Source organism: Aotus nancymaae, unplaced genomic scaffold (genome assembly GCF_030222135.1).
Source record: "Aotus nancymaae isolate 86718 unplaced genomic scaffold, 86718_ANA_hifiasm-v0.15.2.pri h1tg000065l, whole genome shotgun sequence".
Classification (NCBI taxonomy): Eukaryota; Metazoa; Chordata; class Mammalia; order Primates; family Aotidae; genus Aotus; species Aotus nancymaae.
In genome coordinates this window covers 1400808-1544986 of record NW_026988480.1, presented here as the reverse complement: position 1 = coordinate 1544986, position 144179 = coordinate 1400808, and the positions used below count along the sequence as shown (strand labels likewise).

The following is a 144179-nucleotide window of genomic DNA, read 5'->3' as shown; positions in this document are numbered from 1 at the left end:
AATTTTCCTTAATTATGCTATATTTTGATCTACATGCAAAGTTGCATATAAATTTGATCATACTGAACAGAAACAAATTTTCGTCTGCTTTTCAAAACTAACCTTTTAGCATGTATATTAATACAACATTAAACATAATTTTAATACATATTTGGCAGGGATAACATTTTTATTTATAAAAGTGAAAAAGTACTTAAAAGTAGAAAGAAAAAATTAACTCAATTCATGCTACTTAAGCATATACCCAACTAAAATTATCTTGCAGATTTCACAGCCATTTTTCTCTGTATAATACATAACTGAATGTGACTAGTGTTCAGAGTACACTTTACAGTAGTGATATAGTATGAGAAAGTTGAAACCGCTCTTCCAGAGGCTGTTTTATAGTAGTGCATAATAATCTATTAACTGATTCCAAATGTGAGGCCTATAGGCAGCTTTAGATTGTAACATATAAAAATGCCAGGTTATTTTCTTAAGATAAATTCATAGTAATGGAGAAAAAAATATAAAGCAAAAATCACTGTTAGTTCCTAAGTTAGAAAACTATTATTATGATGTTATAAGTGTTTCTAGTAATCCCAGTTACTCAGTTGTCTGGACATAGCAATATTTACTAAGCTACTAGTATCTACAAGAGTACATTAAAACAAATTCCTAGAAGTAGCTTATAATTTTAATTTTGTGCAAACTGGCACATTACTTGTGGAAAAATTGAGCAATATTTGAGGCCATTAGCAGTGTCTGGGAGTCCATTGTCCTTCCTCTCTCAATGTTGGCTCTGTCCTTTCTCAAGTAAACCTCAACATCATTTCATTGCTGCTTTAACCTGCTTTCTTTAATTACTAAAGCATTTGAATATTTACTGTTATAAGTTTTCTCAGCCAAGTATGCTTTTTTTAGTGCAATGCTTGTTTATGATTTTGCCTGTGTTTTTATTGGGGGTTTTTATATTCTCTAAATGAATTGTAAGAGCATTTCCATTAAGCATGCCATTCTTGTTATATGTGCTGTATCCTCTATGAGTTGTCACCTAACTTTATGTTGCACAAATGGTGATTTTCTACCTAGTAGATATGGTTTCACTTTTGATATTCTTAGAAAAGCCTTTCTTGCTTTAAGATAATAAAATTATCAGTATTTCACTTTGCTGTTTATGATTTGCTACTATCTCCTTTTAATTCATTTTCTATATTTGAAAGATGGAGTGATTTAACTGTTTGCTTCTCCTTTTCAAGTAGCCTTTTAAAATAGAACTGCTGTTTGAATACTGAATACACTGTTTTGATTTTCTCCCTGTTCATAAACACCTTCTTTATGATATAAAAAAATCACATACACTTCGATCAGTTTTATGTATTTAAAGGTACTTTCAAACATAACAATGTATTCACTGTTTTCTTTAGCTCACTGGCAGTGTGATGAAAACAAGTAAATGGATAAATATGCAGTGTTGGCAACTTGACTTACCTTGTGAATGAGGCTCTATCTGCATGGATCTCGGAGCCATTATGACTAACTGACAATGAAAAGGTAATTTCTAACTGATTTGCCCAGGGTGGGAGCTAGAATGTTGATTTCGTTAATCAAAGAGATATATTTTATCCAATATTTGTCTGTACTTACTGAAATATACAGAGCTCTTCCACTTGAAATTCTACAAAAACAAGTAGAGATGGAACACCTACTCTGGAACGAAAACTACAGACAATTGGTGATAAAGACTTGTACAATGGACTGTAAAGGATTTAAGGTCTATTCAAATATGTGTCTTCTGTTCCTTCTCATTAAGGAACTAATGATATTTCTTCATCACAGTGGCTAGAATGTTACTCAAGCTGAATTTCTTTCTTTTTAGCTTCTCACAATGAAACTCAGATATACATTTCTTCTTTTAGGACCTTCATTTTCAATGTCAGGCAATTCTTAGTTTTCTTCATGGTGAAGGGAATGTTTAGGTAATTATGCACCACTCTGTCTTTAAGACTAGAGTGCAAGAGACTACCTTCTCTTGGCAACTGTTTTTTTAATCTGTAGGACCAGCAGTTCACAGCATGGCAATAAGTGGGGTGGGGGAGGGCTAGCCCCCTTTTATAGGATGATTTACTCCTGTCTGTGGTCTCAGGAGCCTCAGTTCCTGGTAGTTTGCATCGGCAGGCTTGGTATACATATGGCATCAGGATATCTACCACACAGCAACTTGCCTATCATTTTATATGACAACACTAGATTTTTTTTCTTCTTGAAAACATAACAGTTTTATTATTTAAATCTGAGAAGTTGGCTTATAAGAGTATATAGCGCTGGCAGAACCCAGCACTGCCCTAAACCATCTTGAATGAACCATGAATCCTCAGGGGTCAATATTGGTCTGTGTTCTCTGACAGTTCACATTATTAAAGAAAATGGTTTTTGTTCCTTTCTGTCAAATTAAAATGCTTCCTAATATGTCAAGCAATTGCTTGTTTCGGGTATCTGTCAGCTTTGCCATTGCTGCTGGATTAAGGTCAAAGTTGACAACTGAGCAAACATTGATAACATTTCCCAATAAGCAAGGGGATGATCCTGACAGCCTATTTTAGGTTGGAATCTTATTTCTTACCTTATTCAATTTCAGCCACTTAAATATTGTACAAAGTTAGGGCATAGCTGCTACATGTATAAAAAGGCAAGTTTGATATTTAACAAAGATTAGGTTATTTTAAAACATTCTATCTACCATGATTATAGTCCCGAGTACCATTACAAATTCAAGCCAAGTGTCTACAAATATTTAATCCATGTGCATCTAGCAGAGAAGAAGCGGTTTCCAAAGTATGTTTGTTATAAGCACACATCTGTTGGTTACACATGACTAGTTTATCCTATCTTGGGTCTGATTATGTAAAAATACTTGCACCATCTGTTATTATCCTAGAATGTTTGTATGGGCAAGTTCATTAAAATTTTAAGATACTGTCCTCGCCTTACAAAAATAAAATAATTTTGTAGAATTAAGAGCAATGCTATCTTTAAAAATAATTGCATGTACATTGTAACGAAGATAACATTTGTGGATCATTCACTGAAGTTCACATTCAGAGTTATTCAGTGGAGACTCGTTCAAAGTCACCTCCAAGATGCTACAATTGATTTTCATGCAAATGCCATGTTATAAGATTTAATAGCAAAAGGGAAATGTTTCACAAATTAAGGGGAGAAATTCATTTCCAAGTAGTTCAACACGTTTGTTGATTAAATTACTTTCAATAGGTTGACTTTATTTTCAAGGTCAAAGAATTTGTAGCAGAGTCAAAAGAGTCTCTCCCTCAAAAATGGTAACTGTTAAATGCATGCTTTTAATACTAGGAAAATTCTAAAGGAGCTGAGGCCACTACATACTTTATTTTTATTTTCATCATTTGGTATTGTCAAAAGACACAATTACAACATTTAGTTAAATGATCTATTTGGTTTTGAGTTTTTTATTCATTAATCAGGTAGCATCTCATCTAAAAATAGAGAGGCGCTATAGTGGGCATAACAGGCGACTTCTGTAAGGTAGCTTGAGCAAGAACCCGCATAAAACGAGAAGTGGGTTAATATCAGATTACTTCAGATAATTTTCTTTGTAAGAGCCAAAGCAGAGGGGCTTTCTCATCATGCCTGTTTAAAAGTGGCCTATTTGAGAATTTGGCTATTACCTCTTTTGATTTCTCAGAAGGTCAAATAAACAACTTGGTTTTAGTTTGGTGATGTAGGTCTTTAGCATTAGTGACTCCATTTTGGTTTGGCCCATTGGGGCCTCGTACGGTACCTCAGTCCAGATTAACAGCCTTCCCTACTTTTATTTAACAATCTCATTTATACTTATAAGCACGTTTCTAAAGATAGCCTTAGAAGTAACTATAAGTTTTCTTGACTTTATTTTTAAGAAATAAAGATACTTAATTTGAAACTGCACTTCTATATCGGTTGGATATATTTGTTGTATTTGTACTTGAAATAAAACATGTACATTCAACTCTAAATGCAGTCACAGTTTGAGTCTATAAAGTTGCTCATGCACAATAGTTCCTCTTTTAAAATGTCCTGAAGGCTGCCGAGTTCCAGTGACCCACGTAGATAGCAGTTTCCACATTGTATTCTTTCTCTTTTTTCAAATACCAGGAGAATCCCTGTATTAACAAAGACTGGATAAGCAGAGCTCCATGAAAAGGAATATTCTGCTTGTCAGTATATATGTGAAGTAACTCTAGTCAGAGCAAAGACAGTTCAATTTTTTTGTGTTCTTAAAAACAACAACAGAATGTTATTTTTTTTTCTTTTTTACCTTTTGATATCTTCCCAAATTGTATGGAGATTCAGAAGACTAATGCAATTGGATGATTTTCTAGCACTTGATATATCAGTTGTGTTAGTGGGCAATAATATCTTTAGAATTAATAAATGGGCACTTGCATACCATTTTTTTTTTAATTTCAAATTACTTTAAAACTTCAGTTTCTCTAGTTTTATTCTATATTGTGAACATTTGAGAGGAAAAGTTGCTGATAATTTTGCATTATTATGTCATCTCAAATATTAAAACTATTTACAAACATTCATATATCATAACACCTTGAACTATTTGTCCAGAGAAACACTCTTAATTTGATGAAGAAATTATATTATCAAAATTAATTTATTGCTTTAAAAAGTGATTGAAAAGTATTTTATGTTAATAACACAATTTCTGTATTATAATGGTAAACTCTATATTGAAAGAAATTTTCCTTTTTAAAGTTAATGATGCTCAGAATGTCACTGTATGTAGTAGGTACTACTCAGTAACATAAAGGAGACTGTAAGAAAACAAAGTTTCTTTTCAACTACTTTTTCTGATCTCTTCACTTTTTAAATTTAGATTGAATTCACATAACATACAATTAACCATCATAAAATGTACAGTTCAGTGGCAGTTACTGCATTCAAAATGCTATGCAGCCTCCATCTCTAATGTCAAATGTTTTCATCATGAGCCATACACATCTATCCCTCACCCCATCTCCTGGCAACCTCAAACATGCTGTCTTGTTTCTAAAGGATTTACCTATCCTGGATATTTATATTCATATAAAAAGAATCAATCGCTATGTGACCTTTTGTATCTGGTTTCTTTTACATAGCGTATGCTTCTGAGGTTCATCTAAGTTGTACCATTTATCACTACTTCATTACTTTTGAAAGATGAATAGTATTCCACTGTATTTATATACCACAGTATGTATATCCACTCCTCTGTTGATTGACATCTGGGACATCCACCTTTTGGCTGCTATAAATAATGATGCTATAAAATTTGTGTATAACTTTCATACAGAGATAAGTTTTCATCTCTCTTGAGTGGATGCCTAGAAGTAGAATAGCTGAGTTGTACAGCAATTCTGTATTTAACTCTTTAAGGAATTGCCCAAATGTCTTTCACAACGGATACTTCATTTTACATTCTCAACAGCAGTATGTGAGAGTTCCTGTTTCTACATGTCCTCCCAAACACTTATTATTTTACCTTATTTTGGTTTTAACCATTCTACTAGGTATGAAGTGGTATCTCATTGTGGTTTTAACTTGCATTTCCTTCATCAACAATGATGCCAAACATCTGTCCCCCTTTTTTTTTTTTGACATAGGGTCTCACTCTGTCACCCAGGCTAGCTCACTGCAACCTCCACCTCCCAGGCTCAAGTGATTCTCTCACCTCACCCTCCCAAGTAGCTGGAACCACAGGTGTTCACCACTGTGTCTGTCTAACCAAAGGCATTTTGTGCTTTTTGGCCATTTGGATATTTTCACTAGAGAGTTGTCTATTTGAGTCATTTGTTCATTTTTTAAAAATCAGATTGCTTGTCTTTCTGTTACTGAATTGTAAGAATTCTTTATATATTCTGGCTACTAAGCCCATATAAGGTATATGATTTACAAGTATTTTTCCTCCCTGTCTGTAGATTGTCTTTTCACTTGCTTGATAATATCCTTTGATGTTCAACAGCTTTTAATTTTATGAAGCCCAATTTACCTATTATTTTTCTTTTATTGCTCATGACTTGGTGTCAAATTTTGGAATCTATTGTTAAATAGAGACCATAAAGATTTAGTCCTGTGTTTTCTTCTTACCAAAGACTGGGTAACAGAGCTCCATCAAAAGGTTTTATAGTGTTAGCTTTTATATTTATGTTGTTGATCCATTTTGAAATAATTTTTATATATGAAGTGAGATTAGTGGTTCACTTTCACTATTTCACATTCTTGGCCCCATCAGATAGTTTTTGCACTCGGTTGGTCATAGATTTTTGGATTTATTTTTCTTTCTCATTAGTCTATATGTCTATTTGGTACCACTTGATATTGATTATTGTAGCTTTGTAGTATCTTTTAAAATCAGAAAATGTGAGTTCTTCAACATTGTTTATCTTTTTCAATATTGTTTTGGCTGAGACCCCTTGGAATTCTACATAAATGAACCACTTATAATTTTACAAAAGAGAAGACTGGCAGGCATCACCTGGCCTTCAAACTGAGCATGTGAGGACAGGCTGCATGTTGCTTCTCATCTGGAAATGATGGTAACTTCAAATTTTGAATTTGAAGGTTTTTTTGTTGTTATTTTGGCTATAGTATATTTAATAATGATTTTTGTCATACCCAGATTTGAGCACACATTCTTAATCATCTGCTTCTTTTTGTTTTCAAACATATTCTCTTGATTATAGCATGTTTGCTAAGGGAAAATTCATAATAATTATTTTTAAAGCTTGAAAACTCTAAAGTAAAAATTAGACTAAACCTATATCTGTTGAAGAATAGCTGCTATGACAATGTCTTAGTCAGAAATCAGCACTTTCCTGGATAATTCTGAATGCCACAGCAAATGTGTAGGAACACCACTTCCCTGAGCTCTTTGATTGTGGATGAAACTCCTCCCCCCAAGCACCAGCACTGCTGGACCTGTAGGACAGCAAAGAGCAGGGGTAAGCTGAAAATATCCATCACATATTCAGATCCCTTTATCTTGGATTCACACCAGTCAAGATCATCTACATTTCAAATATGGTTGCAGACAAATGACTCTGTGTCAAGGTCAGTTAAAAGACATTAAAAATTCATATACAAAGAAAGAGATTGCAGTTGTGGAGAGCTGTATCATTTTAAGAAATCAGACTAGGTTCTTCTAACAATTTCTTCAGCAAAATGAGAAATTTTTAGAAATTTTGCCATAATGGAGAACAGCTGACTATTATAAAAAAGGAAACAGTCTAAGAACAGGAAAATTACACAATAGTTTTATATAAAACTATGTAGGACCAATGGACATTAAGCTGGATGCTAAGAAACAGATCAGAGAATAAATTTTAAAAGTTAAGTATGTTAAAATAAAAAATATGATAAATTAATGAGAGCATAGTTAGAACAAGATCATCTAATCTGCATAAAGTAGAAATACAAATTTAAAAGAAGAATAAAACTAGTAACAACTTTACAGAGCAGGAGAAAACAGTAAATTTGCAGTTTGAAAGAAATGAGCAATCAATATTAAGTATACTAACATGAACACACAACTTGGTGAAAGTTTTTAATTTCAAGAATAAAATGAAAATTTTTTAAAGTATATAATCAGAAAACATAGTTTCTTATTTTGTTTGCCATCATATTTCCAGAAAAACACAGCACCTGGCAATAGTCGGTACCTAATAAATATTTTGAAAATTTCTTAATTGAATGAATGAATGAATGAATGAAGTTAAAGTCACAGAGGCATCATGCTTAACACAAATCGCACTGAGATCCAAATACAGAGATAGGTGAATTCTTGTGGCCTTATAATTACATAACCAGGTAGATATTACTTGAGGGGAAAGGGTGTCCAAAATCAAAGACATAAACTCAGGGCATTCTAGCTAATGAATCTTCCTGAGAAAAAAAAAAAAGTTCCCCCAGAAAAACTTCCTGAAAAATAAGTTACAAAAAGAGACACAACACCATATGAAGAGAAAATCAAGGTGAAGAGTGACCAGTGACAAAATAATAAAGCTTTAGAATGAAACATGTTACAATTAAACAAGCTAAAATTTGAATCAAGCTTTTTAGTTGAAGAAAAATAATTGCATAATGGAACCCTGTTATAAAAGACAAAAAAAAATAACAAATACCTGGGAACATATTTTCCATATCAATATTAATACTAAAGTAAACTTAACGTTATAAAAATAGCGGTAAGTAGTGAACATCGGTCTGAGAGTTTGACCCCATTGGTGCCTCTCTTGTGTCCTTTCATTCGGAACAGTTTCCTAGTCTTTCCTTGTCTTTAATAACTGGAGCATCTTTGAAGAATATGGGCTGATTCCCATGTAGAATGTGCCTCAATTCAGGTGTAGCTGGTGTTTCCTATGCTAAGTTTAGTTGAAGAAAAAAAATGGTTGTATATGGAACCCTGCTATAAAGCACAAAAAAATAATAACTGGGAACACATTTTTCATAGTTGAAAAAAATGGTTGTGTAATGGAACTCTGCTAGAAAGCACACAAAAAATAATAAATAACTGGGAACACATTTTCCAAAGTTGAAAAAAATGATTGTATAATGGAACCCTGCTATAAAGCACAAAAAATAATAAACAACTGGGGACACATTTTCCGTAGTTGAAAAAAATGGTTGTATAATGGAACCCTGCTATAAAGTACAAAGAATAATAAATAACTGGGAACACATTTTTCATATTAATATTACGGTAGTGTCAATCAGATTTCCTCACTGTAAAGTTATTAATATGTATGTCATAATCAGTATTAATTATCTGAGTCAGTACTTTGAAGCTATGTCAATATTGCGTTCCTCATTCCACGTTCACCCAGGTGCTGCGTGCAGGTCAAGAGACTTGGGAAGCTGACTCTGAGATGAGGACATGCGCGCACCATGATGAAGGAGGAGGACGCGTAGAGGGAGAGGTTGAGCCGTGAGGCGTTCCCAACCCGGGCCGCAGCCTGTCCCGCGGAGGTTGCAGCCCAGATGCTTGCCTCCTTCCAGTTGTCCTAAACTGGGTGAGGAAGCCAGGTCTTTCACCAGCCCCCACTGACCTGTCAGTGGAGGTGGGCTGCCTCTGGAGAGGGGGTGTCACCTTGGCAGTGGCGGTTCTTGTCACTGTAGAATAATCCCCCGGAGAGGAAATGCGGCCCCAAGCTCACAGCTGTCAACACTCCCAGTCCCTAGAGCCAAGAGGGCCGGGTCCTGGACGGGAGGTGAGATCTGGGTGGCACACCCCAGCGCTGTTACACAGAGTAGAACATTCCTAAAAGCCAGAAAGATACGCACAAAGGAAGGCCCGTCACAGTGGTCCTGTGAGCAGAGAGCACTCTGAACACAGATACGTCAGAGACAAGTACTATTGGTCAATATCAGCCCAGTCTGAGTTCTAGACTTCTCCATGGTAACTTCCAGCAAAAGCAAAACTTCGCTTTAAACATTTGCTTACAAAGTGCTGACCCCTGAATTTGTTATGTTCATTGTGAACTAATTTATCTGTGGTAAGGGGGCAAGATGAGGATAGGAAAATCACAAATGAGGATATTTTGTAATACTCAGAGGAACACGCGGGAAGAAAAACTGGTGCTCAGGGGGTCTAATAATTGCAATTTTCTTTCCGATTGCTTTCAGGGGTAAAAATGTCATCTTCCTGCATAATAAATTTTAAAAAATCAATATTTAAGACCTCATCAGAAAGATGTATCACTGAGTAACATTAGTATCTCTGCTGACTCTGGGGCAATTTGTTGCTATTTGGGGGCCTTTGACTGTAAACTGCTTAGCTAAATAAGGGCTTATGCAGTCTGCAATTTCCAATCAGAAAATTAGACACAGTTAGCGTGACATCTTTTTAAAAAGTCTTGTTATGGTTTCTGTACAGGAATATTTGGCTATCTGTGTTTAAATTAAATGGGGCTTCAGTATTTAAGCCTCTGATCATCCCATTTCATATTACATTTTGGAGAGGATAATATATTTTAATAGATTGATACAATTAAAATGAAATACAGATTGAATATGTTTATGAGCAATGACCAATGCCTAATTCAATAGTTCTCAAAGTTTATGCTTTTCTGACTCTTTTGAATTCTTAGATTGTATCTATTATTATTTTACTGTACCAGAAGTAAAAATAAACATTTTCTAAATATTTATTTACAAATTACTGAAAATTAATAATCATTATACATTACCATAAAAAGCATATTTAAAAAATAAACATACTTTCTAAAACAAAAGTATATATAACAGAACAGTGTTATTATTTTAAATTTTGCAAAGGTTTTTAAGCCTGGCTTACAAAAAATCAGCTGGATTCTTATATCAGCTTCTCCATCAAAAAGAAAATTCAGTCTCATGCAGGCATAGAATGCAAAGAGACAGATTTTCCAATTAAGCTGTTTACTTTAAGATAATTGTATATTTACATGCAGATGTTAGAAGTAATAGAGAGAGACCCTGTGTACCTTTTGCCCGGTTCCCCCCAATGGTAACATCTTGCAAAACCATATACAATATCAAAGCCAAAACACTGACAATGAGGTCAAGATGCAGAATATTTCACCACTGCAAACATTCTCCCTTTCTATAAAATGCCATTTTAAGAATATTATGTAAGTGGACTGTAACATTTTGGGATCAGCTATTTTCACTTGGCATAGTTCTCTGGAGACCCATCAGGTTGTGTATGAACTTTTATTGCTGTTAGTCAATGCTACGAATGTACCACAGTGTGCGTTGAAGAACATCTGGACTGATTCCAGTGTTTTGCTATGAAGAACAAGACTGCTAAACATTGTGTGCAAGCTTTGTGTGAACTGATGAATCATATGATAATCACGTTTAGATTTTTAGAAACTGCCAAACTGTTTTCCAGAATGACTGTTCCGTTTTCTGTCTCCAACAACAATTTATGAGTAATCTAGTTGTGTTCGTCCATTCTCACACTGCTATGGACAATTACCTGAGACTGGGTAATTTATGAAGAAAAGAAGTTTAATTGACTCACAGCTCCACAAGAAGCATGGCTGGGAGGCCTCAGGAAACACAGTCACGGTAGAAGGCAAAGAGGAAGCAAACATGTCTTACCATGGCAAAGCAGGAGAGAGAGAGAGATGAGGGGGATGTGCCACACACTTTTAAACCATCAGATCTCATGAGAACTCAGTCACTATTACGAGAACAGCAAGGGGGAAATCCATCCCCAGGATGTGTTCACCTCCTACCAGGCCCTTTCTCCAAATCAACAAGAGATTTTGGCAGGGACACAAATGCAATCCGTATCACTAGTTTACCTTAATCTCCATCAGTATTTGCTGTTGTCACAGTTTTTATTTTAACCAGGCTAAAAGTGATGTAACAATATCTCATTGTGCTTTTAATTGTCATTGTTCTAATAGCTAGTTATATTCAACATCATTTCATGTGCTTGTCATCTTCATATTCTTATCACTGAAATACTTCATGTGTTTTGTCCATCTTCTGATTGGATTGTTTTATTGTTTACTGTTGAGTTCAGATCATTTTTTATGTATATAGTCTAGATACTGGTTTGCTGTTGGACATGTGGTTCACAAATATTTCTCTGCCTGTAGCTCGTCCTTTCATCCTTTAAACACGATCTTTTATACAGTAAAACTTTTTAATTTTGATTAAATTCATTTTGTTAGTTTTTCTTTTATGAATCTTCTTTTTTTGATGTTAAATCTAAAAATTCTATGCCAAGTAATAGATCCTGAAGACTTTCTCTCATGATTTTTTCCCTAAATGTTTTATAGTTTTATATTTTACACTTATGGCTGTGATTCATCTTAAGGTAGTTTTGTATAATAATTTTGTAAAGCATTAATTTTTATATAAGTTCTGATGTGACATAGGTGGAGTTGCTGCTATTTCTTCATTTATTCATTTATTTGCCTTTGGATTGTCAATTACCCCAGCCCCATTTGTTGAAAAAGCTAACGTGCTTCCCTTGAATTGCTTTTGAATTTTTGCCACTCGCTTTGGGTATATTTTCTTGGGTCTACTTCTGGATTCTGGATTCTGTTCCCTTGATCTGTGTATATCTCCTTCCACAAATACACACAATCTTTATTACTGTACATTTTCATATTGGGTAGGCTGATTCCTCTCACTTTATTTTACTTTTTAATTTTTTTTAGCTATTCTAGTAGCTTTTTCTGAATGGTTTTAGCTATGCTAGTTTCTTTGCTTCTTCATATATATTTCATAATAACTTGTCTTATAAAAAATATTTCTGGTATTTGGACAGGAACTGTATTAAATCTGTGTATTTTTTTTAATGAGTTGATATCTTTACTATGTTAAATCTTCCATTATATAATCATGGAATAGTCTCCATTTATTTAAATCTTGAATTTCTTTCATCAGTGTTTTATAGTTTCAGCATATAATTGTGTGTAAGTGTTGTTAGATTTGCACCTTGTATTAGGCTGCTCTTGCATTATTATACAGAAAGACCTGAGACTGGGTAATTTATAACAAAAGAAGTGTAATGGCTCATAGTTTTGTAGGCTGCACAAGAAGCCCAGCAGCACCTCCTTCTGGGGAAGCCTCAGGAAGCTCACAATTATGGCGGAAGATGAACCAGAAACAGGCATGTTACATGGCAGAAACAGAAGCAAAAGAGAGAGAGTACATGGCTGAGTACATGAAAACCACCAGATCTCATGTGAACAGAATGAAAGTTCACTTCTTACCAAGCAGAAGGCTCAAGCCACTCACAGGGAATCCACCCCCATCATCCAAACACCTCCCACGAGGCCCATTTCCAACACTGAGGATTACATTTCAACATGAGATTTGGGCAGGGGCAAATAGCCAAACTGTATCACATCTCTTTCATGTTTTAATCTATGGCGAATGGTATTATTATAATTTCAGGGTCCACATGGTCAAGCTACTCTATAGAAATGTTGTTGAACTTATTTTTTTGGCTTTGCTGAACTCAGTAGTTCTAGGAGTTACTGTGCAGATTCCTTGATATTTTCTATGTAGACAACCATGTCATCTGCAGAGACAGCTTCTTTCTATTGATTCAGTGTGACTTTTTTCTCATCCTACTGCCTGGGTTAGAACTCTAGTCTTGACTCTCCATGAGGTCTCTCCCTTGGTACCACCCAGCAAGAGGCTGAAAGGTATGTTATTGCAGCCTCTTTAGGGTGAGAGACTATTCTCCCCATTCAGCCTTTGTGGCCCAGGTAGGAGTGGAGCCACTGTGTGTGCTGTGATATTTGGCAGGAGTAGCCATTATCATCTAAAAACATTCTGTCTTACTAGGCTGCTCCTTTCTTCATCCATTGGCTAAAGAGAACAGGTTTCAGTGAGAGGTCGGGGGTTTTCTCTCTGTGCCAGTTACCAGCTTATTCAGCACAGAGGCAACAAGAAAATCCAGAGAACTCAGGCTCATGTCATTCTGAGTCTTGAGGTCCCTAGCCAGTATCAACCTTTCAGCATCTTCTTGTAGAAGAAGATTCTGTTGATTTATATGCCATGGCTTGTTTTATATATACCCCAGGGCTTCTGTGGATACTTAGTGGGAAGGAATAACAAAACGTGTCTACTTCGTCTTGCAGGAAGGGAGGTCTCAGAGTTGAGGATATTTTGAAGATACTATCAGATACATATTTCCTCATTCCTTTTGTTCAAAGATGAGAGCAAGTAAAATACTCATTTGGCAAGTAACGTGGTGAGATCGTTTTGTGCAAATGAGAATTGACGAATGTTCTTTATCATCCATACCTATTATATTTTGAGAGCAAAGCATTTGAGAAAGTGTTTAAAGACTAAAAATCCATGAAATGTGTTTTTTACATAAATATTACTCTTTGTAACATTACATAAGAAAATGTTTGATAATTTGAATTTGTAAAATGTATAGATAAAAGGCAGTTGGATTTAAAAACAGAATAAAGCAGGATTTGGTCACTTTAGGGTTTATGCAAAACAGGAATAGGCTTCTGGGTTGGTCTTTCAGTCAACATAACAACATATATCCTGATTCTTACTCAGCGTTGCTATTGAATCCTTACAATATAAACCTGATGTTATCAGGGAACTATATTACCTTTTAAAAAGTATCATTGTAATTGTAGATAACGTTATAGTTTTTCAACACAGATACTTATCTTTTAATGAAATTATGATTTGAGTATGTATGAAAAGATAAGGAAGTGCCTCTTAATATAAAATGGCATGTTAATATCCATGAATAAATATCAACACTTAACTAAGTTCTCTAAAGCATTACTATAAACAGAGATGCAGTGGCTTATATGCAATTGCAATTTGAATTAATTTTGACATGTATCCTTCTGATAGCACTTTAAGTTTCATTTTTGAAGTGACTAAATATGTATATTAGAACCATTTGCCAAATCTTTAAATTCTGTGCCTTCTTTTTTACTTCTTATCTACATTAGAAATGGAAAAGCCAATTTTCTTCCAGGATTTCCTCCTTGTTCAGGTTTATCCAAGAGAGAAGAGAAATGATACAATGATCCATAGACGCCGCTGTTCCTATAGTGTAATTATAAAAGTCTCCGATATTTATGTTCACGTAAAGAGGGCAACCTTTGGAATGTGCCCAGAGGAAACATTGAAAATAGAGAGGGTGTGGCACAGGACAAGAAACCTGCAGAGAAAAAGAGAAAGGGAAAGAGAAAAAAGCAGCAGGGGAAAGACAAGAGCAGGAGAGGGGAAGAGGCAGGAAGAGGTGTTCGCACTCACAAGCCTGGGAATGGAACCAGAAACCCTGTCCCTGGAAGCTGAGGATTGAGAAGGAAAAGAGGAAGAGAGAGTGGTGTAGAGGATGAAAATATAAGAATGACAAGGACCACCAACACCGAATCCTTCTTTACACCCTAAAATAACAGGCATGCAGCAAAAATTTTTTTAATATATATTTTATTGTGTTTTAGGTTTTGGGGTACATGTGAAGAACATGCAAGATTGTTGCATAGGTACATACATGGCAAGGTAGTTTGCTGCCTCCATCCCCATCACCTATATCCCCAACTCCCCACCCCCTGTTGTCCTTCCCCTTGTTCCCTGCAACAGACCTCAGTGTGTGATACTCCCCTCCCTTGTCCATGTGTTCCCATTGTTCAACACCCGCCTATGAGTGAGAACATGCGGTGTTTGATTTTCTGTTCTTGTGTCAGTTTGCTGAGAATGATGGTTTCCAGGTTCATCCATGTCCCTACAAAGGACGCGAACTCATCATTTTTGATGGCTACATAATATTCCATGGTGTATATGTGCCACATTTTCCCTGTCCAGTCTATCATCGATGGGCATTTGGGTTGGTTCCAAGTCTTTGCTATTGTAAACTGTGCTGCAGTGAACATTCATGTGCATGTGTCCTTATAGTAGAACGATTTCTAATCCTTTGGATATATACCCAGTAATGGGATTGCTGGGTCAAATGGAATTTCTATTTCTAGGTCCTTGAGGAGTTGCCACATTAGGGTGGCTTTCTTCTTGGAATCCCATCCTGGGGTGTGTCTGCATAAGTTACAGTTCTTCCTGTTATTTCCCAAAACAAGAACTGGTATTTCAAATCTAAGACTCCCTGTAGGGCATTGCTAAAGGGATTGGTGTTCCTGGCTGGGCTCTTCCTGATTTGACCCCCCAATCTTCCTGCATCCCCACACCACGCAGTGAGAGAGGGTTTTTCAACCCAAGGGGCCATGTGAAGAGAACTCATCTGGTTCACAAATCTGGTGACAAAAACATTACGCCTTCATTTTCACTAATTTAACTTTACAGGGTAACATCAGTAAAGGCTGATTTGGGAAGCTAAACTTCTCCAAAATAACCCTGCAGCCCATCCTTGTTACCCCCAGGCCCCAATTCCATGTCAGTGAAGACCCTGTTGGGACTGGGCCTCCACCCCCTCCACACAGCAGTCTCAAGGAGCACACACCCAAAACTACTATGGAAAGTGAGAATAAGAGGCCAGGATTTTCCAGAGTTGGGGGGATTTCTTTTTTCCTAACTGCAATACAAACAAGATTTTAAAAACCAAAATAATAACCAGTGGCGTATATTTCTCATACTCTGAAATACAGTAGCAACATTGTGAGAATAAAGCATGAAAATGTAGGAATACGTCATGCTACCTCATATTTCATCACAGCTCAGAAACTTCAGTTCTCAGCCGCCCGAAGAACAGGCAGCCACCCGACAATTTAGGAGTACTGCCTCTTTCGCATCTTACTGGAAATGTCCTGTCCAGGCCACAGGACACCAGAAAGAGAGATTGGTGGTGATTTAGTCCACCCTGAGTTACATAGTCTAGAAGACTGGGAGGAGTGCATACACATTGTAGATTTTCATGCACTGAATTTTGTCAATTACAGAATCCCTCATAGTTTGAGTATATTAGCTTTATTTCTTATTGATGAAACAAGTGGTGAACAAGGGAAGATTTTTTTGTCATAAGGTTGGGCAGAGCTGTATTCTACACCTGAGGCAAAAGGGGAACTGGCCAGGCAAGGTGGCTCAGGCCTCTAATCCCAGCACTTTGGGAGGCCAAGGCGGGTGGATCATTTGAGGTCAGAGGTTCGAGACCAGCCTAGCCAACATGGTGAAACCCCATCTCTACTAAAAACACAAAAGTTAGCCAGGTGTGGTGGCTTACACCTGTAATCCAGCTATTCAGGAGGCTGAGGCACGAGACTCACTTGAACCTGGGTGATGGAGGTGGCAGTGAACCGTGATTGCACCACTGCACTCCAGCCTGGGGCAATAGAGCAAGACTCAGTCTCGAAAAACAAAAATGGAATTAACTTGTTACAGGCTGAAACAATGAGACAGAGAGCAGATGTCTGCAAGTGTGTAGTCCCTGTTCTCTTTGGTTCTGTGGAGAGATGTGCTTGGCCACAGCCCATCAGGACTCACTATGGATTTGTACGTCATCAGAAGGACACCTGGCCCTTGTGGCGTCTCTTTTGAAGAGGCACACCTGATAGTTACCTGTAGAGATATATTAGCCATTCTAGGCTCAGGTGTGAAGCCATATGATTTTAGGTGTCCCCTAGTGGCACAGGAAGTTATAGGAAGGGGGTCTGTCTCATCAAGTTCATTTCTATGCAACCCTAGATGAGTCTTTTGATGTAATTGACCAGATACCACTTTCTACCATCAATCCGTATTGTCATCAAATTTTATTCTTTCCATTAGAGCCACAAATTTGTTGACCTCTCTTTATCTAAAGTAAAAGAGGGAGAACTAGTTGCTCAATGCACCTTTGTTTTCTGCATAAACTAAGTCGGCTCTAACTGACTTTGTGTCCAGTAATGCAAACAGCACTTCCCCAGTTGTTAAACAGGCTAGACTTAGGCCAACTCCTGCCTGAGCAATAGTCAAAGGATGGGTTCCACCCAGAGGGGAGGAAGATCCTGATGATGGGTTGGCGTGGGGCTAAGGTAAGTTCAACCCTGCTGGGAAGCCACATCACCTCCTTTCCCTTGCCCTCAGGATGCTATGGTCCATGTAAAGAAATCTGAGCCCCAGGTACCCACATGATTCTCCACAATAACCAAAGTCAGTGACCTATCGTGTAGGGTCACAATAGGAGCAGAGTATGGCATTGGCTGGAGCATTCATTTCCACCCTACCTAAAAGGCACTTCACAACTTCGAAGGCCAGGACTCTGCTAATGGAACAGAATTTTCCCCCATAAAAAGCCCCAGGAATTCATGCAAATGCAAAGCAATCAAACCGTGAGGGACCCCATCAGTTAAGCCACAGAAGATTATGTTCTCCCATCTTACCCTTGGAACCAGGGGCACGAGAGCTCTGCCAGGTCAGAGAGTGGGCTGGGCCCAGAACTGAAATCAAGGAGGGCAAAATCTCAAGGAATGAAGAATAGTCTGACCTGATGGGTTCCTCATAGGCATTTTATGGCGTATCAGGAATGCATACATTTTAAGAATGTCGAGAAGATACCTGCTTGCCTGATACCTGGGGAAGAAAGGAAGGACTGGGTAATCTCTAGGTGAGACTCATCATTCTTTTGCTGATTCTCTTTTGCCCTTCTTTACATCTCTCTTGATTTTGTCTTTTCATCCACCCCTGAAGAACCTGACCTAATGAGTACGGCTAGTGATTCATACTTGTAACAGCCCAGAGTGACGGAGCTCGAGGCACTACTAGACAGATGTACTGCCATATCCCCAGGCTCTGCTAAGCCTGCTTCCCCGTCTGGGATTTCTGTGTTTCTTCCATTTCTTCCTTTCTGAACAAATCCTCCATTTAAGAACCAGAGGTACACTCTTCAATCTGGGAAATTGACCAGGCTCTTCCCTTGTCTTGCTTTACCTCCTACTGTTTTCCCTGTCTCGTTTTTTCCAGATGCTTGGAATTTTTAAACTTCCACACTCACACACAAAGCCGCCTCTTTGCAATCTCATCATAATTACCTTATCAGAGCAGCCATGTCTGCCCCATCATGATTTCCAGTTAGATTATTCATTTTCAGTAGGCTGCACTTTATTTACTCTGCACTAACCACTGACTGTTCACACTGTTTCCCAGGAGAAATTTTATAAACAAACAACTCAAGCCTTGATGTGACAACACAGGACTGTGAGGGAGGCCAGTTCCTCTCCAGGTCCCCCCAAAGCCCAGATGGTATCAAAAAAGGCTACTGCTTCAACACCTTGCCTGGCATCCTAGAACTTGGGAGTCTTGTACCTTCTTCCTTTTTCTTAGTAGGAAATTTTTTAAAAGCGGGGGAGGGGCTACAGACACATGAAAAGGCATTAATAGATAAGGACAGGAAGGCAATTCTGTGTCCCCCTTCCCAGTAAATGTATTGCTTTGGGATTTCTAAGGTCTATTTCCTCAGGGACATAAGGGCTCAACAGAGAGAGCTTGGAGCCAGATTGTCACCAATGATGCATCCATTCTCAGATTTAGTGACCTCTCATATGTCCCAGCGGTGCTGTCCCCCACTCCTGGGATGGCCCCTTCTCAGGACAATGTTATCCACCCTGCATGTATCCATGGCTCTCTCCAGCAGCTGGCTCAGGAAAATGCTATCAGCATCACTCGGTGCCGTGTAGTCTTCTGACTCTAAGGTGCGTGGAGGCAGGGATCTCTGTCGCGCCAGCTGCTTGTGAAGAGGTGAGTATGGTCTAGGACAAAGTGGAGGTGTCTTGGTGCTGTGCTATGGCAGATAAAGCCCATCTACATGGGATAAACCTGGGAGTGACTATCATGATGAAATAAGCATGCAGGTCTCCAGTTCTGAGCACTCTGGGACCAGCACCACCTGTTTAAGATGCCTCCTTCAGCCGGACTCCCTTAGAAGCTGAGCCGTGACACAGGCATTCAGACTCACTCAATAGCTTATTTGGGAGGCATGGAAGATTGCCAGCAACATGGATACCAATAATTATTTGAATCCCTGTGCGGACATGCCACTCTTAGCACCAAAAGATGGAGCCTGTTTCCGCTCTCCTTCAGTCTGGGCTGGCTCCGTGATCTGTTTTGACCAATAACAAATAGCTAAGGTGGTGTTCTGAAAGCTTCTGGCTCAAGCTTTAAGAGAAGGACCAGAAGGATTTCTCACAGCATTTATTTTTTTAACATTTTGGAGTTTTTTGTTTTTTAGTTGACAAATAAAAATTCTATATTATGTATAATGTACAACATAATGTTTTAAAATATATATACATGAAACCAATATAATTAACATATACATTACCTCACATAGTTATCCATTTTTTCCGGTGAGAACACTTAAAATCTCTCAGCATTTTTCAAAAATAAAATATATTAGTAACTATAGCCACCATGATGTATAAAGGATCTTTTGAATGAATTTCTCCTGTCTAAACGAAATTGTGTATCCATTGGTGAAGCCTCCCAACCTCCCCGCCCCCCACCTGCTAATCATCCTTCTCCTCTCGACCTAAATGAGTTTAAACTTTTTCAGATTTGACATATAAGTGAGACTTTGTGTGAATTACAGTAATTCACTTAATATAACGGCTGCAGGTTCATCCATGTTGTTGCAAATGACAGAATTTCTTTCTTCTTTGTACCTCTTGGGTCACTTACCTTCACTTTGCATTCATCTGAGCTCAAGCTCCCAAGTAAACACGCTTGGGTTAGACCACAATATACTAAGAGATCACAAGGAAAAGCCCCAGCCATTCCGGCTACCCAGTATTCCAGCCCTAGCTGAGCACTCCATTGGAGACAGTTGTGTGACTGAGACTATTTCACACCTCATGTCCAGAAACACTGCCCGACAAGAGCCCGGCAAACCCACCAATAGAAGAAATTGCTTAAGGCCATTAAGTCACGTGTTGCATAGTAAGAGTTAACTGATCCAGTAGGTGATATAAGGAAACAGTAACAGGGACCTGGGTGTGGGAAAGCAGAACTGGGGAGGGAAGGGGCCAAGGAAGTGGGCATTGATGAGAACTTTCCTGCTGCATGCAACTGAAGCTTGGTCTTCTGGAGAACTCCAGCAGATAGAGCTGAATATGCCTCAGTATTGTCTGACCTAGGAAAATAGCAAATAAAGCAATTCTTCCACCAACTGCCATTGGTCATTGGGTGGGGATGCCACCTGGAGGATTACCTTTCTAGGATGTTGGCTTGCCTCAGAAAGAAAAGAGTACTCATGGTCATAAGTGGTGTAGTGCAACTGGCATGAACAGGAAACACAACTGCTGGGGAGATGTGAGTGGGAAATGTCAGCTGCTTCTCACTTGTACATTTTAGGAATATTGTCCCATGGAAATAAGTGAAGAAGGATTGTTCTCATCTCAGCTTGGTCATCGCTAAAGAAGCCAGAAAGTATCTGGAGACTGTCTTGCTGGCTCCAAAGTGACTCTGCTCCAGGAACCCAAAACTGGACCGAGAATATACAGCCCCACAAGAACTGAGAGATTTTGATGTGAAAGCAGGACTTTTTCTACATCTAGATGGGCAGTGAGCAGCACCAGAAGAATTCCTCACATCACTTCTTTGTGCCTCTGAGTCACTTAGTTCTTATATCCACAGATAGATGAAAACTGAAAAATAATAGTAACATAACATGAGTAGCACAGAAGAAACCAAGCCCTGCCCAGGAGAATCACAGATACGTATGCAGCTGAAGAGGATATCCAAGATAACTAAACTGCAAAGGGGCTACTCAGTGGCATACGAATAATGAAGGGTCAATCAGAAACAAGTTGGGTATTGTATGGTGAGATGTTGATCACCACGTGCGGAGGTCTGTCCTGCAAACCCTGGCTCAGTGACAGATGAATAAAACACACTCTCATACATGGAGTTCAGTAAACAAGAGGGCTAGGGAGGTCGTCAGCTGCTCTCTGGGGGCGATTGCAGCTACCCAACCCCCACTCTCTGTTCCTCCTCACAATTATTCAGTGTGGACTTAATAACAGAGGTTCTAAGTCAACAAGCTTGTGGACAATTAACATGGTTAAAAAAATGGTTTTACGAATGATAAAAGCTTTGGTTCTGGAGCCCAGAGTCAACACCATTAATGGGTGACCTCCTTTGACCTCCCCCTGAAAGGACCATGTGGCACAGAGTTTACAAATAGTTAGATGAGACAAAAGAATGTCGGGTAAACAGACTTAACTGGGGAAGCTTCTATTATCCCCAGTCGTTACCCTACGGCCTAATGCTCTAAAGTAAAAACTGGCTGCCTTCAGCCTGTCCCATTGTTACAAGATAATGAAAACCTTTTGGTCTTCCAAAAGGTTTGAGTCTATAACCTTACAATGTTCCCTAATATTTCCCTCAGTATTTTGCCAACCACCCTAAGTGAATCCCAACAATATGGCAAGAAAACAAACTGAAGTGCAAGCCAGAAAGACAGAAAGACACATGGGGAGCTGAATTAAGGAGAAATAGTAGTAAACTAAAAATATAATTTTAGAAAATAAAATCCAAATTAGAAGTAGCTTACAACATGGAGTGTCACTAATCAGTCTGTGACAGAAGACATGTGAATCAAAGTTCACAATGATAATTTTTTAATGCACAGATAATAGAGGAAATAGAAAATATGAAACCTACACAGCAGTAGCACTTCACAAAAAGAAACATGAATAAACAAATTAGAAACAATAGCTAAATTTAAAATAAAACATTTTTCTGTCTGAAACAGATAGGTCTGAATCTCCCACGTGCTGTTCATCTGCTTGCTCCCTGCCTGCCAAGCTGCCCTGCCCCAACTTCTTCTCAAGTTAGATGCACAGAAGCTTGATTCTGAGAAAATGTAGAGAACAAGGAGCTAAGGTGTGGTGGGGTTAGTGAATGCCTTCAAAAAGGCAGCACAGAGGAGTGGTTGAAAACACAGGCTGTGGCTCCCAGGGTTTTAACTAAAGCTCCTTCAGTTATTATATGTAAAGACCTTGGGCAGGTTCCTTTTCCTCTTTGTCCCCATTTCCTCATTTGTACTTGATATGATGTCAATCTTCTTAAATGCACTAAGACTTTACTTGTGGTCTCACATGATATATCCTAGAGACTGTTCCATGTGAACTTCAGAAGCATGTGTATGTTGTTGCTATTGGATAGAAAGTGCTATGTATATCTGTTAGATCTATTGCTCTAAAGTATTGTTCAAGTCCAATGTTTCTTTGCTGATTTTCTACATATATGATCTGTCAACTACTGAAAGAGGAATATTGCAGTCCCCTAATATTATTGCATTGCAGTTTACCACCCTCTTCAGATCTTTTAATATTTTCTTTATATATTTAGGTGCTTTAATGTTGGGTGCATATATATTTACAATTGTGATATCATCTTGATAAACTGACTCTTTTATTATTACATAATGATGTTCTTGGTCTCTTGTGCCAGTTTTTTACTTAGTTTCTTTTATATGATATAAGTGTAAATACCTCTCTTCTCTTGGTTTCCATTTGCACTGAATGTCTTTTTTCATCCCTTCACTTTCAGCTATGAACAGCCTTAATGCTAAAGTTAGTCTCCTATAGGAAGTATACAGTCAGGTCTTGTTTTCTATCTAGTCAGTCACTCTATATTTTTAATTGGAAAATTTAATGCATTTATATTCAAGGTAATTATTGATAAACTGCTGTCATTTTGTAAATTGTTTTCTAATACTTTGTTTCTCTCTTCTTCTCTTGCTATCTTCCTTTGTGGTTTGATGGCTTTACGTAGTGATATGGTTTGAATTTCTTCTATTTGTGCTTCATGGTTATCATCAATCTTACATGGAATATCTTTTAATAATCTATTTTATGCTAATAACAACTTAACTTTAATTGTATATAACTCTGCACTCCTCCTCCAACATTTTATGCTGTCGGTGTCAGAATTTACATCCTGTTATAATATGTATATCTTGGCAACTTATTTAAGCTATCATTGTTATTAATAGTTCTTTTAACCACACCACCATTTCAGTACTATAATATTATGAATATGGCTCTGTTTTACTTATACCATTGAGTTTTGCACTTCTGTAACTTTTATGTTACTGATCAGCAGCATTTTGTTTCATCTTAAAGAATTCTCTCTAGCAATTCCTTTAAGGCAGACCTAGTAAACTCCCTCAGCTTTTATTTGTCTGGGAAAGTTTTTATTTCTCTTTCATTTCAAAAAGACAGCTTTTCTGGGTAAAATATTATTGGTTGACAGTTTTTGTTCCTTCACCAAATTAAATATATTATCCCTCTGTCTCCTGCCCCGCAGGATTTCTGTTGAGAAATCTGCAGATAGTCATTTTAGGATCCTCTTTTTATGTCATGCGTTTATCATCTTTAGCTGCTTTCAGAATTTTTTCTTTGTCTTTGATAGTTTGATTATTTTATGTCTTGATAAGCTTCTCTTTGGGTTGAATTTGAGAAAACCTCTGTGTTTTCTCCAGATTAGAGAAGTTTTGAGCCGTTGCTTCCTTAAATATGCTTTCTGGCCCTTTTTCTCTTCCTTCTCCTTCTTGAAGATCCATTATGGGTTGGTGAGGTCTCTTAATGATTTCTCATAATTCTCATAGGTTTTTTCATTCTTTTTTCTTTTTGGTCCTCTGCCAGAATAATTTTAAATGTTCTAATTTTTTCTTCAGCTTCATTAAAGCTGATGTTGAAGCTTTCTATTATTACATTTTTCAGTTCAGTCATTGTATTTTTCATCTTTAGGATTTTTATTTATTATTTCTATCTCTTTGGCAGACTTCTCATTTTATAAATGCATTGTTTTCCAAATTTTATTTAATTTTTAACCCATATATTCAAATTATTTGTCTGTTGTTTCATAGATCTCCCTTTCTTTAGAGTTCATTGTTGGATCTCTGTTAGTTTCTTTTAGAAGTGTCATGATTTTCTGAGTCTTTGTAACCCCTGCGTTGTTGCGCTGACATCTACACATTTGAGGAAGCTCCTTTTGTATCTTTTACAAGTGTTCTTTGTCATGGATAGTCCTTCACTATTTAGTCTAGCCTATGATTCTGGATAAGTCAGCTGGTAACAGCCCTGGGCAGGAAGAGGTTGCTTTTAATTTCTCTAGATGCCTAGGCTGCTGTCTTTGCCTTGGGTTTGGGTGGGAGACATGGCTAAGATCTGCTATTCAGCAAAACTACTGCTGAGCTCTGCAATCAGGCTGAAGTGCTAGATGGGCCCTGCAATCACCTCTGATTAAGCTGGCCATAGAGTACATTCCCCGGCCAGGTGGCACCACTCTTTAAGTTCAGCAGCTGGACAGGATTGCAAGAGGGGCCCTGAGGTTAGGTGGAGCTGCTGATCAGAATGGATGGGACCAGTTGCACTAGAAGTGCATGTCTGAGGTTTGCCTCTCTGTGTAGGCTGGACCATGGAGTGGACTTTGAGGCTTATCTGAGTGTCATTGAAACTTCTATGTGCGGCAAATCTATCTCCTAATCCTTGCCAAAAATTGCTGCACTGGCCATCTCCCTCCCTGGCGAGGGCCCCAGGACAGGGCCAGAGCTGGTCCTGGAGACTAGCTATCTAAGATTTTAAGCCAGGTAGTATATCCCTCTACTTCTCAGAGTGACCAGCTCAGCTTTACACACGGGCCATGCTGCTAACTGGTACCTCTGACCAGGAATCACTGCTGCCAACTACACAGACTTACCACCAAGATCTGCATGGTGGTTGCTGTAGGCTCTACCTTCTCATTTTGTTTCTACTTGACCCCAGGTGACCTAGCTGTGCTGTTCCTCACTGTGTTTCCCCTCAGATGAGACTGAAGTGGACTTCCTGGGAAGCATCTCAGAATGCTAGGGAGTCTGGATTTCCACTTCCAGTTCTCTTTTTCCTCCATGGTAATCATGATCCTAGGAAATTTTCTCTGTGGTGCTTTTCTCAAAACATACATTTCTCGGGAGAAATGCCTTCTTGGGGGAGAGAGAGGTGTAATGTGATCAAAGTGGGATTATTTCTCTTACCCTTTCCAAGCATTTTTTTATACAACTCTGTGGACCATGCAGTTGTCTCAGGCTTACTCCCAATTTGGGAGGTTTTCACCAAGGTGTTTTCATCTGTGTGTCTTGCTGGTTGAAATTTATGCAATAAGTAGTAGAGCCTGAGACCTCCTATTTTTCCATCTTGTTGAGAGCCTGGTTCCTAATTTGCAATGGTGATATACTGCTATGCACCGTATAGAATTCTATGTGTTAATACTTGTAAAAATAATTATAACAGTGCTGGTAACAGTGCATAGTAAGTAGTAAATAGATGTTAGCTCCTATGATTGGGGGCATCAATATTCTGTTTCAGAGGGAAGAGCATATAGTTAGCAGTCTACTAATTTTAGTATTCTGTTACCATCAGTGTTAAAATTAGTGAATATTACAGATAGGCTTTGGCCTAAAATATTCTCTATACATTTTGGTACTATTTTGGGGACTACCTTTACAGTAATGATAATGATTATTATTATACTTTTCATGAATATTTTAATGGAACATTTGGAAAATGGAAGTTAAAATATATTGTCTGATACTATATTCTGTTAACCCAAACCTTCCAAGTCAAGTTTTCAGCAAAACCATTAAGTAGAAAATACTTATCTTTATAATGTTCTTATACTACTCCCTCTACATTTTTTCCCCAAAACGTCGTTTGGATAAAGGATCTTCTCTTAACAATAAAGAACCTCTTGTTCTGCCATGTAACAGTTAATCAGTTAAGCCAAGTCCTTTCCACATAATTTCCAGATGGGAAAGTCACCCATATACACTAAGAAATGGCATCAAGAATATAAACATTTCTAGCCTGAACGTCCAGGATAGGACACAGGTAAACGAACATTCATAGGTTAATAACCTTGTCACTCAGTGTAGCCAGAAGTGCATCTTAATCTCAAAACTGTCCCTTTGGTATCGTGCAGGACCAAATATCTTTTTGTGAATATATTGGCTTCTGTTTATATTTTTATCCCAGCTCACTTATTGCAATCTGTTTGCCAGCACTTTTATCAATGTCTTAGTTAAACCTTTATTATTACTCATAAAATTACCAAGACTAAATATTTATTTAGCTGTCTTACTGTGGCTATAAATTTTACAAGGTGACTATCTGTTGCATAAAGAAATATTTATCTTACTATGTTCTAAATTTACTACGCTCTTAATTTCCTTCAGTGTCTCCATGAGAGACTTTATACCCAGGCATTTGGAAACCCACACTCATTTATCCTGTTGCTCATAACTCATTTAAAAACCGTAATAACATTTATGTTCTCACCAATCCCTGAGAGCTGCCCTAGACCTTAGCAGGTTTAAATGACAAATTTTAAAACCACAATTAAAATATTTCATCAGTTCATGAGGCTTATCTCTTTCTTTTTCATAAGTGCTTGTGATATCATGGATCTTTTTTTGTCATATTTTGAACATTTTGCTTAAGCACACTAACACACGAGGTTATTCCAATAATTGCTCATTTAGATGTTCAATTATGCTTAAAATAATGAAAGTAAACATATTTACACTGAATTTTGAAAAATTGTATCTGTGCAATTTATATAAGATTTTCTCAATCTGTCTTCATTTAATAAATATCTTAATAGAGAAGAATACTTATTTGTGAACATTTGAACTATAGCTATTTCTTGGTGGTATTTTTTTCTCAATGATTTCTACCTTTTTATCTGTCTTCTTATCATCATTCCTTTAATTTTTACTGTGAATTTAAAATATTTATAAAGGAATAGTATAATTGTGAATAATAGAAGGGAGTTTTGTGAAAACTATCAATTTATAGAAATTGTTATTTATTTATATTTCTTGATTTGAAGATACTGTTCATGCTTATGTCCTTATTTTTTTCTTTGTTTTTAACAGCATATTGAGATAAAATTTCACGTTATCATGCAAGTAATCCATTTAAAGTGTACAATAGATTTTAGTGTATCCACAGAGTTACACAATCACTACCATAATCAATTTGAGAATATTTGTGTCACTCTAAAAAGAAGCCTCATGCCCAGGAATAATTACTTCTCATTTTACAGCAAAATCCTAGAGGGAGAGAAGGAGATGGGACAATGGGAGCAGAGGTTGGAGTGATGCAAGGGAAAAGCCATTAGTCAAGGCTCATAGGCAACCCATAACCATTGAAAAAAGCCAGGAAACAAATGATCCCACAACGCCTCCAGCAAGGCTGACAGGTCTGATGCCACTGTGATCTTAGCCTAGTGAAATTCATGCCATACTTCTTACTACAGAACTAACAGATGGTAAGTATATGTAATGTTTTAGCCATCAAATCTGTAAAAATTTGTTATAGCAATGGTAGGAAAATAATACACTAGAGTACAGGGAAAAATTACTTTTGTATACTAATGTTGCAGCCTGCTGAACTCTAAACATTTTTTTGGTAAATTTCTTAACATGTTCTATGAACATGATCATCAAAAAGAAGAAAGCATAACAGAAATATAAAAAGACACATTTAATGTACCCTGCATTCTGTTTATATAGTATACTACATTAGTTGCCTTTTGAATATTAAACCAATTTTGCATTCCTAGGATAAATCCCACTTGATTATGTTATATAATTATTTTTATATGTTGCTGGAATTTATTTACTAGTAGTCTATTGAATATTTTTGCCTCTGGAATAATAAAAGATATTGGAGTATAGTTTTGTTTCTTCTTTTCATTTCATTTTTCTTATTTTCCTTTGTGATGTCTTTGGTTTCAGGGTAATGATGACCTCATAGAAAGATCTGGGAAGTGTATAGTATTATTCTCTTTTTTTGAAGAGATTGTTAAGGACTGGTTTTCTTTCATTGTTTGGCAGAATTCACTCATGAAGCTGTCTGAGTTAGCTTTTTTTTATGTGAAGTTTCTCCTCCTCTCTCTCTTAATTGGCTTCCTCATCTCTAAAACAGTGAGAGTCAGTCCCACTTTACCTATGTCTCAGGACAGCTGTAAAGGTTAAATAAGAAGTTATGCATACTGTCTTATGAACGAGGGGAGTCCTTCCAATATTAGGTGTTGAGACAGCCAAGTAAAAGAGGTCCTTGGAGAATCTCCAACTGGCCTGCACACTGGGAGGACGGGTGGAACCTCGGGAAGTTCAGGCTGTTTCAATCAGATGCAATCTGCTAGGCAGGACAGGACTCTCTGACTTTGCTGAGTCCCTGTTTCCAATCTTTTCCTTTTCACCCAATAAACCCTGCCCTATTCACCCCACAGTGTGCTTAGGTGCCTAAATTATCCTGGCCATGTGGCAAGAACCCGTTTTTTCCTACAACAGCGTCATTATGTAGAATAGATGAATAAAAAGGAAAAATAGATCTTTAGTAAAGACGAAGTCAATCACGCAGCGAGAAGAACATGCAGCTGTTAAAGATTATATGAGAAAAAGAAGACACCAAATGTTTTCTCTAGATTAAATATGGATTGCATTTTTAAACACCTTAAGCACCATTTAATCCTCCATATTTTAAATAAACTGTTTCATTTTTAAAGTAATTGTTCTTTGAAGAGAGCACAAAAGATGCAAACAAATTTACATAAGAAAATAAAAAGCGTTTATGACTAATACCGATTTAGCATATTGAAGCTGCCCACAACTTTATGCATATTCTTCACATGCACATACTATTTAGCTTCTTTTCTGGCTTTTTAAACACATGCCTTCACATTGTCAAGATCCTATGCAAACGTTCACTTAATGGCTTCGTATGATTCTTACAATTGGAACTGCCCGATGGGTTCACCTTGCCTGCTGCCTAGACAGAACCTATTTATCAAGATGGGAATTGCAATAGAGAAACAGTAATTCACACAGAGCCGGCTGTGCTGGAGACTGGAGTTTTATTTTTGCTCAAATCAGTCTCCCTGAAAACTCAGGGATCAACATTTTTAAGGATAATTTGGTGGGTAGAGGTCCAGTGAATCTGGAGTGCTGATTGGTTGGCTGGGCGATGAAGTCTTTGGGAGTGGAAGCTGTTCTCTTCTGCTGAGTCAGTTGCTGGGTCGGGGAGCCACGGAACTGGTTAGCAGGCCAGGTAGGGCCATCTGATTGTTAGAAATTCAAAAACCTGAAAGATGTCTCAAAAGGCCAGCCTTAGGTTAACAATGGTGATGTTACCTTCAAGAATACTTAGGGAAGTTGCAAGTCTTACGACCTCTGGAATAACGGATGGTAATATTTGGAATTCCAGCCTCCCTCCTCTTAACTTGGTTGCTGGTGGACTTTCATTTGTTTTACAAGAATGGTTCAGCTTTAAACTAGAAACTGAATTCCTTTTCAAGGCTTGTTAGGCCTATGCCCAGAAATGAACAAGGACAGTTTGGAGGTTAGAAGCAAGAGGGGGTCAGTTAGGTCTGTTTTCATTCACTGTCATAATTTTCTCAGTTACAGCTTTGCATATTTTACTCTTATTTTAACTTTTTTTTTTTTTTTGAGATGGATTCTCACCTCTGTCGCCCAGGCTGGAGTGCAGTGGCGCAATCTCGCCTTACGGTAACCTCCGCCTCACAGGCTTAAACGATTCTCCTGCCTCAGCCTCCCAAGTAGCTGGGATTACAGGCACGCGCCACCGCGCCTGACTAATTTTTGTATCTTTGATACCAGTGCTCTCTCATTTTAGCTCAAATATCAGACACTGTTTTTTTTAACCTTAGCCCCTGTTTCTTATTCCAGCCTTTACTCTCCTTAGAGCTCCTGGTTACTGATTAATGGAAAAATATATTCCTATAAACACCTGTTTCAGCACTTGTGTTGTTATAAAGGAATACCTGAGGTTGGGTCATTTATAAAGAAAACACATGTATTTTGTCCACGATTTTGCAGGCTGAACTTCGCGGCACCAGCATCTGCTTCGGATGAGGGCCTCAGGCTGCTTCCAGGCACCACGGATGGTAAAGGGGCACCCACGTGTGTAGAAATCACATCGTGAGAGAGGAATCGAGAGACACAGTGACAGTGGCAGGCCCTTTTTAAAAACCGGCTCTCCAGTAACTCTCTCAGGAACAAATAGGATAAGAGCTCACTCAGGACAGCGCCAATGCATTCATGAGGAATCCACCCCCGTGAGCCAAACGCCTCTCACTTGGCCCCACCTCCAGTGGGGATCACATTTCAACATGAGGTTTGGAGGGTAAAATCTAAGCTACAGCAGAACCCAACTCCTGCCTGCTACCTGGACTCACTGTTGATGCGAGTAGGAGACTTAAGTCAGTGGGAAAACGCTTCATGAAGTCACACTCACAAACACAGCATCATTCTTCCTTGAATGGCAGCCCTGTAGGTCTCTATCCTGATCCTCCCTCCTTCCCACGTCACCCCAAACCCTCCAGCACTCAGTTCCTCCTATTGATTAACAGCAACGTCTCTGCTGCTGACTCACTTTCTAGGGAACCAGGCTGTTCCGGATGTAGCTATTCTCTCCAGAGGCTCCCGTGATCTAAAACATTCAGGGAGCTCCAGGAGTCCCTGCTATGGGTCCCAGAATGCAAGGGGGCAAGGCTATTTTTCTCTACCTGTCCTCTGCTCTGTCTCTGAACATGCTGAACCATGATGGGTAACACGGGACTCAGGACTGTTGGCATCCCAAATGCAGAAAAGGTGTGGCTGCCTGGTTTTATGAATCTTTAAGCTGGAGTGCTGGAAACAGGGAGGACTAAATCCGGCCTGTGTATAGGACTAGACATTTGCTTTAATGAGGCCTGAGTCCCTCAGCAACTGTGTGTTCACTTCCTCCTTCACTGGCCCCTTGTTTGGTAGAAATCCTTTCCAAAATCTAGAAATGAGTGCACTGGTAACCTTTACCTTCTTTGTCGTGACTCTTCGGCTTTTTTTTTTCTATCCCTTCCCAAGTGGTAGCACCTTTCTTTGAGATGGGGTCCCACTCTCTTGCCCAGGCTACAGTGCAAGTGACGCAATCATAGTTCACTGCAGCCTGGAACTCACAGGCTCAAGCAACCCTCCCACCTCAGCCTCTGGAGTAGCTAAGAAAACCGATGGTGCATTTTGATGTTGTTGTAGAGATGGGGGTGGGGGTGCTCACTACATTGCCCAGGCTGATCTGGAACTCCTGGCCTCAAACAGTCCTCTTGTCTGAGCCTCCCAAAGCACTGGGATTGCATGTACTTGCTACCATGCCCAGCCCAGATGAAAGAATATTTTGAGAATCCATCCACCGCTGTCCAGATCTATTTTATCCTGGAAGTTTAAATCACTGTTTGTATGTGGGGAGAAAATATTCATTTGGCTAGGAGATGAGATGAACTGTGGCACCAAATTTTTAATGTGGTGTGATTTTTAAAAGTAAAATGGCATAATGAATAACTTCCTATAATTACTTTTACTATGTCACAAATAATTTGGCACAGTGACAAAAAGAGCCATTCAAAATGATTTCTAAAAAATTGATTAATATAATAGTATTGCACTTTAATAAAAAGATAACTATCTGCTTTAAATCCTTATTGATTTATTTTAAATATAAATTCATACAGCATGATAATGCCTTCTTATCCTTGCTACTAATTCACCAAATACTATGCATTCAAGTGTTTTGCTTCAAGCTACACATTCAAGTATTTTGCTTCAAGTTCATATCAAGATCATAAGTATTCATTATCAAGTCAAAATAAAAATGACTTGGTACCAGAAAAAAAAATTCCACTGGCTTTCATAAAAGTTGCTTTAAAATTTAGCACTCAGAGGATAATCAAAAGAACTAGTGCTCTCTATTCAGAAACCAATTCCCTATTTGAAATGTGGACAGATAAAATGACTTCAAGGGAATGTTTGTAATTATTGTACTAACATGCTTCAATATTCGGCATGTTAAGGGAAGGCAACCACATCTTAAGTAATAGAATTTCAAAATCAAAGTTACTCTTACGCCGTTATCAGCATTCCTATGGTCCCTTGCCAACAATATACCTGGAAATTTTTAAAAGCTTCACACGCAGAAACAATAAATGAATGCTTTTTATCATTATGAAATGAGAAAGCCACAGAAAAGGGTTTAAATATCCAAGTTAAAATGTATAACAAAATAACTCTATTATAAGAATTTATAAAATCAAGTATATTTGGTATTTCTAGAAGGAATAAAAAAGTTCAGACTATCTTGGGAATTTGAACATTAAATACAGCTTTTATAGTCATATAACAACTTTTTGTTCTGTGATTTTTTTAACTTCTAAATTCTTCAGTATTTATTAAGGTGAATTTTCATATGGCTAATATTTTTTGTTTATTATAATTGGTTATTTAAATATTAAAATAATATTAAATAATAAATAAAATTGGTTATTTTAATGTTAAACTATTTAAAAACCTATGTGAAAGTCCAGAAGTGAAATCAGGAATATCCAACACACTGTTGGAGCAAAAAAATCTAAGAATAGATGCATTGAAGAGGGTAATAAGAACAGTTTCACTTTGCTCCTGTCACCCCTCCCACAGGTGGCACAGCTTGGTGTCAACAAACGCTCTTGACCCATGATTTTCTTCACACACAATCCTAAGCAAAAAAAGACAAAACTGGAGGCAACATGCTACCTGACTTAAAACTATACTACAAGGTTACAGTAATCAAAACAGCATGGTACTGGTACCAAAATAGAGATATAGACCAATGGAATAGAACAGAGGCCTCAGAATTTAAAAGTTTGTGTCTTATATTACTTATTTTACAATTATTATAACTACCTAGATGTGACTATATTGAACAGTTCAAAAACATTTTCAAATAAATAGAAATTTAAGGTTATAAAGTTAAATCTATTTCCTTCTACTAGACTGTGCTATAGCAACACAGAATGGAGTGAAAAGTAAAATAGATCCTCTTGCTATCAATATAGTCTATTATTGGGTCCAGTATTAAATTTTTGCAGTGACAATGTGAACTATTTTGTTCATGGATGTCATCTACATCATTTTTCATTAGGATTTCCCTCATTTTCACTATCTTCACCTTCCTTTGTTATGTGTTGTGGGCAAACTGAAGAGAAATCAACTGCTGTCATAGGAAAAGAGGACTGCCAAAATGATATTAATTGTTAATAAAATAATGAAATTTGCCTCAATGCTTTTTTAAGAAAACATGGGGCTATGTTCTCCTATGTTCTATGTCACTTTCACATTCAATCAGTTTAGCCATCACTCCCAGTGTCTTAACTACTTCTTTATTCTCAAATACTAATTCCTGTTTTTTGCCCCCTTGTACATGAGACAGTCTGGCTATCTTGTAGCTGACTTCCTGTCAAGTTTCTTCCACATTCACAGCATATGTGTTAATATGTCCTAGTGTATGTTTTCTTAATTTTGCCCTTCCTTGAGGAATAATTTATAGCGACTTCCTCTCCCACATAGTTTTTTATTAATAAGAATAAACAAATTTATTAGATCTGAGATTTAAATTCAGGTGTCTGTAATCCGCAGAGTAAAATATTTCTCTATTCTGAGTAATGTGTTTTAATAAAAAATTAAATTATTGTGGAACCTACATATTAACTTGAATTATCTTTATTTCAGTGTTACTTGAATATACACAACGTAAACTGTGAATTTCTCAAGTTTTGGATTTCTGTGAAAATATTGAGTTAAAGTAATTTAGTAAATTAATGTAAAAAAATTAAAATGATACTAAATTAACAAAACAAAGATGCTTAAAACCACTACTATGGTGGTGGTATCAGCAAGATGACAGAAGAGGAACATTTTGCTCTTATCTCTGCACAGAAGCATCAATTTTGACAACCACAAGCAGATGAGAGTACCTATGTGAAAGTCCAGGAGTGAAATCAGAAACATCCAACACACTGTTAGAGCAAAAAAATCTAAGAATAGATTCACTGAAGAGGGTAATAAGAACAGTTTCACTTTGCTCCTGTCACCCTTCCCACAGGTTGCACAGCTTAGTGACAACAAACACTTTTGACCCATAATTTATTTCACAGACAATCCTAAGCAAAAAAAAAAGACAAAGCTGGAAGCAACATGCTACCTGACTTCAAACTATACTACAAGACTACAGTAATCAAAACAGCATGGTACTGGTACCAAAATAGAGATATAGACCAATAGAGTAGAACAGAGGCCTCAGAAATAACGCCACACATCTACAACCATCTGATCTTTGACAAACCTGACAAAAGCAAGCAATGGGGAAAGGATTCCCTATTTAATAAATCGTGTTGGGAAAACTGGCTAGCACAAAGCTCAAACCGGACTCCTTCCTTACACCTTATACAAAAATTAACTCCAGATGGATTGAAGATTTAAACATAAGAACTAACACCATAAAAACCCTAGAAGAAAACCTATGCAATACCTCTCAGGACATAGGCATGGGCAAGGACTTCATGACTAAAACACCAAAAGCAATGACAACAAAAGCCAAAATAGACAAGTGAGATCTAATTAAACTTAAGAGATTCTGCACAGCAAAAGAAATTATCATTAGAGTGAACTGGCAAGTAACAGAATGGGAAAAAATTTCTGCAATCTATCCATCTGAAAAGGGCTAACATCTAGAATCTACAAAGAACTTCAAGAAAAAAGCAATCCCATCAAAAAGTGAGCAAAGGATATGAACAACATTTTTCAAATGAAGACATTTATGCATCCAACAAACATATGTAAGAAAGCTCATCATCACTGGTCATCAGAGAAATGCAAATCAAAACCACATTGAGATATGATCTCATGCCAGTTAGAAGGGCGATCATTAAAATATCAGGAGACAACAGATGCTGGAGAGAATGTGGAGAAATAGGAACACTTTTACACTGTTGGTGGGAGTATAAATTAGTTCAACCATTGTAGAAGACAGTGTGGCAATTCCTCAATGATCTAGAAATAGAAATACTATTTGACCCAGCAATCCCATTACTGGTACATACCCAGAGGATTATAAATCATTCTATTATAAAGACACATGCACACGTATGATTATCGTGACACTGTTCACAATAGCAAGTATTTGGATCCAATCCAAATGCCCATCAATGATAGACTGGATAAAGAAAATATAGGACATATACACCATGGAATACTATGCAGTCATGAAAAAGGATGAGTTCATGTCCTTCTCAGGGACATGGATGAATCTGGAAACTATCATTCTCAGCAAACTGACACAAGGACAGAAAACCAAACACCACATGTTCTCACTCACAAGTGGGTGTTGGACAATGAGAATACGTGGGAATGGAACATCATACACCAGGGTTTGTTGGGAGGTGGGGGGATAGGTGAGGGATAGCAGGGAGTAGGGGGATTGGGGAGGGATAACATTAGGAGAAATACCTAATGTAGATGACAGGGTGATGGATGCAGCAAACCACTATGGCATGTGTATACCTATGTAACAAACCTGCATGTTCTGCACATGTACCCCAGAACTTAAAGTATGATAAATAAATTTTAAAAAAGAAAAAGAAAAAGATGAAAACATTTTCAAAGCATAACTAATAAGGGGTTAATATCCAAAATATATAAGAACTCATACAATTCAGTAGAAAAAGAGACAAATAATTGATTAAAATAAGCAAAGCTTCTGAATAGATATTTCTTAGGAGAAGACAAACAAATTGCCAAGAGATAATTAAAAACAAAATGAAATATCACCTCACCTGTTAGAATGACTAAACTAAAGCTAATTGATCTCCATCAAGGTCTTTAAGAATATACATTGGGGAAAAAACATCTCTTCAATGAACGCTGCTGGGGAAACTTGATAGCTATGTGGAGGAGAATGAAACTGGACCCCTAGCTCTCATATACAAAATCAACTCAAGATGATTGAGTTGATTTTGTATATGAGAGATTGACCATATACAAAATCAACTCAAGATTTAGACATAAGTCTAAAACTATAAAACTACTAGAAGAAAACATAGGGGAAATTATTCAGGATATTAGTCTAGGCAAGGATTGTGTTGCTAAGACTTCAAAAGCACAGGAAACAACAAAAAATAGACTAATGGGAAACAACAGAGTGAAGAGATGTTTTAAATGGGAGAAAATATTTGCAAACTACTCACTTGACAGGAAACTGATATCCAGAATATAAAAATAACTCCACAGCAAAAAAAAAAAAAAAATTAAAAACAGGCAGAAGACATAAATAGACATTTCTCAAAAGAAGGCATACAAATGGTCAACAGATATGTGAGAAAATACTCAGTATCTCTAATCATAAGGAAAATGCAAATGAAAATCATGAGAAGATATTATCTTACCCAAGTTAGAATGACTATTTTCACAGACAAAAACCATAACAGATATTGGCAAGGGTGGAGAGAAAAGAAAACTCTGGGAATTTAAATTAGTATAATCACTATCAAAAACAGTATGGAGAGATCTCAAAAAGTTAAAAATAGAAGTTCTATAGGGTCCAGCAATCCCACTGTTGGATATTTATCCAAACAAAAAGGAATTAATATATCAAAGGGATACATGCACTCTGTTGTTTATGATAGCACTAGTCAGAGTAGAAAAAATATGGAATCAATCTAAGTGTCCATCAGTGCATGAATGAATAAATAAAATATGACATATATACCTGATGAAATACCATTTGGCCATTAAAAAAAGAATGAAATTATGTCATTTACAGCAACATGGATGAAACTAGAGATTATTATGTTAAGTGAAATAAGCCAAACACAGACAAATATCCCATGTTCTCATTCATACGTGGGGACTAAAAAAACTTGATCACCTGGAGGTGGAGAGTAGAATGATAGATACAAAGGCTGAGAGGGGTGAATGGTTATGAAGGGAGGGGAGATGAAGAGCAGTTGGTTTATGGGTACAAACATAGTTGGATGAAAGAAAGAAGTTTTAATGTTTGATAGCAAATTAGGGTAACTGTAGTTAGCAATAATGTAATGTACTTTTCAAAATAGCTAGAAGAGGGGTCTTGAAATGATCCGAACACATAGAAATGATAAATACTCAGGTGACTGATGCCCTAAATACCCTGACTTGATTATCGCAAATTCTATACATGTAACAAAATTCCGCATGTACCCCATAGATACATACAAGTGTAATGCATCAAAAATATAAAAATATTTTTATGGAAGACAACAAGTGTTAACAAGGATGTGAAGAAAAAGGAACTCTTACATGCTGTTGACAGGATTGTAAATGTGTATAGCCATTATGGAAACAATATGGAGGTTACCCAAAAAATTAAAAATAGGACCACCATATAATCTAGTAACCCCAGTTTGGGTACTTATTCAAAGGAAATAAATTCGTTATCTTAGAGAGATATCTGAACTTCCATGTTCATTGTGGCATTTTTCACAATAGCCAAGATATGGCAACAACTTAAATATCCACTGATGAATGGGTAAAGAAAATACAACATAAGAAGAAAATTCTGCAATTGTAACAATAGGGATGAACCTGGAGAACATTATGCTAAGTGAAATAAGTTAGTCACAGAAAGACAAATACTGCATAATCACACAAGAGGTTTAGCATTCTCTTGTTAAAGGTATTATATTGCTTCTAATATTTGGCTATTAAAAATTGTTCAATAGATAGCATTGTTTGTGCTTTTTGTGTAGTTATATCTCTAGATATCAAACTAGAAATTATATATCAGAGAGAAATTATTTATTATTTCTAAATTCCTCTTGAGAGAAGTTGTACCAATTTAATCTCTCACAAATCAAAACTTAATACTAACAAAGTTTAAACTGTCTTGTTTTTAATCAATGAAAAATGTTATTTTATTGTTGCTCTAATTTTTATTCTACTTTCTGAGGTTGAGATTTCATATATAAATTTATCATTTATGTTCATTATTTTTAATTTTTTATAGTCCCATTATTTATATTAATGTATAGAAATTATTTATATAATTTGAATATTTACTGAAAAATACAATGAATGAAATAAGAAATACAATTTACAAAGCACATAGATATAGAATCATGGGGATAGAAGACTTTCTCAAATAGCAAAAATGCCAAAATGAAAATCAGTTATTATTAATTTCCCTAAATTAAGCAACAAATGTATGCAATAAAGGACTTCACAAAATTTAAAACAAATGAAATATTTTGAGAATATATATGTGTGTATGTGTGCATATATATATGTACTCAAAATATACAATGTATGTATGGTAAATACTAATTTTTGGCTATTAAATTTTGCTATATTTGCACTATGGAATACTTTTTTGCAGTTGGTAATAGATAGCTAGATCCATATAAACTTCCTTGGATAGTTTCCCAACATATAAATAATATGTGTATGTTATAACATATAACATATCCTTCAAAAAGACACCTAAACACAGTAATATATGAGTACACATATGCATAGACATGTATCTAAATGTATCACATGAAACTAACATATATGATCAGCTCCAGAAAATAAATATGGAACCGCAATTAGATTGGAAGCCAACAGAGAGAATTCATTATCCTCTGTAATGAATTTTGTATTTGGTTGCTTGTGTTTCTTCTATGTTAATTATGTAATTAAAAAATCATTTTAAAATACAAATGTATACTGTGAATTTAACTTAATGTGCCTTATTTGGATGTTGAAACAAATTTATTTATTTACTTATAAAGATTATAGAGGTGAGGTCTATGTTTTCCAAACTCATCTCAAACACCTGGGCTCAAGCGATGCTCCCACCTCAGCCTCCCAAAATGTTGGGATTACAGATGTGGGCTACCACACCTGGTCTGAAACCAAATTTATCTCTACCTGTTTTTTTTTTATTATTATTATGGCAAAATTAAATGTGAAACTCTTGACTTTGGGCTGTAAAATATAGGCAATACCTAGCTATGTTGCTAATAACGTACACACTTCATTGATACAATGACTATGACCTTGATAAGCATGGAGTGAGCTAATGAGGGAGATGGAAGAAGATGAAGATAGGCGGTAACACTATGCCATCAGGGAAGTCAGTCTTTCACTGCCCCAGCTGCTGACCTCAGCTTGAGGGAATGTATTCTCTCCCTGGGTGTACAAGGGTGGTGGTTTCAAAGGCAAGAACTTCCCAGCGCCATACCTTATTCCACATCTCCATCCGGGAGCTTAGAGGTCTTCGTTTAAATTTTGCACACGCAGGAAGATAGAAAGATCACTCACTCCAGTAGAAGTTTACGGGAACTCCTTTCATAGGACAGAAAACTTGAATGGGGTGGGACTGTCTCCCAGGTTAAAAGTCCCCTTCTCCCACATCTAAGTGAACTCCATTTCTGGATCCCCTCTCACTCTCTATTTCTTTATCCTTTTTCTCTTTCTCTGCCTAAATAAATTACTTTCTGCAAAACTCTTTGGGGTCCGATGTTTACTTATAAGCCCCCTGTGCCCAGCGGGGTCCTCTCCCCCATTCTTAGGTGAGTGGGGGATCAAGAGCCTGGAAGAATACATCCTATCAGGGAGCTGAGCCTCCCCCACATCCTGGAACCTGGTCTCAAGCTTTTTTTCCAGTGACTTTTGTTAACAACATTTGTTTATTATTTTTAATTTTTTGAATTGACACTTTGTAATTGTACATATTTATATGGTACAATTTGATGTTTTGATACATGTGTTCCATTGTATAACATTTTTCTCTAGTCTGCACAAGGAGTTTGGAATTGCTTCCAGTCTGTGTGATGATCCACTGAAAACTAAATTCTCTGTGAGGTGTACTGAGACTGATGCTTTGTCAGCATTCAGCGATGGTCATGAAGTCTTTCCGCTGAAACTTTGCTAAGGAGCCCCCTGGAGTCTTCTCGTAGATCCTTGTCAGTGCTTCAGCTGTCTCAAACACAAGCCACTTCGTTGCATTGCTTTACATTACAAAAGCAACTAGTAAACAGGTTGAAGGTAAAAGTATGTTTTCCAAACTTTTTTAAGATTTTCAAAAACAACTTGTTCAAAAGCAAATTTTGTTAATATGTTTACGATATTTCTTAAGAACTACTTATAATTTGGTAAAGCGAGGAGAAAACACCATCCAAGAAGTCCACTTGAAGAAAGGAGGTATCCTTTAAACATTCTTACGCAAACCACGCATACCACATGGCTGATCCACGTGCTTCCCTTTCCCTGAAGGAGCGCAGCTTTAATTTTCTCTCATGATCTAATCTTCTGCCTATGTTGCTGCTAACCAAATTCAACTAGAAGCTAGAAGGGAGTACACAGCCCACAAAAGTTGGCCTCCCAGGGCTGGGCTTGGGATAAAGTCTTTGGTAAAGACTGGACCAAAATGAATAAAATGAGAACACCCAGTGCGCATCCTCAGTGTGGGATTCCAACTTGATTCATATTTTAGGGTCAGATTGCCAGTGATGAAGGAAAAACCAAATTCTGCCGAAATATTTTAAGATTTCTACTCTGAGCCGATTTGAGTGACTGTGGCTCAGGTAACATAATCTCAAGAGGTTCTGAGAAAGACCGCCCAAGTGGTGGGGTTACAGTTTACTTTCACACATTTCAGGAAGATGGGAATTGCAGGCAAAATCATGAATCAATACATGGGAGATATACATTGGTTCAGCTTGAAAAGGTGGGACATCTTGAAGTGGGAAGTTACAAGTCATAGGTGGGCTTTAGAATTCTTATTTGGCAATTGGTTGAAAGAGTTCAGCTTTGTCTAAAGACTTGGGCTTAGTAGAAAGGAATGGGTAAGCTGAGTTAAGGGGATCTGCTATCCATCATGTGCTGCCATAGAAGAGTCAGGTTGGAAAGTCGTCCATAATATTCCAAGTCAAAAAACAAACATCAACAATAACAAAAAACCCGTTTAATGAGATTTTATGTTATGTAAGGTGTGACTCCCCAGGCCCCTTAGAAAGGAATTTGAGTAAGAAAAAAAGATCAGAGTTCGGTCCTCACCAAATTGCACTTTACTAGAATAGTTTATTCAGAAGTAAGTGTATGGAAGGACTCATCTCAAGCCACTCTTGCAAAAATTTAGTATTGCCCTGATAAAACTCTTCATTTATGGTATCTGCTAACACATCCATGTATCAGCAGTGGCACGGGAGGTTCATGCGGCTCCTGTCACTTGTCCACATGATTTCAGCTTCAGAGGGGGAGGCCTCCGGTTCTGTCTCACAGAGCATTCCCACTGCATGTGGACATTGCGCTCTGTCTAGTCCGTCCGCGATCCAAGAGGTTCCGTCTTCTCTCAACATTTCTGCAATTTAGCCTATTTCCAAAGCACTTTTCAGTCTTTTTTATAAATGGAATTCTGGTTATGAATGTTTCCTAGTTCCAGAGTAAAAGGAGTTTACTGATTCTTGTGATCTGTGTTGCATGTGATTAGTTTGAGGGAACAAAGAGTAACAGAATTAGTATTTTCCTCTATTATTATCTGGGCAGTCTACTGTATTTTTATGTAGCCATAACCCATCTTTTATTTATGTAAATAATTGAAGGAAGAAATAATTTGTTATGAATTATAATAACTTGGATAAACATTTTATAATTGAGATCCTGGGTTTGTTTTACAATGTGCATATCCTATATGTTATGTAAATAAAATAAATGTTCAAATGTAACTGTATATGCTAATATACATGTGTGTATACTGTGTGACAATTATGGAACAAAAAGTCAATAATTATCTACAGTAGAGAAATACACTTAATTTTGAATTTCTGAAGTCTTTTATTATTTGAAACTCGGACTTACATCTTACTTTCTGAGTTTTTTAGGCAAATTATTAAAAGTATTATACATAATTAGTCATTTGATTTTACTACCTTCCTCTACAAAAGTCAGATTCATTCTTTGACCTAGAATACCAAGCTTTATTCACTATAACAGTAATAATAAAATGAAAGTATTGCACACTATTTTTACCTTTTAATGAGTATTCGTGCACTTTAGTGATTACTAGTGTTCCTCTGAGTCAAGAACTGTATAGTCACAGACATTCCAAGTTTGCCTCTTAACAGAAAATTTTAATTAATACAATCCAAAAAAAAATTTTTGCTTCTAAATATAAAATAATACTGAATATTATAACACAAGTTTTAGAATCACACTATTATTTTAGAACACTCAATGTAATGGATAATCTACATACTTTAGAAAGTACAATTTCCAAGTGCAATGTGCACTTTGATGTGAAGGTGAATAATCAGGCTTCTCCAGTGTGTAGTCAGGACATATCACCTTCCACCTGGACTCGAGATTTCCAGTATTAACTCTAACTGGGAAACTTGGGCTGTGTCACTAAACAACCACAGCTGTTAGTGTCTAGATAACTTTAATTTAAGGTTGATCTGGGCCTTGAGACAAGGTATCCAAGATTTCCAGAGTAGGGTCTTACTCTCACACAAAACCCTTTTATACCACAGAAAACTATGGACCCTGAATTTTTCCATGATCTCAGTGAGGTTTACCCAGGAACGCCATGTTATTTTGAAGCCGGACAAAATGTCCAGAATCATTTTGCTGCATGGTTTTGCTACTCTTACTCCCTAAGTAAGGTTAGATTGAATTGTAGATCCTATATCTTGTTTAAATTTCTATGATTTGTTCTTGTTTATTTTGTATTCTCCTTAACTTTATTTTTTTCTCTCTTTAAACTTTAAGCTTGTTGACAGTATGTGGCATCACTGACCTCTGCTTTATAATGAAGAGAGAAAAATCACAGAAATGGGAGTTCTCTTGATGATTTCTTGCTTTCAACATTAAAAACATGCAAGCCTGAATATAAAAGAGCTAATTTAGTTAATCCAATTAACTTCATAATGCAAGTGCAACATATCATTAATGCTATTTCCTCCCATTTGTTTAATGGATTATCTAATTGGTTTAATATAAAAAAGTAGAACAGAATTAGAGTCAGATATTAAGGGATTTTATTGAGAAAGTGTGGGATAGAAAAGAAACAACACAGGACTCTGTAATGACAAAGCTGTGAAACAAGTCTGATATTTCACAGACCTTTAACTAGATTTAATTCTAACAGAACTGAGTGGTGCTATTTACAGAAATTGCATGGAAGGCTGGCTCCCATGTGCCAGGTGCTCCTTACACATAGGTTCACAGAGCCTTAAGTCCATCTTTCCTCGAAGCTCAGGATTTAAGCAAATTTAGCTCTAAGTTATGTGGCTAGACATTACAGCAAATTGGCTGTCTTTGCTCCATTTCTCTTGCTCCTGTGATCTACCATTAAATTAATGCTGAATTTTGAAAACTAGCCTCTTGGGAATGCTTCTCCCCACACACACCGGGTTAATCGAGACATTCCTGCACTCTCTCCCTCACTCTCTATTTCTCTTCTTTTTTTCTTTATTTTCTTCATTTTGGAAACAAAAATACATACTTATGCAGGTGAACTAAGTTTTCAGAGTACAGAATATTTTAAGTGAAAATAAAAAAAACACATTTCTATATTCTGACAAAACAGAGAAAACTTCTCCCAAAACTTTGGACCTAAACTATGGTGGTTCACTTTGTTTTGATTTGTTTCCTTTTTAATTTTATGAAAAAAAATAATACAGGTGATTTATTTTCTCGGTCATTACATCCTAAATATGTCTTTTGCCTATAGCCATTTTTGCCATATGTAAAGAAATATCTGAGGCTGAGTAATTTACCTTTAAAAAAAGGTTGAATTGGTTCACTCTTTTGCAGGCTGTATAGGAAGGATGGTGCCAGAAACTGCTTCTGGTGAGGACCTCAGGGAACTCATAATCATGGTGGAAGGTGAAGGAGGAGCAAGAGTGTCACATGGAGATCGAGTGGTAAGGGGGTAGTCCTAGGCTTTTAAATACCCAGATCTCTCATAAACTAACTGAGAATTCACATATCACCAAGGAGATGGCACTAAACTATTCATGAGGGATCTGTTCCTGTGATGCAATCGCCTCCCCCTACCAGGCCCCAACTGCCACCCTGGGATCACATTTCAACATGCGATTTGGAAGGAACACACATACAAACCATATTACCTTCTCACGCTAGTCTTTCTGTGGTTTAAATATAATCATTGTATATGGTGTTTGGCTCATTATAAAAAACTATTCAATCAGAAATTATTTGCCTTTAAACAAAATAATTACATACTTCTTAATTCTGCTATTATTTTAAGACTTACATATATTTTATAGTTTTACTTTTCCCATCTCTCAGCCTTTGCTAGACTACAACTAATCTTTGCCTGCACTGTATGTTATTTTTTCTCCTACTGGATACCCTCCATATTTTACGAATTGTTATCAGTCTTTATTTTTTTAAACAATCTCAAAAATTAGTCCATGCAGGCAAGGATAGAAGAATGCAGAATTATTCCCTTCCCTCATTTCATGTGAATTTTTTGAAATCATCTGAAATTTGACTTCCAGGTTATTACTTGTGTTTATGTCATCAATTTGTGTGTCCGTCCTCTTCCACTTACAAACATGCTTGACAAATGCATTGAACATCACACTTATATAATCAAAAGTATGTTTCTTATACTTAAAAAAAATCAACTCATATGTTAGTTATGTATACTGTACCTTGTGGCTCAGATTAAACCTAGATAACCTCTCCCAGGTGTGGTGGAAGGACTGCACAGGGGAGTTCAAGGCAGTGGTGGTGCCTCACAGCTGCCCTGCAACTTCTGGATCTAAACTCCACTTTAGTTGATTGCCAGGTTCATCCAATGTAGGACTCACCTGGTCAGTTTAGGTGCACTGCAGATCTGTATCTTGTCAATCCCTCAAAATTTCCCACATGAGGGAATAATCGGATCTCAAAGTATCTGAGCATACTTTGCTGATTGTTGGATTGACAATCAGCTTGCAGTTGCCACAAAATACAGCTTTTCTAACACCCACATCTACTCACCTTCTCCCTTTTGCTCTCCTTGCATAACCTCCACTTGGCTCCAGGCCTCACTTGCCTAAGTGTCATATAAATGCACTTCCTAAGTAGTTTATAACAAGTCTTATCCTTCTGGAGAAGAAACACACATATGCTTCCCTTATTTTTCCACTCTAGTATGTACAAGAAAAAAACTGTAGAATGTATGTCATAACTCATCAACACAACCCTCTATTGCTATATGCAAGAGGTAAGTATGATCAGTGTGTATTTCTTTCTCATTATTTTTTGTTTGTTTGTTTTTTGCTTTTTTTTTGTTTTTTGTTTTTTCTTTCTCATTATTAAATTGTACCTCATGACTTTCTTATTTTATTAGTTTTAAATTTTTTCATTATATTTTTCATTATATATATATTTATATTATTACTAAATTGGGAAATCTATTTCTGATTCCAAAATTTGTGCATTGTGGTATTCCTATTGAGTCACAACATAATTTAAACTTACACTTTAATGGAAGTTTGGCTGGGAATATAGAGTAATAAATTAAAATTATACATTTTCCCTATGAATTCTGTATAATGTTTTCATTGTCTTATTGCATTTATCCTGTGCCAAGCTAGTTGTTGGTTTTTTTTTTTTGTTTTTTTTTTGCAAGTGTTTATTTATTTTCTTTCCTCTCTAAAAGTTTATAGGAGGTTCTCTTGATTTTTCTTATCCTATCAAGTAAGAATTTCCTCAATATTCAATTGACATATTCCTTCTGAGTACTAAATCTATTCTTAGTTCAGTTAAGTTTTCTTCCCTGGCTTCTTTGATCAGCCTTTTTTTCTGTCTTCTTTATATTTTATTGTATATTTGTACAATATAGAATACTGTTATATGTCTTGCATTTTTCCTATATTTACCTTTAAATTTTGTCTCTCAATTTTGAGCTCTTTCTGTTATTTTAAGGTATGGTAGAATGGCCATGTTTGATATTCCTTATATCAAATCCAATTTTCAAAAATATAATTTTTATTATGTTTTTTGCAATTAGTGTTCCTAATATGTGAGATATTTTCCCTCTCAGTTTCTTTTTAACAGTGTATTATTGGTTTTAAGCATAATGTTCTCTCAAATTTTTTTCTGAAAATACTATCTAGAAGATAACATGAGACAACCTACTGCCCGCCCTTGGGTATTTGTTCTGACATTCTAGTTACAATAATGAAGGTATCGTACATGAAAAACAAATTCAGCTGAATTAAAATTAAAAACTTCTTCTTGAAGGATGAGAAAAAAACAAACAAAAGATCAATGAATCCAGTAGTTTGTTCTTGGAAGGAGTAAGTAAGATTAATAGCTCATTTGAAGGACTAAGTAAGATTAATAACAAAAAAGAGATGATCCAAATAAACAGAAATGACAAAGGGGACATTACCACTGACCCCACAGAGATACAGAATATCCCTCAGAGACACCTATTCAACAAACTAGAAAACCTAGGCAAAATGGATAAATTCTTAGAAACATACAACCTCCCAAGTTTTAATCAGGAAGAAACTGAATTCCCAAATAGACCAGTAATGAGTTCTGAACTTAATCAGTAATAAAAACCCTACCAACCAAAAAAAGGTCAGGACCAAGTGGGTTCACAGCTAAAGTCTACCAGATGTATAAAGCAGAGCTCGTTCCATTCCTACTGAAACTATTTCAAAAAAATGATGAGAAGGAACTACCCTCTAACTCATTCTGTGAGGCCAGGATCATCCCAATACCAAAACTTAGCAGAGGCAAAACAAAAACAGAAAACTTCAGACCAATATCCCTGATGAACATAGATGCAAAATCCTCAGCAAAATACTAGCAAACTGAATCCAACAGCATGTCAAAAAGCTAATCTAATGCAATTAAGTAAACTTCATCCCTGGAATGCAAGGTTGGTTCAACACATGCAAAACAATACACATGATTCATCACATAAACAAAACTAAAAACAAAACCATATGATTGCCTCAACAGATACAGAAAAGGCTTTCAATAAAATTCAGCATGCTTCATGTTAAAGGTCCTCACCAAACCAGGCATTCAAGGAACATATCTCAAAATAATAAGATCTATCTATGACAAACCCACAGCCAACATTATATGGAAGAAGTAAAAGTTTGAAGCATTCCCTTTCAGAACAAGACAAGGATGCTTCTGATCACCACTAATATTCAACATAACACTGGAAGTCCTAGCCAGAGAAAACAGGCAAGAGAAAGAAATAAAAGACATCCAAATGGGAAGAGAAGACGTTAAACTATTTCTGTTTGCAGACAATATGATTTTATACCTAGAAAACTGCATAGTCTTTGCCTAAAAGCTCCTAGAACTGAACAACTTCAGTGAAATTTCGGGATATAAAATCAGTTTACAAAAATCAGTAGCATTTCTATGCAATGACAACATCCAAGCAGAAATCCAAATCAAGAACCCAATGCCATTCACAATAGCTACAAAAATAATAAAATACAGAGGAATACAGGTAACTGGGGAGGTGAAAGACCTCTACAACAAGAATTTTAAAATACTGCTGAAAGAAATTAGAGACGGCATAAACAAATCAAAAAACATTCCATGTTCATGGACAGAAACAATCAATATTGACAAATGGCCATACTGCCCAAAGCACTTTACAGATTAAATGCTATTCTTATCAAACTACAAATGACATTTCCCACAGAATTAGAAAAAAAAAAAAAAACTATTTTAAAATTTATATGAAACATAAAAAGAGCCCAAATACCCAATTCTAAGCAAAAAATAATAATAAAAAAATCTGGAGGCATCACATCACTTAACTTCAAATTATACTATTAATACAATGCTACAGTTACCAAAACAGCATAGTATCAGTACGAAAACAGACACATAGACCAATGGAACACCATAGAGAGTCCAGAAATAAAGTCACACATTTAGAACTATCTTATGTTTGAAAAACAAGCAATAGAGAAAAAACTCCCTTTCAATAAATGGTGCTGGTATAACTGGCTAGCCATATGCAGAAGATTGAAACTAGGCATCTTCCTTATATCATCTACAAAAATCAACTCAAGGTGTATTAAAGACTTAAATGTAAAACCTAAAACTATTAGGTTGGTGCAAAAGTAATTGCTGGGCCAGGCGTGGTGGCTCACACTTGTAATCTCAGCACTTTGGGAGGCCAAGGCAGATGGAATCATGAGGTCAGGCATTCAAGACCAGCCTGTCTTGAACTAAACTACAAAACTCTACTAAAACCACAAAAATTAGCCAGGTGCATTGGCAGGTGCCTGTAATCCAAGCTACTCAAGAGGTTGAGGCAGGAGAATCACTTGAACTTGAGCAGCAGAGGTTGCAGTGAGCTGAGATCATGCCACTGCAATCCAGCCTGGGCAACAGAGTGAAATGGCAAAACAGCAATTACTTTTGCACCAGCATAATACAGATACACTGGAAGATAACCTAGAAAATACCATTATGGAAATAGGAACTGGCAAAGATTTCATGATGAAGATGCCAAAAGCAACTGCAAGAAAATAAAATTTGACGAATGGGATCTTTTAAAACTAAAGAGCTTCTGCCTGGAAAAAGAAACCATCAACAGAGTAAACAGCCTACAGAATGGGAGAGTTGGCAGTTTCTCACAAAAATTACAAACTTTCACTATGAAACCCAGCAATCATGCTCCTTGGTATTTACCAAAATTAGTTGCAATTTATGTCCATACAAAAACCTGTATTTGAATATTTAAGCAGCTTTATTCATAAGTACAAAAACATGCACGCAACCAAGATGCCCTGCAGTAGGTGAATGAATAAATAGAGCGTGGTACATCCAGACAGTGGAATATTATTCAATGCTAAGGATATATGAAGCCATGAAAACACATGAAGGAAACTTAAATACATAGTGTTAAGTGAAAGAAGCAAATCTGAAAGGGCTACATACTGTATAATTTCAATTATATGCAACCGTGGAAGAGGCAAAACTACAGAGATCATTCAAGGATCAATGGTGTCAGGTGCTGGGTGGGGGACGTGTAGGTGAAACACAGAGAATTTATAGAGGAATGAAATACTCTGTATGACAGTACAATGGTGGATACATGTCATTATACATTTGTCCAGACCTCTAGCATGTACATTACCAAGAGTGAACCCTAAAGTATGGTACGGAGTTTAGGCAATTATTGTGTCAATGTAGGCTCATCAGTTCTGACAAATGCACCACTCTGATGAGGGATGTTGATAATGGAATAGGCTATGCATATAGAGGACTTAGAGGGCATATGGGAAATCTCTGTACCTTCTGCTCAATTTTGCTGTGAACCTAAAACTGGGCTAAAAAGCTAAGGTCTATAAGATACAATATTAATAATTTTAAAATAAGTCAGTCATGAAAAGACATGGATGAATCTTAAATGCATATTGCTTAATGAAAGAGCCAGTTTGAAAATGCTATACACTGTGTGATTATAACTCTATGACGTCCTGGAAAATGCAAAATTATAGAGAAAGTCAACACATCAGTTGTCTCAAGGAATTTGGGAGGGTGGGGTTAAGCGTGTGAAGGACAGGAGATTCTTTGAGGTGGTAAAACTATTCTACATGATGATATAGTGATGAATATAATACATTAAGCATGTGTCAAAGTCCATAAATATTTGTTTGTTTTCTTCACTAACATTTGTTTTTATTTATTTGTATTTAAATATAGATATAAATATTTTATTTATTTGTATTATTTCATTTTTCATTGTGATATAAACACATAACATGAGCTCCACATGCTTAATAAATTTTTGAGTACACAATATAATGTTGTTGAATCTAAGCACAGTGTCATACGGTTCTCTAGAACTTATTTATCTTCATACCTGTCAAACATCATCTCCCCTTTTATTTCCCCTCTTATCAGTTCCTGGCTACTGCCATCCTACTCTGTTTCTGTGAGTCTGACTATTTAAGATACCTCATAGAAGTTAAATCATGCAGTGTGTGTCCTTCCGTACCTGGCTTATTTCACTTGGAATGAAGTCTTCCAGGTTCATCCATGTCATTGAATATGGCAGAATTTCTTTCTAAGACTGAATATTATTCCATTGTATGTATGTATGACATTTTCTTTCTCCATTCATACATCAGGAAACATTTATGTTGTTGCCATTTCTAGACTATTGTGAATAATTCTGCAGTGAACATGGGAGTACAGGTATCTTTTCAAGATATATGTTTGTATACATCTTTTCAGATATGTATACACACATTCGTTTCTTTATTCTGTCAGCTAACAGAATGGAAACAACACCCTAGAGACAGTCTAGTGCCTTGATCTTGGTTTCTAACATATTTCTCCAGTGAAAAGTATCAGGAATCCTTGGAGAAATGGCTGATTCTACTCCTGTGTTAGGAAATTCACTAGATGAATCTGGAGTACCTTGTTGTGCCAGAAAGTAAAATAGTGCTAAAAATCAAACAGAAAAGACCCACCATGATACAAGCATATCAAAGGGACTCAGAACCAAACTGAAGAGCTCCAATGGGCCAAATCTGGAACAATTTGAGCAAGAAAACAAAGTAGCATTTGGAGTATAATGTTAAGTATAAAATAGGTATCCATATATCAATACAGAAAAAAATAAATGGCTGAATAATTAAAAACAAACAAAATGGAGAAAGGAGAAATCTTCTATGCAGAAAAATTCCAAATGGCATACTCCCCCTTCTTAAGAGTGGGCTGACCATAGTGACTTCTTTCTAAGAACACAGTATAGAAAATCCGTTGTTTTAAAAATATAACTATGCAGAGAAGAGAACTGAAAAGAACTACTTCAAGCTAGGTGACAAAGTTTAGCACCAGCAATTGTGAGTCTTATTGATCAAAGCTGTTCTTGATACAATGTGATGAAGATGGCATGGTTTCTCTGTTCTTCCTCCAATAAACACATTAGCCCAGTGTAATTATGAGAAAAACATCAGACAAATCTCATTGTAGGGACATTCTGCAAAATACCTGACCATTACTCCTCAAAACTGTCATAGTAATCAAATACAAGGAAAGTGAGAAATTGTCATAGTCAGGAGAAGCTTAATGACACATGATGACTAAATGTCATGTGGCATCCTAGATGGGACCCTATAAAGGAAAAAGGACATTATGAAAAAAGCTGAGGAAATCTGAATAAAGTAAGGAATTTAATTAAAATTCAATAGTAGTCCTTCAGTTGTGACAAATGTATCATCCATATATAAGATGTTTCTACTTGGGGAAGTTGATATAGCATATATGGAAATTCTCTCTGTTATCTTTACAATAATTTTGCAAATCAAAAGTTTTCTTCAAAAATTAATTTAAAAAAAAGAGTACCTGGGAGAATGAGCAATAGGACACATTATTAGTATTAAGTCATCAAGAAGGTCCTTGCTGATAGGCTGGCATTTGAACAAAGCACTTCCAGGAACTGATGAACAGTTATTAGTGAAAAAGCACACAAAATCTGGGTTACATTTTTAGGAGGTCACCCCCACAGCTGATGGGAGAAGGTGGAGGAAGGGCTAGGACTGCAGGGTTCACAGTGAGGAGATTACTTGGATAATCCAAACAAGAGATGGCATCGGCCTGCACCAAGGTAGTGACTTTAGCAGTAAGAAGAAATTCTAAGATTTTTCATGTATGTGAATGTAAAACCAACAGGCTTTGTGTATGTTTTGGATAGAGAATGTGAGGGAAAAGAGTCAAGGATGACTCAATAGATAACTGACCCAAACAACTGGTGGACAAGTGTTGTCTGGCCTGAGATGAGTAGCACGCCCAGAGAAGCTCTTTGGAATGGAGATCATAAGAATATAAGAGGAAGGCTGATTTGCACCAGAAGTTGAAGAGCCTTTCTGATCATGAATATAAGGAATGAACCATAAAGTAAAATGTTAATATCATTGACTAGTTAAATTAAAAACCAACATTTGACCCCCCAAATTGAAAGATAAACAAATTGTAGATTTGTAACACTTTTATAGAAACAAAATCTTGCATTCCCCTGTAATCCATGTTTTATGTTTTTTTCTTTTTTTTTTCATACGCCTTTGTTTTCTCAGGACTACATTGTTTCACCCAGTGCTGACAAATGAGATTTTGTACAGAGGCTTGAGACCACAGGCTCTCCTAATTAGCAGCTGCTTGTAAGAGAATCTCAGAACAGACAGGACGGAAAAAAAGAGTTGTTGATTCTGCTGGATGAAATAGAATTTTAAATAATGAAAGCACACTGAAAGAAATAATTTAATAGAGTTTAAAAAATGAAGCATTATATATATAAGACTATTCTTTTTCAGCATATAACAATCATGAAATCCTTGAATCTTTAATCTTTAAGGATATTTTCCCCAATTAATCATGATAAATAATATTCACATTTATAAATCTGTGTATATAATATTAGAAGATATATAGATAATAATTTCTCTTTTCTAATTAAGAGAAGCTTACCTTTTCTTCTCCCCCTGTCTTGTTTTAAAATAATAGGTATGCATGATGATTGTCACATCATCTGTGACACAGAAGAAATTAACAACTTCAGACACATTGTTCTACTTTAGAACATTGTATTTGAAAGGAATAACCTTAAAGGATCCGTAACATTGCTGGCTTTTTATTGACCTTTGATTCCATAGAGAGTAATCCTAATAACATTTCCATACATATGGAATCTATACTACGGGAGTAATCTGTGGACAAGCCAATTAAGCCCTTCTGCTGAGATAAAATATTTGCTGATATTCTGGTATAATCCTCTTCTCACTGTAATTTCTTTCTCAATCACCTAATAATCTTTTGAATGAAGGCCTGCTGCAATGTTAAAAGATAGAACTATTTGCAAATTGTATAGGTAAATGACAGAGAAAGCCCAGGATGGTTGAGTCTGAGAATTGTACACACTTGCTGTTTTGTTCTTGAGTTCTTTTCCTGTTCTACAACACTTGTAAAACATGAGCATTGTAAGAGAGAAGATTGAGGTCAGCAGAGCATGAGGAAAAACAAATGACCATCTAGTTATCTGGTTGCTAGACTCCTAGGACACCTCTATTTTGGCAAAAAGCTGTGTCCACTTGAGCTATCTAATTCACAAGCTCTACATTGGAATCTGCAGCCAAAGCCCAGCTGTATTTTAAAAAAAGGTTCATGTTCCTGTCTTTGCCTTGTGTACATGCATTTTCTTTCTGGGAATGAAGATAATGAAATTCATGTCTTCTTGAGTTGTAAAATGATTTTATTACCTCATACTTTTCTTTGATGTAAAAAAAAAATAAAAGCCCTATGCATAAATTGACTCTGTGATTCCATTGAAAATACAGTGTATAATCTCTGATTTACCATCACTCATTATTTAAGAGAAGCTCAGCTGAGACATGCTTTTCGAAGACAAGATTTTAACAGAAAACTCAACCCATCTGCACTTGCAGTATATCCTAAAGTTTACTTTTTCCTATATCTGTCTTTAGAGATGAAAAGCAATATGAGCAATTTGAAAAAATCACATAGACCTTCTGGAAAATTAATTTTATGGAATTACATTTTAACTTGTTTCCAGCACTTCATAATTGTTAAACCACCCAATAAATACTGCTTCTATCAATAATAAATATGTATAATCAGTTTAGCTTCTTCAAAAAGATTTCCTTCTAAGAATTTCTATTGAATTTCTGTCTCTGGTGTCCCAAATTTTATCATCATAAGATTTCCCTGTGCCATTTGTTGCTTGCAAGTTTAGAACAAAATTAATGCCCATTTAGTTAATGGGCTCATTAGGCTTAATTTCTAAATTCACTTTGCCCTTTCACTCTTAGTATAGAGTAGAGGTCATTTTTAGTGTTCAGTAGAGGTTAAGGAAATGATCAATTTCTTGATGAAATTATATGCTATTATGTGTAGGTGTGCACATGTGTAAGACAACATGTTAATATGTATAAAAATTATTAAAGTGTTCATGCACTTTGACTCAATAATTTAATATCTCAAAACATAGCCTAAGCGTGTAATTGAATATGCACAGGATGATTTATGAACCATGATTAATTTCATGTTATTGAAAGTAGTTAAAACTATAAAATAGTATCATGATCCGGTAGTAGGAGAATTCTTAATTAAATTCTGTGCAAAATTAGCTCTTATGATATATATAAAGACAGGAGAAAGTTCTCATGCTATGTTGTTGGTTGAACAAAGCCAAATGTAGACATGAAACTACAATGTTCTATGAGAACCATGTGTATTTTAAAGGAAGAAAAACAAAACGTTCTACACAAAATGTTCTCAGAGGTTCTCTGAGTGAAGGGATTTTGGATAAAAATGTTGGCTTATTATATTTTCTTTATTTTCTAACCTTTCCAAAATAAATGTGCATTATATTTTATAAACAAAAGAGCTTATTTAAATGATAATTTTGCAGGAACAAAGAAAAAGAAAGAAAGAGAATAAAAGAATAAAACAAGTATTTGGCAGTCATTTCATGTATTGAATGATTACATTGTTACAAAACAGTCATAAATTATTTATGAATCTTTAGGATATTTTACAAATTGCCCACTTGCTAAAACATTTTCTGGGAGCTGCACATATATTCAAAATATAAAATCAATCATAATTAGAAAAATAACCAAGAAGACAAGACATTGGATTGAAACATTACCATTTGGACAACTGATCAGGCAGGGCAAGTAAAGCTAAAATATTATGTTTTTGAACATTAAGAATTGACTTTAATGATATCAGTGAAAAATAGTAAGAATAAGAACCTCTTAGCTCTGTCTCACTCAACTTCAGAAAGTCAACATTCTGTACATAAATTGATTTCTCTTGAGGTTATGGTGAAAGGCAGTGTCCACCAGCTCAGCCTTTACCCCACGTGCTCCCGGCCATAGCCACTTCCAGGTTCCAGGATCCTGAGTCATGCACTCCAGTCTGCAAAACCTGCTCTCAGCATATAAGCTACACAAAAGTATGTGAAAACCAAACAACAGAATACACCATATCCTATATTTTAGCCTTAATGGCAAAAGCAACCACAAATACACAAACAAAAACTTATGATACCATTCTTGTTAAAACAAAAGAGTGCATATCCACTCATGCAAATTCCAAACAGTTTTTAAAATAATGCCTTTTCTTTGATATCTATTTTCATGTGTTTCACAAATAAATAAGCAAAGATGAAAGTAGAATAAATACATAAAGCCTCTTTAGAAGTACATAGTACTTTAAAAAAGGTATTTTACAAGGAAGATTCAGAGAATTCACTTTATCATTTATAAATTCACAAAACAACTTCAAAATACAGGAAAGAAGAAAGGTAACTAAGGTAAAACAGAAATTATTTTGCTTGTTATTTTTATTTTAAACCCCATATATTTTGTTTTTCATTTTTAAACACGTTTAGTATACACATGGTAAAATTACTTTATTACACATCACTAAACAAAGAGTTATAAATATTATCATAGGTAAATACAAATTTATTTAGACATAAAATTTGCTTTAGTACAACTAAAAACCATATTTATTTACTTATTTATTTGTACAAGGCAAACTACAAATAAAATGAGATGTCTATTACAAGACTGAATGGTGGTTAGAGCTCACTTGAAATAAATGCAATCTAAAATACTCGAGTACTGACACTTAGTATTTCAAATAATGTTAAACATTTCAACTGAGTGGTTAGTTAAGTTTGACAGTATGGGAAATATATCCAAAATTAAAAATCACTTTGTGTATTTCTGTGTGATGATATCACACAGAATTAGGTGTCAGCAATATGCTCTCCTGAAAATCGGGGACATCAGTGTCCTATGCCCCAAACCCCGCCTGTCAGTGTTTTTTGATTATTAAAATTATTGCTTGGTGAAAAGAACAGATTCTACATGTTCTGTTTTTTAAGCACAGATTCCTCTAAAACGAGTAGATAAGGTTTTAGATGGCCTTAAAATTATACAAAACAGAAACTTATGGAAATGCTCACAAGGCATGACTCTCGTAGTACCTGTCTAAAGGTTCCTGAGGGATGGCAGGATCAACTGTCTGAGACAGCAGACAGGCAGAAGAAATGCTGGATGGCACTTAACTCTTTAACATATATCTGGTCTATATAGTTGATATTTAATTAATTTAGGACTTCAGAAGAAACTTACATGAAAGATTTCAATGATATAACATATCTACACATTCATAGTAATTTAAAGAAAAAAACAAACAAAAAACCCATTTCTCTCCCTACATTCTTACACAGTCAGTCACACTCAACGTAATACTTCACCTCTGGTTACCAAAATGCAGGTGAGGGTTTCTCCCACCAGCACAGGCAATGCTTCCATGAACACCAGCGGGGTGTCCTGTGATTCAGTTCAATTCCGACTCTATCTGGAGGAAGCACCAGAACCCACACGTGAGGGCTCAGTCCCAGAAGGTTGCCCCCACATCAGGTGACAGTCCCAAGCTTCTGACTGACCAGCAGCATCCCTCCTTGGGTTTCCAGCATCCCTCCTTGGGTTCCATCAGTTTGTCAGAGCAACTCAAAGAACTCAGCTATACACTTACTTATATTTTCCCATTTATCTTAAAGGACATTGCAAAGGATTCAGGTCCCAGCCAGAGGAGATGAAAAGGGCAAGAGATGTGGGGAGAAGCAGAGCTTCCACGCCCTCTCCAGGCATTTCCACTTATTCAGCAATCTGGAAGCTTTCTGAACTCAGCCTTTCAGGATTTTATGGAGGCTTCATTATGCAGTCATAATTGATTAAATCATTGTCCACTGATGATCAACTCAACATTCAGTTTCTCTCCCCTTCCTAGAGGTTAGAAAGTAGGGCTGAAAGTTCTAACCCCCTCATCACACAGGTGGTTTCCCGGGAAACCAGCCTCCATCCTAAGGCTATCCAGGAGCCCACTGAGAGCTACCCTGTTAGAACAAAAGACGCTCCTGTCACTCAGGACTTTACAAAGGAGCGCTATCAGAAGCCAGGGTTAAACAACAAATACAGAACAAATGATTCCTCCAGCACTCCTACTGTAAGGATTTTAAGAACTCTATCTCAGAATAAAGACCTGAGGGTAAAGACCACCGTAGGTATTTTTTATTACAGTTACCAGTAATATAACACCTTAATGGTAAATTAATACTCAAAAATCATGTAAAAATAGTAAAGGATGGTCGCTTCTAATACATTAAAGTTAGAAATGTAGAAATATAAATGTAAATATTAACATAAAATCTTTAGCCTGATGCAAAATCTTTTTAAGGTATTTTATATGTAAAAAAATACTTTTATTCATATGTATTTGTATATTTTATATGTATATGTTATATTTATATGTTTGTATATATGTTATGTTTGATATACGATATATGTTGCATTTTACATTTAAATTACTTTATTCTGTCATTATGCATATAAATATATTCATATTCAGAAATACACATACAGAAATCTGCCTACAACATTTAAACATTATTTTCTAATGAAAGTTTTACAAGCAGTAGAGTTTAGTCATTGTAAATAAATGAAAAAGAATTTTCTTCTACTAAAGGTCATCATTTCCATATAAAAAGGATCAAAATCCTCATTTGTTTCTAAATGCAGCTAGGAAAAATATTATTGTTTAATAGGTAAGTATTTTGAAAGTTTGTGATGTTAAGCAGACTTAGAAGTTACATTAGTACATCAGCTTAGGCTATAATAAGCTGACTATGCCTGTCTCCTTTGACTGATGGTAGCCATTTGAACAAACAAACAAACTTAGCCCCAAGGCAGCTGTTGAAGTAGACACAATAACCCATTAAATTATGTTACGATAAAACCATACTAAATGTTTCAGACCATAGATTGTTCACATAAGATTTCTCTTATTTTGTTTTAACCAGAATAAAATTACATACTTCAAACCATCATGTTAAGAACATAGTTTTCATTAAATCTTGGTTTTATTTTGAACCAATTAGCAAGCTGGAAAGCAGAAAACAGAGCTGGTGCTTATCATTGAAAAATTAATATATATGAAAATGAATGAATTATGAAACTAATAGTTTGTTAATACAAATAGTTTGTGATTTTATAAGCACGTGATGTCAAAATGCAAAACAAAAAGTTCATTCAAAATCTGCATCACATTGTCAATAGTTGGCTGGTAACGCAAAAAGTGCACAATATTTTTCTTAGTAACTTGACATGAGATTCTATTCCAGGAAACTCTGAGATCCTGCCCTTTTAAATACGGGTGCAAGAGCAAGCGCTCATTCGCTTGTCCCACCTTAACCTAACTTGAAGCATACACATAAAACCAGGTGATTACTTGGAACATTTCAAACTAAACTGCTTTCACTTCAGGCTCTCGCTCAGGAATACCTCATTTACTATTCCATATCTCTAAAATCATTTTAGAATTTGTCTTTGGAGCAATAAGAATAAAAAAGGAATGAAGGCCCATAAACTGCAGATATTTAACATATAAATATGCTATTTATAAGCAACAAATTTTTGCACTCCAGAATTTTAAGGTAGGTAATGGTTTATGAGGAGTGATATGCATTTAAGCTAAAGGACCCAAATGCTTTGAGGGATATAATACTCCAGAATGTTCTGCTTCAGAGAACACTGTTTCTAAAAATCACTTTCAGGGAAAGGGCCTATTTTGGCTCAGTGTTAAATGATAGCATTTCCAGTTCATTCATTTGACATCCACTGGAATTCTCTGTAGAGTCAGAGACTGAAGCAAGCTGCAGTTGATATCTCAGAAGACACATGAGATGTGTACGTCAATTGGGCCCATTCAAATCTACAAATATGATCAGGAATACTTGGAAATTGTCTATCACACCAAGAAAGATAATAGCTTTCTGAAAGCAAATAGTTTAAATGCTTAGAGTACAGCATGGTGGAAATAAAGGAAGTATTTATCTGTGAGAGAGGACACAGTTAATCCACTTAATTTGAATTTGAATTAAAACCACTCTGCAAAGGTATTCCAAATTATTCAGCCAATAGTAAAAGCAAAACATTTTATATTTTTCTTTACTTTTGAATAAATTAAAAATGCTTTGAATTTCAGAACACGAATGACTGATGAGCCATAGTAATAAATATCATAATGACATTATGGAATAATGGTCTAAATTGCCTCCTTCAAATGTCGTCTACCTTTTATTATTTTCAAATTATTAAATATATCAAAATTACAAAATATTTTATCTAGTATGTTTTAAGCTTAAAAAAAAGATGCTGAAACTAATGTATCCATCTTAAGAAATGATGTCACCAGTTCCTTTAAAATCTGCCCTGTGCACCTCACATCACATCACCTCCCCACCCCCACCCTGGGGCAAATAACTGCTAGCCTAGATTCCTCTGAAATTTTCCCCTGAATTTCTTTAAAGGATTCCAGAATGAATGATTCTTGAATGATTCTCTAAGCACCTATGAACTATTCGCTAAACAATATGTTGTCCCAATTTGCCTGATTTGACCTTACAATAAAGTAGTCCTTTTGTGTATTTTCTTTTCAAGTCAGGATCTTGCTCTGTCACCTAGGCCAGGCTGGAGTGCAGTGGCACAATCAACACTCTCTGCAGCTTTGACACCCTGGGCTCAAACAGCCTCCTGAATAGCTAGGACTACAGACACATGCCACCATGCCCCGCTAATTTTTGTACTTTTTTTTTTTTTTTTTTTTTTTTTTTTTTTTTTTTTTTTTGGTAAAGAAGAGATTTTGCTGTGTTGCCCAGGATAGTCTTAAACTTTTGAACTCAAGCAATCTGCCTGCCTCAGTCTCCCAAAGTGCTGGGACTACCACGCTCAGCCTCTCTATGACTTTCTTTTTCTGTTCCCCAACATTAGATTTCTAAGTTTGTCCAGGCTGATGTCTAGCTGTGACTCAGCATTTTCCCCTCTGGATTTATTATGTCAATAAGCCAAAATTTATTCATCAGTTGTTAGGCATTTGAACTGTTTCCACTTGAGGTCGTGGCAACCAATGTTGTCACAAATATTCTTTTATATTTCTGCTGGGACACAAATGCAATAAATGCCTTACACTACATATGTAAGGGTAGCATCTTTTATATTCATAAAATTGGCATAAAATTCTAAGTATTTGTGTGCTGAATGTTTGGAAAAAATCACCTATAAAACCATCTGGACAGGGTATTTGTTTGGGGAAGAATTTTAACCATGTTTTTTTTAATTTTGGTAATTATACTGCTTAAATCTAAAGTTAAGGTTCTTGGAAAGCAGATTCAGTTACATTCCCTGTGGATATGAGGTGTCTGGCCCCTGTTTCTAACGTCCAGCACAGCTGAAATGCACCCAACAACAACAGTCACGGTGTTGAGGCCCATTTCCCAGCTCACGTGTGGAGATGCATGTCTCACTTGATTTATCTCCCTACTCTGGGTCCCCTGGCTGTCATCACTACTGGATAACAAACCTCTTTCCCAGAACCCACAGAGGGATGAGCTTCCTCAGTATGGGACTGTGAGCAGCCACAGCGATAGCTTGATTTAGCATGTATTATTGATTTCCCATCTACATTTTGCAGATATTCTCACATTTTAATAAAGCGTAATTTTTTTGTCATACAGCTTTTTCTAAAAATTTCAATTTCATTTTTTTCTGCAGTAATTAGCTATTCACAATTTGACTTAATTGTTCCTCTGTTAGTGATTTGCTATGCACTTATCATTTCTAAAGGCTAACAGAGTCAATGAGCCACTGTTGGAGGAATCTGTAGCTTTTAAATGAGATTTTTTTTTAAAGAACTTTCTATCAGTTGTTGATTCTTTTTCCTATTTCCTTTTGCAAATATATTTTCTATTTCCTGCCTTCTGTTCTGAATACTGAATATATGTTTGCAAGTTAATCATCACCGTATTCTTTGGAGATAGAAATTAATACTGTCTTATACAGATATTAAAACTAAGACTCAGAATGGTCAAGGAATTGTTCAAAATCAACTCACCAGTAAGTGGAAGGGTCAGAATTTAATTCTGTGGGCAGAAGTTGTGCACAGCACTATCCTTTAAGGCAACTATAAGGATGTTCTATATTCAGTGTATCTGTGGGTTTTTCTTTGTGGTTGAGCATCACAGAAGGTTTTTGAGTGATCAGTTACAGAATATACAGTAAGATTCCTTAATATGATTTTTTTTTTTTTTTAATTGCATTTTAGGTTTGGGGGTACATGTGAAAAACATGCAAGGTTGTTGCATAGGTGCATACGTGGCAGTGTGATTTGCTGCCTTCCTCCCCTTCACCCATATCTGGCATTTCTCCCCATGCTATCCCTCCCCAATTCCCCACCCCCCCGCTGTCCCCCCACTCCCCCAAAACAGACCCCCATGTATAGTGCTCCCCTCCCTGTGTCCATGTGTTCTCCTTGTTCAACACCCGCCTATGAGTGAGAACATGTGGTGTTTGATTTTGTGTTCTTGTGTCAGTTTGCTGAGAATGATGGTTTCCAGGTTCATCCATGTCCCTACAAAGGACGCGAACTCCTCGTTTTTAATGGCTGCATAATATTCCATGGTGTATATGTGCCACATTTTTCCTGTCCAGTCTATCATCGATGGGCATTTGGGTTGGTTCCAGGTCTTTGCTATTGTAAATTGTGCTGCAATGAACATTCGTGTGCATGTGTCCTTATAGTAGAACGATTTATAATCCTTTGGATATATGCCCAGTAATGGGATTGCTGGGTCAAATGGAATTTCTATTTCTAGGTCCTTGAGGAATCGCCACACTGTTTTCCACAATGGTTGAACTAGTTTACACTCCCACCAACAGTGTAAAAGTGTTCCTATTTCTCCACATCCTCTCCAGCATCTGTTGTCTCCAGATTTTTTAATGCTTGCCATTCTGACTGGTGTGAGATGGTATCTCAATGTAGTTTTGATTTGCATTTCTCTAATGGCCAGTGATGATGAGCATTTTTTCATATGCTTGTTGGCCTCATGTATGTCTTCTTTTGTAAAGTATCTGTTCATATTCTTCGCCCACTTTTGAATGGGCTTGTTTGTTTTTTTCTTGTAAATCTTTTTTAGCTCGTTGTAAATTCTGGATATCAGCCCTTTGTCAGATGGGTAGGCTGCAAAAATTTTTTCCCATTCTGTTGGTTGCCGATTCACTCTATTGACTGTTTCTTTTGCTGTGCAGAAGCTGTGGAGTTTGATTAGGTCCCATTTGTCTATTTTGGCTTTTGTTGCCAATGCTTTTGGTGTTTTGGTCATGAAGTCCTTGCCTACGCCTATGTCCTGAATGGTTTTGCCTAGGTTTCCTTCTAGTGATTTTATGGTGTTAGGTTTTATGTTTAAGTCTTTAATCCATCTGGAGTCAATTTTAGTGTAAGGTGTCAGGAAGGGGTCGAGTTTCTGCTTTCTGCATATGGCTAGCCAGTTTTCCCAACACCACTTATTGAACAGGGAATCCTTTCCCCATTGCTTGTTTTTATCAGGTTTGTCAAAGATCGGGTGGTTGTAGATATGTTGTGTTGCCTCCGACGCCTCTGTTCTGTTCCATTGGTCTATATCTCTGTTTTGGTACCAGTACCATGCTGTTTTGATTACTGTAGCCTTGTAGTAGAGTTTGATGTCTGGTAGTGTGATGCCTCCCGCTTTGTTCTTTTTGCTTAGAATTGACTTGGCTATGCGGGCTCTCTTTTGGTTCCATATGAAGTTTAAGGTGGTTTTTTCCAGTTCTGTGAAGAAGGTCATTGGTAGCTTGATGGGGATAGCATTGAATCTGTATATTACTTTGGGCAGTATGGCCATTTTCACGATATTAATTCTTCCTAACCATGAACATGGAATGTTTCTCCATCTGTTTGTGTCCTCTCTTATTTCGTTGAGCAGTGATTTGTAGTTCTCCTTGAAGAGGTCCTTTACATTCCTTGTTAGTTGTATTCCTAGGTATTTTATTCTCTTTGTAGCAACTGTGAATGGCAGTTCGTTCTTGATTTGGCTCTCTTTAAGTCTGTTATTGGTGTATAGGAATGCTTGTGATTTTTGCACATTGATTTTGTATCCTGAGACTTTGCTGAAGTTGCTTATCAGTTTCAGGAGATTTTGGGCTGAGATGAGGGGGTCTTCTAGATATACAATCATGTCATCTGCAAATAGAGACAATTTGACTTCCTCCTTTCCTAATTGAATACCCTTTATTTCTTTTTCTTGCCTGATTGCTCTGGCTAGAACTTCCAGTACTATATTGAATAGGAGTGGTGAGAGAGGGCATCCTTGTCTAGTGCCAGATTTCAAAGGGAATGCTTCCAGTTTTTGCCCGTTCAGTATGATATTGGCTGTCGGTTTGTCATAAATAGCTTTTATTATTTTGAGATACGTTCCATCGATACCTAGTTTATTGAGGGTTTTTAGCATAAAGGGCTGTTGAATTTTGTCGAAGGCCTTCTCTGCATCGATTGAGATAATCATGTGGTTTTTGTCTTTGGTTCTGTTTATGTGGTGAATTACATTTATAGACTTGCGTATATTGAACCAGCCTTGCATCCCCGGGATGAATCCTACTTGATCATGGTGGATAAGCTTTTTGATGTGCTGTTGTAATCGGCTTGCCATTATTTTATTGAAGATGTTTGCATCTATGTTCATCATGGATATTGGCCTGTAGTTTTCTTTTCTTGTTGAGTCTCTGCCAGGTTTTGGTATTAGGATGATGTTGGTCTCATAAAATGATTTGGGAAGGATTCCCTCATTTTGGATTATTTGGAATAGTTTCAGTAGGAATGGTATCAGTTCCTCTTTGTATGTCTGGTAGAATTCTGCTGTGAACCCATCTGGACCTGGGCTTTTTTTGGGTGGTAGGCTCTTAATTGCTGCCTCGACTTCAGACCTTGTTATTGGTCTATTCAGGGTTTCGACTTCTTCCCGGTTTAGGCATGGGAGGAGGCTACTGTCCAGGAATTTATCCATTTCCTCCAGGTTTTCTAATTTATGTGCATAGAGTTGTTTGTAATAATCTCTGATGATGGTTTGAATTTCTGTGGCATCTGTGGTGATATCCCCTTTGTCATTTTTTATTGCATCTATTTGATTATTTTCTCTTTTCTTTTTTATTAGTCTGGCTAGTGATCTGTCTATTTTATTGATCTTTTCAAAAAACCACCTCCTGGATTTATTGATTTTTTGAAGGGTTTTTCGTGTCTCTATCTCCTTCAATTCTGCTTTGATCTTAGTTATTTCTTGTCTTCTGCTAGGTTTTGAGTTTTTTTGATCTTGCTCCTCTAGCTCTTTCAATTTTGACGATAGGGTGTCAATTTTAGATCTCTCCTTTCTTCTCATGTGGGCACTTATTGCTATATATTTTCCTCTAGAGACTGCTTTAAATGTGTCCCAGAGATTCTGGTATGTGGTGTCTTCATTCTCGTTGGTTTCGAAGAACGTCTTTATTTCTGCCTTCATTTCATTGTTTATCCAGTCAACATTCAGGAGAAAGTTGTTCATTTTCCATGAGGCTGTGCGGTTCTGGGTTGGTTTCTGAATTCTGAGTTCTAACTTGATTGCACTGTGGTCTGAGAGACTGTTTGTTATGGTTTCCGTTCTTTTGCATTTGCTGAGGAGTGATTTACTTCCAATTATGTGGTCAATTTTAGAGTAGGTGTGATGTGGTGCTGAGAAGAATGTATATTCTGTGGATTTGGGGTGGAGAGTTCTGTAAATGTCTATTAGGTTTGCTTGTTCCAGGTCTGAGTTCAAGTCCTGGATATCCTTGTTAATTTTCTGTCTCGTTGATCTGTCTAATATTGACAATGGTGTGTTGAAGTCTCCCACTATTATTGTGTGGGATTCTAGGTCTCTTTGTAAGTCTTTAAGAACTTGCCTTATGTATCTGGGTGCTCCTGTATTAGGTGCATATATATTTAGGATCGTTAGCTCTTCTTGCTGCATTGATCCTTTTACCATTATGTAATGTCCTTCTTTGTCTCTTTTGATCTTTGTTGCTTTAAAGTCTATTTTATCAGAGATGAGAATTGCAACTCCTGCTTTTTTTTGCTCTCCATTTGCTTGGTAAATCTTCCTCCATCCCTTTATTTTGAGCCTTTGTGTATCCTTGCATGCGAGATGGGTTTCCTGGATACAGCACACTGATGGGTTTTGGCTTTTTATCCAATTTGCCAGTCTGTGTCTTTTGATTGGGGCATTTAGTCCGTTTACATTTAGGGTTAATATTGTTATGTGTGAATTCGATCCTGTCATTTTGGTGCTAGGTGGCTGTTTTGCCCTTTGGTTGATGCAGATTCTTCATTGTGTTGATGCTCTTTACCTTTTCGTGTGTTTTTGGAGTGGCTGGTACTGGTTGTTCTTTTCTATGTGTAGTGCCTCCTTCAGGAGCTCTTGTAGAGCTGGTCTGGTGGTGATGAACTCTCTGAGTTCTTGCTTGTTCACAAAGGATTTTATTTTTCCTTCACTTATGAAGCTTAGTTTGGCTGGATACGAAATTCTGGGTTGAAAGTTCTTTTCCTTAAGGATGTTGAATATCGGCCCCCACTCTCTTCTGGCCTGAAGGGTTTCTGCTGAGAGATCTGCAGTGAGTCTGTTGGGCTTCCCTTTGTGGGTAACCTGACCTTTCTCTCTGGCTGCCCTTAGTATTTTCTCCTTCATTTCAACCCTGGTGAATCTGATGATTATGTGTCTTGGGGTTGCTCTTCTAGAGGAGTATCTTTGTGGTGTTCTCTGTATTTCCTGGACTTGAATCTTGGCCTGCCTTGTTAGGTTGGGGAAGTTTTCCTGGATAATATCCTGAAGAGTATTTTCCAGCTTGGATGCATTCTCTTCGTCACATTCAGGTACACCTATCAAACGTAGATTAGGTCTTTTCACATAGTCCCATATTTCTTGTTGACTTTGTTCATTCCTTTTTACCCTGTTTTCTCTAATCTTGCCTTCTCGTTTTATTTCATTGAGTTGATCTTCGACCTCTGATATCCTTTCTTCTGCTTGGTCAATTCGGCTGTTGAAACTTGTGCATGCTTCACGAAGTTCTCGTGTTGTGTTTTTCAGCTCCATCAATTCGCTCATATTCCTCTCTAAGTTGTCCATTCTTGTTAGCATTTCGTCAAGTCTTTTTTCAAGGTTCTTAGTTTCTTTGCATTGGGTTAGAACATGTTCTTTTAGCTCACGGAAGTTTCTTATTATCCACTTTCTGAAAGCTGATTCTGTCATTTCATCACACTCATTCTCCATCCAGTCTTGTTCCCTTGCTGGTAAGGAGTTGTGATCCCTTGTAGGAGGAGAAGTGTTCTGGTTTTGGGTGTTTTCATCCTTTTTGCGCTGGTTTCTTCCCATCTTTGTGGATTTATCCACCTGTTGACTTTGTGGTTGTTGTCCTTCTGATTTTGGTAATTTTAAGTCTGCTGTGGCAGAACTCATAAACCCCCTGCTCTTCCCCCCAGGTGTTCTGTCCCAGGGAGTTACGGTTTTATGATGTTCCCCTGTGCGGTTGCTGTTTTCCCTGCCCACAAGGTGGCAGCCTAGTCACACTCAGGTTGCAGAGGCTTCGCTAAGCTGCTGTGGGCTCCACCCAGCTTCCGTGTGAACTTCTGGGTGTAGTTAGAACTGCTTCCGCTATGTTGGCCCGCCCCTGTAGTGACGGAGTCTCTGTAGTGGCGGATTGCCTTGTTAGATTGCCCTGGGAACAGCAGGGTGCCTATGGAGAACGCCCCTCCTCCACAGAGCTGGATCGTCCCGGTTTCAGTTGTGTTTCAGGTCTTCTTGCTGGGTAAGAGGGGACACCATCTCGTCTGATCTGCCTCCGGAGCCACTGCGTTGGCTAAAGCCGCGGCTCTGAGATTCGTGGCGCTGGCCTGGCTCCCCGTTTCAGCTCCCCTTGCTGGCTTATAGGGGACTCAGACTCTCTCACTTTGTACAGTGAGCCGTTGCCTCAGGGTGCCGGCCCAGCGGCTGCGCCGTTCAAGCCAGCGGCGCCAGCGGCGCTGGCGACCCGTGTGGCTTCTCTGCGTGTGAATCTCCTGGTCTGTGGGCAGTAAAAATCAGTCTGGAAATATGGCGTCCACTTACCCTCTGTGCTTTCTCTCGGAGCTGCATTCCCGAGTTCCTCCTAAGCGGCCATCTTGGATCCCCTTAATATGATTTTTAAATAAACAAAGGTTTTGACGAAAAATGGAAAGGAGCCAGGCACAATGGCTCATGCCTGTAATCCCAGCACTTTGGGAGGCTGAGGCGGGCAGATCACCTGAGGTCAGGAGTTTGAGACCAACCTGACCAATATGGTGAAACTCCATCTTAAAAAAAAAAAAATAACAAAGATAATAACAGGTCTTTCCCAAAAATGGAAAGACTAGGAATTGAGCATAGCAGAATGTCTAGCAATAATCTAAACAGCTAAACAGCATCTGAGACAGTTACTGAATTGGAAGACAGAGTTAAAGAAATTATGTAGAAGGCAACCCAAAGATAAGGAAATAAACATATAAAAGAGACATGGAGCTGGGCGCAGTGGCTCACGCCTGTAATCCCAGCACTTTGGGAGGCCGAGACGGGTGGATCACGAGGTCAAGAGATCGAGACCATCCTGGTCAACATGGTGAAACCCCGTCTCTACTAAAAATACAAAAAATTGGCTAGGTACGGTGGCGCGTGCCTGTAATCCCAGCTACTCAGGAGGCTGAGGCAGGAGAATTGCCTGAACCCGGGAGGCGGAGGTTGCGGTGGGCCCAGATCACGTCATTGCACTGCAGCCTGGGTAACAAGAGCGAAACTCCGTCTCAAAAAAAAAAAAAGAGAGAGACATGGAAAGCTATAGGAGAGAAAATGAAAAGATCAAACATACTACTGATCAGAGTTTTAGGAGAGAATAAAGACAGGGGTGGGGTCGGGTCATAGTCTAAGAGGTAACACGTGAGAATTGTTTAGAATTAATGAGCAAAATGAATCCTTAAATTCAGGAAAGCTAACAAACATCACACCAGTACATAGAAAGAATAAACTACAAAACAAGAAAAGCAAAGAAAATAATTTAAAACAGCCAAGAAAACAGAGATTTCCCGTAAAAGAATGGCGATTAGACCAATGGGGTTCCCAACATACTAACAAAAGCCAGAGACAGCAGAATAATATTTTCTGAATTCCTGGAGCACGTGGCTTCCAGCTGGGAATCGCTCAAGGAGATATCCTAAATATGTTTTGCACAAGTGCATCAGGGGGCATGTACCTGGGTGTTTATTGCAGCATGGACTTAAGTAAGATACTATATGATTTAAAATGCATTGAAAGCATGTGGGAATAGCTACAAATGAAGATAAAAGTAAATGGTTAAATTTGAAAGATGACAGATAGGAAAGATTCAAAGATATTGGCAGGGATTCAAGAAATTTAGTGGTTCCTTGACAGGAAATGAGGCCGTGTCACCAGTAGGAGAAATTAAGAGGGAACCTTGAAATAGAGTTTTAAAAGACAGATTCTTAAAGAAACAAAAGACTATTTCAGGGATTATCGAGAAAGAAACATTTTACTTAGAACCTAGGCTACTGAAGTTACAACCGAACTGAAAGGTCCAGTTATTTTGTTAGAGAATGAAGCATTCTTCACCATTACTTTGTGACAGTGCTTGGCATGCCCTAGAGTCTCCAGATTTCGTCTTTGTCACCTGATTCTTTTATGCCAATGTTATAGTGAAATTAATATGGCTAGAAATTTATAAGCCAAGAAATAGCAATTCTGTTTATATGTCAGGTGCATGTGTGTGCAGATCTATTCACTTTTTCCATACCGCTTCTAAGTACCTAGACCAAACAGCCACTACCTTTCCCAGAAACTACATAGTAGCTTCTTAATTGTTCTCTGTACTTTCAATCTTGCTTTGTGACAATTAATCAATCCTCTACATAGAAAACGTAATTATCTTATAATAAAACTAAGACCATGTCATACCCAGGTCAGCACGTCTCATCCAACACATCAGCATCCCATCACCTAAAAGTCCTCGTGGAAACTGAATCGACCTCCTTCTCCAGCCTGCCCTGGGCTCCTTTTCTCTATCTCACAGCTTCATTCTATTTCAGTCTCTCTTATTAGGCAAAATGCGTGGTACTTGATACATCCTCTTACTTCTGCTCACAACACTCTTCATAGCTCTCCATCTGGCTAACTGATGCATCCTTCAAGTCTCATCCTAAATACCCTTCCATGGAGAGGCTCTCCCTAGCCACCCAATTTAAATTACTTCTTACTTTTTAACTCTCTGATAACATCTTGCACATTTTCTTGTGTTAAAGGAATGTTATAATACAGACATTTCACTTTATATGTTTTATATGTGTATTAGAGTATTATGTTCCTAATTCCTCCCTCCCATGCCATGTATCATTGCTCTCATTCATTTCACTTTCTCATAAGTTATAATCATAGAAAGCATTATTGTTGTTATTATCTTGAACAAACTGTTGTCTGTTAACTCCATTGAGAATAAAGAAATAGAGGATTTTATTTGATTTTCACTTATTTCTTCCCTAATCCTTCTCTTTCTTTATGCAGCTCCAAGTTTCTGATCTGTATAATTTTTTTTCTCTCTAAAGAACTTTTTTTAAAAAACACTTTCTGCAAGGCAGGTCTACTGACAATACATTCCCTCAATTTTTGTTTGTATGAGAAAGTTTTATTTCTCTTTCACTTTTGAAGGGTAATTTTGCATGGTACAGAATTAAAGGCGGGTGGATTTTTTCCCCCAATACTTTGAATGTCTCACTCTCTTCTTTTCTTGCTTGCCGGTTTCTGAGACGTCAGATGTCATTCTTATAATTACTCCTCTATAAATATGATGTTATTCCCTCTGGCTGCAGTCAGTATTTTGTCTTTATTTTGGATTTTCCGCAGTTTGAATGTTATATGACTGAATATAAGTGTAGGACTTTTTCTTTCTCTCTTCTTGCCCTTTATTTCTTTGTGGCATTTATACTGCTTGGTGTTTTCTCTGCTTCCTGAAATTGTGGTTTGGTGTCACATTAATCAGTGAAGTTCTTAGTCATTATTATTTCAAATATTTCTTCTGTTCCTTTTTCTCTTTCTTTCCTTCTTGCTTTCCCTATGTTTATACATTATGCCTTTTGTAATTGTCTCAAATCTTTTAATATTCTAACTTTTTCAGTCTTTTTTATTTTTGCTTTGTTTTTCAATTTTGGAAGTTTTTATTAACATTTCTTCAACTATGAAGATTCTTTTCTCAGCCATGTCCAGCCCATTAAAAGCATTTAAAATTTTTCTGTGACAGTGTTTTTGATTCTAGAATTTATTTAATTCTTTCCTAGAATGTCCAACTCACTGCTTACATTGCCCATCTGTTCTTGGGTGTACTTTTTCTATCAAAGCATTTAACATTATTCTTTCATATTCCTGATACAATTCCCACATCCCTGCCATATCTGAGTCAGGTTATCATGCTTGTTCTGTCTTTTCAAATTTCTGTTTTGCCTTTCAGTATGCCTTGTAATTTTTGTGAAAGTGTAACATGAAGTACCTGGTACTGTTTCCTACAGAGATTTCTGCTTTGCTATGTTGTGATGCTCATTACCTGTCTGCTTGTTTCTCCACTTGTAGAGGTAACGGTTTGTCCTGAGTCTTTACTTTTCTGTGGGTCTGAAAAGGGTTGTTGATTTTCCATTCCTTCAGCTTTTCACTTGTTAGGATGGAGTAACAACTTCCCAGCTTAATATATGCCAGGCCAAAGGCCAGAATCACATTTCCTTTTAAGTACACAGTTTATAAAGTTATTTTTGTGACTTTGTTTCTGTTCTTTTTAGCGTTCTAGGGGAGACATTTAAAAAATAATCATCATTATACTTAGCAACTTGTGTGTAATACTACTCTCAGTTCCAAGTACATAATAGAAAATATGTCAATATTTCAGATTTAAGGAAAAAGAAATAAGGTCCCATATCTATTTAGTCACTGCAGCAGATATGTGCTACTACTTTTGTGATCATCATTCTGCTTAAACATTCTCTATTGAGCTGCAGCTTTAAAAATACTCATAACTACTAGTTAAAACTAAAAAGCTTTTATTCGTGCTTAAATACACTTTCATCTCCACTGGGTGTCCACACGGAAAACAGTCATTTTTGAAATTCGCATGCCAAGCCTAGATGGTGTTGACTTGTAAGAACACCAGGCTATGTGTTATAATCATTGCCTTAAGGTTTACAGTGGATTTGACTCCTATAAAGATTAATGAGAATCACTTTGCTGCTTCTATGCATAAAGTACTAGAATCTGGTCCCCAGGTTACGTGGCTTTTGCCTTTGTATGGCTAATATATGTCATTAAACCATAATGGTAAAGATAACTACTTGGAAATCACATTTCACCTTTTCCTCCTGTGGATCCCAAATTAAATTGCAAACAATTAATTGCAGTTACACTACTGTAGAATAATTTTGAACAAGAATATATTAAGAGAGCCCACACCATTTCTAAAGTTTCAACTAAGAAGAAGTGACAACGCTTATAAAGGCAATCTTTATAAATCTACCATATCCAATGGTAGGAAAGGTAAATATGATCTTCAGTATAATTAGACAAAGAAATTGGCAGATATATTGAACTCTTAAAAGTTCTGCCAGGACTGTATGCTTAAAAACTGCAGAGTAATTTAAAGCATTCCAATACAGTTTGGATTCCATTTTTGTGGCTGGTCATCAGCTGGCACATGTTCCCTAAATAAAGAAATGATATTTCTAGAACATTAAAATATCATCTCATCTCTCCTGACTTTCATGCGCTCCATGAGGACTCTATTAGCCCAGGGAGGAAGAAGAGATATTTGAGTGGCCTGGACATGACATGTAAAAATGACTCAGCCAACAGCTGGAGAGAAGCCACGGCCCTGCAGGTCAGTATTTACTGGGGTGTGGTGAATTAAACCAGACGTGCAATCACAGACAGCTGAGGAAATCCTTCTCTGAGCTATTTGCCAGCCTTGTTCCACAAAGTGAAGACAGAAGTGGTGGCAGTCAGGCGAGCTCCTCGTTCTCATGATCTTTGCCTTCTAATGGGAAGAGACAGAAAGCATGTTTGGCTAGTGAGCACTGCTCCAGCTCCGTGGACTGAAGACCACTTTGTACTCTTAAAAACTGAGATCTCGTCAAAACTTTTGTTTGTGTGAGTTCTATCCACTGACATTTCCTGTAGTCGAAATCAACACTGAGGCATTTTTTAAAATTTTATTTATTTATTTCTAAATAACAGTAAAGTCATTATACGTTAATGTGAAAATGTTTTTAAGAAAAATAACCCCATTTAAAAAATAGAAACAATGAAAAGAGTGTTACTGTTTTACATTTTTGCAAATCTTTGTATATCCACTTTCATAGAAGATGGCTAGATTCTTGTATCTGCGTCTGCATTAAATATTGTGATTTTTTTTTTGATGAATTATATAAAGAAAATCTACCTTGAAAAAGGCAGGCATATATATATATATATTTATTGTATTTTGAGCTCTGGGGTACATGTGCACATCCTGCATCCTGCAGGATTGTTGCATAGGTACATACATGCCATGGTGGTTTGCTGTCTCCATCTCCCCTGTTGCCTACATCGGGATTTCTCACAGTGTTATCCCTCCCCATCCTCCCCATCCCCCATCCCTCCCCTCCCCTCCACCTCCCCCACCTACCTCCGTGAGTATTGTTCCCTTCCCTGTGCCCAAGTGTTCTCATTCTTCATCACCCACCTATGAGTGAAAACGTGGTGTTTGGTTTTCTCTTCTTGTGTCAGTTTGCTGAAAATGATGGTTTCTAGATTCATCCATGTCTCTACAAATGACACAAACTCACCGTTTTTTTTTATGGCTGCATAGTGTTCCATGGTGTATATGTGCCACATTTTCCCTGTCTAGTCTATCATTGATGGACATTTGGGTTGGTTCCAGGTCATTGCTAGTGTAAACAGCACCACAACAAACATATGTGTGCATGTGTCTTTATAATAGAACGATTTATAATCCTTTGAGTATATACCCAGTAATGGGATTGCTGGGTCAAATGGAATTTCTATTTCTAGGTCCTTTAGGAATCGCCACACTGTCTTCCACAATGGTTGAACTAATTTACACTCCCACCAACAGTGTAAAAGTGTTCCTATTTCTCCACATCCTCTCCAGCATCTGTTGTCTCCAGATTTTTTGATGATCGCCATTCTAACTGGTGTGAGATGGTATCCCAATGTGGTTTTGATTTGCATTTCTCTAATGACCAATGAGGATGAGCATTTTTTCATACATTTGTTGGCCCCATAAATGTCTTCTTTTGAAAAGTGTCTGTTCATCTTTTGAATGGGTTCGTTTGTTTGTTTCCTGTAAATCTGTTTTAGTTCTTTGTAGGTTCTGGATATTAGCCCTTTGTGAGATGGGAGATTGCAAAAATTTTTTCCCATTCTGTTGGTTTCCCCTTCACTCTAATGATTGTTTCTTTTGCTGTGAAGGAGTTCTTAAGCTTAATTAGATCCCATTTGTCTATTTTGGCTTTTGTTGCCAATGCTTTTGGTGTTTTAGTCATGAAGTCCTTGCCTACGCCTATGTCCTGAATGGTTTTGCCTAGGTTTTCTTCTAGGGTTTTTATGGTGTCAGTTCTTATGTTTAAATCTTTAATCCATCTGGAGTTAATTTACGTATAAGGTATATGGAAGGAGTCCAGTTTCAGCTTCCTGTATATGGCTAGCTAGTTTTCCCAACACCGTTTATTAAACAGGGAATCCTTTCCCTATTGCTTGTTTCTATCCAGTTTGTCAAAGATCAGATGGTTGTAGATGTGTGGCATTGTTTCCGACGCCTCTGTCCTGTTCCCTTGGTATATATCTCTGTTTTGGTACCAGTATCATGCTGTTTTAATTACTGTAGACTTGTAGTATAGTTTGAAGTCAGGTAACGTGATGCCTCCAGCTTTGTTCTTTTTGCTTAGGATTGTCTTGCCCATGCGGGCTCTCTTTTGGTTCCGTATTAAGTTTAAAGTGTTTTTTTCCAGTTCTGTGAAGAAGGTTAATGGTAGCTTGGTGGGGATAGAATTGAATCTATAAATTACTTTGGGCAGTATGACGATTTTCTCAATATTGATTCTTCCTAACCATGAGCGTAGAATGTTTTTCCATCTCTTTGTGTCCTCTCTTATTTCCTTGATCAGTAATAGCCTTTCAGATATTCCTTGATATTACACTGAAGGGAGGCAGATTCATAAAGATAAATTCCAATGTGGGATCTGAAGTCCTATCAGTGAACTTTCCAGACTCCATTATATACACATCCTTTCATCTTGCACTTTGAATGGATATTTTACCCATTCATGATTCTGTAAAATCATGTATTAGTCATTTGAAAAATAATGAATCACAGATTTATGAAAAATTTCCAAATGTTGACACATTTGATTACATTATATATAATCACATTTGTTAGTATCATCCCAAATGTCATCCAAAAGACTTTAAATCGGGAAGCTGACAACAGTAGCAGATACAAGGCTTTAATTTTATTATTGGCAACAAAATACCATCAGTTTTATGATAGGCTCACTTTATTCATTTTCAAGAAAATCAAAAGTCTTCAGTCATTTATTCAAGTAAAGATAATTCTTTATGAAAAAGTCTCTAGTCCAGCTCACAACTTAATTTCAAGAGCACTTTTTCTCAAAAATTCCATCATATTCTGGTATGTCGTGGAAGTGCTTAACACAGACTTCCTATTTCATAGCACAGTACATTAATAATACGTGTACCAATAGCTCAAAATATAGTGAAATTAACTTTTTGTACTTCATCAAGAGACTTTTTTTTTTTTGAGACATTGTCTCACTCTGTCCTCCAGGCTGTAGTGCAGTGGTGCAATCTCATCTCACGGCAATCTCCACCTCATGGGTTCAAGCAGTTCTCCTGCTTCAGCCTCCCGAGTAGCTGGGATTACAGGCATGTGCCACCATGCCCATCTAATTTTTGTATTTTTAGGAGAGATGGGGTTTTGCCATGCTGGCCAGGCTGGTCTCAAACTCCTCACTTCAGGTGATCTGCCCACCTTGGCCTCCCAGAGTGGTGGGATTACAGGCATGAGACACCACCCACAGCCAAGAGACAGTCTTAAGTGAAACTGGCTTTATGTATTTATTTGTTTGTTTTATTTCAAGTATTGCCAATGAAGAGTTCAATGGCCTGCTAGTACAGCTTGCGGCCACCGCACCAGTGTGTACTGATCCATCGCAGAGTGCAATGGTTTAGTCTAATTAAAAATTGTTTTTGATTTTTGTAAACCTGGTGAAAGTGTTGTGAATCCATGGGACACACTTTGGGAACCACTGGAGTAAACAAACAAATTATCAAGATAATCACAGTTATGATAAGGGCTACAATTCTAATAAAATACAATATGACAGGGGACGATTGCTCACTGGAATACAACTTACTAAAGAGTTCTTTCCTCACTTCCCAATCAAAGCTAGTAATATGTCTGCTAAGTAACCTGAATGACTATTTTTTTGTCTTGATTAGAACTCTCCATAATTCAAAGTATTTATCACAATAGTAACTGATAATTCAGTTTTGTGGGTAAAAATTATAAGCTCCATGAATGCATATTTTGTTCTGTTAAACTTTTATTCTTAATAACTTATTCTGGATCTGACTTAAGTTATATATGTGTCCATGCATGCATGCATTTGTGTGTGTGTGTGTGTGTGTGTGTGTGTGAAGAATGAATAAATGATTGAGATCAGAGAGGACATAAATCTGAGAGAAAGAATTGGGCATGATGAGTTTTGTTTTCCCCATTATGAACATGAAAGGGCTCTAAGCTGTCTACTTGGCAAATGGCTGATGCAAGGTGGAATATGTGGGGCTGGCCCTTGGCAGAGAATCTGGGCTGGAGACAGAGATGTGGACATTCTCAGCTAACAGCTGTCAATTAAGACCAATCTCACACAAGACTTTTTTTTTTTTTAAGACAGAGTCTTGTTCTGTCGCCAGGCACCAGGCTGGAGTGCAGTGGCACAATCTCGGCTCACTTCAACCTCCACCTCCTGGGTTCAAGCAATTCTCCTGACTTAGCCTCCCAAGTAGCTGGGACTACAGGCATGCGCCACCATGCCCAAGTAATTTTTGTATTTTTAGTAGAGACGGGGTTTCACCATGTTGGCCAGGATGGTCTCAATCTCTTGACCTTGTGATCCACCTGCCTCAGCCTCCCAAAGTGCTGGGATTACAGGTCTGAGCCACCGCGCCTGGCCAAGACTTTCTAGTAGTCTGTAAAGGGGAAATGAGCAGGTAGAAAATACTGAGGCACACTGACATTTCGAGAGTAAGTGAAAAAACCTAGAGAAGCAATTGAGAAGTGCTTCCCTATACACCTGCCCTAACCCAAGGCTATCACTTTCCTTACACTGTAATTATTTTGCTTATATATCTAACTCTTTGAAGATCAGATTTTAATTTATTTTATTATACAGGTTTAATGGATTTTAATATGTTTATTTTAATCATCTTTGTATCCCTAGCAACTAGCAACATAATACCCATCAACTTCAATCTATTTTTTGAGTTACTATTACAATGAATGTAAGTTTATCATTTAAATTTTGGGGATTTTTTCCACCCAAATTTTCTTTCATTCCTGTTAGGAAATAACCAAGATAAGATTGTTGCTGGAATAGGATTACCTCCAATCTTCAGATGGATTAAATGTTCTCTAAACTGTAACTTGCCGTGTTTCCTGAAAAATATCCTTTCTTAGTCCTTGACTTTTTGGAAAAAAAAAAAGGATTTTAGTCAGTGAGCAATAGGAGTTGAGGAAGATGAGTTCACCTTTGGCTGACAAGTCTATGGGATTCTGTTGCTTACTTTTTTTTAATACCTCTAAAACTTTCATTCTCAAAATGCATGGAAATAAGCCATTTAGAAAGTGCCTCAATTACAAAACTGTATAGGGCTGTGTATATACATACTTGGTAAAATTTACCTATAATTTTCAAAAATATTTATTAAATTCTAAAACCCAGTTCTCTAAAGGTATATGGTCAGTATTAATAATTTTTGTTTGATATCAAGAAACACCTTATATCAAACTTGATAAAGGAGTTACTCTCTGAACTAGTAAAATCAAGTCGAATTTTCAGTAATCTAAAATTAAGAAAAAATAGATCACCATTAGCACTAAGTTTCTGTAAAATACAAAATATCAAATGTATGAATCAGCCTGATATAATTAAGACCTCTGCTCCATGGAACTATTAAAATAGAAACAAACGTAAGTCAACAAACAAATTATACAATGTAAACTCTACACACCCATGCATGCCCAGGTATACACACACACGCATAAAACAGTGTTCCAGAGAAAAATACATGCTTCAATAAACAGCAAATCATAAAATGTAGCTTGCTTTTTCAGTAGCAACTGAAAATATATAGAACTTCAGGAAATGAGAAAGTTGGAAGATTCTTGAAGAGGCCTTGAGCTGTCTTTTAGGGATGAATCACCTCCCAAATGTGTGAATAGAGAAATACCCTGTGGATTTTTACTCCAAGGCTTCTGACCACACTAGAGAAAGAGGAGATATGAGCTTGTAGGATAGTAGCAGGTACAAAACCGGTACAGGTTGAAAATCCAAAAACCCCAAATATGAAATGTTACAAAATTCTAACCTTTTTGAGTACTGACAAGATGCTCTCAAAGAAAATATTCATTGAAACAATTCAGGTTTTGGATTTTCGGATTCAGAATGCCCAACCAGGAAGTATAATGCAAACATTCCAAAATTTAAAAAAAAATACAAATTTCAAAATACTTCTGGTCTTAAGCATTTTGGATAAAGGACACTCAATCTGTCCTTTAAATTTAATACTGGAAAGTAAAATGTTTCATCTAAATTCCCCATTATTGTACATTATTTTAAATTTGCCATTTCACTGTGGCCTAAAGTCCTCAAGCCACTGTTGATAAAAATGCTAAATGTTAACTTAAATTACAAAATACATTGCAGATACGGTCACCGTTCACATCACGTCTCCATAGAAGCTAAGTGTTAACAGGCACCGGTGGGATGCTGTGTCCTTAAGGGGCTACTGTCTGATGTGAATTGCTGTATACAAATCCCACAAACATCCAATCCACTCCAGACACATGTACTCAGAGCTGTGTCTAGGTTTAGGGGGTCTGAAGCTTAGACAATTTAGAGAAAACAGTTTAAAACTGGTCGACAAAATATACCACATCTTAAAATACGTCACCTTTTGAAACCTAGCTTCTGGCTGTGTGCATTTCCAGCCTTGTGACTCCTCTACGCCACATCCGTCCAGCCCTGGTCTTTCAGGATACATCCTCACTGCCATGCCATCTTCAGTTCCTGACCTGTCGACACCAGCTTACCCACTCTTGGTCATTTGGTGTCCTCTTCACCTTTGCCTCAACCTTATGCAGACCATTCTGGACTTCCAGATATTTGGATTTTAGAATTTTGTGTATTGGAACCCACAGATGCCCCCAGCCTACTTTCTATCTTTTGTTGCCAATTTCACACAACTTCCTGGAGACCTGATGGCCAGACACCCCTCTGATGGAACGCATCTGACCTCAATCGACTCAGTAGAATGCCTGCACCTGGCAGGGTGGAGCATGCAGTCCAATGCTGAGCACGTCCTCTGCATGCGGCTTATGAACCATGATGTCTGGGATCTGATCTATTTACTAGTTGTTCCGTGTGAGTATATACAGTTTTCCTTTTCTGAACCTGACGTCATTACTTCATAGCCATGGCTTCACCTGACTGGCTGCCTCCTGTCACACTACCCCATGCATTGGTCACAGAAATATATTTGGACTAGAAAAAGATCAAAGCCTTGAGTAAGCAATTGCCCCATTGGCTAAATCTTGGGCAAGGCTTTCTCCTGGGACTTATTGCTGGAAAATTGCACTAAACCTTTTCTACTTAGGTTTGAAAACATTCTTTTGATTTTCATTTCTGCCACTATTTATTTTATTATATATATATATATTTATGTATTTTATTGCACTTTAGATTCTGGGGTACATGTGCAAAACATGCAGGATTGTTTCATAGGTACATACATGGCAATGTGGTTTGCTGCCTCCATCCCCCCGACACCTATATCTGGCATTTCTCCCCGTGTTATCCCTCCCCAACCTCCCTACCCCCCGCTGTCCCTCCCCTATTCCTCACAACAGACCCCAGTGTGTGATGCTCCCCTCCCTGTGTCCATATGTTCTCATTGTTCAACACTCACCTATGAGTGAGAACATGTGGTGTTTGATTTTCTGTTCTTGTGTCAGTTTGCTGAGAATGATGGTTTCCAGATTCATCCATGTCCTTACAAAGGACACAAACTCATCGTTTTTTATGGCTGCATGGTATTCCATGGTGTATATGTACCACATTTTCCTTGTCTGGCCTATCATCAATGGGCATTTGGGTTGGTTCCAGGTCTTTGCTAGTGTAAACGGTGCCACAATGAACATACGTGTGCATGTGTCTTTATAATAGAATGATTTATAATCCTTTGGATATACACCCAGTAATGGGATTGCTGGGTTAAATTGAATTTCTATTTCTAGGTCCTTGAGGAATCACCACACTGTCTTCCACAATGATTGAACTAATTTATACTCCCACTAACAGTGTAAAATTGTTCCTATTTCTCCACATTCTCTCCAGCATCTGTTGTCTCCAGATTTTTTAATGATCGTCATTCTAACTGGTGTGAGACGGTACCTCAATGTGGTTTTGATTTGCATTTCTCTAATGACCAGTGTTGAGCATTTTTTCATATGTTTGTTGGCCTCATAAATGTCTTCTTTTGAAAAGTGTCTGTTCATATCCTTTGCCCACTTTTGAATGGGTCGGTTTGTTTGTTTTTCTTGTAAATCTGTTTTAGTTCTAAAATCTCTGCCCCAAACCAAAGGAACTCTGTTTCAACAATCTATCAGTACTGAAAACTCACATATATTTTTTTTAATTTTATTTTACTTTAGGTGCATACTATGTCTGGCATTTCTCCCCAGGTTATCCCTCCCCACCCTCCCCACCCCCGCTGTCTCCCCCCAACCCCCCCAACTGCCCCCAGTGTGTGATGCTCCTCTCCCTGAGTCCACGTGTTCTCATTGTTCTCACATGCTTTTAAAATGTCCAAATGTAACTTTTTTATGAGTGAGGCAATATCAAAAAGTGTATATCTCAATATAATCGAATATATTCTTTAAAGAATTTTAGAAAAGTTAGTGGAACAAACAAACAAATGCTGCTTTCAATAACATTGTAATGGAAGGTTGAACATTTTTATAGTTTCTTTTTTTCTAAGAGTGATTCTGTCAATAGCATCTGTGTATATCATCTAACTTAATCTTCATCTCAACTCTGGGAGTCAGCGAAGGATAATACAACCTCCAATAACATCATTCTCTTGATAGTTTGACAATAATATTTTGGAGGTATTATCTGTGCAGTTCAACAGCTTTAGCAAAAGATTTACCTCTTTCAGCAGAACAGAAATTTAGCCTGACAAAAGTGGGGAGGTAGAGAATTGGTGTCAAAAACGTTTCCCCTTTCCTTTCTCAGTTTAAAGAAAGGGTCACAGAATATGGGTCTGAATGAGAGTCACATAGTTTTGAATTTCAAGTGGAGCCCCAAACACCACAAGCTGTATACCCTTCAATCAAAATGAAAATTATAGCTCTGAGCTGCATTTCTATCAGAGAAAAGCAAATGTTGTGATTTCTGCACTGAAATCAAATTTAACTGGAATGATTCAATAAAATGATGGTGTCATTATGAACGTTGCACTCTTTCTTAAAGTTTGATTAGTCTAGACACCTGAGTTGAAAAATGACTGTTGCCTAATACTTCAAAGCACACTTGGCAACTTTGATTAAATATTTATGTTAAATGTGGATGACTTAAAATGAAATGTGTTCCAATCAAGACACTAGCAAACAGAACATACATAACTTGTCAGCATTAGAGCTCTGGTTTCAGGCAGTTTGATTTGAGGTTCAGCCATCTCCGGAGGTGCAGCTCTCCATCTTCCACTACTTAAATGAGGGTCACGGCAGGTCTGCGTTTCACGTGGTAGTATCCAAGCAACTCAATTCCAGTAATTCCCTGGAATTGTCAAAAAGAATTAAAAGTAAGCAAGGAGCAGCTTGTTGTATTCTCTCTTCCCTCCTCGTGTTACAACCATAAACCCCATATATATTCTTTTGTAAACAAAATTTTAGAACACTATCTGGGGCAACTCTCTTAATCTTTTAAAATATTTTTAAAGCGTTTGTAATTCCAGTTCTTGTTCTTCATTACTTGAGAATTTATATATGTGTGTTTAATTCAAAACAACCCTATTGCATTTTCTTTTGAAGTAGGCTATCCATAACATGTCTGCATTCACGTTCTGAGGCAAAGTATTAATTAGTATCAGCCTAATTGCTGAAGTCGGGAACTTGGAAGCCATGTTTAGCTTTCCTTTGTCATTCTCCCACACTCTAGCTGATGGAAAGCATCATCAAGCCTACCTGACATGCACTGTATCTGTTATCCTCCTCCCAGGCCTGAACCTAGACTGGCTCTCCATGGCCCTGCGTCAGCCTGGACTGTGGCGCCAACGCTAACTCATGCCTCAGCTTGAGTGCATCTCTACACCACCACAATCTAGTCACACATTCCAGAAAGATCTTAAGTAAACCACAGATGACATTTTGGTTGCTTTGAATCTAAACTCATTAATTCTAAAGGCATTTCTTACATTTTTATTATTCAACTTTTTTACTTTTCACATTTGTATCATATTTGACAAAGACAAGTACATAATTTTTATTTTCATTGTATTTACTGAAACAATACATGCTTACTTTACAGAAACCCCAATGACATATATTATATAGATAGATAGATAGATAGATAGATATATGTTTTATTGCGTTTTAGGTTTGGGGGTACATGTGAAGAACATGCAGATTGTTGCATAGGTACACACATGGCAGTGTGATTTGCTGCCTTCCTCCCCATCACCTATATCTGACATTTCTCCCCATGTTATCCCTCCCCAACACCCCACCCTCTGCTGTCCCTCCCCTAGTTCCCCCCAACAGACACCAATGTGTGATGCGCCCCTCCCCTCTGTCCATGCGTTCTCATTGTTCAACATCCACCTATGAGTGAGAACATGTGGTGTTTGATTTTGTGTTCTTGTGTCAGTTTGCTGAGAATGATGGTTTCCAGGTTCATCCATGTCCCTACAAAGGACACGAACTCATCGCTTTTTATGGCTGCATAGTATTCCATGGTGTATATGTGCCACATTTTCCCTGTCCAGTCTATCATCGATGGGCATTTGGGTTGGTTCCAGGTCTTTGCTATTGTAAACAGTGCTGCAATGAACATTCGTGTGCATGTGTCCTTATAGTAGAACGATTTCTAATCCTTTGGATATATACCCAGTAATGGGATTTCTGGGTGAGATGGAATTTCTATTTCTAGGTCCTTGAGGAATCGCCACACTGTCTTCCACTGTTGGCGAGAGTGTAAATTAGTTCAACCGTTGTGGAACACATATATTTAAAAGTGAAAACTGGGCCAGGCACAGTGGCTCACATGTGAAATACCAGCACTTTGGGAGGCCAAGGCAGGTGAATCACTTGAGGTCAGAAGTTTGAGACCAGCCTGGCCAACAGAGGGAAACCCCATCACTACTAAAAATACACAAAATTAGCCGGGTGTGGTGGTGAGTGCCTCTAATCTCAGCTACTCAGGAGGCTGAGGCAGAAGAATCGCTTGAACCCAGAAGGCAGAGGTTGCAGTGAGCTGAGGTTTTGCGATTGCACTCCAGCCTGGGTGACAAGAGTGAAACTCTGTCTCAAAATAATAATAATAATAAAATAATTTTTAAGTGAAAACTGAATGACGTTTACCCCGTACTCACTCAAGATTGATCAGTGTTAACAGAGTACTGTCTGTCTCCCAGGATTAAACTTTATTCAGTGGCTTCGCATTGCTGGCAGCCTAAATTACACTCTCCTTAGAATTCTTTTTTTGGACCTTCCCTCTCTTTTCCCTCACAAAGTGGAGCACAAACTGGAATGGGAGGATAACACACAACATGTCTGAACTTTTGCCCCTGTTTACTGCACCCATTTATTTCTCAGACTCGAGATTAAACAACACTTCCCCCAGCAAAGTGTTCCTATTGGTTTGTCTTTTAGTCAGGGCATTTTGTTTAAAAGAAAAGCAAATACTGACGCCATCTCAAGTTGGGCAGTAGCAGTTGCTTTCAGGATATACAGGTTATTTGAAAATAAACCTTCAATTATGATAGATTTCATGGAAGCTGCAATTAGCATTGAGACAGCATCCTCATCCTTTCTCCTGGTGTCTCCGTTTTTATCTTACGTCATCTCTGATGCTCTCTGAAGCCAGGCCCTGTTCGGCTGTTGAACACCCTTTACTTGCTGCTTCCTCATGATGCTGATTTGTACATAAGTTTGATTGTCTTGACCCTGGCTTAAAGTTACAAAGACTTCTGCCTTTTGCCTTCCTAGTTGTTTACCCGGCTTTCATATTTCCCAATTGAAAATTACTGCAAAAAAATACTTTGGGTACAATATATATTTTTCCCTTTAGGTCACAAGATGTAAATCAAAGGCCCTAGCTGGATTTCCCCAGGGTCAGGTGTGCATTCCTACCTAATCAGAGGTAAGGATGGAGTTGGCCCTCAATGTGAGTCGGTGGGAAGCGGGGGTTAGATGGTTAATTTCAAGCGTCAACTTGTCTACGTCGTGGTGTCAAGTTCGTTGGTCAAACGTTAATCCAAATGTTGCTCTGAAGGTATTTTATAGATCTTATAATCAATTGACTTTAATTTAAAAAAAAAAAAAGCATCCTTGATAATACGGATGAGCTTCATTCAATCAGTCAAAGACTTAAGATCAAAAATTGAGGTTTCCAAAGAAGGATTTCTGCCTCAAGACCTTACCACAGAAATCCTGCTGAGTTCTCAGATGCCAGGCTACCCTACAGATATGGGACTTGCCAGTCCCACACTGCATTAGCCAATCTGATGCTTAAAATATCTATCTATCATCTACCTACCTAACTGTTTGTCTATCTATCTGTGTCTATCTATCTATCTATATGTGAAGATCACATTCATCCTACTGCTGCTGTTTCTCTGGAGGGCTCTGCAAAGTAATCTAGATTTATGGTTGGCACCATAAAGCATCCTTTGACAGTGTTCTGTTTTGTTACCAGGGTAATGTTAACTGCCATTACAAAATTCCCCTGAAGGTCAGGTCCGACAATGGAGATAAATGCCTTGCACACATAGGGCCACTGCATGTGCTCCTGGTGAGGAGCTGGCTTCCATGCACTGTGAGGCACTCAGGTCGCTCTCATCACAGGACTTTGTCTTCACCTAAACCCTTAGTGTCCTTCCATCCAGCTGTTGGATGAGGAAAGAGAGAGGATGGGCACCTCTTCCATTAGGCTCACTGGCACAGATGTGATATAATTCCATTCTCTTCACATTCCATTGATGTAACAGGTCATGAGTCCTCACATATTTTCAAGAGTTTGGAAAATGATCTCCCTTGCTGGATTGCCAGTCTTCAAAGAGAGGTCTGTACTGTGGAAGAAAAAGGAAAACTTTATGTGCACTTACCGTGTTTAATACACATCATATACAGTATATTTGCAGCAGCAACAATAACACTCTTCATTTAATATATAATGATATATGTCATATATTTAATATACAAAATATTTTCCTTGCTAACCTATATGATTTCAAATGCCTGGAACACCATTGTGTCATTACTTGAGAGTATGTAAATTTTAATATATTAAATTTTTGCCAGATATACTGGCAAAGTTTTAAAAGTTGTGATTTTATTGGAGGCCAGATGATGTACATAGTAGTTTGTCTGATGACTTGAACCAAGAGGAAACTAACACATTTTTCAGCTCCAATACGGACATAATGTCATGAAGCAGGAACATGATGCTCCATTTCAGGACACTTCTGCTGACCTTCACCTGGAATCCCTGCTCTGTGCTGATGACTCAGATGTAAGAATGACGAGGTGCATCGGTTGGAATGCAGAGAACAATGAGCAAAAGAACTGAGTTGTGGGAAGACACGAAAGATGGACGTGAGGCCCTGAATAACAGCTGCCAAGTACTGCAGTCGGGAAGCCGCGGCGAAGTGATTCAATCCTGACCACAGCCTGTGATTAAACGGGATTTCATTTTTCAATCCTTTTGTTTAACAGTACCTCCTTCATTACATGTGAACAGCACTCCAGGATAGTAAATCATGAAATGGGAATAAAGCCTGTAATTTTAATTAACATATTTTAAAATGTGTCTAATTTGTATGCATTTGATCAAATTTTCATTTGCATTGAGCTCTATTTTCTCTCATGTAATGTTTGACATTCTCATTTCTTGCTTTAATGAAATACTAATATTTAATAAAATATATTACATTCTTAATGTGACTTGTCAGGAATTTTTCTCCCTCAAACATTTGTGGGATGAAAACGAAACCTCACTGCAGGTGGAATCTCAGCTGACAAATGAAAAGAAGGATTTTTGTATTAGCGACATCTTGGTCCCTGTTGCAAAGTTTCCTTCCTCTCACCTCTGTGTGACCAAAATAAATGATCGGAGTGGCTCATCCTCACCCCTGTCGCCCTTGCAGTGCAGCCCATCTGGGGACAGGCTCCCGCAATGGGGCATGCAATGCAAAAACTGACATTAAAACTACATCAGTCGCGGTGGCTCACGCCCGTAATTCCAGTACTTTAGGAGGCGGAGAGGGGTGGATTCCCTGAGGTCAGGTATTCGAGATCAGCCTGGCCAACATGGTAAAACCCCATCCCTACTAAAAATACAAAATTAGCTGGGCGTGGTTACAGGTGCCTGTAATCCCAGCTATTCAAGAGGCTGAGGCAGGAGAATCACTTGAACCTGAGAGGCAGAGGTTGCAGTGAGCCGAGATGGCACCGCTGCACTTCGGCCTGGGCAACAAGAGCGAAACTCTGTCTCAAGCAAGCAAACAAACCAAAAAAACTGCATCAGCTACAGAGACGCTTTCTAAATATTCTCCCTCTTTCTTTTTTCAGTCAGATACAGAACATATGTATCGGCTCATTTCTTTGCAAATAGAGGTTCTAATTTGAATTGACTCTGTGCTCGTTGCCCAGAAAGCCATTCTGTACTGTTCTGTGCACAGGCATCAACTCCTCATTCAGTAAGCCAGCTAGGCATGTGAACAGATAACTCATAAAACGAAGTGCAGCACACTGCCCCACCAGCAGAACTCTGTGAGCAAGGATCACGTTGAATTTTGTTAGTATTCCTTGCACTTCATGGGCGCTCAATTAATGCCTTTTTGATGTAAGTGGTAGTTAATAAGCGCACCTGAAATTTCAGTATATAAAAAAACTATGATTCTTATGCTTTTAGTCACGAGCTTCCTCATCAAAACTTCCCTCTCATCTGTGAGTTCTTCCCTTCGATCCCCACCTCCCAGAGTCTTGAAAGGGAAAAGAGACTGATTGCCCCCACTGAAAAGTCTCTCCTCATTTCATCTCACCTAACATTTTCTGCAGTTTGCCAAATGCAACTATTCCTTTTCCCAAAGCAGGATGCGGGAGGGGATGTAAAGAGAGATTAAAAAGAAGAAAAATCTTCCTGCCGTGTTTGGGGGCCGGATTTATGTCAAAACCGAAGTGAATCAGTCATTACAGGGCCTGGCACATAGTGATTTTTCAAAAAATGTTACCACTATTAGTGTTTTGTGATATTAAAGATGCCAAAAACAGGTATGCCTGCTTGCTTTTAACCATGCAGTTATTAGCGCTTGAGATGTAGTTTTGCTTACATTTTACATGTCAAAAAGATGCTTCTCTTTAAAGGAACAATCGAAATGTCACTTCCTTTGATTACTTCCTCGATCCCCTTTATGGGGAAAATTATTGGTTTCTTCCTTAACTCTGTTGTTTCCGGTGGAAATAATAATGCTGAACCCACAGCAATGAAAAGTGAGGTATAAAGCCATGGTGATTTACAGCACCTGTCCTCTCTCTATATGAGCATGAACTGCAGGGGGGAGCAGCCTCGCAGACAGGCAGGCTTGGTCTCCCAGCTGCTGAAACACAAAAAGATTTTATTTTTCAGAAGTCAGAATTTTGCTTTGTTTTTACATTACATGATACTATATGTTCAATGCATAAATAAAAAAATACGGAATTTTAAACTTCAATTTTTTAATGTCTTAGATTAATGTTTAATCTCACTGCAATTGTATGTATATGAATAGGTATCTGTATTAGGTACACATATATATAATATGTTATACATTTGTGTTTATGTATACATATGTAATTTATAGGTACATATACTATATATGAGGTATGTATACATTTGTGTACAATATTTATTGTACATACCTTGTACATGAATATTACATGTATATGCTCATGCATACTTGTAGGTATACCAACAGCGTATTCTCTACATTACTGCGTGAGCGTTTAAAAATAATTATTATGGCATAAATTTGTTTTGTATCTATCTATTTCTTAAATCAGCAATATACTATAAATATTTTCACCAGTTAGTAAATATTACTTTAAGAGATGTATTTCCATGACTTCACTGTGTGATCTTCTATGTTCAAGATGTACCAAGTATGCAGGGCCGGACAGGACAGCAGGGTTTAAAGTCGCATTTGTTTGGGTGTCATCTCCATCATCCCTGGATGGGCAGGTGCACCTCGTATTAACTGAAAATGGTGGAAACACAGCGAAAGGAGATAATAAATATTTAAAGTAATATATCCTTCTCTCTCCCATCACATATACAGGTATATGCCATTTTATTTATAGACTATAATTTAAAGTTGTTAGCATTGTTTTGCTTGCAAACAATACCAAACCATATATTTTATACATAAAGTTATAGTAAATTGCTGGAAGAAGAATTGTTTCATCAAAGCCTCTGAAACATTTTCAGGTGTTTTAAATATACATTTTAAAACATCTCTATCACACATTTATACACATTCAGTCCCAGCAGTTCCTGCCTCTCAGTCTACACAGCACAGTGTCCCAATCTTGGAAATGATTATTTTCCAGAGTAAAGGGAGCAGGATATGGAGTAGAATCTATCTTTTTTTTTTTTTTTTTTGAGACAGAGTTTTGCTCTGTCACTAGACGCCAGGCTAGAGTACAGTGGCGTGATCTCCACTCACTGCAACCTCCACCTCCCAGGTTCAAGCAATCCTCTTGCCTCAGCCACCCAAGTTGCTGGGACTACAGGCACACACCACCACGTCCAGCTAATTTTTGTATTTTTTTTTAGTAAAGACGAGGTTTCACCATGTTGGCCAGGATGGTCTCGATCTCTTGACCTCGTGATCCGCCCATCTCAGCCTCCCAAACTGCTGGGATTACAGGCGTCAGCCACCGCACCCACCCGGAGTAGAATCTATCTTTCACTTTTCAACTAAATTTTTTTTAATGGCTACTTAGCTCAAACATTTAAATACCATTTCATTTGTGGCTCTGTGGTGATATGTAACTAACTTTTGAGAGTGTAAAATTATGGATACCAATCATTTGCCTTAGTTAACCTGGCATATAATTTATCTAGTACTCATCAGAATTGTAAAAGTTTTTCTGCATACCACAATTTTAAACATACATATCTTTACGAATTTTAAATTTATTAATTTAAACTTTGTTCTCAGTAAGATGAATGACTACACATAATATTTTTTCAGGAATATTATTTGATAGAAGTCAAGATTAGTGCTCTCAGAAAGAATTTAGACATCCGTTTAAATTATTTGTCACAGATGAAAACAGGGAAGTTTAGAGTGCAATATGGGCATACCATACCGGATCAGGTCATCAGAAAAGCGAGAGTTAATCAACATGGTGAAACCCCATCTTCACTAAAAATATAAAAATGAGCTGGAGGTGGTGGCACATGCCAGTAGTCCCAGCTACTCAGGAGGCTGAGGCAGGAGAATCTCTTGAGCCCGGGAGGTGGAAGCTGAGATTGCACCACTGCACTCCAGCCTGGGCAACAGAGTTAGACTCCATCTCAAGAAAAAACAAAACTAAACTAAGCAAAACGAAGATGTCACATGAGCGCCATATCTGACAGACACTGTATCTCTGAGTGTGCTGCGGGAGTAATTTGGCATTAGCAGGAAAAGGGCTGCCATTCTTTTCATTAAGAATGAACAGTGCCCTCTTTGCAGAATCTCCGAGCATTCTTCTCGCAGTATATGACTTGAGATCATTAGAAGGAATGCTATTTTCTCTTTATTTGCTTCTGAACTGTCTCTTCTTCCCACCTTTCTTTTGCTGAGCCAGGAGGAGGTGGTAGAGTTTCTCTGCTGGCTCCTTTAGCCTTGACAACATGTCCTCTCCAGAGGTGGACAAGCTTCACTGGCTCCTTTCTGATCTGGTCCTCTGCATCCCCCATAGGCGACCAAAGCTCCAGGGCATGGAAGGCACCTTTCCTAGACCCTGGGCCCAAAGCCTTTGCTCTGCCAGAAGTCTGGTATTTGCTCGCTTGTTTTAAATTTTAGGAAAGTCACTCACAGTTCACTACTCCCCTCTGTCCTGCAAAAGCATCTGCTCGGCTTCTCATCTGCACCTCTCCTCTGCCCTTTGTCCCAGGTTCTTTTAAGGGCTCCATGCTGTTTAATTTTTCCACTTTTGCTTCGTATCAGAGTTACTTGAATTCTACACTGCTTTATGGTTGAATCAAAAGCAGTATATATGGATTCTTCTCCCCAGTCTTGCTCCTCTTTTTCCCAACTCCACATGGGAGTTGTGTGAGTCTCCTTCTGGTTTTTAGTGGCTGGGTTTGTGGTAGGCACACTGGGTGGGAGGACCACAGGCAGGTCTACCAGCCACCCAGGGACACTCATCTCCCCGTGGTTTCCCAGTGGAAGTCAATGTATTTGCCAATGAATCTCCTGTTGATCTATTGATACGTCTTTGTTGAATCCTGTTCTCTATGCTAAAAAGTAGCTGTGAATATGACAAAAAGTCTCTTCTTTCAGAGAATTTGAGAATTAAGTAAAGTGAGTATTGTGAATAAAAGTAAATACAAACAAGCAAGAAGATTTTAGACAGAAGCAAAGGCTGTGAAGAAAACGGTTTAGGGCTCATTATCACTCCATGGTGATAAGGCTCATTATTATGAAAGGTTTAGGACTCATTATCACTCCATGGTGATAAGGTGAGAACTAAAATGCATTGAGAAAGAATGTGTGTGTTTTAAATAACATATTTTTAAATAATTTTTTTTTTTTTTTTTTTTTTTTGAGACAGAGTTTCGCTCTTGTTACCCAGGTTGGAGTGCAATGGCGCGATCTCGGCTCACCGCAACCTCCACCTCCTGGGTTCAGGCAATTCTCCTGCCTCAGCCTCCTGAGTAGCTGGGATTACAGGCACGCACCACCATGCCCAGCTAATTTTTTGTATTTTTAGTAGAGACGGGGTTTCACCACGTTGACTGGGATGGTCTCCATCTCTTGACCTCATGATCCACCCGCCTCGGCCTCCCAAAGTGCTGGGATTACAGGCGTGAGCCACCGTGCCTGGACTACTCTTTCTTAAAAATTTCAAAAGGTGTATTCATTTGAAAGCACTATCAACTATCCTTTGATAAATCTGGTGGATTATACTAGTATTTTACAGTGTGTCACATTTGACAGAAGGGGCCAAACAGAAGTTAAAATATAAAGACATGTTAATCTGTATTAGTGTAAAGGAGGGGCAAAATAAAATAATTTACTAAATAAGTTGGCCTAAATGAAGTAGTCTGAAAGCAATCCAATAACCCTGGGATTTATATACTCCCGATTTATTAAGTAGTTCACAAGGTCTGATATTTAAGAAAATTTAATATAATTATTAACATTCTGAGTTATATGCAATTGAGTTCTTATAAATCAAATGTATTTAGATTAGTAATCAAATATTAAAATATGACTGCATAAGTGGGGAATATTTCAGGACTTAAGTTACTGGTTTGATAATGTGCCGATATGACTACCATAGTCTCTAAAATATAAGACATTGAACTACTAAATCATTCCTTCATTCATACCATACACACATTCATTCATTCATTGGAGCGTGTCTAGGTACTAAAGAAGCTATGGTGAGCAAACTGTACATTCTCTACCTTTATAAGGCTCACAGATTCATTATGGAGACCGTAATTTAACAGTGCTATAAATAGTAATGCTACAAAAGAGAAGTATATGGTGCTGCAAGAATACGTAGTGGAACCTCCTACTCATGACACTCAGCCTACCAGACATCTCCAGCTTAGCTGAAAGGAGGAAACCTTTAAGTTCCATATTTCGTATACGTACTACAGTATCCAGGCACTCCAACCTCAGTGTTGAGCCAACATCATAATAACTCACAGCCCATCAGAGGCAGTGGGAGGATAATCAGAAGAATCAGAACAAGTCTTCAGTCTTTACTGGCAACTGGGAGGAATTATAACTGGAATTTCCAGCCACAGTTTTTGCCATGATCATGTGCGCTCCTGGGAATCTTACGAGATGCAGCATTTGTCCACTAATAGTGGGAAAGTTTTCAGATGGATCTTAAATATGACCTAGATCTAAACATATCCCACTTCAAATGCCACAAGAATACACAAATGTGAAGAATCTCAGCTGAGACTGTAAATCTCCATGATCTTTGTAAATGGAAGCTATACTATCACTTAATGCCAAAGAAGATGCTTGATGTCCCTGGGAGGTAGACATACGGACCATGATGAAAACCACCTCTTTGCAAAGAGGAGGGAAGAAGACTGACAGCTGCAGAAGCTGCTGGACTGGTGTTCCTCAGTGGCAAGCAGGAAAATGCCCTGAAATTCCACTTGAGCACTTTTGTTACCAAGCTTCCCCAACAGAAAGCGCCATTCTGGGAGAACATACCATAACCATTTTTCTTTATAGAGGACATCTGCCAAAGATGGACCTTGTCAGAGGCTACATTTTGAAAAATAATTGAGAAGAAGGAAGCTTCCTCCACTTATACAGCGATAGCAAATAAAAAATTCTTGCTAAAATTTTAAACTGCTGATCTCTCCTCCTACCAAGTTAGGCCATTAGTGTATTTACCACAACTTTATATATTTCCCCCCATTTATCAGATTGTGTGTGTGCAATGTGTTTGGGGGATGTGTCAGCATACCTTGTCAGTCAAGAAGTTTTACTGTCAACACAGACGAGTTCCAAACATTGTACAGATTCACAGAGAAGCAAATTGGTTTTCTGGCCCCAGAAGACTCCCTGGGTTGTATTATATGAGTAGTGGCAAGGCAGGTTCAGGTTGATCTATTAGTGGGAGATTGCAGGGCACTTCCCTGTAGTGCAAACTAAAACAAGAACCTTCCTGGAATGGCAGGGAGCTTGTGAATCAAGTCTTCCTGTATTAAAAGTCATCACAGACTATAAATTCATTCCCAGGACCAATTCAAATATGTGAATGTCATATAAATCGTTAGAAATGACTACTGGATAATTTGGTTTTATTGGTGTCATGTTAGGAAGATAAGATTTGAGAGGAAAATAAAAGTATATATCAATTTCTTCATTTATTGATAAAATAAAATTTGCAAAAAGTTACAATATTTGACATTATATATTAGTCATTAAGTACCCAATAAAATAACTTCTTACAAGTAGAAACAGACTTTATTTAGAAACATAAAATTTATACATTTTGTCTCTTACCTGGAAGTATTATCAATATTTAAAGATAGCATTTAAAAATGTTGTGTATGGTACCTGCTTTGTCAAAGTTAAAGGTGTTGGCAAGACACACACCACTTATTAGGCAGGCTCTAATGAGTAAAAATCAAACAAGTAAACAAATAACACAATTACATCGAAAAATAAAGGGTACCCAGTAAAAGAGAATAACTAGATATTGTATTCAGTATTATTCAGATTAGTGAATAAATTTGTTTTTACTTATTCGATGATATGATAAAATAATAATTTTAACTTTGATCATGTGTGTTTTACATGCCATTTTAAATCATATGAGCATTGACAGGGTTAATATAGAAATTTCTCTCAAGCTATGCTTACTGGAGATGGAATAATATGGAAAACAGGTTCATTTATTGTACTCATGAGATTAAATTCTTCAAGGCCTAAACCTACTGCAAAAAGCCCTTATGTTTTATTCCTGGTTATAGTTCAAATCAATTAAACTAGTGGATAAATAATTAATACATCTTGTAAATAATGCAAGGGGTTTATTTGGCTAGTATCACATTTCCTCTATGTGAGTGATTCTCTAGATTGTTGGTTTTATGACCGAATTCTAACATCTCGAAAGAATAAAACACTTTTAGTGATGTATCTATTAAAAATAATTCAGTTATTTTATCAAATATGTATAAATTTGTGTATTTTTCTCATTAATGCATTTATTAAATTAATTCCTCTACATATATAAATGAACACCTTTAAAGACAAATATCTGTCTATAAGAATAAACTTGAAATTGATTTACTTCAAAGAAAATAAAAAATAATTCTGTGCAAATTTGTTATACCTATACTGTTATTTAATTGGTGACCAAAAAAATTCCAACTTCATTGGTCCCCTAAAAATCACGTCTTTTTAATATTTTTATCATGTAAAAATTTGATGAAGAAATATTATTTGATTACACAAATCAGATACACTCTTGGATTTAAGGAGGGGAAAATGGAAACAATTGCAATCCAGGGAAAATAAATTGTATATAGGTGAGCATACAGGTGGATACGTCCAGGAGCTGCTGTATAATAACTGTCATTGAGTTTTCAGCTGCTAATTGATTCCAAAGCCGGTGGAAGGAATGGCCCAGCCCGGTTCCTTCAATGGAGGGCCTGAATGCTGTCTGCTCACTGGAAAGCATCCAGAGGAGAAGTTTCCTAGGACCCTTCAGTCACAAATAAGCTCTGCCTCAGAAACCTGCAGGAGGTGGAATTCCATGAAAGAGGCTGACATTAGCCAAAGGAGGTCAGAAGGACCCTAGGTGAGATAAGTGGCTTTAAGCATCTCAGGCCTAGTGTAGGGATCTGATTTTAAAAAGAAATAAGGTATATATTATACAGGTTTTTCCAGGGGTAAGTACAATTTCTTCTCCCAGGATTGCAACCGTAGTGACAAAGAAATACATGCTTCTTCATCTTAGTTTTGGCATTTATTTATTTATTTATTTATTTTTGAGACTGGGTCTTGTTATACTGCTCAGGCTGGAGTGCAGTGGTGGCCTCATGCCTCACTGCAGCCTTGACCTCCCAGCTCAAGTGATCTTTTCACCTCAGCCTGTTGGGTATCTGGGACCACAGGTATGCACCACCACACCTGGCTAACTTTTGTATTTTTTGTTGAGATGGGGATTTTTTTATGTTGCCCAGGATGGTCTTGGACTCCTGGGCTCAAGTGATCAGCCCACCTCAGCCTCCCAAAGTGCTGGGACTACAGACATGAGTCACTGCACCTGACCCTAGTCTGAAAACTAGGGTGTAGGCAACCAACTGTGTCTTTCATGTCAACTAAGCTGTTCATTAGTTGAACAGCAATCAACCAGCAGCACGGTTGTCTACACAGAAGCCATCTCCTCCCTTCTTCAGCAACTAAACTCTGGTTTTCTTCATCTTCCTCTGAGCATTCATGTCCTTTGTGGAAAGCTGGAATCCCCGCAGAACTAGGAGCTGCTTACTCATCAACCTCAGCTAATTCTGAATGTCTCCCTCCCGAGCCTAGGTGTGTGGTCTGTGTGAAACACACTCTGTCTAATAGATACTAAGGAAAGTTTGCTGGAAGACTCAGAGAACGTTTGTCTCATTCGTGGTAATAGACATAAGGTGGCGATTTTCTCTATTCTGCCCCTTCGGTAGGTGACTATTTGAAGGGAAACAGCCATCCCTGGACCACTGGGGAACACCAAGAGAAATGCAGAGAAAGTAAAGTCATTGCTCTCTTATTTTCATACTTCCGTTTTGTGATGTAATAGAGTCTTCATTGTTGATGCCAGTTGTAATAAGCTATCTGCAGTTTATAGATGAGGCATTCTCAGATGTATATTAGAAGGTCGGATGCAAGATGGAAAGACAGTAAAGGCAGGTTGAGACAAGATTATCAAGGAAGAAGAAGTCTGATCCTTTTGTAGTTTATAAGTGCAATGATTGGGTTTTCATGCTCATGTGTGAGAAGTGCCTTCCTCAAACCTTGTTATGATGTGGGCGCATTACCCATCTGATGTGAAAAAAAAAGGTGGCAGAAGTCAGACCAAGGGGTATAGGCTTTCCTTGATCAACAGTGGGGAGCCACTGATGGGGTTTGAGCAGAGGAGTGACACGATCTGCACTGCACTTCAAAGCATTATTTTAAAAGTTGTGTGTGGGAAGGATTTAAGACAAGGCTCAGAACATTTCGCCACTTGGAAGGCATTGTTGAATATTCATTAAAAAAACTAGTTTATGGCTCAGCATAAATAATTTTTAAACACAAAGTAAAATACAGTATGTGTTGCCATGGAAGTGACAAAGCCTAGGAAGATAATGACAAGCAGGAAAAAAAAAAACGGTGCCATGTAATTTAAATTATTATAAAGCTTTCTAGAATTTAAGTGTGTTTTCAGGCAGAGTATTTTGAATACACAAGAAAAAGATTATGGTTATTTTATCGTTCTTGCTGAGAAAGGAAAGAACAAAAGAGGGATGTTTTCTTTTTGCACGTGAGACCTATAAAGCTAAACAAAATCAAATTCATGCAATCAAAAAGCTGAGCAGGATTTGCAAGAGTGAATGAGTCAATTAACAATGAAGCTCCCGTGCAGAGCACAGTCTGGTGAGGTGCCATTGATAGCACGGGCTATAGTCCCCTCATGATAAGAACGGCTAAAAGGCATTGTCTCTGATTACATGCTAAGCTCTGCACTGACACACAGGCACGAGACCTCTCTGTATCCTTCACCATCCGTCACATATACTGACGGTGATGAAGTATAATACGGGTAAAGAAGACATTGCCGAATTCAGAGATATGACAAACACAAATAAATAAAAAATAAAGCCATGTAAGGCATAAATGGTTAATGCCAGAATTTCCAAAAGTGTGAATTAATAAAGGGTATAAAAACATGAAGAGCGTATGGATGTTAACACAAAGGAGATAAGTGTTTCAGAGCTTAAAATTGAAAGAAGTTTTACATAATTATTTAAGGGGGAAAGTACTGTACGTAAGAGGGAGAGAGAGGTTATAAAAAAAGTAAAATTCCTCAAATAAAGTGAGTGCACATAACAAATGTTATATTAAGTCAACACAAGGAGGATTAGAAAGTGGATAAAGAAGAAGAAACACACCAAAAAAAATCAAACTTCTGGGCCAGGCGCAGTGGCTCAAGCCTGTAATTCCAGCACTTTGGGAGGCCGAGGGGGGTGGATCACGAGGTCAAGAGATCGAGACCATCCCGGTCAACATGGTGAAACCCCGTCTCTACTGAAAATACAAAAAATTAGCTGGGCATGGTGGCGCATGCCTGTAATCCCGGCTACTCAGGAGGCTGAGGCAGGAGAATTGCCTGAACCCAGGAGGTGGAGGTTGCGGTGAGCCGAGATCGCGCCATTGCACTCCAGCCTGGGTAACAAGAGCGAAACTCCGTAAAAAAAAAAAAAAAACCAAACTTCTTTGAATGTATAACTGAAGACAGGAACTTCCCAAAATGAGTAAAGCCACCCCTTCCTTAGACTCACCAACTACTGTTTGTTGTATGGATGGCAGTACAAGTGCACTTTGCATATTTCCCTTTATTAAACAGCAATAAATGAACTAAAGGCATTAAATATTGGGAGGGAAACTCCATCAGGGATGAAGGCTTTTCTGACTATAGTCAGCCTATCTCTGTAAACCTGAAATAGAGCAGCGGTTCTTTAGGCCCCGTACCCAGAGGTTCTGATCAGTAGGTCTGGGGTGGGGCCTAAGAATTTTCATTTTGACAAATTTCCATGTGATGCTGCTGCTGCTTCTGCACCCTGAAAACCATTGCACAGTATTCGAGGACTTCAAAGCTACACGTATCTCCCTCCAAACAACCAGTGACTGTTCACATTCCATCTGGCTTTCACAACAAAGCTTCTCAAAAGGGCTGACGAATAACAAAACATCTGGTTCCTTACTGCCATTCCCCACTTGGGCCATTTGAATTTGTTTTAAACTCTGGACTTGCATTAGAAACTCTAGTCCGAGTTACCAAGCTCTCCAACATCTAGTTAACCTCCCGATCTCAAGGTGCCTTGCTGCCCACTCAACTTTCTGGCTCTCTGTAAGGCACACCTTTCTTCTTGCATTCCCTGATGCCAAGTGCATTCCTTCGCAGTCTCCTTTATTGACCCAAGATCCTCACCGGTTACCATGTTGTAGCTAGATTTACTTACAAAAATTTCAGAGATCATAGGAATGCCCTGTTTACATCTTTAAATAGCTTCTCCCTTGTCTTAGGGGTCTTTCACTGGACTGCATTCACAGGACCCCTCCAGCTAACCACCAATCATTCTTCAGATCAGTCTCCCTGTGGAAAGCAGTCCTTGCTCTGTCTAAGAGCTCCTTGAACTTTGTATTGACTTGCTAGGGCTGCCATACGAAAGTGCTACAGACGGGCCACTCACATACAGAAAGGACCCCAGCTCTAGAGGCTGGAAGTCCAAGATCAAAGACATCAGCAGGTTGGATTTCTCCCAAGGCTTCTTTCCTTAGCTTCCTAATGGCCTTTTCTCTGTGTGTCAGTATCCCTGGTGTCTCTCCGCATGTCCATACCAACTCTTTTTATGAGGATATCAATCAGATTGGATTAAGGCCCCTCCTAATAGCACCACTTTAGCTTTACCTCTTTAAAGACCCAGTCTCCAAATACAGTCACATGCTGAGGTGTTAGAGGTTAAGGCTTCAACACATGAATTTTGGGGGAACAGAATACAGTCCATGAAACACTTCTGCATTGCAGCTGTTATCAGATAGAATTATAATTATTGCAGACTTCCCTGCACTCCCTGCTGGGGTCCTCAACACTGAGTCTGAAGCACCTGCCACGTGTCTGCTCCATGGAAGGGTCAAGATTCACTTGTTACCTATTGAACAAAAGAATCACGGTCAGAAAAAGCCAGGGATACAATGAACTTGGAACCAGTTTTTCCTCCACTTGCGGGAGATTCCCAAAACAGACTCACCAAAGAAAATGCTTGTGATCCACATGGCTTAGCAGTAACTTCGCCTCTCCCCAGGAACTGGATGGTTAGTCAGATGCAAAGGGCAATACCCTACTCCTTCATGGGACAGATGCAATTCCAAGGCAGAAAAGTCAAGCAATTCAAGGGAAAGTGTTCAGAATCTAAAAATCCACTTACTGGGCTATGTGAAGTTGATGACCAAACACAGTTCCCTCCCCAATTCACCTTCTCCAGCCGCTAAATACAAAGAATGCAAATAATCAATATCCAATCTCCTAGTCCAGGTTCTCATTAGTGGATCTAATAATGCCAAAGCAAACATGGGTAAAAGGAAAATCTATTCTTCCTGTGCTGCTGCATCCTTTCTTCTGCCCTTGGGCAGGCTGAACAAGACACACTTCCTTATGTGCAGGCTGTGGTCCAACACCAGATTGTTAGACCTTATGTAGCAATCATATAAAATTAATTCAATGTTTTACATTATTGTTAAACACAATTACTGTTCTTTGAAAAAAAAAGAAACTTTACAGAAATACATATGAAGTAAAAAATGTTGTCATTCAGAAAATAGGCCCTGTTAACATATTTCCCATGTGTGTCTAATTTTATATGCAAATATTAAAATATGCATGCAGAGTTTATGCAAACATAGACATTGAATGAAAAGGCAAGTACTCTAGTCAGTGATTTTTCAGGTGCTTTGTCTATATACTGATCTTTCTAATTGTGAGAAATGCTTTAGATCTTTCAGGCTTCACTACTAAATCTGTCTCTTGTGGCCATGTAGAACTGGTTTTGGTATATTCTGTAATCTAAAGAATATAGTTATTCTTTCATTTTTATCTTTTTAAAGTTAAAAAACTCTTCCTTCAAACGTTTAAAATACAGCATTACTTATTAAAAAACATCAAGTGATTCAAGGAACTTATGAGTAAAATGAGATGACGATTCATTGTTTCTTCTATCCTCAAAGTTCACTACAGGTTACATTTTTCATGTAGATTTACAGACATTCTTCTTTTACATATCATTAGTGGGCTAGTGGCATAGTCCCATTCAGACTGCTATAACAAAGTGCTTTAGATTGGGTAACTTGTAAAGAATGGAATTTATTGTCCATGATTCTGGAGGTTGGAAAGTCCAAGATCATGGCCCAGCAGATCTGTGTCAGGTGAGAGCTCTCTGCTTCAGGTATAGTCCCTGATAGCTGTGTCTTCATGTGGTGGAAGGAGCCCTTGGGCCTCATTTATAAGGTCACTAATCCTATTCTTGAGGACAGTGTCCTTGTAACCCACTCATCCCCCAAAGGCCCCACCTCTCGATATTGTTGCATTAGGAATTAGGTTTCAGCATCTAAATTTTAGGTGGACACAAATCAGATTATAGCAGCTAGTTACATCTCGTCTTTTTAAATCAAATTTGATCAATAAGTTATACTATAACTCGCTTTTTCATATTTAACACTTGCTTGGTCATTTGATGTTTCCAATGTAATTTATATCATTTTTCTTTAAAGTTGCATAATATTCCAACATCACAGTGAATTTAACTGTGCAGCCATAGATTGGTATTAAATTTGCTTCTAGTTGTTTTTTTACGATTATAAATAATATTGCAACAATTATTTCTGTGCATGCTTCATTTTACACAGAAGCAATGATGTGTGCTGGACTAAATTCTAAAATTTGAATTATCAGTTAAATTTTGACAAAAACTTCCAAACTGGCTCCAAAAAATTTATATCAACCTACATTCCTACCAATAGTGTGTGAGAGTTGTAAGGCCGGCTGCCTCGCTGGGAGCTCAGACGCACATCTCCCCGACTCTTTTTTCCGAAAGCTGGGACATGCTCTGGCATGTTCCCTTTTCCCCTTCTCGCACAGCCTGGCTTTCCCTTAAAGAACCCAGTATGCAAGCGGGGTCTTGTGATTCTAGCCAATAGCAGCCAAGTCTTTCCAGCCAATAGCAGCTGAGTCTTTCTAGCCAATAGCAGCTGAAAGCCACTATCCTTGAGTAATTCTAACCAATAGCAGCCAAGTTCTGTATGCAAACAAAGGCTTGTAACCTTACCCAATAGTAGTCCTGCTCTCCCACAACCAATCGAGCTCCTTCACTCCCTATAAAACCCCACGTCTGAGAGGAGTCTGGATCTTCTTGTGTTGGCCTCAGTTTCTTCCTTTTAAACTCGGCAGGAACAAACCTTACAAGAGTAATCTATTTTCCTACCTCCTCTCAGTTTAGCATATTTACAGTTTTTTAAATTTTTTTCTGAACTAATGAACAAAATAATATCAATTGTATTATTTTGCATTCCCATACTTTCCAATGTACAAATGTTTTCTTTTTATGTTCTTGAATTCTTTGTTTTATATTTGTATTACTTATTTTTATTTCATCTTTTTTAGATTAGGTTTTCAACTTTAAATTATTTTTCAACTTATTAGAAGTTTTTATATATATTTATTCACCTTTTGATGAAAATTGAAATACTCTTCCTGCTTTACTGATGGCAAATACTTTCACCTGTATATTGTTGCCTTTTTACCTTTGTTTGCATTGTTTTCCCTTTTCATGTAGTTCAACTTCTTAATTTCAGGCTTTGCTTAAGAAAGTCCCACTGTAAGATATAAATACATCTTTACATACTTTTGTCTAATAGCTTACAATTTGTAATTTAAGTTTAGACCTTTTATCAAGTTGGACATGGCTCTTTGCCATGTATGAGTCCAGATGGACTTGCCGTCAGGGAGCGGTCATGCCTGCTCACCCCAGGCCTCTCCTCCCCTTCATGAATCCACTCTAGTCACATCTACCAGCTTCTCCAAGGATCTCAACATCACCAAATTCAGTGGCTGCATTTTAATTCCCCTCACATTCAGCCTGAGAGGTGTGTTTGATATTGGCATCGTTCCTTTTTTCCTGGAACACTCTTCACGTAGTGTCTGGAGCCGTGCACTCTCTCCATTCTGGCCACTATCCTTGAGTCTCCTTGGCTAGTCATTGGCTCAACCTCTAAACTTTCACACAGGGCTCAGTCCTGGACCTTTTCTCTGTGTCTACGTGTGCTTCCTGTGCAATTTCACCTAGCAAAAGTTCTGAGTCTTGGCATATCCCAAAACATATTTATTTTGCCTTCACATTTGACTTACAGTTTCACCTACATAAATGCATTTTCCTCAAGCCAGTCCAAGGCATAGACTTTGGAATCAGGCTTTCTGAACCTGAATCTTTTCCTACCACGTACCAGCTATGTGTCTGTGGGCAAGTTATTTAACATCTTTGTGTCTAAACTTCCTTCCCTGAAAAATGAGGCTAATAATAAATACCTACCTCATTGAGTTGTTAAGAAAATTCAAAGGGAAACTCATACAAAGAAGCTAGAACAAAGACCATGCTAAATAGGTTAGCTATCATTATTATTTGATGACATTATTCTTTAAAATAGCTGGTGCCATTCTGTGCATTGCTGCTTTATAAGTAACCTTTTCAAGATTTTCTACATGGAAACATTTTAGCATTCTTTCTTGAAATATGGATATTTCACTAGGACGGCTTCAAGTGTGAATCTTTTTTCTCCCGACATATTTCACCTGGGCACTTGATAAGCCTTCAGATCTAAAAGTCTGTCTTTCCTCAGTTCTTGAAATGTTTTAACAATCAATTCGTTGAGTTTTGTTTGTTCTCTACCCCATGCTCTTCCTACAGAACTCCTATTATGTAGATATCGAAGCTTCTCGATAGACGTTCCATCCCACTTATCTCACTTTTCTCGAGTAGTTTCATCTCTCTTTCCTTTTACATTATGTTTTTGAACGTCTTTCACTTAATCGTCCAGCTCACCAACATGTAAATGCTGCCTTTGAATTGTATTCTTTTGGAACTTTTACTTAAGATATCTTAAATAATTTAGGTTGCTTTTTGCATATTACTCGGCTCATTCATTATACAGAAAAACATTCAGATTTTCATTAAACGCTCCGTTTTTCTGTTGTCAAAAATGTACCAGATAATTAAGGAGATGACTTGATTAAGACTACTGTAACAGAGAAAAGGTTCATTAATAAGGAATCTCTCAGAAAGAAGATCTAGGATTTTGTGGAGACAGATAATTGAGTGAGTCTTCAGTCGATGAAGGGAAGTCTTACGTCAAAATATAGTGAGGTCTTTTCAGGTTAGCCATTTCTCAGAAGACAAGAGGGTGGGAAAATTTCTTAACCTTCGCTGCTGCTTTCCAGGAGCAAAGAAGTCAGTTAACATTGAACACTGTCAACCATACTCACTTTGGTGTTTTTGTTTATTTTATCTGATAATTGAGTTTGGTACTTTTCTTTCACACAAGTGAGTTACCATACATTTGAGATAATTCTTTCCTCTGTGTCCACTGTGTCCATGTGTGTAAAATGAGAGAATGCTTATAACGTCATGCCCTTCAGCTATTTTCATCAGTCACACAAATCATCATAGGTGCTGCCACACTTTCCAACACAAATAATACGGCTGCCCAGCATTGATATTTTCATCAGTGTCTTCATTTCTTAACTTTGTCACAGTTTGTCTTGCTGAGCCCATTCCAGTGTTTCTGTGACACTCTCCACTGCTGAGAGTACTGGTGAACTAGCAACCCAGTGGATCATATAAATTGTGAGATCCTTCTCTTCCTGTTCCTTTTCATTTGAGTCTCCATATGTTGCTAGTGAAGTGGAATATAAGTAGAACTTTCCAGATGTCTTTTTAAAAATGCATTAAAACACCATACACAGGGCCCCATTAGTAGTGTTCATCAAGCTGATTGAAGGAGCTCAATTGTATAAATAATACTCTTAATTTCTTTTCCAGCTTATTTTAGTACTCAAATAAAGACAGTCAAAGATTTCAGGGAGTCATTCCGCCCAATTGACTCCACCCTATCTACGATCTGAAGGATAGAAATTGCAGATTTCTGTTAATCTCACAGCAGTTCTAAAGGTTGGACTTGTTTAAAACCATGATGACCAGGAGCACACTATGTGTTTATAGTTATAGGTGGGCATCCCAATAATTAGTTTCTTGGAAGTGAGTTGGGGAAGTTACACTGCCTCACACAGATGAAAAGTTCACCTGGGAGCTTCCGTTATCAGAATACCCAAAGTAATGTTTTGGTTATGGCAATCTAATACTGCTGTTAAAATCAACTTTCAAATCCAGATAATGTGCACAGAGAAAAACTTGTTTGAGGGCATTGGAGAGATACTGAAGCAGCCAGCACCTAAAAGTACAAAATTCCAGAACAGAAACCTTCCAGAGAGGTAAGCCAGCATTCCTTCAGGGCATTTGCCAATTCTAGGCCTAGTGCAAAAAACTGAGGTCCAAAAATAAGGACAAGAACCAGAGAAACCTGAAAAATGTTTACAGCGTTGCAGAACTAGACGGAGGGGTTAGAAAAAAGACATTGATGAGGACAGGATTCTAGAAAGGAGGAAGGTCAGAGAACTCAACACTTTACCCGCCCTACAATCTCATTCTCCTGTCCGAAGCTGCTTGTTACAGAAGACCAAGAAGCTAAAGAAATTACTTGACATTCTTGAGAACTAAGGAAACAAGGATTAGCATTATTCAGGATCACCTGAGAGGGATAAACCCTAGAAATGGGAGAAAAGTAGAGAGTGATAGAGTCCTATAAAACCTTGCATTAACCCAGGCTCTAATTGGATTAGGATGGTTAACTCCATCTATCTGCAGAAAGAAAACACTTTATGAATCTCTACAATTTTTCTAATATAATGCACAGCATTTAGAATACAAGTCACTCCAATAAATAGAATCAAAGGATCAAAAAAGAAGTATAAAAGCAATTTCATAAAAACAATTTCAGAAGTGGTCTAGTTTGTTACTGGAGTTTTAAACAAAAATTTTAAAAAGCTATGTATAGTACACTCAGAAAATAGAAGAGATGATTTTTAATTTCTCTAAAAATATATAGTTAGGCCAGGTGCAGTGGCTCACGCCTGTAATCCCAGCACTTTGGGAGGCTGAGGAGGGTGGATCACCTGAGGTCAGGATTTCAAGATCAGCCTAACATGAAAAACCCCATCTCTACTAAAAATACAAAATTAGCTGTGCATGGTGGCACACGCCTGTAGTCCCAACTACTCGGGAGGCTGAGGCAGGAGAGTGGCTTGAACCCGGGAGGCAGAGGTTGCTGTAAGCTGAGATCACGCCATTGTACTCCAGCCTGGTCAACAAGAGCAAAGCTCAGTCTCAAAAAAACAAATCTATATATATAAATGTTTATAAAAATACATATATATATAGTTAACGTTCTAATGGAGGCGTAATGCATAAAATATCTCTGGATGAATCTAATAGAAGAAAAGGAAAACAAAAAAAGACAAATGGTTCAAATAGAAAATATAAGCTGATAAAAGACAAATATGTCAGTAATTATATTAAATGAAATGTCCTAAATAGTTTAATTAGAAGAGTAATACTGTCATACTAGATTATCTTTATAACTACGTGCTGCATTTAAGAAACATACTTTAAGGATAAAGATTAAAAATTATAAAAGTTTACATAAAGATTATAAAATTTAAGTAAATTTGAAGTAAAGATAAAACTATATCATGCAAGAACTAAACAAAAGAAAGCATATGATGCTTTGCTACTGCCAATAAATAGGTATTTTAATGATGAAAGAGTGCATGCACCAGGGAGATATTATAATTCTAGATATGATATAAACTCAGAAAACATATATAGGTTAGTACACACACACACACACACACACACACACACGAGTATATAAAGCTGGTAGAATGCAGCTAAACATTTGTTTAGGAAAAGTTTATTTTTAAATACAATATAAGAAATTAAAGAAAGCTAGAAATTAATTATCAAAGTCTATATCTCAAAAAATTAGAAAACAGTAGTCAATTTAATCCAAAGAAAATACAAGGAAATTATGCATAAGGTTTTTGTTTTTTAGAAAAAGAAAACACATAATATAGAAAAATCCACAAAACCAAATCTGTTTTTTCATAATACTAATAAAATGTATAGGCTTATAATAAAACTGAGTTACTTAAAAGCATAAATTACCAATAGCAAGAATAAAAAACAAAACATCATTAGAGATCCATAGACATCATACAGTTAATGAGACTGTTATGAACATTATTTGAGCAAACACAATTTACCAAAACTTAAGCTGGAAGGAATGAAAAATATAAATAGACGTCTTTATTTTGAAGTAATTAAATTTGTAATTAAAGACCTATTTGTCTCATGAAGAAATCTATAGGCCCAGATTACAGTAAAATAAAATAAAACACAAAACCTTATGACAATGAAAATGAGGGGCACATCAGCATTCTATGAGGTGGAACAAACTTGGCACAAGAGATTATCAAGGACGTAACAGAAAAATTATAGGTCAATTTTCTTATGAACAGAGAAGGAAAAATATATGTACATAATATTGGAAATCAAATTCAGCAATATAAATATAAGATAATACATCATGACCAAGTTGAGTTTATTCCAGGAATACAAGGTCAGTCATTAGTTGAAATTTAGTTTATTTCCACATGAAAAGTAAAATTTTAAAAAAAAGACAAAAAATATAATTATTTCAATATATGTAAAAATATTTTTAATATTCATTTATGACTAAAACAAAAACTCTCAGCAAACAAAAAGTTATCCTTTTGTATGATAAAAATATTTATAAAACATCTGCACAAATATACTAAATGGTGAAATACTGAAATCTTCCCCTTGGAATTAGGAACAATTCAAAGAGGCTCACTATGACTGCTTCTATTCTATTCTGCAAAAGATTGCAGCCAGTGCAATAATATAAGACAAAGAAATAGCAGATGTTGCTTAGAAAGAAGAAAATAAGCTATCACTATTTGCAGAGATTGTGATGGTACATATGCACAATCCAAAAGTCACTGAAAATAAGCAATTAGAATTAATAATTGAATGTAGCTAGGTGGCTGGAAAGAAGATTAACACAAAAAATTGATCAATAAATCAGTTTATTTATATATATTAGTGACAAACCTAAGGAAACGTTTTCTTCTATATATCAATTTTAAAAATAGGACAATATCAGAAATATCTAATGCAAATATTATTTTTTAAGTCTAAGACTGCTACTTTCCAATTACAAAACAGTATTAAAAGAAACTTTAAAAAACCTAAATAAATGGAAGAATATGCCAGATTGATGTTTGAAAGTGGGTGCCAAGAGTGGCCTGAGCTGGAATGCAACAAGAATATTGTCAACGTATGTTTTGCCCCAAACTTATCAATTAATTCAACTTAATTTTAATACCAATGCCAGCAGGTAGTTTTCGTTGAAGCTGGCAAGTAGATTCTTAAACCTGTATTAAAAATAAAAACAAACTGAGACCATCCAAGGCCAATGTGTGGAAGAAGAAGAAAACTGGATGTTTTCCAAGGCCATATACTGAAACATCGTAAAGTAACTAGAATTACTAAATTCATACTAAATTATACATTGTACTATTGGTGCAAGTATAGACAAAAAGACAAATGAAACAGAATAAGGACGGCAAGAACAGAACTTGTATGTACATCCTTACTAGATTTATAGCAAAGTGACCCTTCAGCATAATGGAACATGATTTTTTTAAAATGTAACTAGGTCTACTAGATATTAATACGAAAGAAATCAATCTTGACCCTTCATATCATATGCATACTAAAAACAACAAATAACATTTCGATCTTCAGCTGAAAGATTTAAAAATATAAAGTTTTACAAGGAAAGAAGATAATATTTTCATGTCATTGGAGTAGGCATACATTTTTCAAACAATACACAAAAAGCACTTACCAGAAATGAAAATCTTGACAAATTATATTAGGCTAAATTTAAGAGCACTCGTTTATCAAAAAGCAACATTAAGAGAGCAAATCAGAGTGGACAAGATCTTTGTAATACATGTATCTAACAAAGGACTCATATGCATCATCTGCACAAAATATCTACGAAAGAATAAGAAAAGGAAGTCTAACAGAAAAATGGCAAAAGATTTGAACAGATCTTCACAAAAAAATGGATATCCATATGGATTATAAACCTAAAAAAATTGTTTGACTTCATTAGTAATCATTAATAGCCACTAGACACCCATTAAAATGGTTAAGATGAAAAAGTTCAGATAACACCAAGTACTAGCAAGGATGCACAGTCACTATCATGCTTACGCACACCTTATAGGAGTGCGTATTGATGCAACCTCTTTGAACAGCAATTTGGTCACAGACTTTATACCGAGTGTGTGCAAATCCCATTATCCAGTGGTTTCTCTTCCAGCCGTGTTCTCAACAAAATGTGATGTAGCACTTCTTTAAAAGGCCTGCACAAGGATGTTCATAGTGTCACCATTTATAAAAGACCCAAATTTGAAATATCCTAAATGTTCAATAGCAATGAAATGAATAAGTGAGTATTGGAAGATTCGTTCAATAGACTCCTATAACCGGAATACTACAATAGACTGTCTATGTCCTGTAGGCCATATCTGGCCCACAGCCTATTTTGGTATGGGCCACAAGGTAAGAATGTGTTTTCAACATTTTTAAAGATTAGTTTAAAAAATACATTTAAATAAGACATTTGACAGAGACTGCTCATGGCCTGAAAAGTCTAAAAGATTTACTACCTGGCACTTTACAGAGGTTTGTCAACCCTACACAGCACTGACATTGAATGAAATATTGCTGTATACTACAATCTAAATGAATCTCACTGACGTCATATTGAGGAAACTAACAGCAAAGGTACATACTATATACTACATACTCCATTTACATGCCTTTCAAAAGCAGGAGAGACTAATCTAGGAGATCAGATGGTTGTAACAATGGCTAGCTGTGTGGATGAATCCTGGCTGGGAGAAGGTGCAGTGCAGCCTCTGAAAAATGCCCTGATTTTCCATCTGAAGATGGCTACATGGGTATATTTCCTACATGGAAATTCAAGGATATCCACACTTAGCTTGTGGAGTTTTTGGAGGCCGTTTTAATTAAATCAAAATTTAAAGTAACCTCCTAGACAAATAATGGAGCCTAAATGTCAGAATATGGGGAATTCAGGGAGCTGCTCACAGTTACCCCATCATCTGCCTAGCACCCCCTCCTCCGAGTGCTGCCTTCTGTAGAAGTACACTTTCTTGGAAATCCACCTACTTCTTGAAGATCTATTTTTGTCTACCTGGGATTACAGGTTCTTTAGTTCCTTTGGGCGTCACAATTAATTTCTTTGCATTTGATTTATACTTTTCAAAAATTCTTCTGTGTTACAGTTTTCCACTGTTTCTCAAATGTACTTCACAACTTTTATATCTTTCTCTTCTTAACCTTTATTTTGATAAAGTGATTTTCAATCTTTTGTTATCAAGTGAAAGATTTAATGTCATTTGAAACATCTTTATTTTTTAAATATATAGCCTGTGGTAAGTAATTCTGTATGCTTCATGACTGTTTTATGTACATTATGACTCAGAGTTCAAATAGAACAGTAAATATTTAAGAATAGCCAAAGCAGTTTTGAAACAGGCAAATTGAAATATGTGTGAATGCTGGGAAAGAAGGATTGGACTAGCATGAAGTAAAACATGTTAAAAAGTTATTGTAATAAAAACAGTATAGCTGTGGCACAAGTTCAGGCAAGCAGAAGAATCAAACAGAATAAGAATTCTGGATGAATTAAAGGCAAGAGGTGGGGGGAGACATATAAAATGTGTTAAGATAATTGGTTCATCCATTTTAAAAGGGAAGCTTTCCTTAAATATAATTCCAAAAGCCAAAGTATTAAACATTGCTTTAAAGTAACTAAACTTAGTAACACAAAAAGATACCATCTACAAAGTAAAATAAAAGAAATAAACTGGAAGCCAGGTGTAATGGCTCATGCCTGTAATTCCAGCACTTTGGGAGGACAAAGCAGGTGGATCACTTGAGGTCAGGGGTTTGAGACCAGCCTGGCCAACATGGTGAAACCTCGTCTCTACAAAAAAAAAAAAAAAAAAAAAATACAAAAATTAGCCCAGCATGGTGGCGTATGCCTGTAATCTCAGCTACTCGAGAGGCTGAAACAGGAGAATCCCTTGAACCTGGGAGGCAGATGTTGCAGTGAGCCAAGATCATGCCACTGCACTCCAGACTGGGTGACAGAGCAAGACACCATCTCAAAAAAATATACATATGTATGCATAAACATATAAATCAGAAAAGACGTGCTTAGAATATACAAAGAAATGTCAAAAATCAAATAAGATGCCACATTTCTCTCCTCATGTGCTGCAGTCTAAACTCCATGGGATACATAAGTCCCTGTCTTTGTCCCATTCTTCCCTCTCTCCCATTCCCAAAACACTTCCAATATTCCCTGTGTAATACGGTTTGCTATCAGCACACTGCCCCATATGGTCATTCTATCTTCTCAATGTTCTGTTCACCTTCTTCATCTAATAGAATCTTATATCTTCCCTGTTTTACCTTTCAAACATTGGCTATCTGTTTTTTTCCTTTTCTATGACATCCATGTTCTAAACCTGTAGGTAGAATAAGTGCCTGTCTTTTTTTTTCTTTCATTCCAGACTACTTTTCCTTTGTGCTCCAAAAACAAGACATAGCAAACCAAATCAAAACAAAACACACTTTTGGATAACATTATCAGATTAAATCACCTCTACTTCTTCACTGTGGCTTTTCCCCGCTGGTTCCAACGGCACCCCTTTCATTTCCCTGGATCACTAGGCCTATTGAACGCTTGGTGATGTCAGTACCCAAGGCCCAGGACTCAGTTCCTTGTCCTTGTCGTCTTTCTCTCCTCCAGGGAGTTTGCTCCCCTGGCCACCTCAGCCCTCCCCGTGATCTTACCCTAGCCCTTTCCATCACTGTAACCCTCTTTAGCTTTAATTTAATGCCTCCCACTCTATGCACCCCACCTCTGATTCTTAAAATAGTTCTTCCAGTACCTTGAACTCAACAATCTTTCAACCTCATGGGAACTTGTATTCTACTAATTCTACCAACATTTTTCTCAGGAAATTACTCTTTAATGATCTCATTCCCCTTTATACCCAACTTAAATTCTATAATAGAGGTCCCCAACTCTGGGGACGCTGATTGGGACTTGTCTGTGGTCTATCACTGACGTGATCTCTGCTCACTGCAACCTCGGCCTCCCAGGTTCAAGTGATTCTTGTGCCTCAGCCTCCTGAGTAACTGGGATTACAGGTGTGCACCACTATGCTTGGCTAATGTTGTATTTTTAGTAGAGATGGGGTTTCACCATGTTGGCCAAGTTGGTACTGAACTCCTGACCTCAAATGATCTGCCTACCTTAGCCTCCCAAAGTGCTGGGATTACAGGCATGAGCCACTGTGCCCAGCCATAAAAAAGTTTCTGAAGATACTATTTTAAGAAAGCAAAAAAAATAAAATAAAATCTAAAAAGACTTTTCAACAGACTTCTTCTACAGAGTTTATATTTGCTGCATTAAGAAAGATCGATGCAATCTGATGCTGTCTTAGAGAACTCAACTCCTAAATCCATAGTATTAATATAAGAAATAAATATGCTTGTGGAAAATGACTGCTTGTTGCTGAAATGTTCCTGCTGGTAGGAGCAGAGGCAAAGCCAGACAGGAGCTCCAAGCCCTGGCCACAGGATAGGGTCCCCTGCCACACACTTTGGGTCTGTGTGCTCCACCTTGACCTGAGCAAGTGACTGTAGCAAACCCTGGGCAAGTCCACACTATAATGGTCCAAGAAGAGGCACTACCAACCAATATCCATACAGTAGGAGGACACTGAGAACCTGAAGGAGTCCTGCCAAGAGTCCAAGAGCTCCTAGAGATGAGGAGGTGATGGAGACCAGGAATTGGTCTTATTATCACTTTGTGTACTGTGATAAAGAGAAGCACTCCAGAGTAGAGCTGCTGAGAGTCTCACTGTCTAAGCCCTTGTCTGTGGGTCAGGAAATACTGGCATGGACTAGCTCTCCCTCTATGGTCATGCAAAATACAGCTGTAAATATCTTCTTATCTATCTTGCTGTATCATTACAAGTAGAAGAAATCTCCAATATAGTGTTTACATCTGAGTGATGGGTTGTTGGAGATTATTTTTATTTTCTTATTGAACGGCTTCAGAATATATTAAATTTTCCATTGTATGTAAATAGTAGTATGTATTCTACTATAATCAGAGAAATAAATAAATTATGTATTTAATATTTTTAAATAGCAAAATTGCCCTCTTAATTTTTCCCTAGAATCAAAATAAAATTCAACATTTTTCCCTAAAATCAATCTTTAAAAAAATTCCTGTATGAATTTTACCTCTATCTATACATTTTATCTATGATAATTAGTAATTAATTATAGATCATACTTAAATTTCTTATAGACAGGTAATTGAGAAATATAAGTAAATGTCATTTAAAAACACAGATCTAAGTGTTTTCTTATCTATCTTCAGGTTCAATTTCATCATAGTTATAGTCCATTTACCCTTTTTAATTTTAGGCTTACTCTGCAGGGAGTGAAATACAAGGTGAATATGCTGCTTTCTGTTTATGTAGAACATTGTCAATTCATACTCAGATTAAAACTAAAAGGAGATTTTTATTCCCCTGGATTTATTTTCCCAAGTCTTAATTTATTCTTAGACTTGATTTTCCTGATACGGTTATTATAGGTCAGCCCCATTCTTTTGAAAATAGAGAAGGATGACTGTACTATTCCATAGAGTTAAAATCACATTATATACTTTTTTGGTTTAAAATGTTCACGAGAAGACTAAATCAAGTGTTTAGGCATAGCCTATAATTATATCCAGATACCAGTTGCTGGTCCAGCAGATAAATGCACTTCTAATTAGATATGGAGAAAACTGAAAATACACACCAATCTTTTTTGCATTTACTGAAATTTTCTTCTTTCTGTTTGGAACACATCATTGTTCTGCAAATGAGCATCCATCTGTTACGGTGGGAAGAAAATGCAATCCTTTGCTCTTTAGTTCCTATTTTCCCATTAGGCCATACAAGGAAAGGAAATGAGTTCTAGGCTATACTTTTGATTTATTGCAGAGCTGAACACACTTACACAGAGAAAAATGCTATTTTAATTTTACACACTTCAATAAACACACATACATATGTTTAACCTTTAGATGTAGTCATAAAAATGACTGAGGACTCTGGAAATAGAGTGAAAACATATAAAAGTTTCACTTTTAATAGTGTTGCTCAGAACTGTATTGTGCAAAATTAAAGATAAATTTCTAATATTTTTTAAAGTTCACATTCTTAAATTTAGCCTTCCAAAACTATTTACATATTACATTGTATTATGTTTTCTCCATTACTGTACATTCAGACTTATCATACTGGAACAATATGTTATGAATACATTCAAAAGATTTTATTTTTAAGAGCAATTTCAGGATCACAGGAAAAAATAAAAGAAAGGTAGGGATACATACAAAATATTTCCTGTGCCCACTCCTGCCTAGCCTTGCTCAATATTAGCATCCCTCGCTGGAGTGGAACACTTGTTACAATTGATTCACCTGCATTCACACATCATTATCACCTAGATCCATACTTTATACTGGGGTTCCTTCTTGGTGTTGTGCATTCTGTGGGTTTCAAAACATGTATATTTCCACTATGTCATGTAGGTTAAATCATACAGCAAATGATCATAAGTAACCTATTCAGATTGGCTTCCTAGTAATACACATTTAAGTTTCCTCCATGTCTTTTCATGGTTTAATAGCTTATTACTTTTTAGCAGTGAATAACACTCCATTGTCTGATGTACCACAGTTTATGTCCCCATCCACTTACTTAAAGACATCTTCATTACTCTCAAGTTTTGGCAATTATGAGTAGAGCTGCTATAAACATCCATATGTAGGTTTTGCATGGACTCCTTTCAGTAAATATCGGGGAGTGTAATTGCTAGACTATAAAGTAAGAGTATGTTTAGTTTTGTAAGAAACTGCCAAAATGTTTTCTAGGGTGGCTGTAACACTTTGCATTCCCACCAGCTATGAATGAGAGTTCCTGTTCCGCATCCTCCTCTGCAGTTTTATAATTAGTGTTCTGGATATCAGCCATTCCCACAGGTGTGGAGTGGGATCTCACTGTTGCTTTCATTTGTATTTACCTTATGACATACAAATTTCAACATATTTGCATATATTTATTTTCCATTTACTTCTCTTCTTTAATGAGGTGTCTGTTACATTCTTTGGCTCACATTTTGTGTTACTGATTTTCTCATTGTTGAGTTATAAGAGTTCATTGTATATTTTTGATAGGAATCCTTTATCAGATATATCATTTGCAAATACTTTCTTCCAGTTTGTGGCTTCTCTTCTCATTCTCTTGAGAGTATCTTTGGAAGAGCAGAAGTTTCTAACTTTAATGCAGTTCATATTATCAATCACTTTTTTAATGGATTGTGCCTCTGGTGTCATAACTAAAAAGTCATCAGCAAACCCATGATCATCTAGATTTTCTTCTGTTATTCATGTGAATGTATTGTTTTGTATTTTACATTGCGATATGTCATCTATTTTAGTTAATTTTTGTGAAGGTGTAAAGTGTGTCTAGATTCATATTTTTGCGTATGGATATCTAGTTGTCTCAGCACTATTTGTTGTCGCCATCATAATGTCTTTGCTCCCTTGTTAAAAATGAGTTAACTGTATTTATATGAGTCTATTTCTGGGTTCTCTATTCTTTTCTATTGATCTGTTTGTCTATTCTTTCATCAATATTATGCTGTCTTGATTCCTATAACCTAATAGTGAATTTTGAAGTCAGGTAGTGTCAGTTCTGAAACTGTTTTTCTCATTCAATATTGTGTTGGCTTTTCTGTGTCTTTTGCCTCTCCACATAAACCTAACAATAGTTTGTCAATATCCCCAAAATATTTTGTGAGATTTTAAGATTGCATTGAATCTGTAGATCAAGTTGGGAAGAACTGACATCTTGACAATATTGAGTTTTCCTATTCATGGATATAGCATAAATCTCCATTTATTTAACTCTTCTTAACTTTCTTTCATAAGTTTTGTAGTTTTCCTCATTTGGACCTTGCAAATATTTTGTTAGAATTATACTTAAGTATTTCATTATTTTTGTGTTGCTAGTAGAAGTGACACTATGTTTTTAATTTCAAATTTTACTGTTTATTGCTAGTATATAGGAAAGTACCTTGCATCTGTATATTAACATTGTGTCCTATAACAGTGTAATAGTGGTTTATTAGTTTCAGGGGTTTTTTTGATTTGTTTGTGTATTCTACATAGCTGATTATGTCATCTGCATTTAATCCAGTTAGTAGCTCTACAGTGTTGCATGAATGCCTCCAACTTATTTTGTAGTCAAGTCTTCGATATCATTGCTAAGATTCCAAATCAAATCAAACATATCTTTTCATAAATGCTTCTCTTCAGAAAATTATTTTTCTTATAATCACAATGTTTTTTAAAAATACATTATCACATATGTTTCTCTCATATTTATCAGTAGGAAATGGCCAAAATGTTTTCTAGGCTGGTTGTAACCCTTTGCATTCCCACCAGCAATGAATGAGAGTTCTCGTTCCACATCCTCCTTTTTTATAATTAGTGTTCTGGATAACAACCATTCCCATAGGTGTGTAGTGGGCTCTCACTGTTGCCTTCATTTGCATTTGTCTTATGACATAGAAATTTTATCATCTCGAAGGATATTAATAGTTTCCTTACTACCATCTCTCCCCTAAAGTTTCAAGATCTACCTAGATGTATATTTCTTTATATATCCAATGTACCCATTGGTAAAGTTGTTTTTTTGTTGTTGTTTTTGTTGTTTGTTTTTAATTTTGGAATCTTAACCTTTTCTTTGACTTTGTGCTGTTTTCTTTTCTCATGTACTAATACAATTTGGTTGTGTCCCCACCCAAATTTCATCTTGAATTGCAGTTTCCATAATCCCCACCTGTCATGGGAGGGACCCAGTGAGAAGTAATTGAATAATAGGGGCAGTTTTCCACCTACTACTCTGGTGATAGTGAGTAAATTCTCACAAGATCTGATGGTTTTATAAGGGACTTCCCCCTTAGCTCAGCTCTCATTCTTCTCTCTCCTGCTGCCTTGTGAAGAAGGACGTGTTAGCTTCCTCTTTGGCCATGATCATAAGGTTCCTGAGGCCTCCCCATTCCTGTGGAACTGTAAGTCAATTAAAACCTCTTTCCTTTATAAATTACCCAGCCTCATGTATGTCTTTACAGTAGTGTGAGAACAGACTAATACAGGTACTAATTATTCTCCACCTAATATTAGCCCTGCAATATCTATCACAGCTATTGTGAAGCTCTTGCTTATTTTTCCAGTGACTCCTTCTTGTTTGCTCATGACATTTTTTTTATTCTTTTTTTTTTTTCCACATCAAAGAATGATAAACGTTGTTTTTGAAGTACAAGTTGCCAGTTGCAGTTACAATCTATGGCATTGCCAGACAACACAGTGCAAAGTATATTTGATACACCAGAGTATCCAATCTTTCTTTGTGATATATCACTTACTTAATGCCACCAACATAAAATAAACTTTGCTCTGATGAGTGCTACTTATTTATACAAACAAAATTGAGGAAATGTGTTATTAGGTCATCAAAGGATAAATTAACCTCAAGTTTCAGAAATTAGACGATGTCCTAAATGAAGCTAAAGCTCCTGTGTATATTCTTTTTTTTTTTTTTTAAAGAAAAAGGAAGAAAGAAAGAGAGAAAGAAAACTTAACATGTAAGTTTTCCAGCTTAATCTCTCCTGGACTTGTTTTTCATTGTATTCAGTGTGTTTCTATATGCCTTCATTGCACTTATTTTTTGGAGGTAATATTTTTTAATCTCATTTTGTTCTCTCTACACTAATGAAAAGTCTACTTGTATATGATATTTGGGGAATGTTCTGTACGTTAAAAATACTATTTATTTGCATTAAAGTCTCAAAAACAATCAATAGAAAATAATTTCTGGAATAGTATATGTTAAACCAATGTATATGTCATCTTTCATTTCTGCTCATTAACTTGTAAAATGATCACTCTGGCTTCTGTGAGGAGAATGACCTGGAGGAGGCAGACCCGGAGGTTGGAGGCAATTGAGCCAGTTGTTAAAATTATTAAAGTGGAAAAAGATGCTGATTTAGGCTGTAGAGATGGGAGTAGCAATAGAAATGACCTCATTTGAATAATGTAAATAGAACTGATAAGACTTAGTGATGGATTGAACTATGACTGAAAAAAAGAAAGCAACATGAAGAATGTCTGTGTGTGTTTGAATTTACCCACTAGGTTGAGAAAGTTGTCCTTCCCTAAAATGTAGAAAACAAAAGGGGAGCAGGTAAGCAAAATATCAGGAGGTTAATTCTGAACACCTTACGTATGAGGCACAGGTTGCACAATCAAGAGGAAATATCAAATTGGGAGAGAGAGGGGACATTCAAGATTTCCAGAGAAATTCAGGTTGGAGTTATAAATCTGGAAGTTATTGGTATATAGATGATAGAAATACTGAATGCCATTGCTAAGATCTGCTGAGTGCCAAGACACTGTGCTAGATGCTTTACATGTGTTATCTCAAAACATACTCAAAATACCCTTTAACCTAAATATTAATATCAACTTCATTTTACAGATGATGAATCTGAGACACAAAGATTGTACAGCACCTAAATGACTGTCAGGATTCAAAATCTTCCACTCCGACTAAAAGCTCTGCAGGCAAAAACCACTGCATGTCACTCAGTACAGCAGGAGAGGGAAGAAATAGGGCACAAGACTTAATGCTAAGCAACTTGGCATTTAGAAGACAGGTGAATAAAAATAATAAGTAAAGGTAGCCAGGGATTCCTGATCAGAAGAGTAGTCATGTAAACTAAGAAAAAGAAACTTCAGGAAGGAAGTGACTGTTTAGCTGTTTCTATGGATGTTAGGTGTGTGGTTAAATGAGAACTGAAAGTGTCTATGAACCTGGTAATAAGAGGTTCACTCAGGAGAACTGCTTGAAGCTGGGAGGCGGAGGTTGCACTGAACCAAGATTATGCCACTGCACTCAAGCCTGGCATCTGGTGAAAGAGCAATACTCTGTATCAAACAAACAAACAAACAAACAAACAAAAAATCCACAATGCTCTCAGCCAGGGTAGTTTTGATGGGCATAAAAAACCCAGATTGGTAGGATGGAGACAGCAAATCACCATGGCATGTATGTACCTATGCTACAGTTCTACAGGATGCAGGATGTGCACATGTACCCCAGAGCCCAAATACAATAATGATAATTTTAAAAGCCAGATAAAAATGGCGAGAGTCAAGATGGCAGAGTGTGGTCACACACTGGGCATGTCCTGTGCTTCAAACACATAGATATGACGGATTCAGTTTAAAATAATAAAAAGAAAAGAAAAATAATAATAAAACTGAAAAGGAATACCAGAAACAAGAAAAGAACAGAAATGCAAATATCAGGGCTAAGATTGTGAGCCTGATGAGTCCCAAACCCAGGGAAATAGGTTCTATCGCTTAGGATGAAGAAAAGGACTAGCTTCAAGACTTGTAACTATGGGCTGGGGTGCACCCTTCCACTATCTACCTGGCTGATCTCAAAAAGAGAAAGAAAATAATCTCACGTCCATTTCAGACAGAGCTAAAAGGTTTTAGAAAGCAAGCCCAGGAAAAGGGTAGCTTTTTCACCAGGAATTCAAGGAAGCTACAGGTAGCTCTATAACTGTCTCTGCACAGGGTAAAACTCTTAATTTACCTTGTGAAGACACAGTTAGACTGGGACTTGATACACCACATGGAAGTAGCTGTGAAAACATTAGCTAAAAGGAAATAAGCATGGGCGGTAATGAACAAAAAAACATAGAAGAGTTCACTGAGAATACAGTTGATACCTAAAAGATGAAAATATGTGAAAGAACAATTAAGAGATAGGGAAGATGACCAGCAGTCCCCAATATACCTCTCAGAGCAGTTCTAAAAATAGAAGAGAGAATGAAGAGAAACGTGGAGAGGCAATATTTGAAGAAATAAAAAATCAGAACTTTAGTGAAGATAGTCATAAGTCTATAAATTTAAATATATACTAGCAGCACTGAACACAAAACTACATAAAGAGGCAGTTGTAAAATTATCACAAAGAATTGACAACCTTCAGAGATATGTCAATTAGAATTATAGCACAGTTCACATTAGCAACAATAAAGCCGAAGGATGAGTCAGTAAATATCTACATAATACTGAACAAAAACAACTATTACCTAAATTTTAAACTCTTTTGCACTAGCATTAAAGAGTAATGTAAAAATAAATTTTCCAGGCCAGGCGCGGTGGCTCACGCCTATAATCCCAGCACTTTGGGAGGCCGAAGCGGGTGGATCACGAGGTCAAGAGACCGAGACCATCCTGGTCAACATGGTGAAACCCCGTCTCTACTAAAAATACAAAAATTAGCTGGGCATGGTGTCACATGCCTGTACTCCCAGCTATTCGGGAGGCTGAGGCAGAAGAATTGCTTGAACCCAGGAGGCAGAGGTTGCGGTGAGCCAAGATCACGCCATTGCACTCCAGCCTGGGTAACAAGAGCAAAACTCCATCTCAAAAAAAGAAATAAAAATAAAAATAAATTTTCCAGCACAGAGAGACAAATATAATTTAACACAACAGAAATTCTTACTGAGAGAACAAGTAAGAAAACTACTTCAACAGGTAATAAACTATACACAGAAGAAGAAAAACTATGGGACTCAAGAAAATATTGTGTTTTTAAATGGCAGTAAATTTAATTATTGAGTATAAATTCTAATTTTTTTTAAAAAAAGCAAAGGTAAAACTTTAAAATGGGATGGACATGCTTAGTGGGAGTCAAAATATTCTAGAGAATAGAAAAGAATGATAAAACAAACTCTCACCTTTGCTATAAACATTTTAAGTAAAGTATGCATGTTTAAAAATGTTTACAAATATTAAAAGAATGAACATAAAATATTTAGCTTTAAAGCAAACAGTGAATTAACTAAATGGAAAAAAACTCAATGAACTGAACAAAAGGTACAAATATTTTTTAAAAGAAAAGAAAGTAATGAAAAATAATGGTAGACATAAAACCATGCAAAATGGTAAAACATATATATTTTAAAACTCACAACAAATAAATATGTATTACATTCACTCTGGCCTAAATCTAGTTGTCTTCCACAGCCTTTTACATCTTCCTGAGTTTTTGCCATCCATTTAAAAGCATGCAGCTAAGTGTAGCCATGAAACCAGGCTCTGGTATATCAATGCATATCAATTTTGTATATCATTGTATATCAATGATATAAATTCTGTTTATATCATAAACAGTAAATTCTGTTTGTTCCTCTTGTGTCATCTTTTTAAAACTCTTGTCATGGAGGATTCACTCCTGTCTGCTAGCTGGAAATATTAATGACTGCAGCAATCTATGAAGCTATGTGCTGAGGATAGAAGAGCCATGATATTACTGAATCCCTGGGTGACCTTGTGGAGTGAAGCCTACCTGGCCCTAGAATTTTACGTGAAAGAAGTAATCTCCTATCTTGTATAATCCAATGAAATTTGATTCTCTTTGTTACAGCATATTAGCTTTTACCCTACCAAATTTACTTATACATTAAAAGTAAGAGGTAGAGATATTGATTGGGTTAAAAATCAAGTCATAAACTATTTATAAAAACAGCATACAATAATGCCACATAAAAATACTGAAAATAAGTGGATGGAAGAAGATTTACATTGAAATACAAAACAACAATAAACATAGTGTGGCAATATTAATATCAGACAAAATTTAGGTCAGAACTCTTACTAGATAAGCCATTCACATTTTTGAAAAAGCAATCTGCTGAAAATATATAAAATAGTGATTTTGTGTGTACCTAGTAACCAGTTCAAACTACAGCAAAAACTAAAATAATTTGATTTTGATAAACCTAAAATCAAATTAATATATTATAAAATATCTAGTTTCATCAGAAACTACAAAATGAAGCTGGAAAATATAAATAAGGGTGCAAAAATATGAAAGCTAAAATCAACAAACACGATCTGATAAATATATAGAGACCTCATGGGATATTATACACATATATATGGATTTCAAGTATTTGTAAAACAATAGTGTATAAAGTAAACCCCACAAAATTTCAAAGATCCGAAATTATGTTGATCATATTATTTAATTATATAGTGGTAGGAACAATGAGGACAATTAATAAGTTTAATTTTTCAATTTAATAAACATTAACAAGCACATAATGTGATAATTTAACTAATAGCACCATAGAATGAGGAAAAAATCTGAATAATAGAGAAAATAATTAATAACACAAAAATATTGTGTTTTAGAAGATAAATAAAATTTGTTACAAAATTTAAAATACTAATCTCTGAGGTAACTAAAAAAAAGAGATAATATGCATGCACATTAAAAATGGGAATATGAATTCACTATATATGATATAAACTAGTAAAATGAAAATATTCTAGGTATAACATAAATTGCAAAGTAATAACTTGAGGCCTTTTCATATTACAAAAATAATGTCAAAAGCAAATGATGAACAGAAATAATCTTTGTATTTATGTATATTACACAAAAGGAAATGCTATATGAAATGGAAAATGAAAACATCTCATATATTGTTGACAAACAGAAACGAGAATAGCCAGTTTGAGGGCAATTTGACAATCTTAAATATTCAAGTCCTTTGAATTAAGTCCAGTGTTTTATTACTAGTTAACTCATTATTTTAAACATAACAAAGCTCAAATGTCGTAGGAGTTGTGTTGCTTTAGGACAACAAACATATGAAAAAAATGCTCAATATCACTAATCATCAGAAAAATGCAAGTTAAAACCAACTGAGATAGCATCTCATACCAGTCAGAATGGCCATTACTAAAAAGTCAAAAAATAACAGATATTAGTGAGGATGCCTGGAAAAGGGGACACTTATACACTGTTGGTGTGAATGTAACTCAGTTCAACCCCTCTGAAAAACAGAATGGAGATTTCCCAAAGAACTAAAACTAGAACTACCATTTGAGCCAGCAATCTCATTACTGGATATCTTCCCAAAAGAAAAGAAATTATTCTATCAAAAAGACACCTGCACTTGTATGTTTATCTCAGCACTATTCACAATAACCAAGTCATGAAATCAACTCAAGTGCCCATCAATTTTGGATTGGATAAAGAAAATGGTGCATATACACACTAGAATACTATACATCTGTAAAAAGGGATGAAATCACATCCTTTGCAGCAACATGCATGCAGCTGGAGGCTTTATTCTAAGTGAATTAATGCAGAAACAGAAAATCAAATGCCACATGTTTTTACTTACAAGTGGGAGCTGAACAATTGGTACATAGGAACATAAAAATGGAAATAATAGGCCAGGTGCGGTGGCTTACACCTATAATCCCAACACTTTGCGAGGCTGAGGCAGGTGGATCACCTGAGTTCAGCATTTCAAGACCAGCCTGACCAACATAGTGAAACCCCATCACTACTAAAAATACAAAAAATTATCTGGGCATGGTGGTGGGTGCCTATAATCCCAGCTACTCTGGAGGCTGAGGTGGGAGAATTGCTTGAACCCAGGAGGCAGTGGCTGCAGTGAACTGAGATTGCACCATTGCACTCCAGCCTGGGCAACAAAAGCAAAACTCCGTATCAAGAAAAAAGAATGGAAATAATAGACACTGGAGACTCCAAAAGAGGGAGGGAGAAATAGTGTGGGAAGGCTGAAAAACTACCTATTGGGTATTAGGTTCACTATTTGGATAGCAGGTTCAGTAGAAGCCCAAACCCCAGCACTATGCAATATACCCGTATAACAAACTTGCGTATGTACTCCATGAACCTAAAATAACTTGAAAGAAGAGTTGCGCTGCTTTCTCAATCCAAAATTGGGTCTGTGGACTGTGTGCCCTGAATCTGACTTAATCTTAATAAATTAAGAGATGCTATTGAATTTGCTTCCACTTTTTACCATAGATGCTCATGTTCTCAGGAGGAATGGTTTGCAAGTCACCCTGTCATGCTTCTGTCTGGTGATGGCAGTAATTCAAAAGTTCATCAAAGTGGTGGATGATAAGCCTCCCTCATCAACAGAGATAACAAAGATTGGCTTGTTTTTGCCCTATTTTTATAAGTAATGGGATGATTCAATGTAAGACACCTGTCCTCACATTGCCATTTACCTCAAAAATGTTTTCTTGATGATACCTTGAAATATTGCCTATGATTTTGTATTTTGTCTAGATGATTACCATAATATAGACCACAATTTTATCTCTTTCCTTCAGATTTCTGCTCATATAAGTATCTTTTACTGTGGTGAACATCAATGTTATCATTGAAACATTTAATTACTTGGTCCCACAGTTTATTCTTCTATAAATTGGGATGTTGGGCTATACCTACATACAACTAATTCTAAAACATTCATCAACCTCCAAAAATAAAGAGATGTAGAAATGTCCTGTTCCAAATTATTTCAAGAAAACCATCAATTTCTCACTTTGGGGAAAACAAACAAGGAAAAAATAACAGAGGTGTTAAAAATTTGTTGCTCCAGTTTTTACTTACTGTATTTTTGTTATTTTAAATTTGTTTTCTTTTTTAAAACAAACTTTCTGTTTTTTAGAGAAGTTTTAGGTTTACAGCACAATTGAACAACAAGTCTAGAAAGTTTCCATATGCCCCTTGCTTCAACACAAGTCTGGGCTCCCCACTGACCACATCCTGGATGGGCACGGTGCATCTGTCACAATCAACAATCTTGTGTCGATATATCATTATCACCTAAAGTACATACTTCATGGTAAGGTTCAGTAATGGCATTGTACATTCTATAGGTTTGGACAAATGTATAATGACATGAATCCACCATAATAGTATCATACAGAATAGTTCTACTGCCCTAAAATCCAATGTGACTTATCTATTTATCCCTCTATCTTCCCTAGCCTCTGGAAACAACTGATCTTTTTACTGTCTCCATTGTTTTGCCTTTTCCACAGTTCCATGTAGTTAGAATCATATGGTATGTAGCCTTTTCAGATTGGCTTCCTACACCTAGCAACAGGCATTTAAGGTTTCTCCATGTCTTTTCACGGCCTGGTAGATAATTACTTTTTAGTGCCGAGTAATATTCAATTGTCTGGATGTTACACAGCTTATTTATCTTTTCACCTACTGAAGTTTGCTTCTTTCTTGCTCCCTAATTTTGACAATTATGAATAAAGCTGCTATAAACATCTGTGTGCAGGTTTTTATGTGGACATAGATGTTAAATTCATTTTGGTAAACACAAAGAAGCCCGATTGCAGCATCATATGGTAAGAGTATGTTTAGTTTTCAAAAATAGTCAAACTATTTTCGAAAATGGCTGTACCATTTGCATCCCCACCAGCCCTGAATGAGAGTTCCTGTTGTTCTACATCCTTGTCGGCATTTGGTATTGTCAGTATTTTGGATGGGGGCCATTCTGATAGGTGTGTAGTGGGATCCCACGGTAGTTTTAATTTGAATTTCTCTGATGACATATGAATGTGAGCATCTCTTCATATGCTCGTTTGCCATCTGGATATCTTCTTTGGTGAGCTGTTCGTTCGAGTATTTTGCCCACTTTTTAAAGCTCTGTTGTTTATTTTCTTATTGTTGAGGTTTAAGAGTTCTTTGTACATTTCAGATAACAGTCCCTTACTAGAGCTGTCTTTTGAAAATATTTTTTCTAGTCTGTTCCTTGTCTTTTCATTCTCTTGATGCTATCTTTCATGGAGCAGGAGTTGTTAATTTTAATAAAATCCAGCTTATCAATTATTTCTTTTATGGATCCTGACTCTGGTGTTGTATCTAAAAAGTTATCCTATGAACCCTCAGGTCATCTAGATTTTCTCCTGTTATTTTCTAGGTGTTTTATAGTTTTCTGTTTTACTTTTAGGTTTACCATTTATTTCCCGATAATTTGGGGCGAAGGTATAAGGTCTGTGTCTAGATTCTTTTGAGTTTTTGTCTTTTTTTGGATCATGGATATCTAGTTGTTCCAGGATCTTTTCTTTTCTTTTTTTTTTTTTTTTGAGATGAAGTCTCATTCTGTCACTGATGCTGGAGTGCAATGGTATGATCTCAGCTCACTGCAACCTCCACCCTGCAAGTTCAAACAATTCTCCTGCCTCAGCCTCCCAAGTAGCTGGGATTATAAGCACATGCCACCACGTCCTGCTAATTTTTGCATTTTTAGTAGAGATGGTGTTTCACCATGTTGATCAAGCTAGTCTCAAACTACTGACGTCAAGTGATCCTTCTGCCTCGGCCTCCCAAAGTGTTGGGATTAATGGTGTGAGCTATCACACTCCACCACCATCATTTGTTGAAAAAACTATCCTTCTTTAATTACATTATTCTTGTTCCAACTGATCAAAGATCAGTTTGCCAAGTTTCTTTAAAATTGTATACTAAATGTTAATAAAGCTTCAACATAAGTAAAAAATTAGACCACACACTTGATTGCAAAAATAAACAAGGAATACAATATAACAGAGTGAACACCTAGCAAACAAGAAACTGAGAGCACATGCTCTAGAATGTTAAAAGTAGGGCAGATGGAATGGCCATTGAAAAATAGGTTCAAGACTTATAATGTCTGTGAAGTGATGGATGTGTAAAAAAGTGACTTGCTTTTCAATTCCCAACTGCAATCTGTGAGACTTACCTAATGCTAAATTGAAGTTTTAATGACTAGACATTGATTGTATTCTTTTTATTTTATTTTATTTTATTTGAGACAGAGTTTCACTCGTTACCCAGGCTGGAGTGCAATGGCGTGATCTCAGCTCACCGCAACCTCCGCCTCCTGGGTTCAGGCAATTCTCCTGCCTCAGCCTCTTGAGTAGCTGGGATTACAGGCACGCACCACCATGCGCAGCTACTTTTTTGTATTTTTTTAGTAGAGATGGGGTTTCACCATGTTGACCAGGATGGTCTTGATCTCTTGACCTTGTGATCCACCCGCCTCAGCCTCCCAAAGTGCTGGGATTACAGGCGTGAACCACCGCGCCCGGCGATTGTATTCTTTATACCTCTTTCTGTAGTCTTGCCTTGAAAAGGCACTAGTGAGAATAACATGTGATTTCAATGTAGTTGAAATTCTAGGTTACAGTGTTGATCTGTGAAAAGATTTAAGGGACAGTCCTACATAAATCACCTATTCTAATGAAGTGTATTCTTAGTATCAAATCATAGTCTGAGTTCAAATATTCAGATATTAGCTTGCTATTCCTGCTACTTAACTGATTTTTCCTCAGTATTTAACAGCAGGATAAGACATTGATTCTTACTTTCTATGACTTAATGTGACTAAAAGAAGCAAGGAGAAACAAGGTTCCCTGTAAGAGGTAGTCAAACAAAAATTAAGCATATGATACCATATAAAAGAGCCTAACTATGTCAAATGAGTGTCATACCAAAATGAGACCAAACTGAGGTTGGGCTGCTATTTCTCATGGCCCAATAATGAGATGCAGACGAACTGGGAAGGAAGAGAGTTTTTATTTCTGCAACTGATTACAGGAAGAAGGCCTGGAAATTGTCACCAGACCAACTCAACATTACAAAGTACTCATCTAAAGACAAAAGTGATTAACTTCTTTTAATCTATAACTAAGATCTGAGCCCTAAAGAACTTCCTCTGGAACTTCAGTAAATTTACTTAATCTTAATGGATCCAGGTGCTGGAGAGATCACTCTTATCTTGTCTCTGATAAATCACAAAGGTTTGGGGCATTCCTTTGGACCCCCAATAAACATGTTTGTGGAGGCCTGAGGAGGTTCTTCAGACACATAATAAAACTTGTTTAATCTTACATGGGTTCTGTTAAGAATTCCTTCATTATTTTGTCATGATTTAAGGCCCAGTAAAGGTCAAGGCACAACTCTTGATGGACTTTTGTTACATCCTAGCCTTTGTATAAAGGCACTGGCTTTTAATATTTAACTTAACCATTCAGTCAGTACTGAAACAGTTGTTATGGAGGCTTGCATTAGTGAGACCTGGCCTGCCACAATCCCCATTGTCAATTTGTGAATGATTTTTTTCATGTTTGTATATTTATTTATCATGAGAATTGCAGGGTGATGGAGCATCATAATCTTTCTGGCTACTTCCTGCTGAAAGGGGGTCTTTGTTATGGGGCACTGGAGTGGGAGAGGTCACACAGCACTGGAGTGGGAGAGGTCAATTTGTTCCTGGTAGAGCTCTCTGTTTTGGGGGCTTAGAGGCAGCATCTACTGAAACATAGTATTATGCAATAGCAAGACATATAAATAGGTTGTTGCTGTTTTCTTCTGAAGTTGAAGTTATCTAGTCTTCAGTTCACAGGGATTTAAGAAAGCACAGGTTAGATTTCAATGATTTCAAATTAGGATAGATGGGGAAAAAGGAAAGGAAGGAAATGAAAACATTATTTTGGAGCCTTGTAGCCAGGAAAATTAGAATTTAATCCAAACTCAAGAATATAATAAAAATTGAAAAACATGAGTCAAGACTAGAGTTTAACAACAGGTATACTACAGTTTTTGAAACATAAATTTTTTCTCTCCAGTTTCTCATATTTATTAAAACACAAATCATGGTAAGACTAGTTTCCTTTGTTATACTTGGCCTCATTATTTGTATATAGCACAGCAAGAGTAGTTATTTTTCACATAGGCTTTTTAAATTGGCTTTGATGGAGCTTTGCTCCCTAGAAGGAGTCTGAGATAAGAACTTTTTAACACCAAGCTCAGCCATAGATTTGTACCATCAATAGCTATGAGTTGGGTGAATTCCTCTCCTTTTCAGTTTCCAAGATAACTTGGGGTTCCTGACCTGTCAAAAAATGACATTCTTTACTTACCACAGATCTGAAACCTTGTTACAGGGACTATGTACACAAAATATGAGGCCAGTTGTCCAAGGACTTTATTGGCTTCATAAGTCTACTTTGATTCCTTAAAGGAGAACATACCATACCCATCAACACCTTGGTAAAATAAACAGTTTTTTCAATTGTGGTCTGGTACAAAAGAAAACAGATTCTTATGGCACTTACACAAATAACTGTATTGCTACTCATTAAGAATACTTACAAACAGTTTCTAAATTCTAGAGAAATAGGTAGAGAGAAACAAATGTGCTTCAAATGTTGTTCATGGGATTATACTTGTTAAAAGCAGTTAATAGCCCAAAAGAAAAATTTATTTGACTCTGAAAAGCAAAACAAAGGATTAACAACATTTAAGCAAAAGGTCAAAACAATCACTTCAGTCTCCTATTAGTTCAGTTCATGCATTTAATTCCTTTCCTGCTTGATAAGAGTCATGAATGTTTTTCCTCTATTCTAATATCACAATCTCCAAAATTATCAGAAATCTGCATTCAAGAGCCTGTGAGAGCTTTATAGCTTATTATAAAACCACCTTCTAAAGATGACCAAAACAAGACAACAACTGTTTATGAATGACAAAAACTTTTAGGGTAGCCATAATTAAAGACACAACTGACAAGGATATCTGCTACCCCTGGGGTACACAATAATTTAGCATAACAATTATAATTATTACTGGTAATATACACTAAGATATATCAGAATTATAGGAGTTTCACATGATTTTGGAACACATACCAATAACATATTTATAAAAATAAATCCCAAAGAAAGCCATACATCATTTTATATTTGACAATACTTCCTGTATAATATTTATACCACATAAGCCAAATTTCACCTTTACTTTAGTGTACTATTAATGCTAAACCGAATTCTTAACAAAATCTTACAGACATATTTACCCAATTTTAATGTTTGACAATAGGTAAGATTTTCATGGACCTTTTATAACACTTTACAATTTTTATTAAAGAGCATGTTAGTGCTCTAAAAGAAACTTGCTGAGTTTTTATTTTAGCATTCCATTTACAGAAAAAACAAAACGGATGATAACCCTTTAACTTTAGCCAATATGTTTACACACAGAACTTCCCTTAAAATCAACCTTCCACAATTTGCTAAAACCTTCAGCTTTATTTTATCCAACTTAAAATAATAATTAAATCTTTTAATCTAGGCAAAAACCTACATTCTCATACCTCCTTATAATCTTTTTACCCAAAGTATATTTTACTTTCTTTACATACCTTGTATGTAAACTGTTTTTTCAACATTTCTTTTTTCTTTTTCTTTTTTTTTCTTTTTTTTTTTTTTTTTTTTGAGATGGAGTCTCACTCTGTCTTCCAAATATGTGATCTCAGCTCACTGCAACCTCCACCTCCTGGGTTCAAGCAATTTTCCTGTCTCAGCCTCCCGAGTAGTTGGGATTACAGGCACCCACCACAATGCCTGGCTACTTTTTTTTTACTTTCTTGGATTTTTTAGGACAAATGGGATATTGCCATATTGGTCAGGCTGGTCTCAAACTCCTGACTCAGGTGATCCACCCACCTCAGCCTCCCAAAGTGCTGGGATTACAGGCATGAGCCACCACACATGGCCCAGTAGTTCTTAAATACATGTTACACTGTTAACTCTTAGCAACCTTTACTTTTAGTGAAAACCTTGGTAAGTTTGGGATTTTAATTATGTACTATGAGTGGAGCCTAGGACCTAGACAGAAGTGCAGGTACTCTCATTTATTCCAGCATTTAACTTCATGTGTTCTAGGCCTTATCTATCTGTAAAACAGACAAGTTGTACAGCTAAGAGTCACAGGGATATTTTATAAAGTATTTAGAAGGTCTAATTACTTTTAAATTGTACAATATTTCTTGCACAAATTTCCTTTCATAAATTCTTTCATGACTACACAGGCAAGCTATGATATGCCTTGACTTTCTGACTTGTCCTAAACATGCCTCTTTTCAAACAACCAGTTATTTTACTTTAGGACAAGAATTTACCATACAAGGTCTGTTCTTATATTAAATCTCTTTTCTTTGATAGCTTTTTGCATAGCAAGGGGCATGGCTAATTTCATATGTCCCTAGGCCTTATCTAGATTTTAACACTCCAAAATAGATTGAACAATTTTTAAGTCAAAGAAGCAATTTATGACCAAAAACATGAACAAACCTAATATTTGACCTGCATAAATTAGACCAAATGTTTACATTTTTGAAGATATTTTTATTTTACTAATACCCTTTGAAACTCTCTTTATCTTTATAACTTTCTTTTACCTTGATTTATATGTGACCTTAAAGTAAGTTTTGAATTAGACAAAAATTAGTTACCCTTTCAAAAGGATATTTTTTAGAAAGAGTATTTTTCTAAAATATATTTTTATTAGAAAATACCCAAATAATGAAATATCTGTTGTTTAATATAACTTTAGACTCTAAATTATGACAAATTTGTTTATGAGTATTTATCACATTACATTTATCTAATTATTTATTTTAAACACTTACCTGGATTATTTATAAAAACTATGATAGTCATCATTTAAAGTTATGAAACCACCATTGCAATATTATAACTGAGACAGTGAAAATGATCCAAACTAACTGACTCCATCTTGTTTCTGACCTCCAAGCTATTCTTATTCATTCATTTAGTTTATAGTTCAGCTGTGAAACAAAAATGATAACAGTCCTTTCTCAGGAAAACTTTCTTCATATCTGTGAACTAGACTGCCTAAGGTCACAAAAGTAGAAGTTAGAGTATTTTATTAAATAATTCAAGATGTAGTTATCTTCATTAAACCAATATTAATGGTTTATTTATTAAAAATTATACAAGCAAAGATCATTCTGTTTTGAGCTGAGTTGTAGTTTTGTAGCCTCTCTGCCAAATTTTGACACCTTATAATATTTGACAGGGAAAAGTATAAAATTGTCTGATCAATACATGCAAACAATAATGTATGCTGGTAATTTTAAGACAATTCTAACATTACTTAATCAATGATTTTAAAGCTCGCTTATTTATTAAAAATTTTACTTAAGTCACATAAACTTGAAATAGCATTTGGCTAGTTTATCTTTTCTTTTTTTTTTTTTTTTTTTTTTTTGGTTAAAGTATTTAAGTGCCTTTATTTTGCTTTGAGCCAATTTGTTAGAACTCTTTTATACATTTTCAGTAATGAAACTTGGTGTACACAAGACATAAATACATAGATATATTAGGCATGCCAATAGAAGTACATTTTACAGATTCGTAAGACTTCCTTTTTTCTATCTTACACTTGCAAACTCTTAATAACCTGGCTTATTACTCTGGAATTTGTCAGCTAAATAGCTCTAAATCTGCATATTAACAGAAACAACTCAGGTGAAAAATCAAATAGCAAGATTTACATCTGAAGGTACACAGACAAAAAGTCTGGGTGGTGCTAGAGGGAGATTAAAGATGGATACCAAAATCAAACATAAAATTATAGAAATGTTTTTTATTGCATTTTAGGTTTTGGGGTACATGTGAAGAACATGCAAGATTGTTGCATAGGTACACACAAGGCAGTGTGATTTGCTGCCTTCCTCCCCATCACCTATATCTGGCCTTTCTCCCCATGCTAGCTCTCCCCAACTCCCCACCCCCCACTGTCCCTCCCCTATTTCCCCCCTACAGGAATCTGTAAGGAGTCTAACTTTATTTAGATATTGACTACCTACTCTTTAACCGGATCTATGAGCCCACACTGAATCCTGGGTTTTTGAAAGGGAGAATTATTATGAGGCTAGACCATGTGATGCTTTTACAGTGCACTTAAAACAATTTTTTTTTTCCAAACAAAAACATTTCCAAGTGTCTAAATTACACTTTTTCTTAGAAATCCCAAAGGAGCTTCTGTTGTAATAGCTATTAATGAAGAAAGCAGAATTCAGTCAACTGACAAGAGAAAAACTTTTGCTTAGAAAGACAAGGTCCTAGGAGATAAATAAACAAAACAGAAACAAAAACGCAAAGGCCTTTTAAATACAAACATGCACGAATGCATACAGGCAAATATACACATCTTGGATGTTAGCTTTTAATGAAGCTGACTTTTAATTATTGAGATACTAAAGAAACATTTTTCCTTCCCAGAGGCCTCTCAGCAGGAATGGACCCAATACCTCCCATTTTCAAGTTTACATGGTATCAAAGGAATAAGACAGATACACAAATAAGTGGAGACAAATTTTGGACAACACAATGGGGAATGCACTCAGGGAAAACAGGCTCAAAACCAACTCAAAACCTGCTTTCAACCAAAATGCAAAGCAGGTGTATGAGCAAACCCTATTTCTTCCTTTGGCAGTACTGAACAAATAGGGAAACAGTAGGTTCCTGGCATATGATCGGTTACCACACCCTTTGAGCGCATCTGCTCCTAATCTGTGTTCTTCCCCAGCAGTGAAAGGGACATGCAATTTTGTGCACAGAACACCCCTTGGGAGAGTCCCCAGGAAAATCTCAGTGGCAGCTGATGGGATCCTCCTGAAGCCTGTCTCATTGCTAGCCACTGGCCGCTGAACACAGCACTGTCCCAAGTCTCTCCTGGCTGGCATGACAAATGTTGTTCCTAGACCAAACTGAGGGTTAGGGTGCTATTACTCATGGCGCAATAACAAGATGCAGATGAACTGGCGAGGAAGAGAGTTTTTATTTCTGCAACAGGTTACAGTGAAAAGGCCTGGAAATTAACACCAAGCCAACTCAAAATTACAAAGGTTTCCAGAGCTTATATACCTTCTAAGCTATATGTCTACATGTAAGTGTGCGTTCATCTACAGACATACGTGGTTAACTTCTTCTAATCCATAACTAAGTTATGAGTACTGAAGAACTTCCTCTGGAGCCTCAGTACCTTTACTTAATAATGAGTCCAGGTGCTGGGGTGATCAGCTGTGTCTTGTCTCCTGCTAATTCATGAAGGTTTGGGGAGTTCCTTCAGACCCCCAGTAAACATGTTTATGGAGGCCTGCGGAGTTTCTTCAAACCCACAATAAAACCTGTTTAATTCCAAATGGGTCCTGTAAATAATTCCTACATTATTTTGTCATGCTTTAGGGCCCAGGAAAGGCCTAGGCAAAACTCTCGGTTGGCTTTTGTTACAGCCTAGCCTTTGTAAAAGGGCACTGGCTCTTACTGTTTAACTTAACCACTCAGTCAGTACTGAAACAACTGTTATGGAGGTTTGCATTAGTGAGACCTGGCCTGCCACAATACCCCACCAAAAGTGACTTCAAAAATTACTACTAAAATAAAGATAAGAAAGAATGGAAAGAGATCCTAACTGGCATTCAATAATATCGTTGCTAGTGGTAACATTTCATTTGCCATTTTGAAACTAGTATATGTATATTGTGGAAATAAAATAAATAGGAAATGTTTTCTTGTCATTAGAAACAAATTCAAAACACTAATACAAATTCAAAATTTATTCCTTTCCAAAATTATACAATTATCCAGCTCTATTTCCCCAAAAAAATGAAAAGCAAAGACAACCCAGTAGCAGTAAATATCCCTAATACTCTAAGTGTGATCTTCAAATATGCAATTCCACTAAAACACAACTTCAGGAAATTGTGTGATTCTAAGAATGCGCAAGAAATGAACAAGAAAACCACAAGAAAGCAATGAGATGATCAAATGCAGTCATGCAAAAAAACACAGCAGAATCCCATTTTCTGATCTAACATAGAAAAAGCTTGGAAGTCATCATTCTCATCCTCTCAACAAGGAAAAAGCTGAGCAAGCTGAAAATCAACAACTTTCTTTATATACAGCAAAGAATTAAAGTCACTGGGCAAACTACTGACCTGAAAACTGGAGAGACAAGCAGGGACTGAGAATCACAGCTTAGGAAGAACAAGTTCAGAGGCAGAAGCCCACTGCTATGGCTGTACTGTCAAAAAGACATAAAGTATTATTGAAGAATTACTGATGGCTCTATATGGACAAGTCTGACAGTTAAAAACTCTGGAGGTGGGGGGAGAAGTTTTAGGGGGCCTCAAATTTTTGAGATTTTTGCCTCTAGCAGAAACACCAGGTTCTCAGGGTAAAAAAATCACACACGCAGAAAAAAAAATCCCCTGCGATCTCATCAGGAGAGCAGAAAAGTTGTCATTTTAAAGTATGCCTGAGCTCTCAGTTCTGTCAACAAAGTACTGCCCTCAAAAGAACCTAATTTACCAGAGCCTAATTGATGTAAGAAAAAGGAAACATTCAAGTTAAACCACCTCTATTCCTTAATGTGGGTTAAAAAAAATATCTGACATCAGGCACCAGGATTTATTGTCTCACCTAGAGATAATAAAACCAGAGAAGCACTTGTAAAAGTCATAGCCCAGGGGCACGAGCTCTCTGAGAGAATGAAACCTATCGTTTTAATTGCATGCAAACATGTACATACTCAAATTTTGCAAGAAAGTTATTCTACTATTATCAGTTATATGAAGACATTTGATTTTAAAAATGATTTCTTAATTATATATTTCTACATCTACAGTGATGTGGTAGTTAGAGAGAGTGCCAGGAAATAGGTTTTAGAGTAGGAAAGGTCTGCATTTCAGTCCTGGCTCTGTATTGAAACATTGGTTAAATATTTAATAGCATAACATGTTTAGAAGTCACTTTTCCCATTTCTAATGAGGATTCAATGCTGTCTTAACATTTTTTTTTTATTACTAGATTTCTCTGGCTGCTGTAACAAATTGCCATAAACTTAGTGGCTTAAAGCAACACAAATGTACTATAGTTTTGAAGGTCACAAGTTTAAAATGAGTTTCAATCAGCTAACATCCAAGGTGTCAGCAGGGCTGGCTTCATTCTGGAGGCTCCAGGGAGAACACATTTCCTGCGTTTCTAGTTCGAGAGGCTGCCTGCGTTCCTTGCCCCACATCCTTTGGCTCTTGTCACCATCCTCCATCTCAACATAAGCAATGACTTGGCCAAGACTTTCCCATGCTGAATCACTCTGACACCCTGTCTCCCACTTCCATCTTTCATTCTCACCCCTGAGATTCCATTGAGACCACCCAAATAATCCAGCACAATCTCCGTATTGTGAGAAACTTAACTTAATAATATCTGCAAATTCCCTTGTGGCATGTCATCTAACATATTCAAACATTTCAGAAATTAGGATTTGGATGTTTGTCTGGGTCATCATTCTGCCTACTAAAGTATTGTTGAACTGCTTATAAGAGAACATATGCAGTGGTAGCTGGCAAGATGGCCGGAGATGAACAACTCCGTCTGCAGCTCCCAGCAAGATCAAGGCAGAAAGCTGGTGATTTCTGCATTTCCAACTGAGGTACCCAGCTCATCTTATTGGGACTGGTTAAACAGTGGGTGCAGCCCACAGAGGGTGAGCAGAAGCAGGTTGGGGCATCATCTCACCAGGAAGCACAAGGGGTCAGGGAACTGCCTCCCCTAGCCAAGAGAAGCCATGAGAGATGTACAATGAGGAATGGTAGATTCTGGCCCAGATACTGTGCTTTTCCCATGATCTTCACAACCCACAGACCAGGAGATTCCCTTAACTGCCTATGCCACCAGGGCCCAGGGTTTCAAGCACAAAACTGGGCAGCCATTTGGGCACACACTGAGATAGCTGAAGGAGTTTTTCTTCATATCCCAGTGGTGCCTGGAATCCCAGAAAGACAGAACCATTCACTCCCCTGCAAAGGGGGCTGAACCCAGGGAGCCAAGTGGTCTAGCTCAGAGGATCCCACCCCCACAGAGCCCAACAAGCTAAGATCTACTGGCCTGAAATTCTCGCTGCCAGCACAGCAGGCTGAAGTTATCCTGGGATGCTCAAGCTTGGTGGGGGGAGGGGCATCCACCATTACTGATGCTTGAGTAGGCAGTTTTCCCCTCTCAGTATAAACAAAGCCACCAGGAAGTTGGAACTGGGCAGAGCCCACCACAGTTTGGCAAAGCCACCGTAGCCAGACTGCCTTTCCAGATTCCTCATCTCTGGGCAGGGCATCTTTGAAAGAAAGGCAGCAGCCCCAATCAGGGGCTTATAGATAAAACTCCCATCTCTCTGGGACAGAACACCTCAGGGAAAGGGTGCTTGTCGGTGCAACTTCAGCAGACTTAAACGTTTCTGCCTGCCAGCTCAGAAGAGAGCAGCGGATCTCTCAGCACAGTGCTTGAGCTCTAAGGGAAAGACTGCCTCCTCAAGTGGGTCCCTGACCCGCATGTCTCCTGACAGAGAGACACCTCCCAAAAGGGGTGGACAGACACCTCATACAGAAGAGATCTAGCTGGCATCTGGCAGGTGTACCCCTTGGATGAAGCTTCCAGAAAAGGGAAAAAGGAGTAATCTTTGCTGTTTTGCAGTGTCTGCTAGAGCTACCCAGAAAAAGAGGGTCTAGAGTGGACCTCCAGCAAAACTCCAGCAGACCTACAGCAGAGGGGCATGACTGTTAGAAGGAAAACTAACAAACAGAAAGGAACAGCACCAACATCAACAAAAAGGACATTCACACAAAACTCTATTTGGTCACCATCATCAAAAACCAAAGGTAGATAAATCCACGAAGATGAGGAAAAACCAGCACAAAAAGGCTGAAAATTTCAAAAACCAGAACATCTCTTCTTCTTTAAAGGATCACAACTTCTCACCATCAAGGGAACAAAACTGGATGGAGAATGAGTTTGATGAATTAACAGAGTAGGCTTCAGAGGAAGGGTAATAACAAACTCCTCCGAGCTAAAGGAGCATGTTCGAATCCAATGAAACTAAGCTAAGAACTTTGAAAAGAGGTCAGAGGAATTGCTAACTAGAATAACCTGCTTAGAGAAGAACATAAATGACCTCAATGGAGCTAAAAAACACAGCACGGGAACTTCATGAAGCATACACAAGTATCAAGCAGAAGAAAGAATAAAGAGATTGAAGATCAACTTAATGAAATAAAGTGTGAAGACAAGATTAGAGAAAAAAGAATAAAAGGAACAAACAAAGCCTCCAAGAAATATGGGACTATGTGAAAAGAGCACACCTACGTTTGATTGGTATACCTGAAAGTGATGGGGAGAATGGAACCAAGTTGGAAAACATTGTTCAGGATATTATTCAGGAGAACTTCCCCAACCTAGGAAGGCAGGTCAACATTCAAATTCAGGAAACACAGAGAACACCACAAGGATAATCCTCGAGAAGAGCAACCCCAAGCACATAATATTCAGGTTCACCAAGGTTGAAATGAAGGAGAAAATGTTAAGTGCAGCCAGAGAGAAAGGTCGGGTTAACCACAAAAGAAGCCCTTCAGACTAACAGAAGATCACTCTATAGAAATTTTACAAACCAGAAGAGAGTAGAGGGCCAATATTCAATATTCTTTAAGAAAAGTATTTTCAAACCAGAATTTCATATCCAGCCAAACTAAGCTTCATAAGTGAAGGGGAATGAAATCCTTTACATACAAGCAAATGCTGAGAGATTTTTGCCACCCCCAGGCCTGCCTTACAAGAGCTCCTGAAGGAAGCACTAAATATGGAAAGAAAAAACCAGTACCAGCCACTGCAAAAATATACCAAATTGTAAAGACCATCAACACAATGAAGAAACTGCATTAATGGGCAAAATAACCAGCTCTCATCATAAAGACAGGATCAAATTCACACATAACAATATTAACCTTAAATGTAAAGGGGCTAAATACCCCAATTAGAAGACACAGACTGGCAAATTTGATAAAAAGTCAAAACCCATCAGTGTGCTGTATTCAGGAGACCTATCTCACATGCAAAGACACACATAGGCTCAAAATAAAGGGATGGAGGAAGATTTACCAAGCAAATAGAAAGCAAAAAAAAAGCAGGAGTTGCAATCCCAGTCTCTGATAAAACATACTTTAAACCAACAAAAATCAAAACAGACAAAAAGGGGCATTACATAATGGTAAAGGGATCAATGCAACAAGAACAGCTAACTATCCTAAATATATATGCATCCAATACAGCAGCACCCAGATTCATAAAGCAACTTCTTAAAGACCTACAAAGAGACTTAGATTCCCACAAAATAATGGAGGAAGACTTTAACATCCCACTATCAATATTAGATCAACAAGACAGAAAATTAACAAGGATATTCAGGACTTGAACTCAGTGCTGGACCAAGCAGACCTAATAGATATCTACAGAACTTTCCAACCCAAATCCACAGAATATACATTCTTCTCAGCACCACATCACACTTATTCTAAAATTGACCACATATTTGGAAGTAAAACAGTTCTCAGAAAATGCAAAACAAAAAAAAAAGGAAAAAAATCATAATAGTCTCACAGACCACAGTGCAATCAAATTAGAACTCAGGATTAAGAAACTTACTCAAAACTCACAACTACATGGGAACTAAAAAACCTGCTCCTGAATTACTCCTGGGTAAATAATGAAATAAGGCAGAGATAAATAAATTCTTTGAAACCAATGAGAACAAAGATGCAATGCACCAGAATCTCTGGGACAAAGCTAAAGCAGTATTTGGAGGAAACTTTATAGCACTAAACGCCCACAGTAGAAAGCAGGAATGATCTAAAATCAACACCTTAACATCACAATTAGAAGAACTAGAGAAGCAAGAGCAGACAAATTCAAAAGCCTGCAGAAGACAAGATATAAATAAGATGAACGCAGAACTGACAGAGATAGAGACATGAAAATCCCTTCAGGAAATCAGTGAAAACAGGAGCTGGTTTTTTGAAAAGATTAACAAAATAGATAGACCTCTAGCCTGACTAATAAATAAGGAAAGAGAGAAGAATCAAGTAGACACAATAAAAAATGATAAAGGGGATATTACCACTGATCCCATAGAAATACAAACTACCATCAGAGAATACTATAAACACCTCTATGCAAATAAACTAGAAAATCTAGAAGAAATGGATAAATTCCTGGACACACACACCCTTCCAAGACTAAACCAGGAAGACATCATATCCCTGAATAGACCAATAACAAGTTCTGAAATTGAGGAAGTAATTAATAGCCTATCAACCAAAAAAAAAAAAAAAAAAAAAAGCCAATGGTTGGATTCACAGACAAATTCAACCAGAGGTACAAAGAGGAGCTGGTACCATTCCTTCTGAAACTATTCCAAGCAATAGAAAAAGAGGAACTCCTCCCTAACTCATTTTATGAGGCCAGCATCATCCTGATACTAAATCCTGGCAGAGGCACAACCGAAAAAAAAGAAAATTTCAGGTCAATTTCCCTGATGAACATCAATGCAAATATCCTCAATAAAATATTGGCAAGCAGAATCCATCAGCACATCAAAAAGCTTATCCACCACGATCAAGTCAGCTTCATCCCTGGGATGCAGGCCTGGTTCAACATATGCAAATCAATAAACGTAATCCATCACATAAACAGAACCAATGACAAAAACCCACATGATTATCTCATTAGATGCAGAAAAGGCATTCAATAAAATTCAACATCCCTTCATGCTAAAACCTCTCAATAAACTAGGTATTGATAGAACATAGCTTAAAATAATAAGAGCTATTTATGACAAACCCAAGCCAATATCATGCTGAATGGGAAAATGCTGGAAGCATTGCCTTTAAAATCAGCACAAGACAAGAATGCCTTCTCTCACCACTCCTATTCAACATATTATTGGGAGTTCTGGCCACGAGAATCAGGCAAGGGAAAGAAATAAAAGGTATTCAAATAAGAAGAGAGGAAGTCAAATTGTCTCTGTTTGCAGATAACATGATTGTATTTAGAAAAACCCATCATCTCAGCCCCAAATCCCCTTAAGCTGATTAGCAATTTCAGCAACGCCTAAAAATAAAAAATCCTGTGCAAAAATCACAAGCATTCCCATAAACCAATAATAGACAAAGCAAGCCAAATCATGAGTTAACTTCCATTCACAATTGCTACAAAGAGAATAAAATGCCTAGGAAAACAATTTACAAGGGATGTGAAGGACCTCTTGAAGGAGAACTACAAACCACCTCTCAAGGAAATAAGAGAGTACACAAACAAATGAAAAACATTTCATGCTCATAGACAGGAAGAATCAATATCGTGAAAATGGCCATACTGCCCAAAGTAATTCATAGATTCAATGCTATCCCCATCAAGCTACCATTAACCTTCTTCACAGAATTGCAAAAAGCTACTTTACATTTCATATGGGACTAAAGAAGAGTCTCTATACCCAAGACAATCCAGCAAAAAGAACAAAACGGGAGGCATGATGCTACCTGACTTCAAATTATAGTACAAGGCTACAGTAATCAAAACAGCATGACACTGGTACCAAAACGGAGATATAGACCAATGGAACAGAACAAAGGCCCCAGAAATAATGCCACACATCTACAACCATCTGATCTTTGACAAACCTGAAAAAAACAAGCAATGGGGAAAGGAAACTGGCTAGCCATATGCAGAAAGCTGAAACTGGATCCCTTTCCTTACACCTTATACAAAAATTAACTCAAGATAGATTAAAGACTTAAATGTAAGACCTAACACCATAAAAACCTTGGAAGAAAACCTAGGCAGCACCATTCAGGACATAGGCATCGGCAAAAACTTCATGACTGAAACACCAAAAGCGATGGCAACAAAAGCTAAAATTGACAAATGAGATCTAATTAAACTAAACTCGTTGTGCACAGCAGAGGAGACTATCATCAGAGTGAACAGGCAATCTACGGAAAGGGAGAAAATTTTTGCAATCTACACTTCTGACTAAAGGCTAATATCCAGAATCTACAAGGAACTTAAACAAATTTTGCAAGGAAAAACAAACAACTGCATCAAAAAGTGGGCAAAGGATATGAACAGACACTTCTCAAAAGAAGACGACACTTATGTGGCCAAAAACATGAAAAAAAAATCTCATCATCACTGGTCATTAGAGAAATGCAAATCAAAGCCACAATGAGACGCCATCTCTTGCCAGTTAGAATAGCAATCTGTCAGGAAACAACAGATGCTGGAGAGAATGTGGAGAAATAGGAACACTTTTACACTCTTGGTAGGAGTGTAAATTAGTTCAACCATTGTGGAAGACAGTGTGGTAATTCTGCAAGGATCTTGAATCAGAAATGCCATTTGATCCAGCAATCCCATTACTGAGTATATACCCAAAGGATTAGAAATCATTTTACTATAAAGACACATGCACATGAGTGTTTATTGCAGCACTGTTTACAATAGCAAAGACTTGGAATCAACTCAAATGTCCATCAATGGTAGACTAGATAAGAAAAATGTGGCACATATACACCATGGAATACTATGCAGCCATAAAAAAGGATGAGTTCATGTCCTTTGCAGGGACAGGGATGAAGCTGGAAACCATCATTCTCAGCAACCTAACACAGGAACAGAACACCAAATGCTGCCTGTTCTCACTCATAAATGCAAGCTGAACAATGAGAACACATGGACACAGGAAGGGGAGCATCACACACTGAGGCCTGTCATGGGGCAGGGGACTACGGGAGGTATAGCATTAGGAGAAATATCTAATGTAAATGACAAGTTGATGGGTGCAGTAAACCACCATGGCACGTGCATAACTATGTAACAAACCTGCACATTCTGCATACATATCCCAGAACTTAAAGTATAATTGAAAAAAAACAAAAAGAAAAGAAATACTACCAAGAGTAAGGAGAACGTCTTGAAAATAGAGAGAGAGAGAGAGAGAAAGAGAGAGAGAGAGAGAGAACATATGCACATGTTTAACATAGGCCAGTCATGGTGACTCGTGTCTGTAATCCCAGCACTTGGAGAGGCCAACGCAAAAGGATCGCTTGAGTCCAGGAGTTTGAGACTAGCCTGGGCAACATGGCAAGACCCTGTCTCTACAAAAAATACAAAAATTATCCAGGTGTGGTGGCACATGCCTGTAGTCCCAACTACCTGGGAGGCTGAGGTGGGAGGATTGTTTGAGCCCAGGATGTTGAGGCTGCAGTAAGCCATGATCACAACATTGCATTCCAGCTTGGGTGACAGAGTGACACCCTATCTCAAAAAAAAAAAAAGTTTAAAATAGTGCTATGACAAAATGATTCCATTTCTTTCTCTGTCTCTCTCTCTCTCCCCTCTTTCTCTCTCTTCTCTCTCTTCTCTCTCTCTCTCTCTCTCTCTCTCTCTCTCTCTCTCTCTCTCTCTCCCCCTCTTCCTCCTGTCTCTTCCTATTATGGCATTAAGTATTTTTAAATTGATTTTTTGAAACTTTGATCTGATTTTTATTTACTGCATTTTTTTCTCTCATTACTTTCTACCCTCTATCTTTCAATACTTATTTTAGCATCCTTGAGACTTAGAAAAAGTAATCCTGTTTGACAGTCAGTTTCTGCTTGCTATTCCCTTGTGATTGACTATTTATATCTCCTTGCTGTATTCACACATTACTTGCATGCTCTCTATTCAGGCTTTTCTCTGTCACCTCTTAAGATGCATCATTTATGAACCATTTTCTTGAATGTTTTGACTATTATGTTAGCTCTAGATGAGCAGTTTTTCTCTTGAGATACTAAATACACTGACAGTTCATGCTTGTTCAAAGCTCAGGATACCTTCTGCTTGCTCCGTTTTCTCACAACTTTGTTTTAAGGGAAATGTTTTATGGTAGGTTTATATATTCCAAAGTTTTCCTCACATGTTTGAAGAACTGTTAATGGGGAAAGAATTTCATCAGCCCTATATTTGAGTAGCACAGCAAAGTAGAACTTGATCAAATATCAAGTGAGTGAGATCAATGTAAACATCTAATATAAATAACACAGTACACAAAATGACATTAATGTTAAATTGAATTTTAGAAGTGCATGCAAAATGCAGTAGAATAAAGTGTAAATGGGAAATTGCTTAAGCTGTTTGATGGATGCAGAATGCAAGAGTGGGTTCTTTGAAATATGAAGCGAATGTTTTTGAAACAAGAATGTACCCATGAATATCTTTTATTATTCAATTCACCATGCAATATGCTTTGAAACAATTTAATACTGTTTTCATGAATGAAAATGAAGAGGGTTCTGTGCACCTTTTTGGTGGTGTCTCCTCTTATTAACTGTTAACTGCTAATAGCTATGATTTAGGTATGCTGGAACTAAATATACTCTAGAGCGATGTACTAACCCCTAAAAATGTTTAAAATTATCATTGGTATAATGCTGTGTTGCAATGTAAACAAAATCTATGTCCAAATAACTCCAACAATTTATATGAATACAAAAAATCCAACAATTATTCTAAATATGGTTGAATTCGTATTTTAAAATATTTGGTTAGTATACTGTATTTTTTCATGTTTATCTCAGTAATTATCATTGTATAGCACATTTTCAAGAAAATTGCTTTTGTCACTCTGCAATTGTCATTAAATGCCTAGATAATATTCTACCTGGATTAAATACTAACCAACTTATGATGATGCATTTTTTTTTCTTGGTAAAGACAGAGATCATTCCCTCTGCATAGCAGTGTAGATACATTGCTAGTCAAAATTACATTTATGCTTTGTATAACATTATAAGTAAATAAAATTATAATAAAAATGATCTTATTTGATGAGAACACATGACAAGAACCCAGCAACATCCCTGTCATTCATTTGTGTGACCCTGATTTAAGTTGCTATGCCACGGACCAAAAACAGTTGTGTAGTTTGTTAAAATTCAGATGCTACAAACGAAATTTGATTATCCTTCATTGGCACTTACTCCACTTGGACGAAGTGAAGCTAGCCAAGACTAGGCCATACAAAATATATTTACATTAGCAATTGATGGCTCTAATATCTAGGTCACTGTGAAATATAAAGAAATAGAAATTTCAAATGTAAGTCTTGACTTAGGTTAACAAAACCTATTGAACTTTAGGACATACAGTTTATCAAATTATGAGACAATAACAACTTATGAAATGCTGTGGTCTGATAGGAGGTTAGAAAATATGGAGAAAATTAGAGTACATTGAAGTCAGAAGAAAAGAGGCAGAAAATCAACCGACCTCCTTACCTGGGTTGAAGCTTGAAGACAGAATTGATACAAAAGAACACCTGGATGTTATTTTGCCTGATTCCTGAACCAAAGAGGAGACATCTGGTAAAGGTTTTAGCGATATGAGGAGAAATTAGAGGTGCAAATGTCAACCATGCCCCATCTCTGAACATAGATTATGTGGTAGTGATCTCAACCCCATCTCGGTTCAAGGCTGTAACACTTACTTCTAAATAGGTAGTAGGCTGTGGATGCCACAAGACAAAGAAATCAAGTCACGAATGTACAAGAAAAATAGCTCTTAATGAAATGCATTAAAAATTATCTTCACCTCGAAGAAATAAGGTCTTACCTGACAATCTTATTTTATTTTTTTGTCTTTTAGAAGGAGTCTCACTCACTCTGTGCCCTAGCTGGAGAGCAGTGGCACAATCTTGGTTCAACT

At 37.0% G+C, this 144179-nt stretch overlaps 1 long non-coding RNA gene and 1 other non-coding gene across 2 annotated transcripts; both read left to right on the top strand.

The window, feature by feature from the left end:
* The first annotated feature begins 57304 nt into the window (after positions 1 to 57304).
* LOC105722106 (uncharacterized) lies at positions 57305 to 85852 on the top strand. The gene is made up of 3 exons (XR_010338851.1): positions 57305 to 57424; positions 83990 to 84061; positions 84909 to 85852. It is a non-coding gene; the product is annotated as an uncharacterized LOC105722106 (long non-coding RNA).
* Positions 85853 to 95583: 9731 nt separating this feature from the next.
* Positions 95584 to 95687, top strand: LOC135270767 (small nucleolar RNA U13). Its single transcript, XR_010338900.1, has one exon. It is a non-coding gene; the product is annotated as a small nucleolar RNA U13 (small nucleolar RNA).
* Positions 95688 to 144179: the final 48492 nt, after the last annotated feature.